Here is a 106,998-nt window from a genome sequence, read left to right as displayed (position 1 = left end):
AACTGGATAGTCGACCTTTCACAGAGGCTAAGATCCTGGGTGCTTGGCCATATTAATGAAGAAAGCTATGCATACATGCTCTTATGACTTTCTAAAATAAACGAATCTGAAAAGATACTTATAGACACCATCTGTATTTTGTGCGAGTGAACTGTCTCGACTTGCCTCCTTTTTTCTTTTAAACCCTCATACCCTCACCCCCATGCAGGGATAGCCAATTGGATGTACGTCTGGTTAACTTACCCGGCCTTCCTTGTTCCTTTCTTTCTCTCTCAGACGTAAACCCCATGCAGAAAAACCAAAAACCACACAATATCTAGTCAGCCATACCTGTTGAAACTAAGATGCGACATGCTTAAACAATTTCAGACATGTAAATGCACCTAAAATACAAGTACAAAAGAAAGGACAACACACATGTAGCACATGCACTACTGATTCTTGTGCTTTCTTTTAATTGTCCTTCTATCTTATATACATTTACAAGCCTGCAATGCTGAACCAACTCGCCCAACTACCTACTTTGCTTAAACCAATTCAATTAATATTTTGGTTAATGTATACCCAAGAATTCGTGCGATGACTGGCAGATTCTTCTCTTGCAGAACTTCATCCGACCAAACACCAGAGAAAAGAGTGATGCTGATACAGACACACAAGTTTTTTTGGCAGTGAAATATGTTAACTGGACAAACTGCTGCAAGCGTTGCATAGCAACATGCATTGAAGCTGGTGAGCAAGTTGAAGTGCATGATCTGCAAATTTTCTGCCAATAATTTGCTTTGTCAGACATCTGTGACGAAGGTGCAGAAAGGATTGCTGGCATCTGGACCAGGTTCTTGCTAAGTTCGTAGCAACTGCTATTACACTGGAGGACAAAATAAAGCAACCACTGGGCCACATGAAGCAGTATTCTCGCTTGTTGCTTAATCCAGCAAGGACAGAAAAAGAGTGGAGAATGCTGCCTTCCAAGCTTAATTACAAGCAATGCAAAAGCAACCTTGGAAATCGAATCAACTGCATCATTCTGGGCAGAAATGGGAGAAGTAAAAAGATAGGATGACATGCAAGAGTACAGAAATATCTGTACATTGGCCCAGCACATATTAATTTTATATTATTGCTGCAGCTGAAGGAAGCTATGCTTAAAAAAAAAGCAGCAGCTGGGCTTGGAGTTTAAAAACTTCATGCCATAATCACAATAATATCAGCTTTTGCTATGACTGGCAGGAGCTATGTCAACGTGTACAAGCATCAATGACCAGCAAATTAAAGTCCACCAAACAGGAAGTGGACTAAACGAGACATTTGCTTGAGCTTTGGCAAGTGTTATCACCTGGCATTTCTACTTTCATGGCCTCATCAATAAAGTAATACGCATAAGTAATACAATATTGCTTTTGCTGTAATGGACTTTTTATTGTGTATTTGCTTATGTTAGTATGCGTTTTTTTGATGTAGTTTTATAGGTGCAACAAAGCACAAAATTTTTTGTTATACTTTTATTGAAAGATTTCAATAATGGGGTTGTTACTCTTACATGTTTTTATGCCAACCCAGTAGCCCAAGTTGTATATTAGCTTGTGCCACTAGATGTGTGGATGTGTTATGTTTGTGATGCCATCGTGTTCGCTGCGTTGTCGTCATTCCAGCTTTGTCATGCGACTCTCACGCTACCTGCGTTGGAACCAGATGGCTCACATGAAAGGATTCAGGTGTCTCAGCAGCAGCACACCCACCCGTTGTTGGTCACCTCCATTTGAAATTCAAAAGGAAGTTTCACACGAGTGTTCATTTCGAATCACCGATAGCAATACCTCACCTTGGCATAGCCAACTACCTGTAAAATACTTCACATAACATCAATTTTCACATTGCGTGGGATTTACGCAAGTTTATCTCATAGTTTTCATGTAGAGCCTTTTGGACCTTTATGTGGGGGATAATAAAATGGCTTTTCAAGTCTAGCTCCTCTGAAATATATATAATTCGACACCTTGCATGCTAAGCTGCAGCTTCTTAAGTCCCAAACTGGCATCAAGAAAGCCAGGACTGTAAAATGATACTGGGCTGGACAAATCAGTTTCCAAAGATTTATGTTACGTTCTTGACCTCCTTTCCAGAGTTCCTGTGATAAGTTTGTGTGAAAAGACATTCTCAAAGCTAACATATGTAGAGACCAGGCTGAGAAGCTTTATGTCAAGAATGGCTTAGCTGGCTGATGGTGCCTTTGGTGGAGCAATGAATTGCAATTTTTTTTATGATGTTATGAAGATAAATAACACCATAGCATGCAGACTTATGCTGCAGAAAGAAAGCAAGAAGCGAATGAGTAATTGCAAAGTGATCTGCATATTGTATCCCAGCTGTATTGTGCATGCCACATTACCAGAGAATCCTGCTGACCTTTAATTAACCTTTCCAGCACAACATGTCTTTATCAAGCCATACCTTTACATTGGGTTGATATATGCAGGGATGCCCTTTCACCTTCATGTAAGCTTAGCTCTGTCAACAGCAGATGCACTAAAGCTGAACACTCTTGCTACCTACTTCACATACTGCAACTGAAATGAAGGAAACACAAGTCTTAACAGTAAACTTTTAAACAGTGCATTTAAATACTTGTGCAACCTTCTTTTTGGAAAGACCATGTGGTGCCTAGAGATGTAGCTTGACAAGTAAGAAACTGATGTGCTTTTATCTAAAAATAGAATTGATTGATGTTTTGTGGGACAGGGTGCCTGGTGTCTCAATGAGCACACTTTATGGCTGAGAATATTTTTGCCATTGTGTCAGCTTTGAAAACTTGTAAGAATCTTTAATCTTGGTGCATTAGAAAACACCTTGACACAAAATGAATGTAACCCTTGATGTCATTGAAAGAACAGTGCTGAAAACAATTCGATAAATACAGCAGAATGAAATGCAGAGAACTTAGGTGGGAAATAGGTAAGCAATTTACCAACCACATTATCAATGCAAGCAGCTGACACTTAATAAAATAAGAAAGCCCTGGAGCAAGTCTCTGGCTTGCAGTGCAAGACCTGTGCACACTTATGATGATATTGCAGTATTCATGGCAGGGACGGGACCATTCAACCTTACGCACTGTAACATTCTGTATATCTCTCTGAAATCTTCTTGTACCAACATGTACAAACTGCATGTTGCAAACAGCAAAATCATTGCTATTGTCCTACAGACAGTTTCCATGTTTATTGGATTCTCATTTTAACAGCTGACTTTAAGCTTCCATACTGAGAGCTGGACGAGTTAGTGCGTTTTTGAAAGAGTAGAAACAGTGCACAAAGTATGAAGGACAGTGAAAACGCAACAGGAGCACTGACTTGCAACTGAATTTTTTATTCAGGTATACATACAAGAATATGCACACACCATGCAATGTGAAAAAAAGCAAGCAAATGAAGTGCAAACTATTAATCATGATTGACATTGCTAGAAAACACAAGCATGAGTGACGTCGTGAGTTAACTGCGACATCATACTAAATCCATGCAAAAAACCATGTTAGAACTTACATGGGCATTATGCGATTCAATGAATTCAACAGTATGCTTATAAACTACGTATTCTAACATTTTACTTGAATAAGGTGCTAAGAAGATCAATCTATATATACCTACAAATGCCTTAGCCACCAGATTTGAAAAGCGGGAGGACTTTCGTTTGTTTCAGAGATGAAAGAATACCTGTTGTGGGAGAATGCTGAGAAATAACAGCGATACTGAGGAGTCCATTGGGAATAATATAATGTACCAACATGCATTAGGAATTACGTCAGGTTCTCCAAATTTATTAAATTTGCAGACATACTTCTATATTTTAACAATATTATTAAGGCATACAAATTTAAAAAAGAAATGCCACTACGTTAGTATTTGCCAAAGCAAATGATTTCCTAGTGGTGCATGTACTACAATGGCCCCAAATTGAATATTGTACAACTAAAGCTCTACCACATGTGTTTGACGCCTGTTGATTGCAAGTCGCACAAGCCTGTTCCCTTAGTGAGTGAAACTCAGTGAAAGAAACTTGGCCTTCTTTGTGGTGCAAAGACAGTTGGCAAAAATGAAGCACACAAAGGTAGAGAGGTTTTGGTATAGCCTGCACAGTGAAAGATCCACTCAAGATCCAGGTGCTGTACCGTATCTTCAGAAGATAAAGCATTCATCTAAACACAAGCACAGGGTGTAAATGATCGCACTCCGATGCATGCGATACATAATGACAATCACCACGAAAGCCTATCGCATTACTATTACTTCCACAGGTAATTTTCATGGCTGCTATGGAATGGCTGTCTCGCTGCACCACAATCTATAGCAACTAATACACTGGGCATTTCAAATGGTTCATGAAAGCGGGTTGGGCCCTGGCCAGACTGAAGCAGCGGCACTCGAGAGACACTTTTCAACGCCCAGCCTGAGTCACTTGACACTCGTCACGGACACTTGCTGACATTGCCTTCAGGCGGGAACAGGCCTTTCTGTTAGATTCACGTTTCACGTCCAGGCTTTCGTTACTAGGCTTCTGCGTGCGTAAGGCGACGCGAAATGTTTGAACGCACTTTGCTCATCGACAAAAGGCGCCCTTACTTTGCAAAGCGATTTGGAAATGTGTGTGCACCCTACATCGACGTCAATGCCGACGCGCACCACTTCTGCGTTTTCGAGCTCGAGAGCAGTGTGTCGACGTGGTGTCCAAGGCCAAATAGGCATCCGACTTTGCCAGAAAGCGTACACACAACTTAAAGAATCGCTACATACGACACACCCTGCAATATGCATGATCCGTGTCGGCACCATATGCAGTCGGCGCTGTGCTACCACGACTTTTCGAAACCGACAGTCCAAATGAGGCGACATGTCGTGCTGTTTCGTGGATGCAGCACAGTTCGTTCGAAGCTTCTGTAGCTTCGTAACGGCAACGTTATTCGTACTCGCCGATATTACACAGTGATTTGTACACACCACACAGCCACAAGGAATCGCAACGGTCCTCCCACTGCGTGCACGCGTGTAGGCGCCGACAGTCATTTTCGATTTTAAAACGCTGCACAAAATAAATGCTTTATTTATTTAGGCGTAGTGTATTTAACAACAAAACGATAACGCTAGCATTTCATGTATTTTTTTCTAAGTTTTCTTTTTGTGACGTCATCATGCGTGGCAGCAGCGGACTCCACTTGGGGTCGTCTGCTGCCACGTGCGTGCACCCAGCGCCGCCCAATTAGTAGGCCCTAGAAGACGCCATGAAAATACAAGACGTCACAGCCCCCAGGTGCGGGAACTTAAGTAGGCGTCGCCACCCGTATTTCGTTCTTGCGCTTTTTCTGGCTCGCCAAACGTCTTATCGTTGTAAGAGTGGTGTTTTTGGTGTTGTAGAACGGTAATTTACTGATGCAGAAGAAATCATTTTTCACTTTAGTGTCCCTTTAAGTTTCGCGTGATTATAGTTGAGTGTCCGAACATAGACATAAACATAGACATTCGTGCGAACTAGTCGAAACTAGTGAGACCCGATGGCTACGACACCGATAAGCAGGGTGGCCAAAGTGTAATCATAGTGTAATTCCTATGCGGACAGCCGCTGCCGAGCGTGAACAGACGATAGTTAGCTTCTTCAGGAAGTATGTAATGATTATGGAAATTCTAAATTCTAAAGCAGATTTTTCAACCTTGGAAGCCTGCAGTTGTTAATTTTAGCTCGGGAAGCTTGGAATAATAATTTTTCGGCCTTTTGGCCCCGTCAAAGCAAACGGTTGCAAAGGGTAGAGAGTGACAGTGGCACCTGGCTGGCAGTTCTGGTGGACGAGCGAAACGCCTGTCACGGTGACTCCGCGCTTTCAGGTGAGGTCAAGCAGGACGAAAGCGATTGCGGGTTGAAAAGAATATCCGTGCGTCGCCTCGCCTCGCGTGTGGCCATTCTGACAGCGAAAACTGGCGGATCCGTGACTGGCTGCTGGCTCCTGTTGTGTGCGGGCCAGGTGTCTGATCGATAGGGAACGCGTGAGTGCCATGCCTATTCACTGCGCGCACCAATCCCATTGTGACCGTTGTAGCAACCCGTTTCTGGGACCGTGGCCAATCGTTATATGGACCCATTTCAGAGCAAGTGTTCACTTGACAAGTGTACGTGAACCTAAAGTGTCGCATCGACAGCTTTCTTGAGGCAAAGCGCAAAAAAAAAGAAAAACACGAGGAAGAGAGAAGGAAACGAAGGCACAGCGCTACACTAAGTTGCGATGTTGCCCTATTGTACGATGGTAATGGTATATATGTGGTAGCCATGTGCACTAAAAATTCAGTTCTTAGTAGCGCTGCGTCTTCGTTTCCTTCTCTTGTCCTCGTGTTCTTTTTTGCGCTTTGCCTCAAGTTGTGCAGTACCAACTAGCCCACCGGTCTGTTCTCTTGGACAGCTTTCGTTGACGTTTGGCCTGCACTTAGTACGTTAATTACTACGCGCTATCGGTTTTTCTAAAGGGTGTACGCAGGTACATACGAGCAGTGGGCGGAGCGACACAACATATGTCAATCCTGTACCTGCTGCCTTAGTTTGCAGGTGCTAGCTGTTTATCAGTATTTTATGGTGCCCATTGTGTTGGGCTCTGTGGCTTTGCGCGGTGCACGATTGCCATGTGTTTGTGACCCTCTGCCTCGTTGGATTACTTGTATGTTAACGCGATAGCGTTAACATACAAGCGTCGTTGTCCGTTGGAAAAAAAAATGGCTGTGGCTTAGCTAAGGTTAAGCCCAGGATGCGAAGCATACTAGCCTTTATTTTAGTTGTTGAACCACTGTTTAGCTTGGTGAACTGCTGTTGCTTGGCTATATTTGGTTCGGCTAGACGAAGAAACAACTCATGCGTTACTCTGCTTCGCCTTCAAGATTGGAAAGCGACAGCGTTCCCGTCGACTCGCCAAGGGGTGTAAGACAATGGGCTACGGCGCAGCGACTACGCGCCCCGCATTGGACGCGGTGAGCGTCGAGCAACGCAGCGTTCGGCGCGGCAACGAAATGTGCGCCTGAGCAGGCGACGCATGCCTGAGCCTTATAACAGCTCGTTTCTAAGGCAACACCGCATTCACTAGAGGCGCTTTTGTACCGCTTTGAAGCATCGTACTCGTGGCTCAGTGGTAGCGTCTCCGTCTCACACTCCGGAGACCCTGGTTCGATTCCCACCCAGCTCATCTTGCAAGAGTTGAGCGAAAGCTACCTAGAAACAAGCGCAGCTGCTTATATACCGCCGCGACGCCGCGAGCGACAGCGCGAGTTGGAGCCCCGTTTCTCCTCTGTCGTGACGTCACGGTGTCACGTGGTCAGCCTTGAAGGCGACGCCGCGAGCGACGGCGCCAGTTGGCGCCCCGTTTCTCCTCTGTCGTGACGTCACGTTGTCACGTGGTATGGCATGGGGTCAAAGGTCATTGAAGGCGACACCGCCGCGCCTGAGGAGCTGGGTTGAGCTCTAGTAATATGCTTCGCATAAAAAATACAGCAGTTGGCAACCAGGCACACGGACCGCGCGGGGTTGTTACTCCGCCGGCCAATCACAGAAGCAAACAAAATCGTCGTCATGCGACCATTTCAAAATGGCGTCGTACTTGATACCCCGGGAGCGTCTGCTGTTGTTGAAGAGTCTTTTCACCGGCGGATGCGGTGAAGTGTGCAACAGACATGGACAGAGTGTATGGAGTCTGAGCATTTCACTCTTCAAAAGTCCGCGGTACAGTTATATATTAAGATATATATATATACAAGATATATTTTTGCGCGTTTCATTTCTACAAACTGCAATCCTTGCGGGGATTCTTGGTATTATTATTATTATTTTTCGCTATGAGAAATAAAGAATGTGGGGATTGAAGGCGGGACGTTAAAGCAACATTGGAGCTAGGGCCCCCGTCTGGGGACGTTTGTTCCTACATCGCGAATGGGGACATTTTTTCCGGGGACATATTTCCCGGAGACATTATTTCTGGGGACTTTCTTTCTGGAACCCGTCTGTTTCGATCCATCCGAAGCCTCCAGCGAACCTAACACCGCTATCCTTGGCGGCAGTATTCCTCACTTGCGTAAGCCGTCTCTGGCAGTGCGTCTCGGACGCCCAAGGGGAGAAGTAACACTCGTGCCCTCAGGAGGGAGGAAGAAGACCATGGATCCTTATTAGCCTGTTTATTAAACTGCGTCAGTAAATATACATACTAACAGTAGGAAGAAACGTCCTGATCTAAACACTCTTCTATATTGATGTCGGTTATTGGCCAATAGCAGCTGCGTATGGGAATCTATAATAAAGCGTCTATAGAAACGAGTGAGCAGCAGGCTTCTGTTGAAAAGGGAGCGTTTGAGAAAAATTATGCAGCTACCACGCATTGTGGAAATCGACGTAAGGGAATCTTTCTGTGCTGTTTGCTTTGACTGACGATAATTAGCGTAGATGTTGACGTCGAATGTTTCATTTCTTCGGCACGTTTAGTGCAGTGCGAGAGTGGTGAGTTGATGATAAATGTTACCTTGCGTGCACCACTGCTGTTTGTCTTCGTAGTGCACAGAACACACAGCGAGACACGGTTGCTTGAGGTGTTGTTAGCCATTGTTCATAAGCTCCGAGAAGGTTGCTATTGTCATTGCCTCACACGGCACATCGCATCGGGGCAGAAGTGTGGGCAGAAGTAAGAACTTGAATTATGGGACTGAACGTGTCAAAACCACAATCGGATTATGAGCGGCAGCACAAAAGGGATACATGTTGTTTTTATAGTGTTTATCCGAGACGATAAAAACGGCTTAAAGAAGACACGAGTAGGACAATTTCGTTGTTGAAGAAACGTCGTATATGTCTGCTAATGTCCGGCTTAATGACTTTTTCAGACGATCTAGAATAGCTGTTCAAAACGTACATGTATTCGAAAAACTTGTATTGAGATAGGATTGGGAAAGACAAATAATTCCTTTGCCAGGGCTCTTCATATGTGATTTCTAAACGCTTTTAAGACGCTATCAAAAAGCTGGTCTAGAAGTAGTCCCGAAAGGTTTACGATAATCTGAAGCTCTGAATAATCTGAATCTGAAGCCGGACAGGCCGCCATTGGAATCTGAACCTGGCAACGTTTAACGTTAGAACGTCATCTAGTGAGCCGAGTCTAGCAGTGTTATTGGAGGAATTAGAGGGTAGTAAATGGGATATAATACGGCTCAGTGAGGTTAGGAGGACAAAAGAAGCATATACAGTGCTAAAAAGCGGGCACGTACTGTGCTACCTGTGCTTAGCGGAGAGACGAGAACTAGGAGTCGGATTTCTGATTAATAAGGAAATAGCTGGTAACATACAGGAATTCTATAGCATTAACGAGAGGGTGGCAGGTCTTGTGAAACTTAATAAGATGTACAAATTGAAGATGGTACAAGTCTATGCCCCTACATGCAGTCATGATGACCAGGAAGTCGAAAGCTTTTATGAAGACGTGGAATCGGCGATGTTAGGTAAAGTCAAAACAAAATACACTATACTGATGGGCGACTTCAACGCCAGGGTAGACAAGAAGCAGTCTGGAGACAAGTAAGCGAGGGAATATGGCATAGGCTCTAGGAATAGCAGAGGAGAGTTATTAGTAGAGTTTGCAGAACAGAATAATATGCGGATAATGAATACCTTTTTCCGCAAGCGGCTTAGCCGAAAGTGGACGTGGAGGAGCCCGAATGGTGAGACTGGAAATGAAATCGACTTCATACTCTGCGCGAACCCTGGCATCATACAAGATGTAGACGTACGTGCTCGGCAAGGTACGCTGCAGTGACCATAGGGTGGTAAGAACTGGAATTAGCCTAGACTTGAGGAGGGAACGGAAGAAACTGGTACACAAGAAGCCAATCAATGAGTTAGCGGTAAGAGGGAAACTTGAGGAATTCCGGATCAAGCTACAGAAGAGGTATTCGGCTTTAACTCAGGAAGAGGACCTTAGTGTTGAAGCAATGAACGACAATCTCATGGGCATCATTAAGGAGTGCGCAATAGAAGTCGGTGGTAACGCCGTTAGACAGGAAACCAGTAAGCTATCGCAGGAGACGAAAGATCTGATCAAGAAACGCCAATGTATGAAAGCCTCTAACCCTAGAGCTAGAATAGAACTGGCAGAACTTTCGAAGTTAATCAACAAGCGTAAGACAGCGGACATCAGGAACTATAATATGGATAGAATTGAACAGGCTCTCAGGAACGGAGGAAGCCTAAAAACAGTGAAGAAGAAACTAGGAATAGGCAAGAATCAGATGTGTGCGTTAAGAGACAAAGCTGGCAATATCGTTACTAATATGGATGAGATAGTTCAAGTGGCTGAGGAGTTCTATGGAGATTTATACAGTACCAGTGGCACCCACGACGATTATGGAAGGGAAAATAGTCTAGAGGAATTCGAAATCACACAGGTAAAGCTAGAAGAAGTAAAGAAAGCCTTACGAGCTATGCCAAGGGGGAAGGCAGCTGGGGAGGATCAGGTAACAGCAGATTTGTTGAAGGATGGTGGTCAGATTGTTCTAGAGAAACTGGCCACCCTGTATACGCAATGCCTCATAACCTCGAGCGTACCGGAATCTTGGAAGAACGCTGACATAATCCTAATCCATAAGAAAGGGAACGCCAAAGACTTGAAAAATTATAGACCGATCAGCTTACTGTCCGTTGCCTACAAATTATTTACTAAGGTAATCGCAAATAGAATCAGAAACACCTTAGACTTCTGTGGACCAAAGGACCAGGCAGGATTCCGTAAAGGCTACTCAACAATAGACCATATTCACACTATCAATCAAGGGATAGAGAAATGTGCAGAATATAACCAACCCTTATATATAGCTTTCATTGATTACGAGAAAGCGTTTGATTCAGTCGAAACCTCAGCAGTCATGGAGGCATTACGGAATCAGGGTGTAGATGAGCCATATGTAAAAATACTGGAAGATATCTATAGCGGCTCCACAGCCACCATAGTCCTCCACAAAGAAAGCAACAAAATCCCAATAAAGAAAGGCGTCAGGCAAGGAGATACGATCTCTCCAATGCTATTCACAGCATGTTTACAGGAGGTATTCAGAGACCTGGAGTGGGAAGAATTGGGGATAAAAGTTGATGGAGAATACCTTAGCAACTTGCGATTCGCTGATGATATTGCCTTGCTTAGTAACTCAGGAGACCAATTGCAATGCATGCTCACTGACCTGGAGAGGCAAAGCAGAAGGGTGGGTCTGAAAATTAATCTGCAGAAAACTAAAGTAATGTTTAACAGTCTCGGAAGAGAACAGCAGTTTACGATAGGTAGCGAGGCACTGGAAGTGGTAAGGGAATACATCTACTTAGGGCAGGTACTGACCACGGATCCGGATCATGAGACTGAAATAACCAGAAGAATAAGAATGGGCTGGGGTGTGTTTGGCAGGCATTCTCAAATCATGAACAGCAGGTTGCCACTATCCATCAAAAGGAAAGCGTATAACAGCTGTGTGTTACCAGTACTCACATATGGGGCAGAAACCTGGAGGCTTACGAAAAGGGTTCTGCTGAAATTGAGGACGACGCAACGAGCTATGGAAAGAAGAATGATGGGTGTAACGTTAAGGGATAAGAAAAGAGCAGATTGGGTGAGGCAACAAACGCGGGTAAATGACATCTTGGTTGAAATCAAGAAAAAGAAATGGGCATGGGCCGGACATGTAATGAGGAGGGAAGATAACCGATGGTCATTAAAGGTTACGGACTGGATTCCAAGGGAAGGGGCGCGTAGCAGGGGGCGGCAGAAAGTTAGGAGGGCGGATGACATTAAGACGTTAGCAGGGACAACATGGCCACAATTAGTACATGACCGGGGTAGTTGGAGAAGTATGGGAGAGGCCTTTGCCCTGCAGTGGGCGTAACTAGGCTGATAATGATGATGATGATGATGATGATGATGATGATGATGAAGCTCGTTTTCGTGGATTCCAGATTAGTCGAAGCATCGGTGTCTAATGCAACTGAGCTCCGGGCGCAGTGCCAAGCATGTTACCTGTAGAGGCCGACGCATCCGCGACCAAGTCGCATGAAAGGAAACATGTTCACGAAAATGAATCCGGAATACCGCCTTTGGTGTGCAGCAACGATGTTTACAACAAAAATGGAAGTGACATACCACTAAGAAACGGGCGCGTCTTGACAGTCGGCCAGACCAGGGCTTGTGTGCCAAGAGCGCATGAAATGAGCATATCACAAAGCAACACTTTATTGAAAAAATAATATTTATGCAAGGTTGGAGCAACAGATGAGAAATATGAAGTAAGTCGAATTAAAGCGCATCAAGAATGACTTAACCTCCCAGAAATAATTCTTAGTGAACTAGAAATTCATCAACGATAACTAGAACATACATAAACGAAATTCGTAAGTACACGTAAAATGATGAACAGCAAGAACACGGAGTGTGCTAGTTTCTTATTTTGCATAGTAAAAGAGCACATGCTATCAGGTGAACAGACTAGAGTTATTTAGAATTTGATATCACAGCAACTGCAAGAAGCAGAATGAAAATGCGAGTTTTATTCGCATCTGGTAGCTTTCTCCAAGCAATGTTACCAGTAATCTAGAAGCTTGAAAAGAACACAAAAAGCAATAACGACACAAACCATCAAAAATCGATCCTGTGATAAAAACCACATAATAGAAACGTGTGAAAATTTGAAATATTGGTTTTAGGATACATCGAATATAATACTGGTGTGAGAATTAAAAGAACCATAAAACTAACAAAAACAATCAAGTGAAAAATAGCATATCGAATACCCAAACAAGGAAGTCTGTGTAACAAGTGAGCACCACTTTAATGCAAAGTACGACGAGACTGAGTAATGCTACATAATTAAGATAACCTTAGTACTCCAGTACACGAGAAATGAATGTGCAAGCCTCATAATTAGAAACTTGTATAAACCTGGAAATGAACTGAAATGCACAGGAAGCTGCGTTTTAGTAACCAAGGAAGCAATGGTCATAATAAATACGAGTCGGGTTATCTAAAAAGCATTGTAACAAGATGCACACATGTACCACTCTTGGAAAAACAGGCATAAGGACGCAATGAGTCATTTGCGAACCCATGAATACATTAATTAGTAAACTTTGCACACATCTCCAGTCTCCTAAACTAAAAAAAAAAAGAAATTGTCTCGCCATCCCGGCCCTGCGAAAGCGGACGTCCGGCGAAGCTGTTTAAAACCACCACTGCAACTGCTCAGCTGGGGTATGCAATGCTTTATTGCTTTAGAGTAGTGGTAGTAATGGCGATTTTGACAGCGCGTCGCCGCCAATAAAAACGCTAATAGACGTAAGTGCATACTGCAGATGATACAAAATCAATGGATAAGGATATAAAAAGGTACAGGCAAAAATAAAGGCACAGAAGGACTAAACGGTCGAAACGGCAATATGTTCGGGGCAGAGCTGATAAATTGTCTGGGATATATCCTGCGAAAATCTTCATCAACACCTGAAAAGCGAGGTAATGCCCACATTGAGATCTGCTTCTACGGCCACCTCCTCGGGCGCTATATAACGACCAAGACGTTTATTGGCGACCCCTCTTTTAAATGGGGCTTTATTAGATCTATCGCTGTCTAGCCTTTTGCATATCTGATCTCGATCTTTAACTTCCCCTTTAAAACCTCTTCCACTATGTTGTACCTACGTGTTTAATGACAATGACCCTCGTTCTATAAATCGCTTCCGTTCTTTTTTTATTTTTTTCACCAATACTCTAGTCGTCCCTTATTGATTTCGGCTGCTTGCCAGTTAATCCTTCCATCTTCTTTGAATAGATCCCAACGCTTCTGGAATGTGCACATTCCCTACGTGTCTCTCTGGGTGAATATCTTGGCATTCCATTACGATATGCCGAGTCCTTTCCGGAATTTATTTGCAGCACGCACATGCCTCATCCTGTGCTCCGGTATGTTTTTGTCCTCAGGCAACTAGCTCGGGCTTCAAATAGCAGGGAACTCCCCCTTGCCTTATCATACAGACTTTCCCTCCTGATTTCTTTCTTGTAGTTGTAAATATCGAGGGTCCTTCTACAGCGAAACTGGTTATGGCTAGCGTTCCGTCATTTTACCCCCCCCCCCCCCCCACCAACTCTGTAAGCAAAACTGTGGGCCGGTCCTGGTGATAGTGCAGGAATGGTCCAAGTGCAATGACACGTACCCCTGTGGAGTAGTTGGCTCCGGGACTTGTGTAACACGCCCATGAACTACCCTTGTCACAGCTGGGATCCAAACGGGACACAGGCACAAGGGCAAGAAGGGCAAGAACGTAGACACGGCCGACCCGCGTCGGCCGTGTGTACGTTCGCACCGCCCTCTTTGTCGGCGTTTCAAGCACTTGCGTATCTAGTTTCCTTTCCTTCCACTCTCCCGTTGTGGTGGTACCGTCGAAACGTCACGCGTGTCTAGTTTCCCTTTGTTTCTCAGGACAGGGGTTGCCTTCTCGTCTTTTCTCCTGGCGTCGCTCTTCGTAGGCGCGTTGCTCTTCGGGAGTCCGGACTATACGCGAATATGATGGAATTAATATAATAATAACATAGGTTATACAAAAATTTGTGTGCGTACATATCGTCATGACGACCACCGATCAGAACAGTAAGTGGGCTCATACTTTTGTTCAGAATTCTGTCACCTTTCTGTCGTGTGCTAAACAGCTTCGCTGCTGTCACCCAACCTCACAGAGTGGAATGACTCGTGATTTTTGTTTCCAACCTTTGCACCCAATTGGCGGTATCTGTTTCTCTCACGTTCTTTTTAACGATTCCTGCTTGTCTATTTACACATTCAATTACCCTGTACTTGGTTGCCAACTTTCTTGACCTCTTCCTCCATTCCGTGTCCACTGTTTTCAGGTACAGATATTCGTGCACTTTAACCAGCCATTTCTTTTTATCGATCTTGCTTGGCCTCTCTTCAAAACCAATATTTATCTGCGCTTATGCCCAACTTATGTCATCTTGCATTGTCTCTCTTGTGGTTTTAACGTGAGCTCCCAAAGGCAGTCGGCCCGCTACCCTCTCGTTAATGTTCGACCACGACAAGATTTCTGAATTATAGCACATAATTGCATTTGCGAACATGAGCGCTGGCGCCAATAATGGCTCCTTCGCGGATTCCTCACACCAGCTCATATTCACTGAAGTCCTAAAGAATTTCGCTTCCCTTTCATTTTTAGGTTGTCTTGGTGGGTGCTTGAGTAGATCTTTCCTTCGTTTATGTATACACCCAGGTATGTATATTGCATGACTCTGGGTATATGACTTCCTGTTGAATCAATACCACATAATTATTTGACTCTTCATTAAATATAATTTACGATTTCTCTGTGCTAAACTTATGGCCTAAATTCGTCGCCGCATTGTCACTTATATTCGCAAGTCTCTGTGAATCCCTTGCATTGACCGCTAGTAGCGCTATATGTCGTATGCATGTATCAGCCCAGCGGCTTTCTGTTGCACCTTTTGCCCATTATACGGATGTAAGATAGAGCACAACATAAATCACTGCTCTCCAGTCGTCTTTCAATGCCCTTAAAATAGAGCGCGAACAACAATGGCGAGAAAATACATCCCTAGTTAAATCCTCGGTGAATTTCCACAACTTCATTGCGTTTCAGGCCTTCCCATTCGATTGGTACTCGGTTGTCCCTATGAATCTCCCTCAACAGTTCAACGATATCGTCATCTATGCCCTCGTGCTCGAGGATATCACAGCATAATCCACAGACTACTCAGAGCTTTGGTTAACAGCGCGAGTATATCTGTAGGTATATCTTGCAGTGGTACGCGCCTATCGGGACGGGTGAAGCAAAACTTGTCAGGGCGCACTATCGGAGGCTATATAGTTTCGCCTCATACTGACCGCGAGCTACGCAAATTATGGAAAGGACACCCTCATTTTCATGTTTGAGCATTACAAGCTATATGCATATTTATGTCAATCTTTATGCCTGCACGACGTGAAACACCTGGCTATAGTATGACTGTTCGCCCTTGCGCGTTTGCCAGCGAAACGTAGTAGAGCTTTTTCACAATTGTACAATAAGCAACTCGTGCGTATTATTACGGCAAAGTTGCCCTGCTGCTAATCGGCTTTCTATACCCTGGGTAAGGGATGAACGCAGACGGTGCATAGCGGGCTTGTAGAAAAAAAAAAGAACAGTTATGCTTATCGTTTAGCAGTGTCAACGCATGCGGTTAGTCACTCGCGAAGCAAGTCAACGTTATATACACGCAGACATCTTACTGTGTGGGCAGACGGCATATTCTTGCTATATGAAGGTGAGTGAGAGTGGGATGAAAACCGCGCATTGAGGGTGACAGAGGACATGCATGTTTTACAAGGTGCGGACGAGGGTGAGGTGAGAACGGTGTTCGCATTGAAGTGTGAGAGACGGAAGAAAAAAAAAAAATGAGGGCACACATCTGCCCACCCCTCGACGCGCGCACACACGCGAACCCGTAAAAACGTTTACTGCGAAATTCGAATAATTTGGAAGGTGCTGGAATTCCCAAAGCAGGTCGTGAAGGAGGCATCTCGACTGCCAGCAGAACGAAGAGAGCACGCTTGCAGGAACGTGCAGGTAATCGTGTCTGCCTTGGTTCCCCCCTTCTCTACGTCATTATTCCGCCGCCCTCATTCGCCCTCGGAGCCCTCGAGCGAGCCTTCGTCGCGTGCTAGTTCCAGTTGCCGGCACCACGTGTGTGCCGTCCGGCCGCCGGTCACCACGAAGGCCGCGGCAGCCGTCAGGAACAGCAGGCCCGCGATGGCGGCCAGCGGGACGGCCAGTTGCCCGCGCGAATACAGCAGTGTGGCACCCGAGGCGAACAGGTGTGCGGCCGGCGCGAAGGCGACGAGCGCAGTGCTCTGAAAGCACAGCGCTTGGAAGGCGACCACGCTCCACAAGCTGTGAAGCACCGTCAGGGCGCCCGTGGTCAGCGCCGACGTAAGGAAGAACGAGTCGGGAGCGCTGGAAAGAGGAAAAGAGGAACAGTTGAAAGCAGGAGTTAAGGAAGAAAAAGTTTGGAAAGAAGGAAAGAGTCCTGCGCGCACTCTTTGCAAGCTGCCCGCCTTACACAATCAATATCCGCGTCTTCGAGAGTAGTCGTCTTTCTTGCATATCGCGCATTAGCTTTCTTCCGATGCCTTAATTTCTAAGAGCCACAATTAAATTAGCGGCGACGACAGCGCATTCGACATGACCGTCTAGAGTTGTGGTCCGAAGCGGAACTGGCCGGTGGCCGACCACTGGTTTACTGTTCTCCTTCTAATAAATGAAGTGTAGCAAATTATCAGAAGTAAAATAGCAAAAACTTTCACTGCAATGCAGAAACAAAATGGGCGATTCAAGCGTTGTTTTCGGTTTCGCCGTGGAAGCATGAGAATCTTGCTTGTTGCCTGAATTTTAGTGTGTTCTTGTAGTTTAGTATGGTAACAGTTTTGTCTTTCAGTCTATAGCCGGTGTTGCTTTTCTTGCAACGGGCCCTTTTTCATGCGTCTATGGCAGACAAGTCTTTCAGCACTTTTTTTTCTTCTTATACAACTTTGGTCTTTTTCGACAAATATTTATTTTGCGTTCTTGCGAAGTGAGTCGCACAGCTTCCATTCGTTCTTAAGAACCCTGTTTGCCATCAAGCTCCAGAGATTCAAAAGGGTTTGGGTGCGAGCTAGTTGGTACGGATCATTCATATTTAAAACAGCGCCAAAAAACACGGACAAGGGAGGACACAGCACGAGCGCTGTCCCGTGTCCTCCCTTGTCCGTGTTTTTTGGCGCAGTTTTAAATATGAATGCTCCAGAGATGTTAGGAAGCTATACGCGCAGTTAGTTCGTCGACAATTAATGATGTGTTTAACACTAAATGTCCGCGATAGTCGCTTTTTTTTCACTAGTCAATACAAGCGTGGTACATAACAAACCGAAATAAACATTCCTGCTGTAGATATATGCGTCCGTGTTTTACTATTCTATATTCGATTGGATATTCGATAAAGGTGATATTCGCCCCTCTCTATATTAATATAGTAATCTTTTAGACATAAAAAGGGAGGAAGATGTTTTGATGGAGTAAGAAAAACAGCTACACATACTAATAAAACTCATTTAAACTGTCCCACGAAACTTCGGACATCTTCTGCGGACCATGGAACGGGGAACTCTTTGATGGTGCGAATCTTCTCTGGGTCCGGTCGGATGCCAGTCGCATTGACGACATGTCTAAGAGCAGTGATCTCACGGTGGCCAAAGTTACATTCCTTGGAGTTGGGCTGTAAATCGGCCTTGCGAAAAACGGCAAGTACACCTGAAAGGCGCTCAATGTGTGTGCTGAATGAGGGCGAGAATACAATAACATAGGTACCACAGACAAGTCGACCACTTGAATCCTTGGAGTAGTGAGTCCATCATATATGCTCAAAGGTAGCCGGAGCATTGCATAGCCCAAAATGCATAACTTTGAGTTGGTAAAGACCATCAGGCGTTATAAAGGCGGTCTTTTCACGATCTAGATCATCGACAGCGATTTGCCAATATCCGGACCGCAGGTCGATGGAAGAAAAATACTGTGCCCCGTATTGGCAATCGAGGGCGTCATCGACACGAGGTAGTGGGTATAGACGTCCCTCTTCGTTATGCGATTGAGGTGGTGGTAATCGACGCAGAATCTCCGTGAACCGTCCTTCTTTTTGACCAGCACGACAGGGGACGCCCAGGGACTTGACGATGGCTCCGTGATGTCTTTCGCTAGCATCTTGTCTATTTCCGTTTTGATGACGTGACGCTCCGAAGCTGATACTCGGTAGGGTCGCCGATGGATGGGTGGATTATCGCCTGTATGTATACGACGTTTGACAAGTGGTGTCTGGCCTAAGGGTTGGTTGTTCAGGTCGAATATATCCTTGTAGGAAAGCAATAAACCGCAGAGCTGTTCAGCCTCTGCAGGATTGAGATTCGGTGCGATCATTTTCCTAATGTCGTTAATGTGCATTTAGCAGACCGGAAAGGCTCACAGGACGCGTCGACAGCAAAAGTCTCAACGCAACTTCGAAAGCAGTGATTGTAGCCAGGGTGATATCTTTGGGCAGAATTTGCTTAGCGAGCCCGAAATTCACCACAGGGAGATACGTGCGATTGTCTGTGACCCTCACTATTGTATGCGAAACAGTAACGTTGTGGGTGAGAATGATGGTAGTTATGGGAACGGAATTGTAATCACCATCGCTAACTGGCGTAGAAGGTGACATTTCGATGTATGTCAAGACCTGTGGTGGAACGTAAAAAAAAATTAGTCGGTCTTAGGTGAATTTCGTGTGGTGTCAGAGGAACGTCCAGTAGAGGCAGGTCAAGACGCACAGTACTTGAGGAACAATCGATGAGCGCTGAATGGGCGGAGCGGAAGTCTAGGCCTAGTATGAGGTCATGGGGGCATTGGTCAAGCACAGTGAAAAGGACGACAGTATGGCGGCCAAGAATACTCACACGTGCAGCACACATTCCGACCACGGTCACCGTGCTATATACCGTCGGCAATTCGTACGAACCGAGTAATGGCAGGCGTAACAATTTTCATTAAATGGCGGCGTAGGCGGCTGGTCATAATCGATATGTGTGCTCCGGTATCTATGAGTGCTGTAGCGGGTGTGCCATCAACATGGACGTCAAGAAGGTTATTTCTCGTAAACAGCGTCAAAGGAGGATATTGCGGCGAATGCGACATTGCAGCAACACCTCGAGGTGCTGCATTGCCTGGTTTTCCTGCTGGGACTGTCCTGGGTAGGTCGGCGACGGCGAGCCGTGAAGCCGGGGGCGGACGTGGCTGACGACGTTGAGGCGAGGGCGAGCGAGCATAGCGGCGAGTTGACGTAGTGGCGTCGGAGGCGTCGTAGAAGCAACGGGGTGAGGAACTTCGAGGCGAACCTGTATTCCGAAAGGTGTTTGGAGGAGAGGATGGCCAACGGCTCCGGCACAAATGGGAAACGTGACCGATGCGGCCGCAGCAGAAACAGATTGGTCTGTCGTCAGGCGTATGCCACTTCGATGGATTCCTGGTAGTGTAGGGATAACGGACACTGTGAGGTGGACTGCGATAGGACCGAGGCATAGGAGCAGGTCGGGTGTCAGGGAAACTCAAGGAGCAGGCGCTGGGAAGACCCATGTTAGCGATTTCCTGGCGAACAACGGACTGGATCAGCGATATCGTCTCGGCAGTGTTGTTCCAAGACGTCTGTTGAGGCGAGGCAGGAAACGCTGCTTCGAGTTCGCGGCGTACAATGCGGGTCATGTTTTCGCCTGGTGGTGGCGAGTTAAATTGCTCGGTGGGGTCGGTACACGAAGAGGTCGCTGCAGTATTTGGAAGCCGTGTAAACTGCTTGTATATACGGCGATTCTTCGCCTGCTCTAAACGGCGGCATTCCTTCACGATGGCGTCGGCTGTCGATAAGTTTCTAAAGACCAGAAGGTCGAATGCGTCGTCCACGATGCCTTTGATAATTTGTGCAACCTTGTCCGCCTCCGGCATGGGCGTGTCCATATTGTTACAGAGGGCTAGGACGTCCTGAATGTAGGAGACATACGACTCGGTAGCAGTTTGGGCACGCGTGGGGAGTTGTTGCGACCGTAAAGCAGTCGCCGTAATTAGGCTAAATAGGATATATAAATTAAGGGCAGCTGTGGGAATCGCTGAGGTGGTGTCGACATCTGACCGGAAGAGTTAATCTATAGTAGCCTCCACGTAGCCTCCCCGTGACGAGGCTACGTGGATGATGGTGCCTGACTTGTCACGTTCTCGAAGCAAGCGGGGCCATGACATTATCAGTCAACGCAAGGAAGGATCTAGATGGAGACTGGTTCTAGAGATTGCAGCAAGTGCGCCTGCGTGAGGCGTGCGCCCCGCCGGGGTCAAGGTAGATAGGCCAGCATTCGGCGACGAATGCAGGAAGGCTGGACAAGTTTGATTAAAGTGAAGTCATTCTTTGTGCACGCAGTCTATTGTAGCTGGTTAAGTTCCTTTATTAAATAGTGTTTTGCTTTCGTCAACCGCTGCTTCTTCCTGGTGAGGACTACGGTAATGATGATGACGATGAATATATAGAGCATATATATGAGGATGTTAAATTAGATATCAGAAAAGTGCAAACTAGCATGCTGTAGACGTACCTCGCCACGTAACCCTGAGCACCGCGAGGCATACGCGCTACGGCGACGTCTGCCAGCGCGTTGAGCAGGGAGCAGGCACCACTGGCGATACCGAAGCCCAGGCCGGAGGCGTAGGCGAGCGCAGCCCTGTTGCGAGCCAGCTGCACGCCTCCGGCGAGCGCGGCCAGCTTGAGCGCGCGGTCCACCTTGCGCAGCGCGTGGAGGGTCGCGAGTCGGGCGCCTTCCTGGAAGAGCACGGCGACAGCCATCGCCGCGACCAGGGGCAGGCCCAGTGGCGAGAGCACCGACCAGGCGATCGACGACAGCAGCAGCGACAGCAGCCAGCTGAAGCAGGACACGAGCAGCACCACGACTCGGCTCGGCTGCCGCGCGATGGTCAGCGCGAACATGGACAGCGCCGGGCCGAAGCCCATAAGGCCGTAGCCCAGGCTCTCGCGCACGGTCATGACCGAGGCAGCGGTTTCCTCTCGCCGGAGATGAGTTTACTTTGCCTGGCCGTTCTACAGTGTGCAATCCTGCTGCTGCTGCTGCTGATGATAATGAGGATGTGCGTTCTGAACGTGGCTCGTACCCACTATGGGCGATGGGCCGAGAAGCGTGTGGTTGTACGTGCAGTTAATGAATGAAAAAAAAAGTTTGAAAAGGTAAAAAAAAAGAGATCGGCAGGACCAATCTCATGATGACTGTCGACGGTAATGCTTTAGCATTCAATCAATATAGCGACACAACGTATTCCCACCGTCGAAACCAATTGTGCGTGAATGTGTGAGGTGAGCAGGCGGGGATTACTCTTTCGCGTTTATTTAAGGGTAATAGGATGGGAAGTGGGGCGAGTTGGTACGGTAACATAATATTCTTGCAGCCCGAAAGAACTAAGACTTAGACGAGAAACACTGGAAGAGCTCTGGACGAGAAACACAGCAGCGCTCGTGCTGTGTTTCTCGTCTTCGTCCTTTCGCACTGCACAAAATCATGTTCCTTAAAACACTAGGCGCCACCTAGCGCCGCCGCAGCAATACCTGGGGTGGCATACAAAATGTATGGTGCATGCATTTTGTGTGCATACGAAATGCAAATAACGCTGATAAACACGTTATAGGACAACAAAGCACTTCTTTCTGGACCGGCTGCGCTCCCTAGTGGCACTGCCGAGAAGTTCGCGCTCGGCCTCCGAGATGAGAAGCGGGGCGCGCTGGTGCCTGCGAGCGCTGAGAATTGCTCCCTCGCTTGCCGCGCACTCAGTGATACGTACTCAGTACAGTGACCCAAGTTGGTCAGATGTTCACTGAAGAGCGGCACATACCCAGTGCATTTGGGGCGCAGCCTGTTAATGCGTCGGGTTGCTGTCCTCGATGAACTCTTGTGACGTCGGTTTGATCGGCACAATCTTAGTGGCACATACAGTTAGCGCACCTGGCATCAAAGGCGTTCATAGAAGAGCGGCGCACACCTATGGGCACTACACAGTTACAAAAGTAGGCATCAAAGAGGCTCACTGAATGCCAGCACAGACCGCGTGCTCCAAGTTGGCGTCAGAGTTTCTTCGAACAGCGGGGCCTACCCAGTCCCGCATGTACGGTGGCTCATGTCGGCGTGAGTGAGTGAGTGAGTGAGTGAGTGAGTGAGTGAGTGAGTGAGTGAGTGAGTGAGTGAGTGAGTGAGTGAGTGAAAACTGAGCGCCAGTAATTGTGTTTTTCTGCGCTGGGGCGGATTCTTCAGGGGAGGCTTCCTCCTTGTGCCTTCCCCGGATGTCTTCACCCGCTGCTTCATTGGTCCTCTATCGCAATGGTCGGTTGTCCTCAGTCCAGTGCTGCGCTGGCCTCTGCTGTCCGTCGTGCACGCCGCGCTAGACCTAGCTGGTCTTCGCAGCGGTCGATGAACAGCAGTTCCTCCCATAGTTCCGCACTTGGGTGTGGTATGATTAGCACTACGTCAGTTTGTTGACATGCCCATGTTATGTGGTATAATGTGGGTTTCTCATTGCACCATGGACATTTGTGCTTGTATAATGTGGGGTGCATTTTACTTAGCACGTTCAGGTTAGGGTACGACCCTCTTTGTAGTTGTCTCAATGCCACAGCTTCTTCCCTGCTAAGAGACTTGTGCGGCGGGGAGTACCGTTTCCTGCTGCCTCTGTAATTGTCTAAAATGGCCGAGTACTCTCGAGGTACAGGCGTGGGTTCCTCAAGGCTGTCAGCGTTGGACGCTCGGTAATTAGTGTACTCTCGAGCCATCCTGTCCGCGTCTTGGTTCCCTGCCACCCCCGTGTGACCCGGTACCCATACGAGCTTGTGCGTGATCGCTTCATGTGATTATGTGCCTGTTTGTTGTTGTGTTTCACAGTCTACTGGGTAGAGTATGCGTAGTGCTCGGTGGCTCATTATGCCATGACAGTAGTTCCGGCAGGCTGTCGGCGTGAAAGAGGTTCGTTGAAGAGTGGCACGTATGTACACATTGGCATATACTCAGTGACCTAAGTTGGCCAAATCCCCGTTATCTCAGCACAGCAGATCGATGCACTATCGACTCAACCACATACTGTGCAGTCACCCAGGTAGACGGAAAAACGGGACAGTGCTGTCCTCGTCACACTACCTTTGTGTTTCCATCGACTTCATTTTTTATTCGTTATACCATCGTCATCATTGTCCAGTGGTCATCCCACTATGCTCATAAACGACCTTGGCAAGCGAGTACCATAGCAGAGTGGGATGATACCGATGTATGCGGCATATAGCCGAAGCGACGGCAGTCTCGTAAAGACCACCACAAATGGTAAATAATCCTGACTTCAGGAATATGCTATGACATTACATAGCTCGAATACTAATCGCATTAATGCTGATAGTCATCGGGAGATGAGCTCTGCCGTAAAAAAATATTTTACGTTGTTAACTGTCATGTGTTTTCCGAGTTGTTAAAAATATTTTGTACTCATACAAGAGTTACGTTCTTTCGTTCTGTGACCTATTTCAACGACTATATTACGGCAGAATCATCACGTTAAGTTTTTGCACGTTAGTGAAAGAGTGACGCTTAAAATACTCAGCGGAGGTTGGGATAATTTTTTTCCAGCTTTTGTGAATGTCATCGCAAAATAGATGCACGTTGTCACCCAATACATTGCGACGTGTAGCTGACGTCAATGGCAGCAGAATAGCAACAGTAACTTCAATTTATATAATTGCATATGGAAGCACACTGATCTTTAATTTACTGTTAATTTAACTGAAGCCTGCTACATCCTGAGAACATACTGAAATCACCCTGAAAATGTCCTGTAATGGTCATAGGCAGATTCTCAGATGCGAGCCAAATGGACGTGCGGATCAAGGTAGGACTAGCTGACATTTAAGAGTGACGTGGGAACGAAACGTCCCTAATTTCCGCACTCAACGTCCACATTCAGGGAACTAGCTCACAATGGGTTTGCGTTGATAGGAAAATGACGGCTGAAAGCCAGCCGCACCTCACACCCGAGCTGTCGTCAGTGACACAATTCGGATTGTAGCTTCAATGGATTCCTTTGTACTGCATAACTCGTAGTGTTCTGTCTAACTTTAGTGCCCACAAATTCTGTATCACGACACTCACAACTAAACAGCCCAGTTTTCTTGTCTAATTGCTCAAAATTTCCTCTTTATATAGCGAGAGAACTCGCGGCGGTCTGAGCGACACAAGCACGGCCGACTCGAGGGCTCGCTAGCGCCATCCTCGAACACCAACTGCTCTTGTTCTTGCATTTGGGACGACTGCAAAACAGTTACATGACAAGCTTCTGGTAGAGGCTTAGGATACAATAATCTGCGTGATGCCAGCCCGCACGTTGCATGCACATGAATTCAATGAGCTGCACGAACGACAAAGGACAACTAAATGACAAAAAAAGGAAGATTCGAAACAAAGAGCGTGACGAAAACGAAAGTAAATAAAACGACGCAACACGTTGATCGATGCTTTCCCCTTGCAGTTATGTCAAGCTGCCGAGCTCTTGTTTTCGGTAACGGTGTCTTCCTCCGCATCGTAACCTCCATGGTCTACCAAGGTGGCGACTACAGTCGGCACCTGGGCAACGCGACTGATTTTGTCAGCCATCGGATCCGGCAGCCCATCCGACGCGTTCGAAGCCGTCATCCTGGCGTGGGGACGGATCCTGGTGGCCGCCGGTCTTGTTGTCTCCTCCAACGCCTGGTGCCCCAGCGCGGAGCTCGTGATGAAGACAATCAGCGCCAGCGCTACGGCGGTCAGCGCGACTATGTAGAGGATCAGGCAGCGCTGCCACGAGTGGTTGTCCCACAGGTCCATCTCCGTGGCGACGCCGACGGCAGTGCTTGCGGCCGCTGGCGTCGCCGCTCGCTCCGATGAATTTGCCGGGTGCGTGGCTCTTGACGCACGCCAATGCCCGCGGATCTCCAGACTTTTCGATGCTGGAGGAGATGCTGTTCCGGCATTGCCCCGGGACGTTCTCCAGTGCTGAAGCGGCCTCGGCGTCGTGCGATGTTGCTCCACCATCGGGGAATACTCCAAGGCTGTCTGGTAAGCGCTGTTGGAACGATTTGCCGAGTGAACGGCATCGTGAGCTGGCATTTTCGACCCGATGTGAGCTGGCAAGAAACCAGTGTAGCGTGTATTCTTCTTCTTCATCGCCTACGAATCGCACCACGGGACATGTGCATTACGACCAGTAATCGCAGCATGCAGGGCGAATAAGAAGTGTGAACGGGATATTGCATGCGACAATACAGAAGCATGAGTATAGCGTTCGTCACGTTCTGTCTTTTCCAAGCGATGGGAGCCAGATTCTCGCCGTTTAATATATAAACTTGCCTAGCACTGACACCCGAACCCGGCTGTCATCTTTTCTAACGTAGGCTTCCCTACAGCTGCAGCCAACTATTATAGCTAATAACATGGTCGTAGATTGCACAAACCACAGCTTGATATGCGTATTATGAAACACACAGCGCATACATAACATATTACGCCATATATGGTCGCAAACCTTCACCGAAAGTTATGCCATGCAAATTGTGAGCTTTTACTCTGTGTCCGAGAGTGTCACGCTGGGAGGGCGTGAGGGGTTGTGCTGATAAGCAGAAATTATGGCACATTTTCCAGAATATAAGGTGCGGTGGTTATTATGCTAACTATTATCAAACACTGTCTGGTTCTGAACCATACAGGAGTAGGAACCAAGAGGCAGTAAGTTTTTCAACTTGCTTTGAATAGCTTGCCCACTTTCACGTTTGTCAGTGTCTGGCCGTTTACTGCCAACTTGGGACGCCAAGTGTCATAAGGTGCTCCTAGGCACCGAAAGAAATTACTAGCAAATGTGCCTATACAACCCTTGTATGCTGACCAAGTATACCCACTTTTGTTTTGCGTAAGAGAACATAGATTGCTACGTAAACCTAAACATATAATGTCTGCTCGCATGAATCTCTGAAGCACACAGACCTATTAATGGAATGATGAATTATATTAAACAGATAATTTAACTTGCTTTATTTTCTTTGATTTAACCTTTCAGTATGTGTCAGTGGGTGAGCGCCCGGTCTTGGGCAATCCTACAGAACAGGCATGTCGGCCTACGATTCCTGCATAAATCTAATCAACCCGAACCGAACCAAATTCGTCTTTGTACAACATCAGATAGACATTACCAATAAACAATTCTTCGCTTCCCATTGCTTCCAGCATGTGCGTTGGATCTGCATGCAATATCAACAGGGCAGACTAGAAGAGGTATAAGACGAAAGAAAGGAATACAATGTGGAATTGAATTGAATTGGGGGGGGGGGGGGGGGTTTACGTACCGAAACTGCGATTTCATTATGAGGAGCACCGGAGCAGGGTACTTCGGATTAATTTGGACTACCGGGATAACTTTATGGGCCACAAATGCACGGGACATGCGCGTTTTCGTATTTCAGCCTCATCAAAATGAGGTCGCCGTGACTGGGAATCGATACAGCGACCTCGTGGTTAGCAGCGCAACACCCTAAATCTGCTAAGCCGCCGCGGCGGGTGAAGACCACATGGGCACTTAATGAAAACTGTTTGGAAAAACAATAAACGTGCACATATGGAAAGATGTAACACACACATGCACACACACAACGCCAGCAGACAGAGCAGTCGAGGTAAGCATCGGGGAAATTAGCTGTGGTTGTAATTGAAGTGTAGAAAATGGTGGGTACCGAACCCGCAACCTCTGCATCATGCGTGCGCTGCACTACCAATTGTGCGACGGCGACAGCTATCAATCGGGCCACTATTTTCGATATTTATGGTTTACTAGATCTTGTCTTGGGAGCGCTACTCAGCGGTTTGGTGGGAGGATGTGGAACACCCGTTTTCTTGCGCGATGGCGTCACTAATAAAGCGGCTAATAAAGCCTCGCATGTTACCTAGTGGCATCAAGACCACTAGGTAGCACTCGAGACACTCGCTACGAATGAACGAAAAGAGAAGGGAAACCGAGGGGCTTGTTTTTTGTTTGAGCTTTGGCTTGCGACTTCGTGGGAACAAAGCAGAACACTCGTTTCTCTGTCCCATTTCTTTCGCTCTTTTTGCTGCCGTATGCATTGAGGGAATATATGCAGGGTGTTTCGCGCCCGTGTCTTTGATGCTACGTTTGCTTTGTAAAGCTTGTGGAACATGGCTTTGAGTCATTGAATTTATTTGTGATGAAGACGTCAAATGAATGTGCATTCGCCGACAGCGTGATACACAGCTCATAGGGCTCTCGACGTTGTCCATTGGCGCGCACGGTCCACAAGACTCGGATTAATAATCCTAATGCATAAGATTTGGCTTATAAAAGTGCCAAAAAAATAGATCTTTAACGATGTATCCGTGTACAGATCATGACAGGCTCATCACTACATACAGCCCCCCCCCCCCCCCTTTTGTTTTCATGCGCACAAGTGCACTTAGGTATTCATAATTTTTTCGGGGAGTGCATTTCACCCGCTAACAACTTCAAGTTATCGCTGTGCGCAAAACGAGCCAACTTGATTTGGAACTTACTCGAATGTTATCGTTTATTCTATCTGTTGTAGATGTTCTCGCAGAACTTTGTATAATCAGTTTGCATGCGTGACACGAATTGTGTAATAGTCTCTGGAAAGCACGCGGACGCCGGCGATTACTTTGGAACCTTCGGCAGGTGATGTATAAAAGCCGACGCGCTTGACCCGCCAATCAGATTTTCGGCGATTCCCGACTGTGCTCGCCGCTACCTTTGTGCTCCGAATGTCACTTTAGTAGGCACAGATTCGTCCAATAAAAACAGTTCATTTCGCCATTCACAGTTTTGCTGCTGTGTTCTTCATCTGTGCGTGACTGGTGTTGAAATTCATCCCCACTGTACTGGCGCCTACAGGAATAAAAATGTTTTGCAAAACATAGCCTGCAACTAAGATGCAACTAACTGTTGAGCTCGTTGGTACTGCTAACCGCTGAGGGGAATTAGCTCAACAAAAGGCGCACACACAACGGGAAGGTAGACGCTTGTCTTCGTCTCCCCTTCTGTTGTGGGTGTCTTTTGTTGCACTGATTTCCCTCATCAGCAAACTTGAAACTGCCAAAAAAAGGCACCATAAGATAGCAACAGTTGCGTTGACTCGTTTCACCATGATTTCAATCCACGAGGAGTAAGCCAGCCCAGCTGCCACTGTGTAATTTTCTAAAATCGACAGGAAGTAATATAGCTTAGAGGGACATTACAAACACTAGGTCAGTTAAGTGTTCTTTCAACACTGGTTAACCGAATTCGCAGTAATATGTTGATCATTAAGAGAAAACTAAGAGCAAAATTTCATTTTTTTTCAATTGCGCGCCGAAACCCCAGCGACGTTACGTGAGTGTGACGTCATTGATTTAAAAGTATTCGCTTGTGTTTGGGCCACTGTAACTCAGTCAAACATATCGAAACTTGCTCATTTGTGTACTCGGCGCTTTCATAATAACATGTAATGCACAGTTACCGATGAAACGTTAACTATAGGCGTGAGCAGACGTTGTCAAAACCCCGTGACGTCATGACGAGCAGGTGCGACAGCTCCAAGCCGGCGTGGCCCGTTGTCTCTTGTTTCTGCGTCCTTTCTGGCTTATCAAGCCTCTCCTAGAGGTGGATTTTTTTTGGCATTGATGAAAGATGATTTACCAGTGCAGCTCGGATATTTCTTTTCTCTTTAGTGTGTTTTCCAAGGAATTGTCAATCTGGCGTTCGTTGCTGTTCATTCGTATCTCTACAGAGATTATTCCTCAACCATGACTCTGGACGACTTTACCGTTTGGTTATACCCCTGTCACCATTAACATATTGACTAAATTTTTCTAGTATGATCCGATGTGCGATCCGCTTCGGACTGACCATGTAATGTTTGGGATCGAGAGGGAGGACAAATCGCGTTCGATAGCCTATAGCACTTTCTGATAGTCAAGCACGTGCAGCTGCGAGAGTAAGTATTTGCAGGCGACTTAATATATGAACAAAAGGCCGTACACGATTCATCAATGGCCGTCGGCTCTTTAAATTATAGCAACTGAAGGAAGAAGGCGACTAAGTTGGCTTCCTCGTAGCAAGCACAGATCGGTTTTCTTTGCTTTGCTTCTCTGCCAGAAAAAAGTGTCCATATGTCAAAGAAAGCTGTAAAGTGTATAAGCGAAGTACGGAAGTCGTCATCTGCTTGTGCATGCAGCCACTGATATGCGTACTTTGGGATAAAATATGTGGTGAAGCCACTCCTTTAGCGCAGACATGCTAGACGTGTTTCAAGACACGAGTGATTATGGTGCACATTAAGGGGACTGGACCTTTGACTTTTGAAAGGACTGAAGTGTTTTTACTTTTAATGGCATTCACATTACTCAATTCTCACAAGCACCTAAGAGGGCGTCCTCAAGATGGAATAAAGAAAGTGCACATAAACAGTTGACAACCTGAACAAAGGTTTAATCATGAGCTGATGAGCGCACTGTGCGCTGCCAACGCTATTACACTTGAGGAAAGAAGTCGAACTGCATCCATAAGAATGTTCTGGAGCCTGTGAATCAGTCTGAGCAAGATGAGATTGCGGGCACCGTCTCCCAAACGATCAATTCATTCCACGCTTCCTCAGAGGTAGAAGAGTTCGACTGTCACGCCCGGTTGGCGCGGCCCTTTCCGCACTTTGCGTGACTTCATCTTGACCAGCGCCGTGGGCGTACTCGGTCGTTGTGACGTCATGACGCCTTTTTTCCAGGTCGACAGTTTCGACCGCTACGCGCGTATCGCAACGACGACACATTGCGCGCCCCTCATGGAACCTCGGCTGGGTGTCAACCTTCGAATAGGTTCTTACTACGGGATAGGTGGATGCGTCGGTTTGGGCCTCGCTTGTCGACTCTTCCTCAACGGGGGGCGATGATTGGGGAATAACAGAAAAGTCCACTTCGTCAGTAAAAATCGCGGTGGGAAGTGGGAAGTCTTCGGCCCCGACTTCTGTGCTGCGAGGCGTCGCGGCGGGTAGGTCACCAATGATGGAGAATATCGAAATGGACAGGGCGACCATGGTCAGCACCACGAAAGCGAGGCAGACAGTTTTCGCCGTCGCGACACACGTCGTCAACGAAGTCCGCAGGCGGCTAGGAGACGGCGGTCGAGGCTTGCCCAAGTAAGGTTCGATCGGCTCGACTCGGGACCACAGGACTTCAGTCGTGTGTGAGGAACCCGTCTGTTCATGGGGCCAGATTGTATCGGCCCACGCGTCCATATCTTTAAACAAGGACTGACGATGCTGGGCGTGTTGTTGCTGCTGCTGGTGGTGTTCGCCGGATGATGTTGCAGCAGCCTCTGGAACAGCAGGAAGGAGGTGGTGCGGCAAGTCAGCGGAGCTTGTCGGCAGTGGCACCTGCAGCAGCACACTCGGTGCGTGGGCCGCTTGGTCCTGCGCGCACTGGATGTTGAGCTGCGTCGGCGTGCGGCCATCGTCCTGCTTGCCGAATTCCATGTCAGGCAGGCTGACACAGACTGTGTTCTCGCGGAATGGGTCGATTCGACGAAATCATTCAAGGATGGCTTCAATGGCTTCAAGAATGGGTCGTGACCTTCGACGCTTTGCCTCGTCGTGGCTGGTGGCCTTCTCTGCGCCCTGTTCTTACAAGATCGGGGAAAGATGCGTAAAACCGGCTTGAGGCCCAAGCGGAGTTGTCCGTCCTTTTTTTCTTCATAACCTGCTAATATCTTGGTGCATACCCACAGCGGACGATGATGATAATCATGATGATCCCAAACATTAGCGTGTAACTACAATGAGGGGTGGCTGAAAAGCGGGCAGCATAGAGCGAGAACAATGTTGGGGCAAATGGTGATAACAATGAAACTATTAAAGCTATATTTCAAAGGTTACATGATCACATGGCACGACGCCGCTACGGCAATGGGACGCTCACCGCTTCTGTTGTTACAGGTTAGTTACCTGGACATTGCCAGCGGCTTTAAGTGCGGAATCGTTCCAAATAAGTCTTAATAGCGTAGTCGTGCCAAATTGAGCTCTATGACTGCGTCATGCGCGCACTGTGCTGCTTTGTGCGACTTCATGCTTATTTCTGTGTCTCGTTACGATTGATGCTGTCGAGGGATGTCGAATTTGATCCTGAACCTGAAGATTCTGTGATAGACATTGTACGCAGGATAGAAGCAGCCCAAACTGCAATTTTGATTGAACTTAAGGGGACAAAAAAGAAGCAGGACGCCAGAGACGTTGAGGTGAAGTGCCTTAAGGACAGAGTCGCCACTCTCCAAGCCACCCTTAGCCTACGTAAAACCTGTGGAACAGACACACCTGGCAGCATCCAGTCATTTTCACGCCAGTTAAAAACCATAACTTGAAGGTGCGAGGACGCCGAAAACTGACTATGTAGATGAAATGACCTTTTTTACCATCAGCGATTAGTCTAGTGAGGATTGGACAACTTCAAAGCAAAAAGTCATCAAACTGTGAGCTGAAAGGTTGAAGCTTACTTCATCAAGCGACCAGTCTGAACGAGTGCACAGAATTCGTCGATTCGCTCATGACAAATGCTGGCCAATAATCGCAAAGCTTGTCACATTTAAAGACAACTGTAACAGCTTGACTTCTGCAAGGAAGCTAAAAGGCCCCCGCTTATGTGTTCTCGAGGATTTCGCGCCAAGCACTCGCTTAGCAAGAAAAAACTGCTAGAATATGCAAGGGCACAGGACAAATGGTGCAAACTTTCACTTGACAAAATGCACATTAAGAACAAGGAATACGTGTACGATGTTGATAGAGGCACCGTCGTATTATGTAGGAGATAGCTAAAAAAATATCTATGGGTGCACGGGTCCCTGAACTACCCCTTTATACTGCCTCGTGTCGCTTGCTCAGAATATTGTACACTAACATACGTAGCATACTAGATAAGCGCCATATATTCTGTTCCTTTATAAAAGATAGCAATCCCGATATTCTAGCCCTAACAGAAACATGGCTGCACAACGATGTTTTAGATGGTGAAATGTTTAGAGAAAATGACATATTCAGCATTTATCGGCATGACCGCAATGATAAAAGGGGCGGTGATGTGTTGCTTGCAATAAATAAACGCATTTCAGAAAACCACACCAAGGGCATCCAGCTAAGCAACAACACCCCAGCAGTCGACCCGCATCTCCTTCATCTCTTGGAGGCCAAAAGAAGCCTCCTGAAGAGGTGGAAGAGACAAAAGCTCAATAGAAAACTTAAGCAACGAATCGCCCTTCTCACCATACCGGCCCAAGATTACGCGGAGCAACTTAGCAGGCAAAATTGGCACGCCTTTTGTGACAGCATACGAGGGACACTCAGCACCAAGAAAACCTGGCATCTCCTACGCGATCTCTTACCTACCGATCGCACCAAAACGCAACAGGGGCAAGATGTGCACAGACTGATCCACAATCATGCTTGATCGGAGGATGATCTCCTTCGTGAGCTTCAGCAAAAACTTAGCACCGACAAGCCCACTTCATCAGCGACCGGAAAGGCGTACGGCGGTGCACCAAACCCAGATTTCGATCGACCATTCACCCAGGCAGAGCTCCACGCAGCATTAGCCAAACTCATTAAAAACACCAGTCCCGGCAAGGACAGATTAACTAATAAGCTCTTACGCAACCTCCCGCAATATACCACTACAGCACTGCTACAGTACTACAACGACTGCTGGGAAAAGGGGGACCTACCAGCAGCCTCGAAGCATTCGGAGGTCACCATGATCTCCAAACCCAACAAACCCCTTCGCATCGAAAGCCTACGTCCCATTTCCCTCACATCTTGCGTGGGGAAACTCCTCGAGCACATGGTGCACGACTGGTTAACAACATACCTCGAGGACAACGGACACTTGCCGCACACCGTGTTCGGATTCCGGCAGCATCTGTCCTCGCAGGACGTACTCCTGCTCCTCAAAGAAGACTTGCTTGATTACCTCGATCACAGACGCAAATCATCAATCCTGGCAATCGACGTAAAGGGCGCATTCGACAACGTGAGCCACGAAGCCATTCTGCGCAACCTCGAAGATACAGGCTGCGGAGCCCGGATCTATAACTATATCAGCAGCTTTTTGATGCACCAAACAACAACAGTAGGTGTCTGCAACCTCCGCAGCGATAAATTTCGGCTACCCAACAAAGGAACCCCACAAGGATCAGTTATTTCACCCCTCCTTTTCAATATCGCAATTATCAAGCTACCGAAACAACTGAACGCCATCCCAAACCTATGCCATGCCCTTTACGCCGACGACGTCACGCTCTGGGCCAAAGCACCTACTACTGGACAACAAGAACGCAATCTACAAGAAGCCGTAGATTCTACCGAAAGATACCTCGGAGACTGCGGTCCCCAATGCGCACGCGAAATGTCGGAGCTTCTCGTCCTGAGAGCACGGACACGAGGAAGACCACCTAACTATATCGAACCCGATCCTAGCATCTCGCTCAACGGAACCAAGATCCCTACAGTCGACTCTCTTCGCGTACTCGGACTTCACATTCACAAGGATGGATCAGGGGCGGCCACTCTCCCGCGTCTCCAACGCACACTGTCACAAGTTACGCACCTCGTCATGAGGATCATAAACCAAAGTAGCGGACTCAAGGAGCATGACACACTTAGCATAATTCAAGCTCTCCTGACTAGCCGTATCACCTACGGAACTCCCTACTTGAAGCTCAAGCCGGCAGAAATCAAGAAACTCCATCTCGTCATTCGAAAGGCAATCAAAGTAGCCTTGACGCTGCCACCCATGACATCAACGGAGAAACTCCTCAAGCTCGGCGTCCACAATACATGGGAAGAGCTCTTCGAAGCTCATAAGATCAGCCAACTAGAGCGGCTCAAGCTCACACCTACCGGACGTACAGTTCTGCGCCACCTCAAATACAGTGAAAGCTTCATTGCAGACACAGACCAGAAAGCAAGAATCCCACCTGCAGTCCGGGACTGCATCAGCGTTGCAAGTATACCGCGCAATATGCATCCAAATTATCATGAGGAGCGTCGCCAAAGCAGAATATGCGCACTCAGCAAGAAATATGGGAGAAACCCTGATACCAGGTACACCGATGCTGCCCGGTATATTAAACGAAACGCCTTTGCCCTAAGCGTCACGGATCACCAAGGCAAAGAACTTGCAGCTGTCTCCATCCGAGCAAGAGCCCCTGAGACTGCAGAGGAAACGGCAATTGCTCTAGCAATAACCACTCCCTGAAGTAGCAGTAATACTAACAGACTCCCAAGCAGCAGCTCGCAACTATCAAAAAGGCCGCGTATCAGAAACAGCGCTCAAAATACTAAGAAATCACATCGCACGTGCCCCGCTCCCCGACACCTACATCAACTGGTTTCCAGGCCATCAGGGCATGACAGGAAATGACGCGGCACACGCCGCTGCCCGCGAGCATACCAGCCGGGCTTTCCTACCTTCCCACACTAAGCCGGCCACAAACGTTGATGACATCGCCCTAAAGTACTCGGAGCTTCTGCAACACCACCGACTCAGCAGAAGAACGTACGCTTTACCACACAAGAATCTAAGCAAAGAGGAAGAATTCATCCTGCGCCGCCTACAGACCAACACCTACGTGCACGGAATGATCATGCACAGACTGTATCCTACGCAGTACTCGTACATATGCCCCCAATTGCGACGTTCCAGACACCCTGCAACACATGGTCCAGGATTGCCCACTGCGGGGCACACCCACAGACCCTACCTCACAAGCTCCACAAGACGTCTCCAAAGAAAGCCGCCCCCTAAGAGCAAAAAAAAAAGCGCCCCAACTCACCGCAAATCCATACAATAACCGAAACGTGGGAGGCCAAGCTTTCCTCCGATGACCTGGATGACCAACGCAGTCTCGTCGCCGGGGCCAAAGAGGCAGCCCAAGCCAGAGGGTTCTTGGAATAAGGAATCCTCCCACCTAGGGCGAACCGGGTTCTGACTCGGTTTACCGTTTCGGAAAATAAAAGTTTAGTTCTCTCTCTCTCTCTCCTTGTGAAGTTCACACCTCGTCATCGCTCAAGATTTTCTGAGCTGCCTGTTAAACCATTTGTGAAAACATATTAGTTGGTGTCTGTTGCCGCCCCCCTGAACTGTCCCTTCCATTTTTTGATAAATTACGCGAAATAATTGTTACTGCCATGTAAAAATGTTCAACTAGTTATGTTGATCTGCTTGGCGATATCAATTTTTCCCAAATCAATTGGCCATGCTTGTCATAACCGTGCAAGCACGCAACCGAGTTCAGTGAATTAACCTTGGACTTAAATCTTTTTCAGGTAATCAATCAACCCACCGTGACAATAACCTTTCAGATTTGGCACTAACTACTGCACCTGAAACCGTGTGCCCTGTGTTAATTTCTGACGGTTTTTGTGACCGTAAGTTGCTTCTGCTTACGTTCCCGATACCCATGTTGTTTACTGGATTTCAGCATAAAAAATTCGGGATGAAACAAAGCTAACTATGTTGCCATCAACACTGAACTTCAGTTATTTCTCGGTGACTCATTTTTGCCATCCTTTAAGAAATAAAAATTATTAAGAAATAAAAATTGGACGTGGAGGAGCCCGAACGGCCAGACTAGAAATGAAATAGACTTCATACTCTGCGCTAACCCTGGCATCATACTAGATGTGGACGTGCTCGGCAAAGTGCGCTGCAGTGACCACAGGATGGTAAGAACTCGAATTAGCCTAGACCCGAGGAAGGAACGGAAGAAACTAGTACATAAGAAGCCGATTAATGAGTTGGCGGTAAGAGGGAAAATAGAAGAATTCCAGATCAAGCTACAGAACAGGTATTCAGCTTTAACTCAGGAAGAGGACCTTAGTGTTGAAACAATGAACGACAATCTTGTGAGCATCATTAAGGAGTGTGCAATGGAAGTCGGTGGTAACTCCATTAGGCAGGATACCAGCAAACTATCGCAGGAGACGAAAGATCTGATCAAGAAACGCCAATGTATGAAAGCCTCTAACCCTACAGCTAGAATAGAACTGGCAGAACTTTCGAAGTTAATCAACAAGCGTAAGGCAGCTGACATAAGGAAGTATAATATGGATAGAATTGAACATGCACTCAGGAACGGAGGAAGCCTAAAAACAGTGAAGAAGAAACTAGGAATCGGCAAGAATCAGATGTATGCGTTAAGAGACAAAGCCGGCAATATCATTACTAATATGGATGAGATAGTTCTAGTGGCTGAGGAGTTCTATAGAGATTTATACAGTACCAGAGGCACCCACGACGATGATGGAAGGGAAAATAGTCTAGAGGAATTCGAAATCCCAAAGGTAACGCCGGAAGAAGTAAAGAAAGCCTTGGGAGATATGCAAAGGGGGAAGGCAGCTGGGGAGGATCAAGTAACAGCAAATTTGTTGAAGGATGGTGGACAGATTGTTCTAGAGAAACTGGCCACCCTGTATACGCAATGCCTCATGACCTCGAGCGTACCGGAATCTTGGAAGAACGCTAGCATAATCCTAATTCATAAGAAAGGAGACGCCAAAGACTTGAAAAATTATAGACCGATCAGCTTACTGACCGTTGCCTACAAACTATTTACTAAGGTAATCGCAAATAGAATCAGGAACACCTTAGACTTCTGCCAAGCAAAGGACCAGGCAGGATTCCGTAAAGGTTACTCAACAATAGATCATAATCACACTATCAATCAGGTGATAGAGAAATGTGCGGAATATAACCAACCCTTATATATAGCTTTCATTGATTACGAGAAAGCATTTGATTCTGTCGAAACCTCAGCAGTCATGGAGGCATTACGGAATCAGGGTGTAGACGAGCCGTATGTAAAAATACTGAAAGATATCTATAGCGGCTCCACAGCCACCGTAGTCCTCCATAAAGCAAGCAACAAAATCCCAATAAAGAAAGGCGTCAGGCAGGGAGATACGATCTCTCCAATGCTATTCACAGCATGTTTACAGGAGGTATTCAGAGGCCTGGATTGGGAAGAATTGGGGATAAAAGTTAATGGAGAGTACCTTAGTAACTTGCGATTCGCTGATGATATTGTTTTTCTTTGTAACTCAGGGGACCAATTGCAATGCATGCTCACTGACCTGGAGAGGCAAAGGAGAAGAGTGGGTCTAAAATTAATCTTCAGAAAACTAAAGTAATGTTTAACAGTCTCGGAAGAGAACAGCAATTCACAATAGGCAGCGAGGCACTGGAAGTCGTAAGGGAATACACTGTTGCAATCCCACTGATGGCACCGGCTGTTGGAACCTCAGCGCTGCCACCAGCTGTTGGAACCTCAGTGATGACACCCGTTATTGCAATGGGACCGCTGGCGCCCGTTGTTGCAAATGGGTCGCAAGCCCCAAGGGTAGCGTTGGCCTGGCGGCCTGGGGCACACTGGAAGCATCCGAAGGTCCCGGCAAAGCATGAGTCGACTGCTAACAGAACAACTTGTTTATTCTAGCATAGCAAAGAGCGGGCGGTCAGGTCGACCGAAGTGGAGAGACAGGAGAGCACGTTACTCAACAGAAGAAATCGGAGCCTCTGTCTTGGCATCCGAGGGCAGCTGCTTTTATACTCTTGGCGTCGCGGGCAAGAAGGAAGGTCACGGGATGACACCACGTGACAGCGAGGCACGGACGGACTGAGAGACATGTAGAGACAAGGAGGTGACGCATCAGCCGGGCCGGCGCCGGTCAGACCTCCTCGCTTCACACTGGGGGAGCTCCTCTCCCCGGCTGCCGCGCTTTGACAAGCGTGGGCACACACACACACACGCACACACGAAGACACGTGGCACTGAAACATGCCGGGACGCGCTCGGCGGGGATGCGTCGCGGCCGCTCCGAACGGGCCAAAATGTCCGCCGCTTTGAACGAAGCCCCGGCGTCCGTTGAATCCGCGCCGGCTACACCGCGCGTCATAGGCGAAACGTAACAGACCGCCCCGCCGGGGGAAGGAGATCCCGATGGTCAGGGGACTGCATCCGCTGTCCGGACGGATGTCGCTCAATGATGCTCATAACCGAAGTCGGTCGTCCCTCGGCGTTTCTTGAGCGCAGCGACCGAGAAGGCCTCGTTCTCACGTTCAGGTTCACACAGGACACTGCAAAGTGACTTCGGGAGAGTTCTCATTTTTCTCTCGTTCCCAGCAAGCGTTAGAACTACGCCGAAACTCAGCCGCTCAGTCAGCAAGCACAGCACAACCCTCACTAAGCCATGCCAGGCTCTTTCCCCTTTTATACTACTGCCTAGTTCCTTACAGTAGTCTAGCAGCACTCAGAACGCGTCCACAAATCGGAAAATTGCACTAGAAAGCACATCATCACTTTGAAACACTACACAAAAGCAATATGTTAAAAATCCTGCCTCAGGAAGAAAAACATCAATAACAAACAATTTTGAGGCTGATTCCCACGTTAGGGGCTTCGACTTAAGCCATCGGCGTTACCGTTGAGACTCCCCTTTTTGTAACGCACCTCAAAGGAATATTGTTGCAAAGCGAGGCTCCAGCGCAGGAGGCGGCCATTTTTGGGAGAGATGGTCTGCAGCCATTGGAGAGGGCAGTGATCCGTCTCAATGATAAACCTCGAGCCGGCTAGGTAGCATGACAATTTCTGAACGGCCCACACGAGACACGCACACTCTTTCTCGGTGGCGCTGTACGCCTGCTCACGACTGGTCAGCTTACGACTAGCATACAGGACGGGGTGTTCTGCTTCTCCATTTTCCCGTTGGCACAGTACAACGCCCATGCGTCGCTCACTAGCATCGCACTGAACAACGAACCATTTTGTGTAGTCGGGCGATCGTAGCACAGGCTGGCTTGTTAGGGCGCTCTTTAGAGCGCTAAAAGCTCTTTCCTTTGTCTCGTCCCAGACGACTGTTTGCGGCTCTGTCTTTCTTAGAGCATCCGTCAGGGGAGCCGCGATATCAGAGTACCTGGGGATGTACCTCTGATAGTAGCCGGCGACACCTAAGAACGACCGAATATCGGTCTTCGTGCGCGGTTGCGGAAAGTCTCGCACAGCGGCCACCTTTATTTCAGAGGGGCGGCGACGACCCCGACCAATCACGTGACCGAGGTAGACAACCTCGGCCTGTGCTAACTGGCACTTGGGAGCCTTGACTGTCAAGCCCGCTTCGCGCAGGCGGGTTAGCACTGCCCGCAAGTGTGCCATATGCTCAGACCAGGATGCGGAGAATATCGCTACGTCGTCTAAATACGGTAAAGCGAATTCTTGCTGTCCCCGCAACACTTTATCCATGAGGCTTGAAAAACAGTATGGCGCGTTCTTCAAACCAAAACTCAACACTTTAGGACGGAATGTTCCCATTGGTGAAATGAACGCCGCATACCTACTAGCCTCTTCTGTAAGTGGAACCTGCCAATAACCCCTGACAAGATCTAGGGTGGAAATAAACTGAGCGCTACTAACTTTCTCAAGGCGCTCCACGATGTTAGGGATCGGATAAATTTGATCCTTAGTTATGGAATTTAGCCTGCGGTAGTCGGCACAAGGACGAGGTTCCTTGCCCGGTACCTCAACTAAAATCAAAGGGGAGGTATAATCACTCTCACCCGCCTCAATAACACCGAGCTGTAGCATCTTCTTTACCTCAGCCTCCATAATATCGTGCTGGCGGGGTGACACCTGGTACGCCTTGGATCGTACTGGCTCTGGGGAGGTAAGTTCTATATCATGAGTAAGGACAGAAGTCCTACCAGGCCTCTCAGAGAACTGACCTTGAAACTCTTGTAAGAGCTGGTGCAGTTCGGTTTTCTGCTCAGGAGACAGCGGTGCTTTACTGATTAAGTCACTAATGACTTGATCGGTGTCTTCCCTGTTCGCCACTGAGCCTAGTCCCGGAAGCTCGACCGGAAGCTCTTCGGGACTGTTTACCATCATACACACTACTGCTTCCCGTTGCTTATAGGGTTTGAGCAGATTACAGTGGTAAACTTGCTGTGCTTTCCGTTTTCCTGGCAGACTGACCACGTAGTTGACGTCCGACAGTTTTTGAACAATCCGTGCTGGGCCCTCCCACTGCACGTCGAGTTTGTTTTTTAGCGATGTGCGCAATATCATGACTTCATCGCCCACCTCAAAACGACAGGCCCTGGCTGTCCGATCATAATAAACCTTGGCCCTCTGCTGGGCCTTTGCCATTGCTTCACCTGACAACTCCTGTGCCCTTCTTAAGCGTTCGAGGAGCTTAAGCACGTACTCCACCACGACTGGGTCGTCGCCCCTGCCTTCCCACGATTCTCGAAGCATGCGAAGCGGAGACCGCAGCGAGCGACCGTACACCAGCTCAGCTGGCGAAAACCCCGTAGCCGCATGCGGCGCGGTCCGTAATGCAAACATCGCCCCAGGCAGACACAGCTCCCAGTCAGTTTGATGTTCAAAACACAATGCTCTCAACACGCGCTTCATGGCGGAGTGGAGCTTCTCAACGGAACTCGACTGGGGGTGGTACACTGAGCTGTGTAACAGCTTTACTCCGCACCTTTCGAGAAAGGCCGTCGTCAAAGCGCTAGTAAACACTGTGCCCTCATCTGATTGGATTTCCGCAGGAAAACTAACTCGCGCAAATATGGACAGTAGTGCATTGGCTATCTCAACTGAGCTGAGTTCTTTAAGCGGCACTGCTTCAGGGAACTTTGTCGCTGGGCAGATCACAGTCAAAATGTGTCTGTACCCTGTGGCTGTTACCGGCAGAGGTCCCACTGTATCAATAACGAGCCGTCTAAAAGGCTCCGTAATGAGAGGTACCAACTTCAACGGCGCCCTCGATTTGTCCCCTGGTTTGCCCACCCGTTGACAGGTGTCACATGTCTTCACAAAGTGGTCTGCGTCCCGAAAACACCCTGGCCAATAGTACTCTTGCAGGAGACGGTCCTTAGTTTTCTTAACTCCTAGGTGTCCGGACCACGAAGCCCCATGCGACAAGCGCAACAGATCCTGGCGATAGCATTGAGGCACGATCAGCTGATCGAACTCCACTCCCCTGCGGTCTAGATACTTCCGGTACAGGACCCCACCTCTTTCCACAAAGCGAGCATTTTTCTTGGCGATACCTTCCTTGACAATGCAGCGTATGTTTTCTAGGCTGCCATCCTTCTTTTGCTCGGCTATCAAAGCCGACCGGCTGTCTTTTAGCAACCTATTAAGTCCGTCTGACGTAGGCGCGATGAGCAAATATGCAGATAGCTCTTCTAACTTTCCCGCATCGGGAATTTCCTCTCCAGTATCTGGTGCCTTTAACGCTACAGGCTCAATTTTATTCAGTTCGGGCGTGCTCTGAATATCAGCTTGCTGCGCCTCTGACCCTTTCTCATTGTTCGACAACGTCGGCCCCGCAACTACCGCCTTTGCAGCGAGCTCCCGAACCTTCGATCTGGTTAAGGCCTGAACGCTAGCCTCACCAAACAAAAGCCCCTTCTCGCGCAGGAGGTGATCGGACCTGTTCGAAAATAGGTATGGGTACTGGGGGGGGGGCAGCATAGATGACACTGCCGCCTCCGTCTCAAGTGCTCCGAAAGGTCCTTCAATAATCACTTTTGCTACGGGCAGACACACGCAGTGAGCTTCCACGGCTTGCTTGATCCATGCGCACTCGCCCGTGAACATATCGGGTTCTACGTAAGAGGGGTGAACTACATCCATTGTAGCTGCGGAATCGCGAAGCACTCGGCACTCTTTCCCGTTCACGACGAGGTCTCGCATGTAAGGCTCGAGAAGCTTCATGTTCTCGTCAGTGCTGCATAATGACAAAAACACGACTTTTGTTTTTGTTTCCGGACACTGCGCCGAAAAGTGACCCGGCTTCTGGCACGTATAACACACGCGCGCTTGCCTCGCCTCGAACCGCTTTCTGCGTTCGGCTTCGACTGCCGCCGTCTCCTTACGTTCGGTCGGACTGCTTTCACTCGCGTTCGCACTACGTGTGTCCCCCTTTGCTCTCATGGGCGTGAACTTCGGCCTCTCAAACTTGGAGCCAAATTCACCCTTTTGACCGTGCTTAGCTCCGCGAGTCCGACGCGTCACAAACTCTTCGGCTAGCTCAGCGGCTCTAGCCACCATACTAACGTCTGGCCTATCCAAGACCCAGTAGCGTACGTTCTCAGGTAACCGACTATAAAACTGTTCTAGCCCGAAACACTGCAGAACTTTCTCGTGGTCACCAAACGCCTTCTCTTCTTTGAGCCACTCCTGCATGTTTGACATAAGCCTGTAGGCAAACTCTGTATACGACTCACTTTTGCCTTTCTCATTTTCTCGAAACTTCCGACGGAACGCCTCCGCTGACAGCCTGTACTTTTTTAGCAGACTCGATTTCACTTTGTCGACATCCTCTGCCTCCTCTCTCTCCAAGCGAGCGACTACGTCGGCCGCCTCGCCGGGTAACAAAGTAAGCAAGCGCTGTGGCCACGTTTCCCGAGAGAACCCCTGCTTCTCGCACGTTCGCTCAAAGCTAACCAGGAACAAACCAATGTCCTCTCCAAGCTCAAACGGCCGCATCAGGTCAGTCATTTTGAACAATACTCGTTCTCCTGCACCGTGTGCCTGACTTCCATTACGAGCGCGTTCCATCTCTACCTCGAGACGCTTCATTTCCAAAGCGTGTTGACGGTCGCGCTCTTCCTTTTCTTTCTCTTTTTGTTCTTTTCGTTCACGCTCATCTCTCTGTTCTCTAATTTCGCGCTCCTGTCTTTTTGCCGTCTCCCTCTCCTCAATGGTCTCAAGGCATTCCAACAGCTCGTCATCCTCAGCTTCTAACTCAAGAATAGCCCTTAGCAGTTCTGGCTTTCTGAGTTTGTCTGAGACATCCAGACCCAACTCTCTTGCAAACTCCAGCAATTTCGGTTTGTGCAACGACTTCAAATCCATGGCTGCTCTGAATGCTGCTTTCTCTACTGCCTACTATTGTCTTGCCGCAAACTAACCCGGCAGCAACGACAACCACAATTACCAGCTCTGTTTCTCACACTAACAAAAGCCTGGCAAAACTCAGAAGAAGAAAGCTCCACACTCACCAAACCTCGCAGCCAAGAATTCAGCGCAGTCGTTCCGCTGCAGGCAACCATTCATCACACAGGGCTCGTTGCACTGCTCCCGGATGGTCGTTGTGCTGCTCAGCATACAGTCAACCGCATATCTTCGCTGCTGGCCTCCGTTGTCGCGATCTCACCGCTGGCAACCAGCTGTTGCAATCCCACTGAGGGCACCGGCTGTTGGAACCTCAGCGCTACCACCAGCTGTTGGAACCTCAGTGCTGACACCCGTTATTGCAATGGGACCGCTGGCGCCCGTTGTTGCAAATGGGTCGCAAGCCCCAAGGGTAGCGTTGGCCTGGCGGCCTGGGGCACACTGGAAGCATCCGAAGGTCCCGGCAAAGCATGAGTCGACTGCTAACAGAACAACTTGTTTATTCTAGCATAGCAAAGAGCGGGCGGTCAGGTCGACCGAAGTGGAGAGACAGGAGAGCACGTTACTCAACAGAAGAAATCGGAGCCTCTGTCTTGGCATCCGAGGGCAGCTGCTTTTATACTCTTGGCGTCGCGGGCAAGAAGGAAGGTCACGGGATGACACCACGTGACAGCGAGGCACGGACGGACTGAGACACATGTAGAGACAAGGAGGTGACGCATCAGCCGGGCCGGCGCCGGTCAGACCTCCTCGCTTCACACTGGGGGAGCTCCTCTCCCCGGCTGCCGCGCTTTGACAAGCGTGGGCAGACACACACACACGCACACACGAAGACACGTGGCACTGAAACATGCCGGGACGCGCTCGGCGGGGATGCGTCGCGGCCGCTCCGAACGGGCCAAAATGTCCGCCGCTTTGAACGAAGCCCCGGCGTCCGTTGAATCCGCGCCGGCTACACCGCGCGTCATAGGCGAAACGTAACTACACCTACTTGGGGCAGGTAGTGACGGCGGATCCGGATCATGAGACGGAAATAATTAGGAGAATAAGAATGGGCTGGGGTGCGTTTGGCAGGCATTCTCAGATCATGAACAGCAGGTTGCCATTATCCCTCAAGAGAAAAGTATATAATAGCTGTGTCTTACCAGTACTCATCTACGGGGCAGAAACCTGGAGGCTTACGAAAAGAGTTCTACTCAAATTGAGGACGACGCAACGAGCTATGGAAAGAAGAATGATAGGTGTAACGTTAAGGGATAAGAAAAGAGCAGATTGGGTCAGGGAACAAACGCGTGTTAATGACGTCTTAGTCGAAATCAAGAAAAAGAAATGGGCATGGGCAGGACATGTAATGAGGAGAAAAGATAACCGATGGTCATTAAGGGTTACGGACTGGATCCCAAGGGAAGGGAAGCGTAGCAGGGGCGGCAGAAAGTTAGGTGGGTGGATGAGATTAAGAAGTTTGCAGGGACGGCGTGGCCGCAATTAGTACATGACCGGGGTTGTTGGAGAAATATGGGAGAGGCCTTTGCCCTGCAGTGGGCGTAACCAGGCTGATGATGATGATGATTATGATGATGGCAGCGAAGCTGTATATGGCTAGGTTCTGGTGAAAAATGTGTCCGTGCGCAAGAGCCGTGTAGATCGAGATCTTCTCCCCATGTACGTTGGCCGATGCCGAAAATAGTGCAATACTGGGCCTACCCGCGCCGGAGGTGAAGCAGTCTTTAAGCACTCCACCAACTTGCAAAAGTAAGTTTAATATCTTAGACCCAAATACAACCCATATCAGATATTAAGCAGATGAGAACAGATCTATAGAACAGGTCTATGATTTTTCAAGTCTTTGGCGTCCCCTTTCTTATGGATTAGAATTACGTTAGCGTTCTTCCAAGATTCCGGTACGCTCGAGGTCATGAGGCATTGCGCATACAGGGTGGCCAGTTTCTCTAGAACAATCTGCGCACCATACTTCAACAAATCTGCTGTTACCTGATCCTCCCCAGCTGCCTTTCCCCTTTGCATATCTCCCAAGGCTTTCTTTACTTCTTCCGGCGTTACCTTTGGGATTTCGAATTCCTCGAGACTATTTTCTCTTCCATTATCGTCGTGGGTGCCACTGGTACTGTATAAATCTGTATAGAACTCCTCAGCCACTTGAACTATCTCATCCATATTAGTAATGGTATTGCCGGCTTTGTCTCTTAACGCATACATCTGATTCTTGCCAATTCCTAGTTTCTTCTTCACTGTTTTTAGGCTTCCTCCGTTCCTGAGATCATGTTTAATTCTATCCATAATATACTTCCTTATGTCAGCTGTCTTACGCTTGTGGATTAACTTCGAAAGTTCTGCCAGTTCTATTCTAGCTGTAGGGTTAGAGGCTTTCATAGATTGGCGTTTCTTGATCAGATCTTTCGTCTCCCGTGATAGCTTACTGGCATCTGTCTAACGGAGTTACCACCGACTTCCATTGCACACTCCTTAATGATGCCCACAAGATTGTCGTGGATTGCTTCAAAACTAAGGTCCTCTACCTGAGTTAAAGCTGAATACCTGTTCTGTAGCTTGATCTGGAATTCCTCTATTTTCCCTCTTACCGCTAACTCATTGATCGCCTTCTTATGTACCAGTTTCTTCCGTTCCCTCCTCAGGTCTAGACTAATTCGAGTTCTTACCATCCTGTGGTCACTGCAGCGCACCTTGCTGAGCACGTCCACATCTTGTATGATGCCAGGGTTAGCGCAGGGTATGAGGTCTATTTCATTTCTAGTCTCGCCATTCGAGCTCCTCCACGTCCTCTTTCGGCTATCCCGCTCTCGGAAGAAGGTATTCATTATCCGCATATTATTCTGTTCCGCAAACTCTACTAATAACTCTCCCCTCCTATTCCTAGTGCCTATGCCATATTCCCCCTCTGCCTTGTCTCCAGCCTGCTTCTTGCCTACCTTGGCATTAAAGTCGCCCATTAGTATAGTGTATTTAGTTTTCGCTCGACCCATCGCCGATTCCACGTTTTCATAGAAGCTTTCGACTTCCCGGTCATCATGACTGGATGTAGGGGCGTAGACCTGTACAATCTTCATTGTGTACCTCTTATTAAGTTTCACGACAAGAACTGCCACCCTCTCGTTAATGCTATAGAATTCCTGTATGTTGCCAGCTATATTCTTATTAATCAGGAATCCGATTCCTAGTTCTCGTCTCTCTGGTAAGCCCCGGGGGCACAGGACGTGCCCGCTTTTTAGCACTGTATGTAATCGCAGAAACTGGGGCCCCGTAAATTTCCCAACTATGCAGTGAGGGGGCCAGTCAAAATAGTCGGTAGACTATTATGACGAGCACCCTCACCAGAGTGAGGGCCTTAAAGAATTGCTGACTCTCCCGCAATTGAGAGTAGATGTAAGCATTAAATGACTACCGGAAAAGCAGATTGGTTGGAGATGATTCTAGCCACAATCTTGATACTAGCCACCACATCACACAGCACCAGGCCATACTGTGAACTTGTCCACATGGACGTAATAGTTTCCTGTCACAGACAGAACCTCATTGCAAGTATCGTCTCGGTCAAATGGCCATTCACGACGCTACCGGTGCTGTCGGCGCGCCGAACGCACCGCGGACTTCACGAACTGCTGGCGTTGAAAAGAGCACAGTCAACTCTGTCTCATCGCGAAAAGGTGACATCAAAGTGTATAGAGCCCTGTATCTACCTTGTGAACGTCGCTGTTAGAAATAACGAATAAAACTTCAGCGTACTAGGAGTTACAGAAGAAGTAACCGCTTGAGCGAGATTGTGAATGAACATTTGGAAAAACTCGGAAGCGATATTTTTTGTAACTTGTTTGGAAAGTAATCAGCATGTGTAATGCGGTCTTAACTGGTTGCCCGGATGATCTCGTTTTGTTCGCGTAACTTGCCCAGATGTACTCGATGGAGTGTCCGGATAACGGCTCTGGCATTTGGCTGAAGGTCACTTGAAGGTCGTCGCCAACAAGAGCTAAAAGCATTTCATGCTTAAAAGAAATTGCAGGGGCACTTGTTATCCCTACGTGGATGAAGGCAAAAGCATTGCGACCACCGCGCCACGCCTGTGCTCGTTCCGTCGTTTTAATTGCGCCCTAAACGCCACCAAAATCCGTCGGTTCAAATCGCAGCAAAGGTCGAAGGTACAACTTCCAACAAAAGTCGTGGTTTCGAATGCCTCAATTAATTGTGCCTTTATCAACGCCAAAGGTCATCGGTTCTACTCCCACAAAAAGTTGAGGGTTCGACTCGCACGGATGGTTGCGGGCTCGAGTGCCTTAATAAGTTCTACCTTAATAAACTGTGACCTAATTAAATTCGCCTTAATTAAAACCAAAGGTCATGGCTTCGACTCCTACCAAAGGTCGAGGGTTCGCAGCCCTTTTGTTCCATCGTGTGGTCACGCCAACGCCGGATTTTCCACCTCACGAGCCAACAATGGTTTCCCGCTCGTAAGTGGCTCCATCGTCATCGCCACGAAGTAGAAGAAGATGGCGGTGCCCGAGAATGGCAGGGCGGGACAGCAACCCGATAGACCCAAGGATCCTGGCGCCAGCACTGCGTTTGTCACCGCCCTCACGCACGAGCAGCCGCCCGGACGACGGAACGAGGCCGGTAGACGTGCCTCGGTTTCCACGTTGGCGGCCGCAAGCCACAACCGGCGCCACAGTAAGCGGCAGCATGACGTCGTATCTCGGCCGACGGGGACTCGGGAACAACGCCGAGCGGCGTTCACGACTCGAAGCGTTCATCGGAGCGGCGCACTTCCCCATACTCTGGAGAAAACAGGTGAGTTTGCATTGTCGCCTACGTGGAGACAGCGAGGCCTAGCAGCAGCGGTAACGAGTGGAAGAAAATGCCATTATTTATTTACTTATTTAGTTATTTATTTGTTTACATTCATACGCAGTTAATAAATAAATAACTGATTAAATAAATAAATAAATAAATAAATAAATAAATAAATAAATAAATAAATAAATAAATAAATAAATAAATAAATAAATAAATAATTTCCGGGCCCGAAGGCAGTACAGAAAGGAGTGGGGAAAAAATGGCAATACGTGCAGCTAACAACAAAATAATACACGGCATCTTGTAAAGCGATCTGGAACTGGCGGTCATGAGCTATGCTTTCGATTGTAGAGGGAAGATGATTCCATGCGACGCTTGTTCTAGGAAGAAAAGAGTCATAAGCCAATTTTGGGCGAGAAGAAGGTAGACCCACCTTGAAGCGATGATCGGTCCTTGAACATATATAATGAGGTGGATAAAAGAGGACGTCCTTCAAATCGTTCTTACAGTAACAGATTTTGTGAAATAGATTAAGGCGAGATGACTTTCGACGCAGCAAGAGGTCAGGCCCGTTTAGACAAGTTAGGGTTGAAGGTACGAGTGAATGAAGATACGAGTAATTATGTGGTGCCAATTGAACAAGTCATACATCATCATCGTCATCATCATATTTTATGTCCACTGCTGGACGAAGGCCTCACCCTGCGATCTCCGATTTCCCCTGTCTGCGCCAACCGATTCCAACTAGCGCCAGCGAATTTCCTAATTTCATCGCCCCACCTAGTCTTCTGCCGTCCTGGACTCCGCATTCCTTCTCTTGGCACCAATTTAGTATACGTTAAAGCGACACTAAAGCGAGAGACTAATAGTCTGATACAGTAATCGCTCATCAATCTATGATTATTTCGTGGTTACAGGTTGATTGCCAGGAGAAAAAAAATGAAGGTCAAACATTTACACTTTGAATTTTGAGCCGAAACAGCTCGGGTGCCTCAGTGTGACGTCGCGAATATTGAAGAGCATCATTTAGTGTTCGGGCTGTCGGGGCGCTGTAAAGGTTCTTGAGACTTGTTCAGTTCAATCTTCGGACCTTCTTGAGTACAGCGTAGCATAGCTTTCCGACATAAATGTACCTGTGTATGCCCGAGCAGAGGACGTCAAAGTCCATGACGTCACAGCTCGTTGCTGAGTTCGGGAACTTCAAGACGGCGTCGCCGCCCACCTTGGGTATTTTCTGCCTTATACCAAGCGTTGTGTCCCAGTAAGAGTGACTGTTTGTGGTACTATAGAAAAGACATTCGCTAATAGAGCTCAGATAAATTTTCTCTTCAGTGTCGCCTTATCGTCGCAAACAGTCGTTGGTAGGAAGTTGATAGAAAAATACTAAGCCTATCCCACGTGAGCCTGAATACGTATAAAACTTCTTCCACTGGACTTTTGTAATTATGAACCTCCTTGTGCTCTTGAACTGCACCTTTCGCGTTCGCCAGTTCAGATTCAGAAACCATATCCGCCTTAGTGACTCTTTGGCTATGGCGTCCTGCTGCTGTGCACGAGGTGGCGGGTGCGATCACCGGCCGCGGCTGCCGCATTCCTGTGGGGATGGAATGAGAGGAACGCTTGTGGGTTTCTATTTAAATGTGCGTTAAACGAACCCCGGTGACCAAAATTATTCCGGTTTCCTCCGCTGCGTTGTACCTCACCGTGCAGTTTCTTGGGTGCTCTATCTCCCAAGTCGGTTCTTTGAGAAGCGTTGTATGCGCAGATATTTATACGAGACAATTCTTCGTTGTCACGCGCAGTTTCACTTTCCCCTCTAACGATTCTCAGCTCCGCTTGCCGGAAAGCCGGTGGCTGCGACAACCGAGGGCCTACCCAACCCGGCTTCTGCTGCCCCAGTTCGCCACGAGGAGAGGCAGCCCTCCATGCGACTCGCAACCGGCGGCGTCCAGGCGATCGGGGGCCACGAGGAAGACGCCCCCGAGGGCGCCGTGGCATGCGTGTGCGTCTACATGTGCGTCGTCGTCTTCGGAATCGCCGGTCTGCTCGTCTACGTCTTCCGGAGCCTGTCGCCCGTGCCGCCGCAAATCGAGCCGTGGACGTACGAGAGAACGGCGTTGACGGCGACGAAGCCGTCCGTAGCCTCCGAGACGCGCAAACTCGAACGCGGCGCCACTGGAATACCACTACTACCACTTGGGAGCAGACGTGCCACCGCACTAGCTTCGCCAGGTCCCAAGGCACGTGGTCGCGGAGCGTCGGAGAGTGGCGCAACCACCAGCGGCATCATCGGAACCGACGACGCGGGGGAAAGAAACGACGATCGCGAAGAAGCAGGAGACATCGGGTCTATCGGGTTGCTGTCCCGCCCTGCCATTCTCGGGCACCGCCATCTTCTTCTACTTCGTGGCGATGACGATGGAGCCACTTACGAGCGGGAAACCATTGTTGGCTCGTGAGGTGGAAAATCCGGCGTTGGCGTGACCACACGATGGAACAAAAGGGCTGCGAACCCTCGACCTTTGGTAGGAGTCGAAGCCATGACCTTTGGTTTTAATTAAGGCGAAGTTAATTAGGTCACAGTTTATTAAGGTAGAACTTATTAAGGCACTCGAGCCCGCAACCATCCGTGCGAGTCGAACCCTCAACTTTTTGTGGGAGTAGAACCGATGACCTTTGGCGTTGATAAAGGCACAATTCAGTTCCGGCCCCGGCGACGACGACGACGCCTGGCGAAGATCGGCTGCCCTTTGAACTGGTCGTGTTTGGGGCGCCGCCGAACGACGGGCGTCTTTCGAATGGGAGCTATGGGGATCGGCGACGGGAGGGAAAGGGTCATTTAGAGCATCGAGGGTTAGGGCGGCGTGTCGGTTGAACAGCCTTCACGCGTGGACTCGCCTGAAATGGCAGAAACGCGCATTTGTGCTGTATATATATATGTACGCTGTAATAACAATTTTCGTGATGGTGGTTAGCCGCTACACTCTGACTCACTGAACAATTTATTGCGTGCTTCCCTATGTAATTTCTCGCGTTCTTTGTCTACTATGGCTGCCGCGATTAAATTTGTCGCACATTTGGTCCAATGTCATGTTTATTGCGCACGGTTGGCTGTTTGGGATATTCGGTCGAAAAATATTAGCATTTACGTATAGTGACTATACAATGGAAGATCGAATGGAATAAGACAATATTGGCTTCGTTATTCGAAAGATTCGGCTATTCGCACGCTCATACTTTTTTTAGTGATCTCACTCGATTTGGTCAGAGCCGAGAAAGTAAGACATACGCCAGCTATCTTCGTGGAAACGAGGCCGGTGTATATGTAACGCTTGATCGTGCTCGATCCCGTATCTTATCTGATAATGCAAGGGGAATGCCATTCTGACCACTGACCAAGCGTAAAAAAGAAACGCATCACTATATTTCTCTGTATACGTTGGTTGATTATTTATGTATATGGTTTAACATAGGTCAATATGTCTTTACATCTAACCTAGGAAAACTCACCGTAAGAACCTTACACGACCGCATAGATAATTGGCTGATAGAGAACAGGATATCGAGTCCATGCGAAATTGGCTTCAGACGTGGGTGCTCGATTTGGTGTGCCCATGTCGACTTACAAAGTCGTATTCAACCAGCTCGATTTCAGACAGAATATGGAGCGTCACATTGGATATCACTGAGGCATATGACAGTGCAGAACATGTAAGCCTAATAAATGCGCTTCAGAATGCAGGCCTGCGATATTATTTTGTCGCGTAGGATTATGAATTTTTATGCGGCTGGGAATTTTACTGCCCTCTACACGCATTGTCTTCATCTACGTATACGTATCAACAGTCAAGAGGTCTACCACAAGGATTGCTGTTTAATGTTTTACTGAGTACTGTACCTTTAAATGTGGATGTGTACGCATATACCGACGACATAGCATTTTTTGCTGCATGGGTAGATTTACGTGCTTTGCACCAAACTCTACATTCCTATATCGGCCGCATAGGATTGTGGCTTGATGGCATTAACCTCTCTCTGTCAGGGCAGTGTGGGGATTGCATGATTATAATATATTGCATGTATGTTCGCCCGATAATAGAGCTCGGCTGCGTTTTGTTTTCTGTTTGACCAGCATGCAAAATTCCGCCTGTGATTCTATTTGGACGGAAGGCATTACGTTTATGTCTTGTGTTCCCTAAATTTTCGCTAATGAAATCTTGCACCAATAAGCATGCCTGCCTTCTCTTCTCATGCGATTGCATATGCTAACAGTACAAACCTTTCTGAAGATATATGCATCACCACAGAAGAGACCACGAGATATTTTCATTAATGAATCAGCCTCATTTTTTTAAACTACCAATGGTATCACTGACGTTGTCCTGGAGTTGTTTTCGTACAAAAAGTTTTGACCCATTTAATGTTCACCTATGTGAGGTGGCCTTATTAAATTATTCTTACAGTCGCTACAATTCAAATATGAAAATTTTCGAAACAATGCTAAGCATTCCCCCTTTCAATATCTGAATAGTATCTTGGAAGATCACCTTGCACATCTGGATACTAAGACCGTTATAGCAACTGATGCTTCCGTATGTAAAGAAAAGGCAAGTGTGGACATTGTATCAACTCATCTACATTAGTCTTTTTTTTCATTCGGCTACCGTCAGTGACTTCACGCTTATCTTTCAGGCGGAATTATTGGCGGTTGTCTCAGCTTTACGCAAATTACCATCATGTGTGTCGCCAGCCGTGATCTTAAACGATTGTCTGTCTGTCTGTTCTTCACTAACCACTTCCAAATTGTCACATTTATTAGAAACTTTCTATTCGCTTCTCCCAAGACACGTACGTCTCGTTCGTTTAGTGTAGGTGCGAGACCACCAAGATCTAGGCTCAAGCGAATGTGCAGATGCACTCGTAGTGGCATCCCATTATGGTTATATAATCCCAATTTTAGCTACGTCAGATTTCATCACTGCTGCGCGATTCAGAATATACAATACTACAAATAACGACCTGCCGTGGTTGCTCTGTGGCTATGGTGTTGGGCTGCTGAGCACGAGGTCGCGGGATCGAATCCCGGCCACGGCGGCCGCATTTCGATGGGGGTGAAATGCGAAAACACCTGTGTGCTTAGATTTAGGTGCACGTTAAAGAACCCCAGGTGGTCAAAATTTCCGGAGTCCTCCACTATGGCGTGCCTCATAATCAGAAAGTGGTTTTGGCACGTAAAACGCCAAATATTATTATTATTACAAATAACTTAGCGCAATCGTCGTTGGCAACATCTGGTTTACCGCATCTGAATTTTCCTGGGAACACCAAATGGTGCTCCACTAGAAAAATGTAAGTAACAATTACGAGACTACGGTGCCGCGTCCCCGAACTGAACTTTTATCTCCACAGGTCTGGCTATGTCGCCTTTATGCCCTTTGCGCCTACATAAGTAAAGAAAGTTAATCTCTGCAAGACTTGTTTTTGACATGCCACCGTTTTACTATACAACGCAAAAGATTTTTAGAAGAACCCTTCCAAAAGCTTGGCTTGAATTTGACCCTTCCTGTAGTTCTTTCCTCTAGGGCTACGTTACTAGGTTACGGCCTTAGGAACGTTTGTGAAGCCCTCTGCATCTGTCTGCGTGAGACAAAAAAGAATTGCATGCTGGAGTTCTTCTTGATACCTATTATGTTTATAAAATGCTTTTTCATGTAATGCTTAGATATTGGATTATTCAAAGCTGTAGCAGTGGACACTTTAAATCTCATTTGCCAGATACTTATTTCATTGAAAAAAAAATCGATAAGAGCTTCTTCACCGCCAGATTCATGGCCGATCCCCTAGAGTAGGTTGCGCCATTTTACTAGGGAAACACTAACATCTAGAAGGCACCGAACTTCCCTCCTTCGCGAACCGCGGCCTGCGTTGCTACAGAGGAGGTGAAGAGGCCTGCGATCACCGCCGGCAGTCGGGACGTGGACGCTGGTCACCCGGGCCCTGCGCGATGCCGCTTGACGACCTGGAGCAATGGCGGAAGCGCAGCGAGCTCACCTTCGTCAGCCTCGCAATCGGCTCCATCAACGTGGTCGCGTTTCCCTAGCTCCTCTACGGCAACGGAGGAGGTCTGCCACTTGAGAGCGTCTATGAGGCTTGAGATTTAAGGTCCCTCTATAATTTTCAAGGTAGCGCCATCTGCCGCGCGCGCCACCTAGGAAGTTCCTGTAGCAGACGGCGCCCACGCTAAACCGCGGCGCCGAGGCATTCGTGAGGTGAAAAAATATCTGCATACGCGCGGAAATAAAACCTTCTGGTGCCTGACTGTGGCGAAAAACGAAAGAAGGACCCAAACTGCTAAATTTAGTCCTTTAATTTCAAATAAGTGCTCCAAGAAAATAGCTCAAGAGAGCGTAATGAGGGCTTGATCGCCTCGATTCTGCGTGTTTACATTTCGTTCGTTTGCGCTCAATCGCCGCGCGAGCCTTGGTGATTGCTTACGCTTAATCCCGTATGCTCTGTGAAATCTTTTGCATGTAAGTGTGCTGCGTACAGATAGCGGTTGCATTGAACGAAGGAGTCGTGTAAAAATGAGGGCTGACAGTCGCTTGGACCGGAAAACTTTCGACATAACGTCGCTCAAACGTGCGATTCCCAAAGCGCGCGACCCTCACGGCAACTAAACAACATCCTGTGTGTTTGTGGAAACGAGTGCGCCAACAGTCTTCTTGTCGCTGAGTGTGTCTGTCGTGTAGCGATTACACGACGACTGCTGTGTCTTGTGGTTCAATGCTACGAGCCAGTGCAACTGTCGTGACATGATGGAGAGGTGGTATGGATCGTGTCAGCGTGTCTCCTCGATCGTGTTCGGGCCGCCAGCGCGATCTGATCTCGCGGCACACCAACATCGAGCGTAGTGTGTGCGCGTGTGTGAATGTGGTTTACTGTTCTCGTGAACCGTGCGACGTCGCCGCGTAAACTCGAATCATGACGCGCATTGTTGTGTTTATCCCTTTTCGCCTCCGTGCACCGCTAAATCCCCGTAAGAATTAGAGGGCCCTTATACGAAACGCACGCGGATTGACCCAGCTATTACTGCACTGTCTTTTGCTGGATATCCGCGTATCGCTTGTGGCGTTTTTCTTATGTTCATTTGCAGTTGTGTGTTTTTCATCAGTAAAATGGCACTGCCGATTACTGAAACATCCTCGAGTGTAAGGGAATCTTGGAAGGAACGAGGTCGCAGCTGTATGTAATGTACTTTGATATACTGTATTACGCTTTATTATTTGACGGCCAGTAGCTGTGGCTATGCAGTATTCGTTCTTAAAAACAGAGTAATGCAGGCACTTAGCAATATATTTATTCTAGGGGTGTGCGAATATTGAAATTTTCGAATACGAATCGAATACGAATAAGGCGAAAAACTGTCTTCGAATATCGAATCGAATATCGAATATATGTGTACTATTAAAATATTGCAAAACGAGGTAACAATAGCTTTATTACCCTTTTAAAAATAATATTGCATTTTACGAGGCTGCTTCAGGTTAAAGAGGCACTCATTCTAGGTAATCCACTCAGGTAATGTAAGGTAATGCTCTGTCAGGTAAACGCTTGTTACAGATTATCGCGAAGGAAAATTGACTGCTCAACATGTTCAGAAAGTAAAGGCTCTCTATGCACTGTGACAACATTGGTCCAGGTAACATTTTCTAGGTGCATATTTTATTGCGCATACTTACAAAGCCCGAAAGTACATCATATATTGTTATGAAAGAACCCTGGAATAAAGCTTGGTAAAAAAAAAATTGAAACTGATCATGTCTCACGGGCCTGATGCAGATAGACTGGTACAGAGCGTACACATTCATAGTAAGGTTCGTTACAGCACTTAAGATCGCAGTGCTGTAACGCTGTGTCGTCGTTTTGTACCTTCTTTTGTCCTTGTTTTGTGTTGCGCTGTAACGAACCTTACTATGAATCCCAACCAACTGGCCCAACTTGCCATCTTGATGCAGAGCATACAGATAATGAGCGGATCATGTGAAGCTCTCAGTGAATAAACATGTTCTTAGGAGAATGTGGAGCAAGCGTATAATTCGTTAATTGCTAAATTATTCACAGTCTGTCCGAATATATTCGCCGTTTCGTCCATTATTCGGCCGTCCTCGAATATTCGGGAATTTACGAATATGCTTTTCTCGAATCGAATACGCTTCGAATAAGGAAAATATTCGATTCGTATTCGAAATTTCGAATATTCGCACACCCCTAATTTATTCACATATGCAATGCACAAAATACGATTAGGATATTGGAAAATACATTTGGAGATGCTGTAAAGCGCAGTTAACAACGCGCGCACAAACACAGGAAAGTGTAAAAGTAGAATTCGCTGCTGAATTTTATTTTTTATCGCACGTAACGCAATGCGGATATTTGTCAGCGAGTTAATGCGTTTCTGCCCCACTATTTACTTGCATGCTAGGTCATACTGCACTTGCTAACTCAATGGGCTCGTAATGCACTAAAAACAGTAATCTCCACAAACTTCGGCCGTCAACATTCATGCGCGCGAATGAAATAATACTGCAGCTCTGCGCACACAGGTGTATACTTTCTCTCGCACCTTCGTATCGCTCTACGTTACTTTCCTCGCATAGTCGTGCAGTTACCGACGGTTCAGTCTTTCCGTCCATTTCTATGCAACCAGAATTACCTTCTGGTTAGGTTTTGTTTGCTGCGCGGGATGCAAAATAACTTCTTGTCGCCCTCCGTCTGATCTCGGCACCCATCCGCACAGCAACAAGGCATTTCGGTCCTTCGCATCCTAGGTCATGCCGATCTATTCAGCGGGCTCACAGCGAACTAAAATAAAAATCTCCACAAACATCGGCCCTCAACATTCATGCACGCGAGTGAAATACTATCACCGCTCGACACACGCACGTGTATACTTTCTATGGCACCTTTGTATCGTTGTATGTTACTTGCCTCGCATAGTCGTGCTGTTACCGACGGTTCAAAGCCCGTCCGTGCAATTCTGTGTAACCATACTTTTCGTCTGGTTAGGTTCTGGTTGCCGCGCGCGATGCAAAATAACTTCTTGCCATCTTTCGTCCGGTTTCGACACCCAAACGCACAGCAACAAGGCATTTCGGACCTCCCGGAACGAAATTATCGCCGCGATGTGCAAGGCACAACAGGCGAAACGCGCGCTCTTCGCCCGGCGCGCAGGAACTTTCATGGCGGCAAAGGGGCGGAGCAAGGTACATGTCACCGATCAGCCTATCGCAGGCGTTGTCGGCTGGATCAAAGCCTGGCGGTGCTTTTAAAAGATTGATGGACTTCATTGAGATTCAGGCCCGAGAAGAGTCGCACTATCACGTTGATGACGTGTCACCAGACTTTGGCGTACTCCTCATAGCAGTAATCTTCACGCTGCCTTGTTCCTGGCCCGTGTTCCTTCACACGTCTTAGGTGGGAAAGACACCAAACCTTGCGAAGAAGCAGCGCACCTGAATAGTGTCACTGGCAACTAAATTTGTTTACAGAAAACAAGGCCGTCATCTGCATCGCACAAAGAAGCCACGGCTGACGGCCCTGTTTCTTCTTGTTGTTTGGATCCTTGACAGCAGGTATTTATTCTTGTGTCAAGAAATAAAGCGCTCAGTTGTTAGTGCGCCTACGCTGTTCTCTCGTGTCTCCTGACTTCGCCCGTTGTTTTATTTGGCGCCTTCATTGTAATCATGCATAACCAACTCGGCCAACAGCACGTGCTCTGTGAAAATTAGAGATTGAGTATTTACGAGTGAAGGATATTATATTGCGTTTAGATGAATTAAGAGTGTAATTGTAAACCCAAGTGTTACACCAATTCCAAGTAAGCTGAAGGTCGTTTGAAGAATGAGGTTGTCATCGGGGCTGGTTATAGGGCAGTAAATAACGCATTCGTCTGCGAATATTCGCACTCAGGATGGCAAGTTATTAGCAAGATCGTTAATGTATATTAAGAATAGTATCGGCCCAAGAACGCTACCTTGTGGCACGCCAGAAGAGAAAAGAGGCGCTGAAAGATTTTGACGATTGTAAATAGCCGGTGATTAAAAAATCAGTTCCGGAGCCAAGTTAGTGTCAGTGAAACCAATCTTAGTGCGTTTAACTTTGAAGTCAGGCGGCAATGGGCTACGCGATCAAACGCGTTGCGACGTATAGCTGACGTCCATTGCAGCAGAGGAGCGAATGTAACTTTCATTTATATAATTGCATATGGTAGCACACTGTTTAATTTACTGTTCATTTAACTGAAGCCTGTTACATCCCGAGAACATACTGAAATCGCCCTTAAGATGTCCTGGAATGGTCTTGGGCAGATTGTCAGATACGAGCCAAATGGACGTGTGGATCAAAGTAGGACTAGTCGACATTTTAGGGTGACCTAGGGGTGAAACGTCCTCGATCTGTTCACTAAACGTCCACATTAACTCAACTAGTTCACAATCACTTTGTGTTACTTGAAAATGGCGGCTGAAAGCCAGCCGTACCTTACACCCGGGCTTTCGTCAGTGACGCATTTCTGATTAGCTTCAATGGATGCCTTTGTACTACATAATTATTAGCGTTCTGTCTAACTTTAGCCACCACAAATTATGTATCGTGAAGCTCACAACTAAACAGCCCAGTGTTCTTGTCTAATTGCTCAAGATTTCAAGATTTCAGGGGACTCGCGGCAGTCTGAGCGGCATCAGCACGGCCGAATCGACGGCTCGCTAGCGCCACTCTCGAACACCGACTGCTCTTGTTCTTGCACGTGGGACGACTACAAAACAGATACATGACATGCTTCTGGCAGAGGCTTAGGATACAATGCTCTGCATGACGTCAGTCCGCACATTGCATGCACATGAATTGAATGTGTTGCACAAACGAGACAGGACAAGTAAATGATAAAAAGAAAGAGAAAAAGCAGGTTCGAAAGAAAGAATGTGAGGAAAACGAAAGTAAATAAAACGAAGCAACACGTTGAGCCAGGTTTCATGTCAAGCTGCCGAGCTCTTGTTTTCAGTAACGGTGTCTTCCTCCGCATCGTAACCTCCATGGTCTACCAAGGTTGTGTCTACAGTCGGTACCCAGGCAACGCGACTAGTTTTGTCAGCCATCGGATCCGGCAGCGGACCCGACGCGTTCGAGGCCGTCATCCTGGCCTGGGGACTGATCCTGGTGGCCGCCCGTCTTGCTGTCTCCTCCAACGTCTGGTGCCTCAGCGCGGAGCTCGTGAAGAAGACAATCAGAGCCAGCGTTACGGCGGTCAGCACGACTACGTAGACGATCAGGCAGCGCTGCCACGAGTGGTCGTCCCACAGGTCCATCTCCTTGGAGACGCCGACGGCTGTGCTTGCGGCCGCTGGCGTCGCCGCTCGCTCCGATGGATTTGTCGGATTTGTCGGATTTGGCGTGGCATTTGACGTACGCCATTCACCGCGGATCTCCAGACTTTTCGATCCTGGAGGACACGCCGTTCCAGCGTTGCCCTGGGACGTTCTCCAGTGCTGAAGCGGCCTCGGCGTCGTGCTATGTTGCTCCACCATCGGGATATACTCCAAGGCTGTCTGGTAAACGCTGTTTGAACAATTTGCCGAACAAGCGGCATCGTGAGCTGGCATTGCTGACCCGATGTGAGCTGGCAAGAAGCCAATATAGCGTGTGTTCTTCTTCTTCATCGCCTACGAGTGCATTACGACCAGCAATCGCACCATGCAGGACGAATAAGAAGCGTGAACGGGATATTGTATGCGACAATACAGAAGTCTTGTTATAGTGTTCATCATGTTTTGTCTTTTCCAAGTGACGGGAGCCAGATTGTCGCCGTTTAATATATAAACTTGCCTAGCAGTGACACCCGAACCCTGCCGTCATGTTTTCTAACGTAGGATTCCCTAAAGCTGCAGCCAACTATTATGGCTGATAACACGGTCATAGATTGCACAAACCACAGCTCGATCTGCATATTATATATCGCACAGCGCTTACATAACACATTACGCCATATATGGTCGCAAATCTTCACCGAAAGTTATGCCAGCAAATCGTGAGCTTTTACTCTGTGTCCGAGAGTCTCACGTTGGGAGGGCGCGAGGGGTTATGCTGATAAGCGGAAATTATGACACGCTTTCCGGAATATAAGCTGCGGTGGTTGTTATGCTAACCGTTATCAAACACTGTCTGGTTCTTAACCTTACATGAGTAGGAAGCAAGGGGCACTAGGAAGAAGAAGAAACTTTATTGAAGAATAGTCCGGCAGTTCTTTGTGTGGTGGCCTCAGGTGGCGGCTCGAAGTCCCTGGACTCGGGCGGCATCTTCGGCTTGCCGGACGGCCCAGAGCTGGTCTGCCAGCTCTGAACGTTTGAGTTTTTCAGCTTTCTTTGAATCTCTTGCCCACTTTCGCATTTGTCAGTTTCTGGCCGTTTACTGCCAACTTGGGACACTAAGTTTCACTGGGTGTTTCTAGCGCCGAAAGGAATTACTAGCAAATGCGCCTATACAACCCTTGTATGCTGACCAAGTATGCCCGCTTTTGTTCTGCGTAAGAGAACATACATTCCTACATAAACCTCAACATATAATGTTTGCTCGCATGAATCTCCGAAGCACACCGACCTGTTAAAGGAATGATGAATTGTATTAAAGAGATAAGTTAACTTGCTTTATTTTCTTTCATTTAACCTTTCAGTATGTGTCAGTGGGTGAGTGCCCGATCATGGGCAATCCCACTGAACAAGCAAGTCCGTCTGCGATTCCTGCATAAATCGAATCAAACCGAATCAAACCAAATCGGTCTTTGTACAACATCAGATAGGCATCACCAATAAACAATGCTTCGCTTCACATTGATTCCAGCATGTGCGTTGGATCTGCATGCAATATCAACAGGGCAGACTAGAAGAGGTATACGACGAAACAAAGGAATTCAACGTGGAATTGAATTGTGGGGTTTTACGTGCCGAAACTGCGATTTCATTATGGGGGGCGCACCGCAGCAGGGTACTTCGGAATAATTTTGACCACCGGGAGATCTTTATGGGCCCCCAATGCACGCGACATGCGCGTTTTCTTATATCGACCTCATCAAAATGAGGCCGCCGTAACTGGGAATCCATACCGCGACCTCGTGCTTAGCAGCGCAACACCCTAAATCGGCTAAGCCACCGCGGCGGGTGAAGACGACATGGGCATTTAAGGAGAACTGTTTGGAAAAACAATAAACGTGCTCCTATGGTAATATGTAACACACACACGCACACACACATCGCCAGCAGACAGAGCAGTGAAGGAAAGTTACGGGGAAATTAGCTGTGGTTGTACTTGAAATGTAGAAAATAATGAAAGGGGAAATGAAAGTGGGCGAAAAATAATTTGGCGCCGGTGGGTACCGAACCCGCAACCTCTGCATCATGCGTGCGCTGCACTACCAATTGTGCGACGGCGACAGTTATCAATCCGGCCAGAATTTTCGGTATTTATGGTTTATTTGATCTTGTCCTGGGAGCGCCACTCAGCGCCATAGTGGGGGGATGTGGAACACCCCTTTTCTTGCCCGATGGCGCCACTAATAAATCGGCTAATAAAGCCTCGCATGCTACCTAGTGGCATCAAGACCACTAGGTAGTACTCGAGACACTCGCTATGAATGAACGAAAAGAGGAGGGAAACCGCGGGGCTCGTTTTTTGTTGAGCTTTGGCTTACGACTTCGTGGGAACAAAGCAGAACACTCGCTTCTCTCTCCCATTTCTTTCGCTCTTTTCGCTTCCGTATGTATTGAGGGAAAATATGCAGAGTGTTTCGCGCCTATCTCTTGATGCTACGTTAGCCTTGTAAAGTTTGTCGAACATGACTTTGAGTCGTCGAATTTATTTGTGATGAAGACGTCAAAAGAATGTGCATTCGCCGACACCGTGATACACAGCTCATAGGGCTCTCGACGTTGTCCACTGGCGCGCACGGTCCACAAGACTCGGATTAATAATCCTAATGCATAAGATTTGGCTTATAAAAGTGCCAAAAAAATAGATCTTTAATGATGTATCCGTGTACAGATCATGACAGGCTCATCACTACATACAGCCACCCCCCCCCTTTTTGTTTTCATGCGCACAAGTGCACTTAGGTATTCAAGTGCTCGCATTTGCTGTCCGGATTACTTCTGTCAATTTCGGCCCACGCGAGCCTGTTACTGACAAACGTCGCTACGCCGCTGCAGGCTTTTGTTGGTGGAACGGCAATTGTTTCATATCCCGGAAGTGTTGGTGTGTCGGTGTTGGTCTCTTGAATGAGTATGAATGTTAATGACAAGCCGGACATCATACTCATTCAAGAGACCAACACCGACACACCAACACTTCCGGGATATGAAACAATTGCCGTTCCACCAACAAAAGCCAGCAGCGGCGTAGCGACGTTTGTCAGTAACAGGCTCGCGTGGGCCGAAATTGACAGAAGTAATCCGGACAGCAAATGCGAGCACTTGTTCATCGAAGTCTTTCCCAAAGGCAAGAAGGCTAAGAGCATACTAGCACTGAACATGTACAGCAGCCCTAACCACAGAACGCAAAGTTTCAGGAGACTGTTGAAGAAGGCCAGGGACAAAGCCGGGGACAACCCACTGATTATTGCCGGAGATTTCAACGCCCCAAACGTAGAATGGGGCTACGGCGTCACCAGCGCCAAAGGCAGAAATCTTGCCACCGATGCGGAAGAGATGGGCCTCAACCTTATCACGTCCGCGCTCTACCCTACCAGGATGGGCAACTCGGTCTCGAGGGAGACCACCCCAGACCTCACATTCATTCTCAACACCGAGGGGGCCACCTGGCATAATACCGGCGACGACCTCGGCAGCGACCATTACATTGTGGAAACGTCAATAGCAATCGCCTTGAAACCACTACGAAAGTGGAGATACACGGATTGGGATGCGTTTAGACAGATAAGAAAGGAACGTACCGACAAGCCCGCTACACTAGAACAGTGGACGCAAGAACTAAAGGAGGACGCCCGCAATGCGACCAAGGAAATAGAAACCGATGTCCAGACAATCGGGATGGACGCTAAGCTCGCTCACATGCTGGAAGCGAAAAGATCCATACTGCAGAGATGGCGTACCCAGAGACTCAATAGAAGACTTAGGAAAAAGATTGCATTACTGAACAAGGACATTGAGCACCACTGTGTAGTACTCTCCAACCAACAATGGTACGAAGTATGTGCAAGGGCCGATGGCAGCGTGACATATGGAAAAACTTGAAACCTACTCAAACACCTTCTTAACAAAGGTCAAACCAGGAGCTCCCAGACTAAGGCGGCTGACAAGATAGCGAAACGTGAACTCAAAAACTACACCGAGCAGGAATTTATGGCAAGACTTGCCGAAAGATACATGCCACTCTCGAGCAGCCACGAAAATGAGGCCGAGGCATCCGGTTCCCCGTACACGGGAGCTGACAACCCCGACCTCGATGAACCCTTCACCTTCACCCTGGAACCCTTCACCCTGGAAGAAATCAGGACCGTCCTTCAAAACTTGAATGGCACATCGGCCCCAGGTCCGGACGGTGTTAGTAACAAGGCCCTTCGTAACTTGGACGAAGACTCCGTCCGGTTCCTAGCGGATCAAATCAATCAGGTCTGGGCTTCCGGCAGGGTCCCACCGGAATGGAAGAACGCCACCACGGTTCTCATTCCAAAGCCCAACAAGCCCTCGGGCGTCGAGAACCTCAGACCCATATCACTCACGTCGTGCGTGGGTAAGGCGGCGGAACACGCCATTCAGAACAGAATCTCCAGATTCCTCGAAACCAAGGGACTATTACCACACACCCTCATCGGATTTAGACCCGGTCTATCAACTCAAGACACCATGATTTTAATCAAGCACCAAATCATTGATGACCCCATTAGAAACGCCAAGGCCATTCTTGGGTTGGATCTAGAGAAAGCGTTCGACAACCTCTCTCACCAATACATTGTGGACACCATTTCTAAACTCAACCTCGGAGCTAGGTTCCACTCGTACGTCAAGTCATTCTTGGATAACAGGACGGCTACGCTCCGATTTGCCGACCTCTCCACGGAGACTCTCTCGCTGGCGAGCAGGGGCACTCCCCAAGGCTCGGTCATCTCCCCTATGCTTTTCAACCTTGCCATGGCGGGACTTGCTGAAAAACTAGGGCAGATCCACGGGCTCGAGCATACCATATACGCAGATGACATCACCATGTGGGTGTCCAAAGGAACCCCGGGCATGGTGCAGGACATCTTGCAAGAAGCAGTGAACGCCATAGAATAATTTCTAATTCCCACAGGACTCAGATGCTCGCCTACCAAGTCGGAGCTGCTCGTACGCAGACCCACGCAGAAGGGCCGCAGGCCATACTCGTCAGACTTCGATTATAATCAAGAAATTACCGTACGAACCACTTCGGGACACGCCATACCGTTTGTCGATAAAATCAGAGTCCTGGGTATGATCATAGAGACTAAAGACGTCAATGCCTCTACGGTTCAAAAGCTCATCACCAAAACCAACAACGCTATTGGGCTCATCAGAAGAATTGGCAATAGACACAGGGGCCTTAGGGAACATAATCTCATCAAACTAATACACGCGTTCGTCACCTGTCACTTCGCATACGTTGCGGCAATGCTCAATTGGACGAGATCTGAAAGAGACAGACTGAATGCCCAAATCAGAAAGGTCACCAAGCAAGTCCTCGGCATTCCAACCAGCACCAGCAACGAGAAGCTGGGGCACCTGGGCATGCACAACACCCTGGATGAAATTGCCGAAGCCCAGCAGCGCGCCCAGCTTGCTAGGCTTTCGACGACGCCTCCGGGGCGCACGATCCTAGAGAAGCTAGGCTTTGCACAAGGAGACATAACAAAAGATTTTGCGGACATCCCACGGGACATCCGCGCCAAGATCATGGTCCGTCCTATACCCAGAAACGTACACCCCGAAAACAACAGGGGCAGACGACAAGCGAGAGGACAATTCCTTCTTAACCAAGCCTTGGCGAACCGTGAACGCTCAGCTTTTGTGGACGCGGCGGCATACACGGGAAACAAAGCTTTCGCAGTGGCGGTTGTGGATGGCCGTGGATCCACAAGATATGCAGCCACGGTAATTGCAAGGAAGCCTGAGCAGGCCGAACAGGTTGCGATCGCTGTTGCGCTCACCGATGACAATCTTTCCCATATCTACCGCGACTCAATAGCCGCTATCAGAGCATTCCAAAAGGGCACGGTCTGCGCACAGGCTCTCAGGATTGTTTCAAAGAAAGAGATTAAGAACCACTTCATATACTGGTTCCCGGCACACTTACCAAAGATCGGCGACGTCCCCAACCTTAACGAGGCGGCACACGAGGCTGCGCGCGCGCTTACAGACCGCGCGGCTTCACCCAACCACTCGGAGAATAAGGACGCGCCCACTACATACAATGAGATCACTAAACACTACTACCTACAACGCAGACAGTATAGCACGCCACACCGCACGCTCACTCGAGCTCAAGGGGTTACACTCAGAATGCTACAGACAGACACATACCCCACTCAAAACAGATTACACCATTACATGCCTGAGCTCTACGACAAGTCTCATTGCACCAATTGCAATACATCCCTTAACGTACATCATTTACTCTGGCCGTGCTCGCAAGCTCACGTAAACTACGACCAGGACAAGCGCAAGTTTGAAGAGGCAATCCGGAGTGAAGAACTCGCTCTCCAACTCTGGGCCGTCCAGCAGGTCCACGACGCCGCCAGGAAACTCAACCTCCCGGTTCCGTCGTGGGAGACGCCCACTCCATGAGAGCCCAAACCTCTCGTGGCCTGCAGGACCTGAATAAAGTTGATTTCCTTCCTTCCTATTCATAATTTTTTCGGGGAGTGCATTTCACCCGCTAACAACTACGAGTTATCGCTGAGCGCGAAACGTGCCAACATGATTTGAAACTTACTCGAATGTTATCGTTTATTCTATCTGCTGTTCTTGTCTTCGTCTCCTCTTCTGTAGTGGGTGTCTTTTGTTGCACTGATTTTCCTCATCAACAAACTTGAAGCTGCCGAAAAAAGGCGCCATAAGATAGCAACAGTTGCGTTGACTCGTTTCACCATGATTTCAATCGACGAGGAGTAAGCCAGCCCAACTGCCACTGTGTAATTTTCTAAAATCGACAGGAAGTAACATAGCTTAGAGGGACACTAGAAACACTAGGTCAGTTAAGTGTTCTTTCAACACTCGTTAACCGAATTCGCAGTAATATGTTGATCATTAAGAGAAAACTAAGAGCAAAATTTCATTTTTTTTTCAATTGCGCGCCGAAACCCCAGCGACGTTACGTGAGTGTGACATCATTGATTTAAAAGTATTCGCTTGTGTTTGGGCCACTGTAACTCGTTCAAACATATCGAAACTTGCTCATTTGTGTACTCGGCGCTTTCATAATAAAATGTAATGCACAGTTACCGATGAAACGTTAACTATAGGCGTGAGCAGACATCGTCAAAACCCCGTGACGTCATGACGAGCAGGTGCGACAGCTCCAAGCCGGCGTGGCCCGTTGTCTCTTGTTTCTGCGTCCTTTCTGGCTTATCAAGCCTATCCTAGATGTGGATTTTTTATGGCATTGATGAAAGATGATTTACCAGTGCAGCTCGGATATTTTTTTTCTCTTTAGTGTGTTTTCCAAGGAATTGTCAATCCGGCGTTCGTTGCTGTTCATTCGTATCTCTACAGAGATTATTCCTCAACCATGGCTCTGGACGACTTTATGCCGTTTGGTTATACGCCTGTCACCATTAACAAGTTGACTAAATTTTTCTAGTATGATCCGATGTGCGATCCGCTTCGGACTGACCATGTAATGTTTGGGATCGAGAGGGAGGACAAATCGCGTTCGATAGCCTATAGCACTTTCTGAAAGTCAAGCACGTGCAGCTGCGAGAGTAAGTATTTGCAGGCGACTTAATATATGAACAAAAGGCCGTACACGATTCATCAATGGCCGTCGGCTCTTTAAATTATAGCAGCTGAAGGAAGAAGGCGACTAAGTTGGCTTCCTCGTAGCAAGCACAGATCGGTTTTCTTTGCTTTGCTTCTCTGCCAGAAAGAGTGTCCATACGTCAAAGAAAGCTGTAAAGTGTATAAGCGAAGTACGGAAGTCGTCATCTGTTTGTGCATGCATCCACCACTTTAGCGCAGACATGCTAGGCGTGCTTCAAGACACGAATGAATTATGGTGCACATTAAGGGGACGGGACTTTGACTGAAAGGACTGAAGTGTTTTTACTTTTATGACATTCACATTACTCAATTTCCACAAGCACCTAAGAGGGCATCCTCAAGATGGAATAAAGAAAGTGCACATAAACAGTTGACAACCTGAACAAAGGTTTAAACATGAGCTGATGAGTGCACTGTGCGCTGCCAACGCTATTACACTTGAGGAAAGAAGTCGAACTGCATCCATAAGAATGCTGTGGAGCCTGTGAATCAGTCTGAGCAAAATAAGATTGTCGGCACGGTCTCACGAACGATCAATTCATTCCACGCTTCCTCAGAGGTAGAAGAGTTCCACTGTCACGCCCGGTTGGCGCGGCCCTTTCCGCACTACGCATGGCTTCATCCTGACCAGCGCCGTGGGCGTACTCGATCGTTGTGACGTCATGGCGCCTTTTTTCCAGGTCAACAGTTTCGACCACTACGCGCGCATCGCAACGACGACACACTGCGCGCCCCTCATGGAACCTCGGCTGGGCGTCAACCCTCGAATAGGTTCTTACTACAGGATAGGCGGATGCGTCGGTTTGGGCCTCGCTTTTCGACTCTTCCTCAACGGGGGGCGATGATTGGGGAATAACAGAAAAGTCCACCTCGTCATTAAAAATCGCGGTGGGAAGTGGGAAGTCTTCGGCCCCGACTTCTGTGCTGCGAGGCGTCGCGGCGGGTAGGTCACCAATCATGGAGAGTAGCGAAACGGACAGGGCGACCACGGCCAGCACCACGAAAGCGAGGCAGACCGTTTTCGCCGTCGCGACACACGTCGTCAACGAAGTCTGCAGGCGGCTAGGAGACGGCGGTCGAGGCTTGCCCAAGTAAGGTTCGATCGGCTCGACTCGGGACCACAGGACTTGAGTCGTGTGTGAGGAGCCCGTCTGTTCGTGGGGCCAGATTGTATCAGCCCACGCGTCCATATCTTTAAACAAGGTCTGACGATGCTGGACATGTTGTTGCTGCTGCTGGTGGTGTTCGCCGGATGAGTTTGCAGCAGCCTCTGGAACAGCAGGAAGGAGGTGGTGCGGCAAGTCAGCGGAGCTCGTCGGCAGTGGCACCTGCAGCGGCACACTCGGTGCGTGGTCCGCTTGGTCCTGCGCGCACTGGAAGTTGAGCTCCATCGGCGTACGGCCATCGTCCTGCGGGCCGAATTCCATGTCAGGCAGGCTGACACAGACTGTGTTCTCACGGAATGGGCCGATTCGACGAAATCATTCAAGAATGGCTTCAATGGCTTCAAGAATGGGTCGTGGTCTTCGACGCTTTGCCTCGTCGTGGCTGGTGGCCTTCTCTGCGCCCTGTCCTTACAAAATAGGGGAAAGATGCGTAAAACCGGCTTGAGGCCCAAGCGGAGTTGTCCGTCCTTTTTTTCTTCACAACCTGCTAATGGTTTGGTGCATACCCACAGCGGATGATGATGATGATGATGATTCCAAACATTAGCGCATAACTACAATGAGGGGTGGCTGAAAAGCGGGCAACATAGAGCGTGAACAATGTTGAGGCAAATGGCGATAACAATGAAACTATTAAAGCTATATTTCAAAGGTTACATGATCACATTTCACGACGTCGCTACGGCAATGGAACGCTCACCGCTTCTATTGTTACAGGTTGGTTACCTGGACATTACCAGCGGCTTTAAGTGCGGAGTCGTTCCAAATAAGTCTTAATAGCGTAGTTGTGCCAAATTGAGCTCCATGACTGCGTCATGCGCGCACTGTGCTGCTTTGTGCGACTTCATGCTTATTTCTGTGTCTCGTTACGCTTGATGCTGTCGGGAGATATCGAACTTGATCCTGAACCAGAAGATTCTGTGTTAGACATTGTACGCAGGATAGAACCAGGCCAAACTGCAATTTTGGTTGAACTTAAGGGGATAAAAGAGAAGCAGGACGCCAGAGACGCTGAGTTGAAGTGCCTTAAGGACAGAGTGGCCACTCTCGAGTCCACCCTTAGCCTACGTAAAACCTCTGGAACAGACACACCTGGCAGCATCCAGTCATTTTCACGCTAGTTAAAAACCATAACTTCAAGGTGCGAGGACGCCGAAAACAGACTGCGTTGATGAAATGCACTTTTTTGGCATCAGCGATGAGTCTGGTGAAGATTGGACAACTTCATAGCAAAAAGTCATCAAACTGTGCGCTGAAAGGTTGGAGCTACTTCATCAAGCGACCGGTCTGAACGAGTGCACAGAATTGGTCGATTCGCTAATGACAAATGCTGGCCAATAATCGCAAAGCCTGTCACATTTAAAGACAACTATAACAGTTTGGCTTCTGCAAGGAAGCTAAAAGGTCCCTGCTTATGTGTTCGCGAGGATTTCGCGGCAAGCACTCGCTTACGAAGAAAAAACTGCTGTAATATGCAAGCGCACAGGGCAAATCATGCAAACTTTCACTTGACAAAATGCACATTAAGAACAAGAAATACATGTACGATGTTGACAGAGGCACCGTCACATTATGTAGCAGATAGCTAAAAAAAAACATCTACGGATGCACAGGGTCCCTGAACTACCCCTTTATACTGCCTCGTGTCGCTTGCTCAGAATATCGTGCACTAACCTACGTAGCATACTAATTAATCGCGATAAGTTCTGCTCCTTTAAGGAAGATAGCAATTCCTACAATCTATCCCTAACAGAAACATCGCTGCACAACGATGTTTCAGACGGTGAAATATTTATAGAAAATGACATATTCAGTATTTATCGGCATGACTGCAATGATAAGAGGGGCGGTGATGTCTTGCTTGCAATAAATAAAAGGATTTTTTCTTATGAAGTTCACACTTCGTGATCACTTAAGATTATCTGGGCTGCCTGTCAAACCATTTGTGGAAACATATTAGTTGGTGTCTGTTACCGCCCTCCTGAAATGTCCCTTCCATCTGTTGATAAACTGCGCGTAATCATTGTTACTGCCATGTAGAATTGTTCAACTAGTTATGTTTATCTGCTTGGCGATTTCAATTTTCGCCAAACCAATTGGCCATGCTTGTCAGAATCGTGCATGAACCGATTTCAGTGAATTAACCTTGGACTTAAATCTTTTTCAGGTAATCAATCAACCCACCGTGACAATAACCTTTCAGATTTGGCACTAACTACTGCACCTGAAACCGTGTGTCCTGTGTTAATTTTTGACGGTTTTAGTGACCGTAAGTTGCTTCAGCTTACACTCCCGATACCCATGTTGTTTACTAGATTTCAGTATAAAAAATTTGGCAACACAACAAAGCTAACTATGTTGCCATCAACACTGAACTTAAGTGATTTCTCAGTGACTGAGTTTTGCCATCTTTCAAGAAATAAAAATTATTAAGAAACAAAAATTCAGTGCCATTCCACTCTGTGAAGGTGGACGACCAGCGAAGCTGTGTATGTGAGCCCTTTAATGAGATGGTGAGCTGTCCATTGCCGTGCGTCAAACGCCGTATGTACATAAAATGGAAGATGAGGCACGACTAGTCGCTCCTTCACGATGTTGAGCCTCAGAAGACCGCACACTTCTTGCTGTTAGCATTGAAAATAAAATTCACGCACCCCGAATTCCCCGAATTCCCCGGAATCTACACCCTGACTGTGATGAAGGCTGAAGACAGGCAAGGGCACAAGCCCTGGTTGGACTCCTTGGCGATGACACATCGGACACCGCTCTTATACACCGACCTGGCCCAGTACCTAAAGATACGTGCACTGTGTATAGCCGTACTAGATAGAGGCATCCTGAGGGCTTCGGCCACGTTCAACACTCTGAACAGTGGCTGGGCGGAAAAGGCTGCTATCGCGCTAGCGATATTGTACACGCTTCAACGATACCGGCATCGGATGGACCCATCACAATGGTCACTGATTCATAGACCACAAGCAGGAGTTTGGCAAGAGGGATGGCAATACCCTACACAAATTGCATCCTTACATCATCGCACCTGACAGCGTTACACAGGGTGCGTGTCGTCTAAACACACGGTAATGAACGCGCTAATACTGTAGTCCGAGAGCTCGCTGACCGGGCGCCATTGGAAGAGCTGTCCATCCTAGAGGACTCACCGACAGAACCACTGAACTACACTGAAACTCTACAACATTACATAGATAGCAGGAGACACTTCCCCCCACCAAATATTCCACATAACCAAGAAGATGTCGCGTGGCGACTGCTTCAAACTAAATCATTTCCTTGTATATTTTATGTTCACCTATTCCACCCCACACAATATGCCTCATACTGCCCGTACTATGGAGCAAAGCCCACAGTATATAATTCCACCTGGGAGTGCCCAAACCCTCCGGGTTACTCCCCTATTCTTTACCTTCACCTTGCTCCTGGGAGACTGCGCTGACAAGCTTAGACCCGCAAGAGCAGCGACGGCTGGTCCGACGGGCACGCGGAGTGGCGCGAGCCGATGGAGCCCCGAACGAAGGACTACACCCTACGAGGAAGTCGCCCCACGTCATTCGAAATATAATGTTTTCTCTCTCTCTCTCGGAAGATGATGAGGCCCCGCGGGATACACATACCCATGTATTGTTGCAAAACGCGGCACGACACCTTTTACTAACGAATCCCACCACATAGAACAGACACGCGCATCACTGCATTTCGAGGGCACACTGCTTCACCGTAGCCAAGGCGATCATGGGTTGGTCGACGTCCCGCAATGCAGTAATGGTTGTGAGGTCACTAGAAAACCACAAGCGGTCGCACAGAACACAGACCACAGAAAGTTAGTCCCACACAAACTTCCTCCGAAAGCTGGCGTTGCTCCAGTGAAACGTCCCAAGTTTGCGGGATCGGGGCCACATGGACGGTGCGCACTTCTTTCCGCCTCGCGGTCGTGGCGGGCAGCACGCTTACGGGACCACCACCACGGGATAACGGAAGGAAAGGAAAGAAGATACGCAAGCACCTAGAACGCCGACAAAGAGAGGGCGGTGCCAACGCAGACATGGCCGTCGCGTGTCAAGGTGTAGTATCTGTTCTTGTCAGCTTAATATCTGATATGGGTTGTATTTGGGTCTAAGATATTAAACTTACTTTTGCAAGTTGGTGGAGTGCTTAAAGACTGCTTCACCCCCGGCGCGGGTCGGCCCGGTATTGCACTATTTTCGGGATCGGCCAGCGTACATGGGGCACTACAGCATGCGTTTTGGGTTGGCAACTGTGTTGTGGTGGAAGCTCAAGGAAACTATTCAAGATTTCAATTGATCTCATATTATGTAATAAGCATACTTTTCACGTTCGTAATTTAGACTTCGAGCAGGTTAGTTATTTATAGATATGGTGTACTGGAAAGGGGCAGTGTGTCGTCCGCCTTGCGAAGCATCGTTAGAGCCGTGCTAACTTTTTCGTCGACGCCAGCAGAACCGGTGGGCTTAACATGTAAAAGTTAAGTACGTAATGCGAAAGTTTCTGCATTTGTAATCTAAAACATTGTCAAAATGTCAAAACACAATAAATTAAATATATACGTTACCTACAAACAACAAAAAAAGGAAATTGGCGGAACCCATCTGGTCATGACTGTCGTCGGTAATGAGTGGCATTGACGCAATGCAGCGTCAATGCGATCTATATATATATATATATATATATATATATATATATATATATATATATATATATATATATATATATACACACACACACATATATATATATATATATATATATATATATATATATATATATATATATATATATATATATATATATATATATATATATATATATAGTCATATTGTAATACAACAACACCAAGGACAGCACAGAGGACGTCACTTGTAGTGACGTAGCTAATGTGCGACTCATTGAGATGTCCCCCTCCCCCTCTCGATCCACTGCCTAGCAAAACTCTGTGCACATAACACGTAATCGAAAAAACTGGTGCCCCGTAAATTTACCAACTATGCGGTGAGGGGGCCAGTCGAAATGATGTGTAGACTATTATGACGAGCACCCTCACCAGAGTGAGTGCCTTAAGGAATTGCTGACTCTCCCGCAATCGAGAGTAGATGTAAGCAATAAATGACTACCGGAAAAGCAGGTTGGTTGGAGATGATACTAGCCACAATCGTGATACGAGCCACCACATCACATCGCACCACGCCATACTGTTCACAAGTCCAGATAGACGCAATATTTTCCTGCCACAGAAAAAACCTCATTGCAAGTATCGTCTCGGTGAAACGGCCATTCACGGCCCTACCGGCGCTGCCGGCGCGCCGAACGCACCGCGGACTTCAGGGGCTGCTGGCGTTGAAAAGAGCACAGTCAACTCTGTCTCAGCGCCAAACGATGACAACAAAGTGTATTGTGCCCTGTATCTACCTTGTCAACGTCGCTATTAGAAAGAACAAATAAAACTTCAGCGTACGAGAAGTTACAGAAGAAGTACAGCTTGAGTGATCTTGTGAATGAACAGTTGGAAGAACTCGGAAGCAATATTTTTTGTAACTTGTTTGGAAAGTAACTAGCTTATGTAATGCGGTCTTGACTGGTTGCCCGGATGATCTCGTTTTGTTGTTGCAACTTTTGCGGATGTACTCGTTGGTGTGTCCGGATAACGGCTCTGGCATTTGGCTCAGGGTCACTTGAAGGTCGCCGCCAACGGGAGCTAAAAGCATTTCACGGTTAAAAGAAATTGCAGGGGCACTTGTTATCCCTACGTGGATGAAGGCGAAAGCATTGCGACCACCGCGCGACGTCTGTGCTCGTTCAGTCGTTTTAACTTCACTCTAAATGACACCGAAATCCGTGGGTTCACATCCCACCAAAGGTCGAAGGTACGACTTCCAACAAAAGTCCTACCTACGTGGAGACGGCGAGGCCTAGCAGCAGCGGTAACGAGTGGGAGAAAATGCCTTAACTAATTGTGCCTTTATCAACGCGAAAGGTCATGGTTTCTACTCCCACAAAAAGTCGAGGGTTCTACTCGCACCGATGATTGCGGGCTCGAGTGCCTTAATAAACTCTACCTTAATAAACTGTGACCTAATTAACTTCGCCTTAATTAAAACCAAAGGTCGTCGCTTCGACTCCTACCAAAGGTCGAGGGTTCACAGCTCTTTTGTACCATCGCGTGGTCACGCCAACGCGGGATTTTCCACCTCACGAGCCAATAATGGTTTCCCGTTCGTAAGTGGCTCCATCGTCATCGCCACGAATTAGAAGAAGATGGCGGTGCCCGAGAATGGCAGGGCGGGACAGCAACCCGACAGACCCAAGGATCCTCACGCCAGCACTCCGTTTTTCACTGCCTTCACGCAGGAGCAGCCGACCGGACGAGGGAACGCGGCCGGTAGACGTGCCTCGGTTCCCACGTTGGCGGCAGCAAGCCACAACCGGCGCCACAGTAAGCGGCAGCATGACGACGTGCCTCGGACGACGGGGACGCCGGAACAACGCCGAGCGGCGTTCACGACTCGAAGCGTTCATCGGAGCGGCGCACTTCCCCATACTCGTGAGAAAACAGGTGAGTGTGTGTTATCGCCTACGCGGAGACAGCGAGGCCTAGCAGCAGCGGTAACGAGTGGGAAAAAATGTCATTATTATGCGAAGCATACTAGCCGCACAACCACGCTCTTCCTTGCTGCGCCGCGCGCGGCCGCGTAGCTACCATATGACGTCATAACAGCTGCAAAGCGGACGCTTAAGCTTCGCCTTCAAGAGTGGAACGCGAGAGCGTTCCCGTCGACCCGCCAAGGGGTGTAAGACAATGGGCTACGGCGCAGCGACTACGCGCCCCGCATCGGACGCGTTGAGCGTCGAGCAACGCAGCGTTCGGCGCGACAACGAAATGTGCGCCTGAGCAAGCGACGCACGCCTGAGCCGACGCCGACGACACCGGCTTTTCTGCGACACGAGCTCCTTAACGCTGTCGCGTTAAAATAAAGGCTAGTATGCTTCACATACTGGGGTTAACCTTAGGTAAGCCACGGCCATTTTTTATTTACTCATTTAGTTATTGAGTTATTTATTTTTTTACATTCATACGCAGTTACTAACTAAATAACTAACTAACTAAATAAATAAAATAAATAAATAAATAAATAAATAAATTAAAGCTCCTTTCCGGGTCGGAAGGCAGTACAGAAAGGAGTGGGAAAAAATGGCAAAACGTGCAGCTAACAACAAACTATTACACGGCATCTTGTAAAGCGATCTTGAACTGGTGGTCATCAGCTATGCTTTCGATTGTAGAGGGAAGATGATTCCATGCGACGCTTGTTTTAGGAACAAAAGAGTCATAAGACAATTTTGGGCGAGAAGAAGGTAGACCCACCTTGAAGCGATGATCGGTCCTTGAACATATATAGTGAGGTGGATAAAAGAGGACGTCCTTCAAATCGTACTTACAGTAACAGATTTTGTGAAAAAGATTAAGGCGAGATGACTTTCGACGCAGCAAGAGGTCAGGCCAGTTTAGACAAATTTAGGGTTGAATATAGGAGTGAATGAAGAGACGAGTAATTATGTGGTGTCCATTGATCAAGTCATACATCATCATCATCATCATGATCATGATCATCATCTTTTATGTACACTGCTGGACGAAGGCATCTCCCTGCGTTCTCCGATTACCCCTGTCTGCGCCAACCGATTTCAACTAGCGCCCGCGAATTTCCTAATTTCAGCCCCCCACCTTCTGTCTTCTGTCGTTCTTAACTGCGCATTCCTTCTGTTGGCATCCATTAAGTATACGTTAAAGCGACACTAAAGCGAGAGACTAATAGTCTGATACCGTATTCGCTCATTATTCTATGATTAATTTCGTGGTTACAGGTTGATTGCCAGGAGAACAAAAATGAAGGTCAAACATTTACACTTTGAATTTCGAGTCGAAAGCTCAGCCTGGTTGCCTCAGTGTGACGTCGCGAATATTGAAGAACATCACCTCGCGTTTGGGCTGTCGGGGCGCTGTAAAACTTCTTGAGACTTGTTCAGTTCAGTGTTCGGACCATCTTGAGTACAGCGTAGCCTAGCTTTCCGATATGAAGGTACCTCCGCATGCCTGAGCAGAGGACGTCAAAGTCCATGACGTCACGGCACGTTGCTGGGCGCGGGAACTTCTAGACGGCATCACCGCTCGCCTTGCGTACTTTCTGGCTTATGTCAAGCGTTGTGTCCCAGTAAGAGTGACTGGTTTTGGTACTGTAGAAAAGAAATTTGCTAGTAGAGCTCGGATAATTTTTCTCTTCAGTGTCCCCTTATTGTCGCAAACAGTCGTTGCTAGGAAGTTGATAGACAAATACTAAACCTTTCCCACCTCAGTCTGAATACGGATAAAACTTCTTCCACTAAACTTTTGTTTATTAACCTCCTTGTGCTTTTCAACTGCAGCTTTCGCGTTCAACAGTTCAGATTCAGAAACCGTATCCGCCGCGGAGACTGTAGGCATAGCGTCCTGCTGCTGTGCACGATGTGGCGGGTTCGGTCACCGGCCGTGGCTGCCGCATTCCTATGGAGATGGAATGAGAGGAACGCTTGTGCGTGTATATTTAAATGTGCGTTAAACGAGCCCCGTGGACCAAAATTTATCCGGTTCGCTCCACCGCGTTGTACTCCATTGTGCATTTTCTTGGGTGCTAGATCCCTCAAGTCGGTTCTATGAGAAGCGTTGTATGCGCAGAAATTTATAAAAGACAATTCTTGGTTAACACGCGCAGTTTCACTTTCCCCTCTAACGATTCTCAGATCTGCTTGCCGGAAAGCCGGTGGCTGCGACAACCGAGGGCGTCCCCAACCCGGCTTCTGCTGCGCCCGTTCCCCATGAGCAGAGGCCGCCCTCCATGCGACTCGCAACCGGCGGCGTCCAGGCGGTCGGGGACCACGAGGAAGACGCCCCCGAGGCCGCCGCGGCATGCGTGTTCGTCTACATGTGCGTCGTGGTCTTCGGAATCGCCTGGCTGCTCGTCTACGCCTGGCGCAGCCTGTTGACCGGGCCGCCGCAAATGGAGCCGTGTACGTACGAGGCAACGGCGTTGACGGCGACGAAGCCGTCCGTGGCCTCCGAGACGCGCGAACTCGAACGCGGCGCCACTGGAGTACCGCTGCTGCCGCTTGGGAGCAGACGGGCCACCTCACTAGCTTCGCCAGGTCCCAAGGCACGTGGTCGCGGCGCGTCGGAGAGCGGTGCAACCGCCAGCGGCATCATCGGAACCGACGACGCGGGGGAAAGAGGCGACGTTCGCGAAGAAGGCGGAGACACGGCTGCAGTTCGGGCCCCGGTGACGACGACGACGCCTGGTGAAGATCGGCGTCCCTTTGAACTGGTCGTGTTTGGGGCGCCGCCGAACGACGGACGTCTTTCGAATGGGAGCTACGGGGATCGGCGACGGGAGGGAAAGGGTCATTTAGAGCACCGAGGGTTAGGACGGCGTGTCGGTTGAACAGCCTTCACGCGTGGACTCGCGTGAAATGGCAGAAACGTGCATTTGTGCTGTATATATATGTGCGCTGTAGTGACAATTTTCGTGATGGTGGTTAGCCGGAACACTCTGACTCACTGAAAAATTCATAGCGTGCTTCCCTATTTAATTTCTCGCGTTCTTTGTCTACTATGGCCGCCGGGATTAAATTTGTCGCACATTTGGACGAATTTCATGTTTTATCACGCACGGTTGGCTGTTTGAGATATTCGGTAGAAAAATATTAGCATTTACGAATAGTGACTATAGAATTGAAGATCGAATTGAATAACCCAATATTGGCTTCGTTATTCGAAAGATTCGGCTATTGGCACACTGATACTTTCTTTAAAGACCTCGCTCGACTTGGTCAGAGCCGAGAAAGTGAGACATACGCCAGCTATCTTCGTGGAAACAAGGCCGGTGTATATGTAAGGCTTGATCTTGCTCGATCCCGTATCTTATCTGATAATGCAAGGGGAATGCCATTCTGATCACTGACCAAGCGTAAAAAAGAAACGCATCACTATATTTCTCTGTCTACGTCGATTAATGGTTTATCTATTTCGTATAACATAAGTCGATATCTCTTACATCTAATCTAGCAAAACTCATCGAAGGAATCTTACACGACCGCATAGGTAATCGGCTGATAAAGAACTTGATATTGAGCCCATGCCAATTTGGCTTCAGGCGTGGGTGCTCGATTTGGTGCGCCCACGTCGACCTAGAAAGTCGTATTCAACTAGCTCGATGTCAGAAAAAATATGCAACCTTAGTCACTTTGGATATCACTGAGGCGCATGACAGTGTAGAACATGTAAGCCTAATAAACGCGCTTCAGAATGCAGGCCTGGCAAATAATTTGTCGCCTGGGTTTATGAATTATTAAACGGCAGGGAATTTTACTGTTCTCTATATGAATTGCCTTCATCTACGTATCAACAATCAAGTGGTCTACCACAAGGATCAGTTCTATCGCCATTGCTGTTTAACGTTTTACTGAGTACTGTACATTTGCTACAGTATGTACATGTGTACGTTTACGCCGACGAGATGGCACTTTTTCAGTATCGGTAGATTTACGTGCTTTGTACCAAACTCCACAGTCCTATATTAGCCGCCTAGGATTGTGGCTTGATGGCATTAACCTCTCTCTATCAGGGTAGCGTCGGCATTGCTTCATTATAATATATTGCATGTATGTTCGCCCGATAATAGAGCTCGGCAGCGTTTTGTTTTGTGTTTGACCTGCATGCAAAATTCCGCCATTGAACATTTATGTCTTGTGCTCCCTAAATTTGTCGCTAATGAAATCTTGCACCAAGAAGCACGCGTGCCTTCTCTTCTCATGCGATTTCATATGCTAAAAGTACAAACTTTTCTGAAGATATATGCATCACCTCAGAGGAGACCACAATATGTTTTCATTAATGAATCGAGCTCATTTGTTTAACTATACCAATGGTATCGATCACGTTGCCCTGGAGTTGTTTTCGTACAAAAACTATTGTACCCTATAAATGTTCACCTATGTGAGGTGGTCTTATTTAATTATTCTTACAGTCGCTACAAGTGAATTTGAAATGTTTCCAAACAGTGCAAAGCATTTCCCCTATCAATATGTGAATAGTATTTTGGAAGATCACCTTGCACACCTGGATACTAAGACCGTTATAGCAACTGATGCTTCCGTATGTGAAGAAAAGGCAAGTGTGGACATTGTATCAACTTATCTAAATTAGTCTTTTTTTCATTCGGCTACCGTCAGTGACTTCACGCTTGTCTTTCAGGCGGAATTATTGGCGGTTGTCTTAGCTTTACGCAAATTACCATCATGTCTATCACCAGCTGTGATCTTAACCGATTGTCTGTCTGTCTGTTCTTCACTAACCACTTCCTAATTGTCACATTCATTAGAAACTTTCTATTCGCTTCTCCTAAGACACTTCCGGCTGGTTCGTTTAGTGTCGGTGCCGGGCCACCAAGGTCTAGCCGTAAGCGAATGTGCAGATGCACTCGTAGTCGCATCCGATTATGGTACTATAATCCCATCTTTAGCTACGTCAGATTTCATCACTGCTGCGCGATTCAGAAAATACAATACTACAAATAACTTAACACAATCATCGTTTTCAACGTCTAATTTACCGCATCTCAATTTTCCTGGGAACACCAAATGATGCTCCACTAGGAAAATGTAAGTAACAATTGCGCGACTACGGTGCCGCGTCCCCGAACTGGACTTTTCCACAGAGCTGGTCTGGCCATGTCGCCTTTATGCTCTTTATGCAACGAAAGTGAATCTCTGCAAGACTTGTTTTTGACATGCCGCCGTTTTACTATTAAAATCAAAAAATTTTTAGAAGAACCCTTCCAAAAGCTTGGCTTGAATTTGACCCTTCCTGTAGTTCTTTCCTCTAGGGCTACCTTACTACTTTACCGCCTTAGGAACGTTTGTAAAGCCCTCTGCATCTTTCTCCATGAGACAAAAGAGAATTGCATGCTGGAATTCTTCTTGATACTTATGCTCACAAAATTCTTTTTTATGTATTGCTTAGATAATGGATTATTCAGGGCTGTAATAGTAGATACTTTAAATCCCATTTGCAAGATCCCTATTTTATTGAACTCTAATTCACTGAAAAAAAAAGTTGATAACAGCTCCTTCACCGCCTGAATCATGGCCGATCCCCTAGAGTGGGTTGCGCCATTTAACTAGGGAAACAATAACATCTAGAAAGCACCGACCATCCCTCCTTCGTGAACCGCGGCCCGCCGTGATACAGAGGAGGTGAAGAGGCCTGCGATCACCGCCGGCAGTCGGGACGTGGACGCTGATCACCCGGGCCCTGCGCGATGCCGTGGCCCGACGACCGGGAGCAGTGGCGGAAGCGCAGCGAGCTCACCTTCGTCAGCCTCGCACTCGGCCCCAGCAACGTGGTCGCGTTTCCCTGCCTCATCTACGACAACGGAGGAGGTCGGCCACTTGAGAGCGTCTATGAGGCTTGAGATTCTGCTCATAGAGAGCGTCTATGAGGCTTGAGATTCTGCTTGAGATTCTGCTTACTGCTCATAGCTCTGATCATCACGCTGCCTTGTTCCTGGCCCGAGTTTCTTCACACGTCTTACGGTGGGAAAGACACCAAACCATACGAAGAAGCAGCGCACCTGAAGAGTGTCACTTGCAACTAAATTTGTTTACAGAAAACACGCACACTTTTTGTAAGGCCCCTCACCAGGCCCCATAGCAAATTTTGTTTATACGCTGGAATTTGTTACGTGTCCTCTAGGGAGTATTCTGCCACAAGGGTTTTTCAAATCGGCTCAATAATAGCCAAGATTGAAATATTTTAATGCCTCGAACGCATGTATTCAGCAGGCGGTCTCCACAGCCAAGCAAGGCGGTCTCTCAATTCGCGCCGTCTAGCCTACGCAATCGAAACTCTTTCCCTGCGTTGTTCCATACCCGACCTTGAGTATCGCGTGACGCATACGTCACGGGCCCCGCCTTAATTTTTTTCTCCTCCTTTTTTTTTTGGTGCTACGCACTTCCGCTGATGGCGTCGCGCGCGTGCTGTTGTCTCGTTCGCGCAACGTACGATTTTGCGCGCTTTGCGTAAGGGAATATTACTCGCGGTATAATCCAATGCTACACAAATACTGAGGCAGAACATGCGGATCGCACAGCGTGATCATGGCGTTGGAACACGGTAGAAAATGGCATAGTTTCGGCATCAGCGCACATGACCGCATGACCGTGAACAAGCAGGCGAAGCGGAAGTACGTCTGTATTGCTTCGGTGCGAAGTAAAACAAAAACATGCGGACATTCCGTTTGCGTGTTTTATTATTGCATTAAACTTCAATTCGTCAGTTCAAGCAACAGATTGCACAGATAACAGATGTTGTCTTGAATAATTCTTGAAGTAACGTGTAACCACGAGCGGCGTCACACTGTGTACACCAGAAATAAAACGCTCAGTTGATAGTGCACCTACGCGGTTCTTGTGTCTCCTCTCATCGTTGTTTTATTTGGCGTCTTCGTTGTAATCATGCATAACCAACTCGCCCACCAACACGTGCTCTGTGAAAAGTAGAGATTGAGAATTTACGAGTGAAGGACATTACTTTATATTTAGAAGAATTAAGAGTCATTACCCAAGTGTTACACCAATTCGATGTAAGCTGAAGCTCGGTTTGAAGAATGAGGTTGTCATCGGTGCTGCTTATAGGGCGGTAAATAATGCAGTCTTCTGCGAATATTCGCGCTCAGGATGCCAAGTTATTAGCAAGATCGTTAATGTATATTAGGAATAGTAGCTGCCCAAAAACGCTACCTCGTGGCATGCCAGAAGAGGAAAGAGGCGCAGAAAGATTGTTAACGATTGTAAATTGCCGGTGATTAGAAAGTAAGTTCCGGAGCCAAGTTAGTGTCAGTGAAGCCAATCTTAGTGCGTTTAACTTTGAAATCAGGCGTCAATGGGCTACGCGATCAAACGCGTTGCGACGTATAGCTAACGTCCATTGCAGTAGAGGAGCGAATGTAACATTCATTCATATAATTGCATGTGGTAGCACACTGTTTAACTTACTGTTCATTTAACTGAAGCCTGTTACATCCCGAGAACATAATGAAATCGCCCTTAAGATGTCCTGGAATGGTCTTCGGCAGATTGTCAGACGCGAGCCAAATGGACGTGTGGATCAAAGTATGACTAGACATTTTAGGGTAACCTAGGGATTAAACGTCCTCGATTTTCCCACTAAACGTCCACATTAGGTGAACTAGTTCACAATCACTTTGCGTTACCTGGAAAATGGCGGCTGAAAGCCAGCCGTACCTTACACCCGAGGTGTCGTCAGTGACACATTTCTGATTAGCTTCAATGGATGCCTTTGTACTGCGTAATTATTAGCGTTCTGTCTAACTTTAGCCCCCACAAATTATGTATCGTGACGCTCACAACTAAACAGCCCAGTTTTCTTGTCTAAAATTTGCTGAAAATTGCTGAAATTGCTGAAAATTTCCTCTTTATATAGCGAGGGGTCTCGCGGCAGTCTGAGCGGCACCAGCACGGCCGAATCGAGGGCTCGCTAGCCACACTCTCGAACAACAAATGCTCTTGTTCTTGCACGTGGGACGACTACAAAACAGATACATGACATGCTTCTGGCAGAGGCTTAGGATACAATGCTCTGCATGACGTCAGTCCACACATTGCATACACATGAATTGAATGTGTTGCACAAACGAGAAAGGACAAGTAAATGATAAAAAGAAAAAGAAAAAAGGAGATTGGAAAGAATGAGCGTGAGGAAAACTAAAGTAAATAAAACGAAGCAACACGTTGAGCCAGGTTTTATGTCAAGCTGCCGAGCTCTTGTTTTCAGTAACGGTGTCTTCCTCCGCATCGGAACTTTGGTCTACCAAAGTTGCGACTACAGTCGGCACCTGGGCAACGCGACTAGTTTTGTCAGCCATCGGATCCGGCAGCCGATCCGACGCGTTCGAGGCCGTCACCCTGGCCTGGGGACTGATCCTGGTGGCCGCCCGTCTTGCTGTCTCCTCCAACGTCTGGTGCCTCGGCGCGGAGCTCAGGAAGAGGACAATCAGCGCCAGCGTTACGGCGGTCAGCAGGACTACGTAGACGATCAGGCAGCGCTGCCACGAGTGGTCGTCCCACAGGTCCATCTCCTTGGAGACGCCGACGGCTGTGCTTGCGGCCGCTGGCGTCGCCGCTCGCTCCGATGGATTTGTCGGATTTGTCGGATTTGGCGTGGCTTTTGACGTACGCCAATGACCGCGGATCTCCAGACTTTTCGATCCTGGAGGAGACGCTGTTCCGGCGTTGGCCTGGGACGTTCTCCAGTGCTGAAGCGGCCTCGGCGTCGTGCGATGTTGCTCCACCATCGGGATATACTCCAAGGCTGTCTGGTAAACGCTGTTTGAACAATTTGCCGAATAAGCGGCATCGTGAGCTGGCATTGCTGACCCGATGTGAGGTGGCAAGAAGCCAATATAGCGTGCGTTCTTCTTCTTCATCGCCTACTTATCTCACCAAGGGGACCAGTGCATTACGGCATTACGGCCAGCAATCGCACCATGCAGGACGAATAAGAAGTGTGAACGGGATATTGTATGCGACAATACAGAAGTCTTGTTATAGTGTTCATCATGTTTTGTCTTTTCCAAGCGACGGGAGACAGATTGTCGCCGTTTAATATATAAACTTGCCTAGCAGTGACATCCGAACCCTGCCGTCATGTTTTCTAACGTAGGCTTCCCTAAAGCTGCAGCCAACTATTATGGCTTATAACACGGTCATAGATTGCACAAACCACAGCTCGATCTGCATATTATATATCGCACAGCGCTTACATAACACATTACGCCATATATGGTCGCAAATCTTCACCGAAAGTTATGCCAGCAAATCGTGAGCTTTTACTCTGTGTCCGAGAGTCTCACGTTGGGAGGGCGCGAGGGGTTGTGCTGATAAGCGGAAATTATGACACGCTTTCCGGAATATAAGCTGCGGTGGTTGTTATGCTAACCATTATCAAACACTGTCTGGTTCTTAACCTTACAGGAGTAGGAAGCAAGGGGCACTAGGAAGAAGAAGAAACTTTATTGAAGAATAGTCCGGCAGTTCTTTGTGTGGTGGCCTCAGGTGGCGGCTCGAAGTCCCTGGACTCGGGCGGCAGCTTCGGCTTGCCGGACGGCCTAGAGCTGGTCTGGCAGCTCTGAACTTTTGAGTTTTTCAGCTTTCTTTGAATCTCTTGCCCACTTTCACGTTTGTCAGTTTCTGGCCGTTTACTGCCAACTTGGGACACTAAGTTTCACTGGGTGTTTCTAGCGCCGAAAGGAATTACTAGGAAATGCGCCTATACAACCCTTGTATGCTGACCAAGTATGCCCGCTTTTGTTCTGCGTAAGAGAACATACATTCCTACACAAACCTCAACATATTATGTCTGCTCGCATGAATCTCCGAAGCACACAGACCTGTTAAAGGAGTGATGAATTATATTGAAGAGATAAGTTACCTTCCTTTATTTTCTTTCATTTAACCTTTCAGTATGTGTCAGTGGGTGAGTGCCTGATTATGGGCAATCCTACTGAACAAGCATGTCGGCCTGCGATTCCTGCATAAATCTAATCAAACCGAACCAAACCAAATCGGTCTTTGTACAGCATCAGATAGGCATCACCAATAAACAATGCTTCGCTTGACATTGATTCCAGCATGTGCGTTGGATCTGCATGCAATATCAACAGGGCAGGCTAGAAGAGGTATAAGACGAAACAAAGGAATACACCGTGGAATTCAATTGAATTGTTGGGTTTTACGTGCCGAAACTGCGATTTACTTATGGGGGGCGCACCGTAGCAGGGTACTTCGGATTAATTTTGATCACCGGGAGATCTTTATGTGCCACCAATGCACGGGACATGCGCGTTTTCGTGTTTCGACCTTATCAAAATGAGGCCGCCGTGACTGGGAATCGATACCGCGACCTCGTGCTTAGCAGCGCAACACCCTAAATGGGCTAAGCCACACACACACGCACACACACACACACACACACACACACACACACACACACACACACACACACACACACACACACACACACGCACACGCACACGCACACGCACACACACACACACACACACACACACACACACACAGAGCAGCCAAGAAAAGCATCGGAGAAATTAGCTGTGATTGTAATTGAAATGTAGAAAAGAATGAAAGGGGAAATAAAAGTGAGCGATAAGATGACTTGGCGCCTGTGGGTACCGAACCCGCGACCTCCGCATCACGTGTGCGTTGCACTACCAATTTGTGCGACGGCGACAGCTATCAATCCGGCCAGAATTTTCGGTCTTCATGGTCTATTAGATCTTGTCCTGGGAGTGCCACTCAGCGCCATAGTGGGAGGATGTAAAACACCCCTTTTCTTGCCCGATGGCGTCACTAATAAATCGGCTAATAAAGCCTCGCATGCTACCTAGTGGCATCAAGAGCACTAGGTAGTACTCGAGACCTTCGGTATGAATGAACGAAGAGAGAAGGGAAACCGAGGCGCTTATTTTTTGCTGATCGTTGGCCTACGACTTCGTGGGAACAAAGCAGAACACTCGTTTCTCTCTCCCATTTCTTTCGCTCTTTTCGTTTCCGTATGCATCGAGGGAAAATATGCAGAGTGTTCCGCGCCTATCTCTTTGATGCTACGTTATCCCTGTAAAACTTGTCGAGCATCGCTTTGAGTCATTGAATTTATTTGTGATCAAGACGTCAAAACAATGTGCATTCGCTGACAGCGTGATACACAGCTCATAGGGCTCTCGACGTTGTCCATTGGCGCGCACGGTCCACAAGACTCGGATTAATAATCCTAATGCACAAGATTTGGCTTATATAGGTGGCGAAAAAATAGATCTTCAACCATGTATGCGTGTACAGATCGTGACAGGCTCATCACTACATTCACCCCCCCCCTTTTTTTTTCATACGGACACGTGCACTTACCAATTCATAAATTTTTCGGGGTGCGCATTTCACCCGCGAACAACTTCAAGTTATCGCTGAGCGCAAAACGAGCCAACGTGATTTGAAACTTACTCGGATGTTATCGTTTATTCTATCTGTTGTAAATGTTCTCGCAGAACTTTGTATAATCAGTTTGCATGCGTGACGCGAATTGTGTAGTACTCTCTGGAAAGCACGCGGACGCCGGCGATTACGTTGGAACCTTCGACAGGTGATGTATAAAAGCCGACGCGCTTCACCCGCGAATCAGATTTTCGACGATTCCCGACTGTGCTCGCCGCTACCTTCGTGCTCCGAATGTCACTTTTGTAGGCACAGATGCGTCCAATCAAGACAGTTCATTCCGCCATTCACAGTTTTGCTGCTGTGTTCTTCATCTGTGCGTGACTGGGGTAGAAATTCATCCCCACTGTACTGGCGCCTACAGGAATAAACATTTTTTGCAAAACATAGCCTGCAACTAAGATGCAACTAACTGTTGAGCTAGTTGGTACTGCTAACCGCTGAGGGGAATTAGCTCAACAAAAGGCGCACGCACAACATGAAGGTAGACGCTTGTCTTCGTCTCCCCTTCTGTAGTGGGCGTCTTTTGTTGCACGGATTTCCCTCATCAACAAACTTGAAGCTGCCAAAAAAAAGGCGCCATAAGATAGCAACAGTTGCGTTGACTCGTTTCACCATAATTTCAATCGACGAGGAGTAAGCCAGCCCAGCTGCCACTGTGTAATTTTCTAAAATCGACAGGAAGTAACATAGCTTAGAGGGACACTAGAAACACTAGGTCAGTTAAGTGTTCTTTCAAGACTCGTTAACCGAATACGCAGTAATATGTTGATTAGTAAGAGAAAACTGAAAGCAAAATTTCATTTTTTTACAATTGCGCGCCGAAACCCCATCGACGTTACGTGAGTGTGACGTCATTGATTTAAAAGTATTCGCTTGTGTTCGGGCCACTGTAACTCAGTCAAACAGCTCGAAACTTGCTCATTTGTGTACTCGGCGCTTTCATAATACAATGTAATGCACAGTTACCGATGAAACGTTAACTATAGGCGTGGGCAGACGTCGTCAAAACCCTGTGACGTCATGACGAGCAGGTGCGACAGCTTGAAGCCGGCGTGGCCCTTTGTCTTTCGTTTCTGCGTCCTTCCTGGCTTATCAAGCCTGTCCTTGCGGTGGATTTTTTTGGCATTGATGAAAGATGATTTACCAATGCAGCTCGAATAATTTTTTTCTCTTTAGTGTATATTAAAAGCAATTGTCAATCTGGAGTTTGCTGCTGTTCATTCTTATCTCTACAGAGATTATTCCTCGACCTAGGCTCTGGACGACTTTATGCCGTTTAGTTATACGCCTGTACAATTAACAAATTGACTAAACTTCTCTGGTATGATCCGATATGCGATCCGCTTCAGACTGACCATGTAATGTTTGGGATCGAGAGGGAGGACAAATCGCTCTCGATAGCCTATAGCACTTTCTGAAAGTCAAGCACGTGCAGCTGCTTGAGTAAGTATTTGCAGGCGAGTTAATGTACGAACAAAAGGCCGTACACGATTCATCAATAGCCGTCGGCTCTTTAAATTACAGCAACTGAAGGAAGAAGGCGACAAAGTTGGCTTACTCGTAGCAAGCACAGATCGGTTTTCTTTGCTTTGCTTCTCTGCCAGAAAAAGTGTCCATACGTCAAAGAAAGCTGTAAAGTGTATAAACGAAGTAAGGAAGTCATCTGTTTGTGCATGCAGCCACTGATATGCGTACTTTGGGATAAATATATGGTGAAGCCACTCCTTTAGCGCAGACATACTAGACGTGCTTCAAGACACGAATGAATTATGATGCACATTAAGGGGACTGGACCTTTGACTTTTAAAAGGACTGAAGTGTTTTTACTTTTAATGACATTCACATTACTCAATATTCACAAGCACCTAAGAGGGCGTCCTCAAGATGGAATAAAGAAAGTCCACATAAACAGATGACAACCTGAACGAAGGTTTAATAACGAGCTGATGCACAGACTTTGCGCTGCCAAAACTATTGCACTTGAGGACAGAAGTCGAACTGCATCTATAAGACTGCTCTGGAGCCTGTGAATCAGTCTGAGCAAGGTAAGATTGCCGGCACGGTCTCACGAACGATCAATTCATTCCATACTTCCACAGAGTTAGAAGAGTTCGACTGTCACGCCCGTTTGGCGCGGCCCTTTCCGCACTTTGCGTGGCTTCATCCAGACCAGCGCCGTGGGCGTACTCGGTCGTTGTGACGTCATGGCGCCTTTTTCCCAGGTCGACAGTTTCGACCGCTACGCGCGCATCGCAACGACGACACACTGCGCGCCCCTCATGGAACCTCGGCTGGGCGTCAACCCTCGAATAGGTTCTTACTACGGGATAGGTGAATGCGTTGGTTTGGGCCTCGCTTGTCGACTCTTCCTCAATGGGGGGCGATGATTGGATAATAACAGAAAAGTCCACCTCGTCGGTAAAAATCGCAGTGGGAAGTGGGAAGTCTTCGGCCCCGACTTCTGTGCTGCGAGGCGTCGCGGCGGGTAGGTCACCAATCATGTAGAATATGGAAACGGATAGGATGACCATGGCCAGCACCACGAAAGCGAGGCAGACCGTTTTCGCCGTCGCGACACACGTCGTCAACGAAGTCCCCAGGCGGCTAGGAGACGGCGGTCGAGGCTTGCCCAAGTAAGGTTCGATCGGCTCGACTCGGGACCACAGGACTTGAGTCGTGTGTGAGGAGCCCATGTGTTCATGGGGCCAGATTGTATCGGCCCACGCGTCCATACCTTCAAACAAGGACTGACGATGCTGGGCGTGTTGTTGCTGCTGCTGGTGGTGTTCGCCGGATGATGTTGCAGCAGCCTCTGGAACAGCAGGAAGCAGGTGGTGCGGCAAGTCAGCGGAGCTTGTCGGCAGTGGCACCTGCAGCAGCACACTCGGTGCGTGGGCCGCTTGGTCCTGCGCGCACTGGAAGTTGAGCTGCGTCGGCGTGCGGCCATCGTCCTGCGTGCCGAATTCCATGTCAGGCAGGCTGACACAGACTGTGTTCTCGCGGAATGGGCCGATTCGACGAAATCATTCAAGGATGGCTTCAATGGCTTCAAGAATGGGTCGTGGCCTTCGACGCTTTGCCTCGTCGTGGCTGGTGGCCTTCTCTGCGCCCTGTTCTTACAAGATCGGGGAAAGATGCGTAAAACCGGCTTGAGGCCCAAGCGGAGTTGTCCGTCCTTTTTTTCTTCATATCCTGCTAACGGTTTGGTGCATACCCACAGCGGATGATGATGATAATGATGATGATTCCAAACATTAGCGCATAACTACAATGAGGGGTGGCTGAAAAGCAGGCAACATAGAGCTAGAACAATGTTGGGGCAAATGGGGATAACAATTAAACTATTAAAGCTATATTTCAAAGGTTACATGATCACATGGCACGACGCCGCTACGGCAATGGGGCACTCAGCGCTTCTATTGTTACAGGTTAGTTACCTGGACATTACCAGCGGCTTTAAGTGCGGAGTCGTTTCAAATAAGTTTTAATAGCGTAGTCGTGCCAAATTGAGCTCTATGACTGCGTCATGCGCGCACTGTGCTGCTTTTTACGACTTCATGCTTATTTCTGTGTCTCGTTACGATTGATGCTGTCGGGGGATGTCGAGCTTGATCCTGAACCTGAAGATTCTGTGTTAGACATTGTACGAAGGATAGAAGCAGGCCAAACTGCAATTTTGGTTGAACTTAAGGGTATAAAAGAGAAGCAGGATGCCACAGACGTTGAGGTGAAGTGCCTTAAGGACAGAGTCGCCAATCTCGAGTCCACCCTTAGCCTACGTAAAACCTCTGGAACAGACACACCTGGCAGCATCCAGTCATTTTCACGCTAGTTAGAAACCATAACTTCAAGGTGCGAGGACGCCGAAAACAGACTACGTAGATGAAATGCACTTTTTTTTTGGGCATCAGCGATGAGTCTGGTGAAGATTGGACAACTTCATAGCAAAACGTCATCAAACTCTGCGCTGAAAGGTTGGAGCTTACTTCATCAGGCGACCAGTCTGAGCGAGTGCACAGAATTAGTCGATTCGCTCATGACAAATGCTGGCCAATAATAGCAAAGCATGTCACATTTAAAGACAACTATAACACTTCTGCAAGGAAGCTAAAAGGCCCCCGCTTATGTGTTCGCGAGGATTTCCCGCCAAGCACTCGCTTAGCAAGAAAAAACTGCTAGAATATGCAAGGGCACAGGACAAATCATGCAAACTTTCACTTGACAAAATGCACATTAAGAACAAGGAATACATGTACGATGTTGGTAGAGGCACCGTCGTATTATGTAGCAGATAGCTCAAAAATAAAAAAAAATGTATGGGTGCACGGATCCCTGAACTACCCCTTTATACTGCCTCGTGTCGCTTGCTCAAAATATCGTACACTAACCTACGTGGCATACTAATTTATCGCGATATATTCTGTTCCTTTACAGAAGATAGCAATCCCTACATTCTAGCCCTATCAGAAACATGGCTGCCCAACGATGTTTGAGACGGTGAAATTTTTATAGAAAAGGACATATTCAGTATTTATCGGCATGACCACAATGATAAAAGGGGCGGTGATGTCTTGCTTGCAATAAATAAAGGGATTTTTTCTTATGAAGTTCACACCTCGTGATCACTTAAGATTATCTGGGCTGCCCGTCAAACCATTTGTGGAAACATATTGGGCGCGTTAAGTTAAGGCGCTCGAGCGCGCTCTAGCCAGCAGAGCGCGCTCTTTTGAGCTTAACGGCTAAAAAGCGACTTCCGGTGCGTGATTGCGGAGCGCGCTCTACGCGCACCATCCGGGAAACGGTGCGCGAGAGCGCGCGCCTGCTACGGCTTCCGGAATAATGACGCGTTTCCTACTCTTTCCACCAATGCAAGTCCGTTCTCCTTGCCCACTCGTTCCTCTCGCCGCCGCGCTGCCGGGCGTCTGAAGCTGCTGTCAGGCGAGATCGGCAACGTGTAGGCGCGCTTTGAGCTTGCATCGCATCGTAAGTCGCTGCTGCTGCCTCCGTCGCCGCGCGTCAAGTTCTTCTACCTCTTCATCGTCTAACAAGGACTGCAGAAGTACGGTCGGCGGGGCCATATTCGAAAAGCGCGCGAAGTGCAATAGCGGATGCGGAAGCAACATAACATTCGCCAGAAAACAGTCGGCGAAAATGGCCGTTAAGTTAAGCTCCGAAGGCGTCGCACTCGAGCGCACTCGAGCGTGCTTCTTTGGAGTTCGGAGCGCGCTAACTTAACGCGCCCATTAGTTGTTGTCCGCCACCGCCCTCTTGAAATGTCCCTTCCATTTGTTGATAAACTACACGAAATCATTGTTACTGCCATGTAGAATTGTTCAACTAGTTATGTTTATCTGCTTCGCGATTTCAATTTTCCCCAAACCAATTAGCCATGCTTGTCATAATCGTGCAAGCGCGGAACCGATTTCAGTGAATTAACCTGGTACTTAAATCTTTCTCAGGTAATCATTCAACCCACCGTGGCAATAACCTTTCAGATTTGGCACTAACTACTGCACCTGAAACCGTGTGTCCTGTGTTAATTTCTGACGGTTTTAGTGACCGTAAGTTGCTTCAGCTTACACTCCCGATACCCATGTAGTTTACTGGATTTCAGTATAAAAACTTTGGCGACACAACAAAGCCAACTATGTTGCCATCAACACTGAACTTAAGTGATTTCTCAGTGACTCAGTTTTGCCATCTTTCAAGAAATAAAAATAATTAAGAAAGAAAAATTCAGTGCCATTCCACTCTGTGAAGGTGGATGACTAGCGAAGCTGTGTACGTGAGCCCTTTTATGGCGAGCTGTCCATTGCCGTGCGTCAAATGCCGTATGTGCATAAAATTGAAGATGAGGCACGGCTATTCGCTCCTTCACGATGTTGAGCCTCGGAAGACCGCACACATCTTGCACGTAGTATTGAAAACAAAATTCACGTAGCCCGAATTTCCCGGAATATTCACGCTGATTGTCATGAAGGCTGAAGACAGGCATGGGCACAAGCCCTGGTTCCACTCTTTGGCGATGACACATCGGACACCGCTCTTATACACCGACCTGGCCCAGTACCTAAAGATACGTGCCCTGTGTCTAGCCGTACTAGATAGAGGCATCCTGAGCAGTGGCGTAGCCAGAAATTTTGTTCGGGGGGGGGCTCCGCCACTGGCCCCATAGATATATATATATATATATATATATATATATATATATATATATATATATATATATATATATATATATATATATATATATATATATATATATATATATATACACACACACACACACATATGGGGCAAGTGGCGTAGCCAGAGAAGCTTTAGCTCGGGTGCTCCTATTTAAATACATGTAGCAGGGGAATTCGTTTTTCCCTGCAACCACTACACCAAATTTGAGGAGGTTTGTTGCATTTAAAAGAAAAAGTTTAATTCTAGTGACTACTGGTGTCGAATTTTTCATTTAGGTGGCGAATTATTTATTAAAAATTTTCAGAAAACGAAACTATCTAAAACTCCGTGATTCAACAATGAAAAATGATATCACAATTCTGTGAATTGCACATAATAGTACATCTACAGCGGACAAAATGGATATGTTACACATCAATCTAAAAAAAAATTAGTATTGTAATACGGCTTTTGCAGAACCCTTGTACGCAACGTAACCAATTCACGTAAGATACAAATTGACATACCAAACTTGTCCGCTTTGACTGCTATAATAGATGCCATTTACAGAACCACAATGTCTGTTCTTCATGCATAGCTATTAGTTTGTAAACGTCGTGCTTCTATTTTTTCAAGCTTTCGAATTTTTCAAAATGTTTTAAACAAAATTCAGGCCCTAAATCGAAGTTGTGTTTCCAACAGAACTAGGATTTAACTTTCTCTCTCAAATGCAACCAATTTAAATAAAAGCGATTAGCAGGATTATCTAAGAAAAGCGTTTCTGCGTTTTACAAGTATTTGAATAGGCCGCGTCGGATTGGGCCCGAGCTAAAGCTTCTTCTTAAACAATTTGTCAATGGATCAAATCCATGAATAATAACTGCATTGTCATTGCCAAGGATGCTGCAAACGAATTCTTGAACCCTACGCACAGTCAAAACAATAAAATATGTATTTTTTCATAAAAGAATATACTCGTATGTGCCAAAAATTTTGCCCAAGATAACTGATATCAATGCTTCCATATTTCTGTCTATTTATTAAGTAAAGAAATTATCACACGAACTTTAGAACTATATCAGTTCGAAACCAGGAAAGCAGTGCATGCCACTGATATGAAAAATTAAAAGGCAATGAACTGAACAAGTTGAGGACCAATATGTTAATGAAACTTTGTCATTCAAGAACCGTGCTTACATTCTTGTATATATGCAATGGCCAGTGAAAAATCTCAATGACGCTGTCGTTTGTTCCAATGTATTACGCAGGAGTAGCTGTCCCTTGTCGTGTATCGTGAGTAATTGCACCGAAATTATAGTAGCAACAGAGGGCACGTATAAATAGCAGGAATTCTGCAAGATATGCGAGGGCAAGTCAAATGAATGTGAGCCAACAACGGGGTACTTTATTTAAAAGTAGTCTTCATGAGAATTTAGACATTTGTCCCATTGACTAACGAGTCGCGTGATTCCCGTCTTGTAAAACTCCTTGGGTTGCTGCTTCAAAAAGTTTGTATTTGGTTCCCTTGAGCTGTTCTTTCGGTTGCCCCAAAATGTAGAAGTCGCAAGGTGACAGGTCTGAGCTGTACGGCGGATGCTGCAGCGTTTCCCACTTGAACTTTGCCAGTTTTGTATTAACCACATAAGCGACGTGGGGACAGGCATTGTCGTGGAACAAGATGACCCCATTCGTCAATTTTCCACGTTGTTCGTTCTTGATTGCGACACGCTGCCGTTCTGGCGTTTCACAATATCGGAAACAATTGATAGCCTCTCAAGATTTAGCAAATTCTATCAGTAATGGACCCTGACCACCGAAAGAAAAGTCAACAACACCTTTCCAGTGGAAATGATGGCCTTTGCGTTCTTTGGGCGTGGTAAATTTGAATGTTTCCACTGTAAGCTTTGCCGTCGTGTTTCAGGCTCGTAGTAGTGGCACCAAGGTTCGTCCCCGATCACAATTGCAAACAAGAAGTCGTCATCCTCATTGCGATACCCGATCAGATGAGTCAAGGCAGCGCGAAACTTCTCCGTCTTCTCGCGATGGATCAAAATCTTGGGGATCCATTGCGCAGCAAAGAGCCGATAATCGAGAAGCTCATGAATTATGGCATGAACCGAACCGTGACTGTCTGCCAGTTCATCGATGCTTATCCTCCGTTCTTTTCATCAGCTCATGAACCTTTGAAATTGTGTGGGCGGTGATTGTACGATGAATTTGGCCCGGTCTTGGAATGTCTTTACAACGTCCTTTAAACCGTTTGCTCCAACGCTTCACAGTGGCCAATGAAATGCCGTGTTCAACGTAAACGGCAGCCATACGGCGATTAATTTCTGTTTTAGAAACACCTTCAGCTGTCAAAAACTTCGCGACACCGAGCTGTTCAACTTTTGAAGTGTCCATTATGTGACGCAACCATATTCAACCCAGTGTATGCGAGCATTAAAGAACATTTATCTTCACACCTGAGTGTCACTTCTGTAAATGAGACATGGCGTTCTCCTACGCGCATGCCTCGCAGATAATGAACCGAACCATTATTGCGCGGTTAGGGTAGGCTCACTTTCATTTTACTCGCCCTCGTACATTAGAAATGCAAAGATACAATGGGATATACAAAAGCGAAAATACGGCTTGATAAAGGACAAAAAGTTTCACTGGAAACAAATTTCATTGCATGTGTACACAAAACCTCGCAACAAGATATTTAAGTATACGTATAAGTCTCCAATGAGTCTATGTATGTAAGAAAAAGTAACTGTATATAATGCGTCAAACGAGGCAAATAAACATGTTGCACAATCATAGATTCACAGAATCCTAGATTCCGCCCCCATTCCATCCACTCCCCTCGATGTATTGCGCGCGACGGAAGGCGGCGCGCTTGCTCCCCGCTTTTATCCTTTGCGCACACAAGACTGAGCCACCATCGTAGGCTCACCCATTCCACCTCCCCTCCTACGCTTTCACTCGCACATACAGCATGCAGCGCGTGGTCACGATGTTATCACCCTTGGACTTTATACGAAACATCAGGGCGACGGCAGGAATGCGCCTGGAGTGTCCATATAGTTGCTTTCGCAATAATATAATAAACGTATCCGGCAATTGAAGCGTCCCGTCGTCCATTACTTTTCGCAAAAGAAGTATCAAAATCGAACTTTCACCATGCGACAATTCGCTGCGCCGCAACAATGTATTTTTTTTTCTGTGGGGCGGAGGCACCGAAATGAAAAAAAAAAAACTCATAGGAAAGTATGTTGGCCAGAATCGAATGCCTACATCGGGCACCTAATGGGGCTACGGAATTAATACCGAAGAAAACATGAGACGCTTGGCCCACTGAGAACCATACGCATATTGCTCAGTATCCTACACCGGCGAAACAAGACTTTCCGGAAAGGTTCCGCTCAAGGAACGCGGTGCAATCCTTCGAATCCCCACAGTGATGGCGGCGAGCGACCATTCTTTTTTTTTTCTCGTCTGCTGGCCAGAAAGCTTCCAAAACTCTGTCAAGTGAAAATCCACTCGGCCAGAGCAAACCGAACGCCCACCGAAGTGCACCGCGCGGTGGTCGGGGCCATACGAGGAAAAATATATGCGCTCTGGCTCGCTCTGGCAGCCCGCGGGTAGGGTATAGCGAGAACAAAAAAAAAAATTGAAGAGGCTCAATGTGTCCTCGGCGAATAAAAGTAAAAGTAGAAAAAATAAATAAGAACGTAGTTACTTTGGCTGGCTTTAGTGTCTTGACATTGATGTTCTGGCGTAGGTTAAAAAAAATGTTGATATTTTTTTATGTGACATGACGGCACAAATGAACCACCCCAACGCATCGTCTCATTGGACCTCGCTGCGTGCTTTCTCAACTCGTCTGCTAGTGTGTTGATTTGGCTTGTCTCGTTGTATGTTCCGATGTAAGACTTTAGAAAAGTCAATGGAGCTTTGGCGTCAAATGTTTATAACAACATTAAACCCACAAAGTTCCGCAATTGAAAATTTAAAGCATAACTTTGGAAATGTCAATGCACGTTTCACATCAAGAGCTTATGAGATTTATACCCATAAAGTTTCGCAATTGATATCCATGCGCTCCATAGATTCCGTGGCCTCAGTGAAATGCCGCGGCGAGCCCGCTCACCATCAAAGCGCCCTTGAAACTTTGTGCTCGGATGGCACTGCTTGGCGTTAGGTGACTGCCGGTGTATGGGCGTTGCCACGAAATCCAGCCCAAGTTCGCAATCTTCGCGGTTAAATGTCTTTTCGAGCGTCAAAAAGACATTCTAGACAAAATCCAGAGTGATTTCCGGCGCCGGGGGTCGCTTTGGTCGGCGGTGCATGGACAGCACGAAAAAATTTCGGGGGGGGGGCTCAAGCCCCATAAGCCCCCCCCCCCCCCTGGCTACGCCCCTGATCCTGAGGGCTTCGGCCACGTTCAACACTCTGAACAGTGGGAGGGCGGAAAAGGCTACTATTGCCCTAGCCTTTGTACACGCTTCAATGGTACCGGCACCGGATGGACCCATCACAATAGTCACTGATACATAGACCACAAGCAGGAGTTTGGCAAGAGGGATGGTAATACCCTACACAAATTGCATCCTTACATCACTGCACCCGACAGCGTTACACAGGGTGCGTGTCGTCTGAACACCTGGTAATGAACGCGCTAATACTGTAGTCCGAGAGCTCGCTGACCAGGCACCATTGGGAGAGCTGTCCATCCCAGACGACTCACCGACAGAACCACTGAACTACACTGAAACTCTACAACGTTAGAGAGATGGCAGGAGACACTTCCCCCCACCAAATAATCCACATAACCAGAAGATGGCGCGTGGCGACAACTTCAAACTAAATCATTTCCTTGTCTATTTTATCTTAACCTATTCCACCCCACACAATATCCCTCATACTGCCCGTACTGTGGAGCAAAGCCCACAGTATATCATTCCACCTGGGAATGCCCAAACACTCCGGGTTACTCCCCTATTCCTTCAACTTCACCTTGCTCCTGGGAGACTGCACTGACTAGCTTAGACCCGCAAGAGCTGCGACGGCCGGTCCGATGGGCACGCGGAGTGGCGCGAGCCGATGGAGCCCTGAACGAAGGGCTACACCCTACGAGGAAGTCGCCCCACGTCATTCGAAATATAATGTTTTCTCTCTCTCTCTCGGAAGATGATGAGGCCCCGCGGGATACACATACCCATGTATTGTTGCAAAACGCGGCACGACACCTTTTACTAACGAATCCCAGCACATAGAACAGACACGCGCCTCACGGCACTCCGAGGGCACACTGCTTCACCGTAGCCAAGGCGATCATGGGCTGGTCGACGTCCCGCAGTGCAGTAATGGTTGTGAGGTCACTAGAAAACCACAAGCGGTCGCACAGAACACGGGCCACAGAAAGTTAGTCCCACACAAACTTCCTCCGAAAGCTGGCGTTGCTCCGGTGAAACGTCCCAAGTTTGTGGGATCGGGACCACATGGGCGGTTCGCATTTCTTTCCGCCTCGCGGTCGTGGCGGGCAGCACGCTTACGGGACCACCACCACGGGATAACGGAAGGAAAGGAAAGAAGATACGCAAGCACTTGGAACGCCGACAAAGAGAGGGCGGTGCGAACGCAGACATGGCCGTCGCGTGTCAAATTGTAGTATCTGTTCTTATCAGCTTAATATCTGATATGGGTTGTATTTGGGTCTAAGATATTAAACTTACTTTTGCAAGTTGGCGGAGTGCTTAAAGACTGCTTCACCGCCGGCGCGGGTCGGCCCGGTATTGCACTATTTTCGGGATCGGCCAGCGTACATGGGGCACTACAGCATGCGTCTTGGGTTGGCAACTGTGTTGTGGTGGAAGCTTAAGGAAACTATTCAAGATTTCAATTGATCTCATAATATATGTATTAAGCATATTTTTCACGTTCGTAATTTAGATTTCGAGCAGGTTAGTTATCTATAGATGTGGTGTACTGGAAAGGGGCAGTGTGTCGTCCGCCCTGCGAAGCATCGTTAGAGCCATGCTAACTTTTTCGTCGACGCCAGTAGAACCGGTGGGCTTAACATGTAAAAGTTAAGTACGTAATGCGAAAGTTTCTGCATTTGTAATCTAAAACATTGTGAAAATGTCAAAACACAATTAAATTAAATATATACGTAACCTACAAACAACAAAAAAAGGAAATTGGCGGAACCCATCTGGTCGTGACTGTCGACGGTAATGAGTGGCATTGACGCAATGCAGCGAGACCTCTTATATATATATATATAGTCATATTGTAATACACCAACAAACAACGACACCAAGGACAGCACAGAGGACATCACTTGTAGTTACGTAGCTAATGTGCGACTCATTGAGATGTCCCCCTCCCCCCTCTCGATCCACTGACTAGCAAAACTCTGTGCACATAACACGTGATCGAAAAAACTGGGGCCCCGTAAATGTACCAACTATGCAGTGAGGGGTTCAGTGAAAGTAGTGTGTAGACTATTATGACGAGCACCTTCACCAGAGTGAGTGCCTTGAAGAATTGCTGACTCTCCCGTAATCGAGAGTAGATGTAAGCAATAAATGACTACCGGAAAAGCAGGTTGGTTGGAGATGATACTAGCCACAATCGTGATACGAGCCACCACATCACATCGCACCAGGCCATACTGTGCACAAGTCCAGATAGACGCAATATTTTCCTGCCACAGAAAAAACCTCATTGCAAGTATCGTCTCGGTGAAATGGCCATTCACGGCCCTACCGGCGCTGCCGGCGCGCCGAACGCACCGCGGACTTCACGGGCTGCTGGCGTTGAAAAGAGCACAGTCAACTCTGTCTCAGCGCCATACGATGACAACAAAGTGCATAGTGCCCTCTATCTACTTTGTGAACGTCGCTATTAGAAAGAACAAATAAAACTTCAGCGTACTAGAAGTTACAGAAGAAGATACAGCTTGAGTGATATTGTGAATGAACATTTGGAAGAACTCGGAAGCAATATTTTATGTAACTTTTTTGGAAAGTAACTAGCGTATGTAATGCAGTCTTGATTGGTTGCCCGGATGATCTCGTTTTGTTCGCGTAACTTGCCCAGATGTACTCGTTGGATTGCCCGGATAACGGCTCTGGCATTTGTCTCAAGGTCGCTTGAAGGTCGCCGCCAACGGGAGCTAAAAGCATTTCATGCTTAAAATAAATTGAAGGGGCACTCGTTTTCCGTACGTGGATGAATGCGAAAGCATTGCGACTACCGCGCGACGTCTGTGCTCGTTCAGTCCTTTTATCTTCGCCCTAGTTAACACCAAAATCTTGGGTTCGAATCCCACCAAAGGTCGAAGGTACGACTTCCAACAAAGGTCGTGGTTTCGAATGCCTTAATTATTTGTGCCTTTATCAACGCCAAAGGTCATGGTTTATATTCCCACAAAAAGTTGAGGCTTCGACTCGCACCGATGGTTGCGGGCTCGAGTGCCTTAATAAACTCTACCTTAATAAACTGTGACCTAATTAACTTCGTCCTAATTAAAACCAAAGGTCGTCGCTTCGACTCCTACCAAAGGTCGAGGGTTCGCAGCCCTTTTGTACCATCGTGTGGTCACGCCAACGCCGGATTTCCCACCTCACGAGCCAACAATGGTTTCTTGTTCGAAAGTGGCTCCATCGTCATCGCCACGAAGTAGAAGAAGATGGCGGTTCCTGAGAATGCCAGGGCGGGACAGCGACCCGATAGACCCAGGGATCCTGGCGCCAGCACTGTGTTTGTCACCGCCCTCGCGCACGAGCAGCCGCCCGGACGAGGGAACGCGGCCGGTAGACGTGCCCCGGTTCCCACGTTGGCGGCCGAAAGCCAGAACCGGCGCCACAGTAAGCGGCAGCATGACGAAGTGCCTCGAACGACGGGGACGCCGGAGCGACGCAGAGCGGCGTTCACGACTCGAAGCGTTCAGCGGAGCGGCGCACTTCCCCATACTCGTGAGAAAACAGGTGCGTGTGCGTTGTCGCCTACAGGGAGACAGCGAGGCCTAGCAGCAGCGGTAACGAGTGGGAGAAAATGTCTTTATTTATTTACTCTTTTATTTAGCTATTTATTATTACGATATTTAGTTATTACGACATTCATACGCAGCATGCTGCTGCGTATGAACGTCGTTTCGAGTAGTTGCGCGTCGTTGCGAGCTCGCAGAGGCCGGTCACGGTAACGTCGGCGATACATAGATTGGCAGTGCAAGCCGTAAAATGAGAACTGCCGAAGTAGGTGAAAAAAAAAGAAGATAGACTGGGGAACTGGGGAATGGGTTCGCAATATATGCAGACGCCTAGAGGATAATATGTTTGTGCTAAGCCACTGCGTAGAGATTTCAGTAGCTCAGAATAGGCCTTTACGGATAGCATTTCTAGATATTAAGGGAGCCTACGACAGCGTAGACAGGGAAATGCTATGGGATATACTCAAGCATAAAGCCATAAATGACAATTTCGTGGTGCTGCTGAGGGCTATACATGTATAGAGACGACCAAGTTCAATTTGCATGGGAAGGCTGAAAATGTAATGAAATGGTGGAAATTCACCAAGGACTGGAGCAAGGATGTCATCTGTCTCCATTGTTGTTTTCGAAGAGCGTAGGGAGAACACTGGAAAGCAGTGATTTGGGATTTTATTTATCCTCCATGCGTAATGTACAAGTGGTGCAAGAGAAGATCCCCGGATTGATGTATGCGGGCGACCTAGTGTTACTAGCGGACAGTGCAAGATATTTACAGAAAATTGGGAATATCTGTGGCAATGTAGCGACAGATCTAGGCGTAAAGGGTAGCTCAGAGAAAACGAAAAATATGAAATTAATTACTTAATTAACTAGTTAATAAATAAATACCCACATAACTAACTAACTAACTAACTAACTAACTAACTAACTAACTAACTAACTAACTAACTAACTAACTAACTAACTAACTAACTAACTAACTAACTAACTAACTAACTAACTAACTAACTAACTAACGAAATAAATAAATAAATAAAAAATGCTTTGCGGGCCTGAAGGCAGTACAGAAAGGAGTGGGAAAAAATGGCAATACGTGCAGCTAACAACAAAATATTACAACGCGTCTTTTAAAGCGACCTTGAACTGGTGGTCATCAGCTATGCTTTCGGTTGTAGAGTGAAGGTGACTCCATGCGACGCTTGTTCTAGGAACAAAAGAGTCGTAAGACAATCTTGTGCGACAAGAAGGTAGACCCACCGTGAAGCGGTGATGGGAACTTAAACATATATAATCAGGTGGATAAAAGAGGACGTCCTTCAAATCGTTATTATAGTAACAGACTTTGTGAAAAAGATAAAGGCGAGATGACTTTCGATGCAGCAAGAGGTCATCAGCCCAGTTTAGACAAGGTTAGGGTTGAAGTTACGAGTGAATGAAGATACGAGTAATTATGTGGTTCGAATTGAACAACAAGTCATACATCATCATCTTCATCATCATCTTTTATGTCCACTGCTGGACGAAGGCCTCTCCCTGCGTTCTCCGATTACCCCTGTCTGCGCCAACCGATTCCAACTAGCGCCCGCGAATTTCCTAATTTCATCGCCGCACCTAGTCTTCTGCCGTCCTGGACACCGCATTCCTTCTCTTGGCACCCATTAAGTAAACGTTAAAGCGACACTAAAGCGAGAGACTAATAGTCTGATACAGTATTCGCTCATAAATTTATGATTAATTTCGTGGTTACAGGTTGATTGCCAGGAGAAAAAAAATGAAGGTCAAACACTTACACTTTGAATTTCGAGCCGAAAGCACAGCGCGGATGCCTCAGTGTGACGTCGCGAATATTGAAGAGTATCATCTCGCGTTCGGGTTGTCGGGGCGCTGTAAAAGTTCTTGAGACTTGTTCAGTTCAGTGTTCAGACCTCATTGAGTACAGCGTAGCCTAGCTTTCCGACATAAGGGTACCTGCGCGTGCCCGAGCAGAGGAGGTCAAAACCCATGACGTCACGGCTCGTTGCTGGGTGTGGGAACTTCAAGACGGCATCACCGCTCGCCTTGCGTACTTTCTGGCTTATATCAAGCGTTGTGTCCCAGTAAGAGTGACTGTTTTTGTTACTATAGAAAAGAAATTCGCTAGTAGAGCTCGGATAATTTTTCTCTACTGTGTCCCTGTCGCATGCAGTCGTTGGTATTAAGTTGATAGTGTAATGCAGTGTTTGATCACTTTAGTTGGTAGCGTCTGTTCGTAATCGAGAAGGAAGGTCACGCAGAGCAGGAACAGCTGGTTGCCCGAACGGCTGACGCTCGTGCTAAGCACTGGCGATCCGGCTGGCCCACTGGTTCCACTGCAGGCACGGAACTGACGATCTGGCTGGCCTTGTCCTTGTGCTCTTCTTCTTCATTACAATAGAGAAATACTAAGCCTATCCCACGTGAGTCTGAATACGGATAAAACGTCTTCCACTGAACTTTTGTTTATTAACCTCCTTGTGCTTTTCAAGTGCAGCTATCGCGTTCACCAGTTCAGATTCAGAAACCATATCCGCCGCGGTGAATCTGTGGCTATGGCGTCCTGCTGCTGTGCATGAGGTGGCGGGTGTGATCACCGGCCGTGGCTGCCGCATTCCTATGGGGATGGAATGAGAGGAACGCTTGTGCGTGTATATTTAAATGTGCGTTAAACGATCCCCGGTGACCAAAAGTATTCCGGTTCCCTCCGTTGCATTGTACCTCACAGTGCAGTTTCTGGAGTGCTAGATCCCCCAAGTCGGTTCTTTGAGAAGCGTTGTATGCGCAGAAATTTATAAAAGACAATTCTTGGTTAACACGCTCAGTTTCACTTTCCCCTCTAACGATTCTCAGCTCTGCTTGCCGGAAAGCCGGTGGCTGCGACAACCGAGGGCGTCCCCAACCCGGCTTCTGCTGCGCCCGTTCCCCATGAGCAGAGGCCGCCCTCCATGCGACTCGCAACCGGCGGCGTCCAGGCGGTCGGGGACCACGAGGAAGACGCCCCCGAGGGCGCCGCGGCATGCGTGTTCGTCTGCATGTGCGTCGTGGTCTTCGGAATCGCTGGGCTGCTCGTGTACGTCTTCCGGAGCCTGTCGACCGGGCCACCGCAAATCGAGCCGTGTACGTACGAGGCAACGGCGTTGACGGCGACGAAGGCATCCGTAGCCTCAGAGACGCGCAAACTCGAACGCGGCGCCACTGGAATGCCGCTGCTGCCGCTTGGGAGCAGACGTGCCACCGCACTACCATCGCGAGGTCCCAAGGCACGTGGTCGCGGAGCCTCGGAGAGCGGCACAACCACCAGCGGCATCGTCGGAACCGACGACGCGGAGGAAAGACACGACGATCGCGAACAAGCAGGAGACACGGCAGTTCCGGTCCCGGTGACGACGCCTGGCGAAGATCGGCGTCCCTTTGAACTGGTCGTGTTTGGGCCGCCGCCGAACGACGGGCGTCTTTCGAATTCCAGCTATGGGGATCGGCGACGGGAGGGAAAGCGTCATTTAGAGCACCGAGGGTTAGGAAGGCGTGTCGGTTGAAAAGCCTTCACGCGTGGACTCGCCTGAAATGGCAGACACGCGCATTTGTGCTGTATATATATATGTACGCTGTAATGACAATTTTCGTGATGGTGGTTAGCCGGAACACTCTGACTCACTGAACAACTTATAGCGTGCTTCCCTATGTTATTTCTCGCGTTCTTTGTCTACTATGGCTGCCGGGATTAAATTTGTCTCACATTTGGTCCACTTTCATGTTTTATCGCGCACGGTTGGCTGTTTGAGATATTCGGTCGAAAAATATTAGCATTTACGAATAGTGAATATACAATTGAAGATCGAATTGAATCAGACAATAATGGCTTCGTTATTCGAAAGATTCGCCTATTCGCACGCTCATATTTCATTTAAAGACCTCGCTCGATTTGGTCAGAGCCGAGAAAGTAAGACATACGCCAGCTATCTTCGTGGAAACAAGGCCGGTGTATATGTAACGCTTGGTCATGCTCGATCCCGTGTCTTATCTGATAATGCAAGGGGAATGCCCTACTGATCACTGACCAAGCGTTAAAAAAGAAACGCATCACTATATTTCTCTGTCTACGTCGATTGATGGTTTATGTATTTGGTATAACATAAGTCGATATCTCTTACATCTACTCTAGCAAAACTCATCGAAAGAATCTTACACGACCGCATAGGTAATCGGCTGCTACAGAACTTGATATTGAGCCCATGCCAATTTGGCTTCAGGCGTGGTTGCTCGATTTGGTGCGCCCATGTCAACCTAGAAAGTCGTATTCAACTAGCTCGATGTCAGAAAAAATATGCAACTTTAGTCACATTGGATATCACTGAGGCGCATGACAGTGTAGAACATATAAGCCTTATAAACGCACTTCAGAATGCAGGCCTGCCAAATAATTTGTCAGGTGGGTTTATGAATTATTGAGCGGCAGGGAATTTTACTGTTCTCTATATGAATTGCCTTCATCTACGTATCAGCAGTCAAGTGGTCTACCACAAGGATCAGTTCTATCGCCATTGCTGTTTAATGTTTTACTTAGTAATGTACATTTGCTACAGCATGTACATGTGTAGGTTTACTCTGACGAGATAGCATTTTTTTTGCAGTATCGGTAGATTTACGTGCTTTGTAGCAAACTCCACAATCCTATATTAGCCGCCTAGGATTGTGGCCTAATGGCATTTACCTCCCTCTATCAGGGTGACGTTAGTATTGCATCATTATAATATATTGTATGTATGTTTGCCCGATAATAGAGCTCGGCAGCGTTTTGTTTTGTGTTTGACCAGCATGCGAAATGCCGCCTTTGAACATTTATGTCTTGTGCTCCCTAAATTTGTCGCTAATGAAATCTTGCACCAAAAACACGCCTGCCATCTCTTCTCATGGTATTTCGTTCGCTAGCAGCACAATCTTTTCTGAAGATATGTGCATCACCACAGAGGAGACCACAATGTGTTTTAATTAATGAATCGGCCTCATTTTTTAAACTATAACCATGGTATCGCTCACGTTGCCCTGGAGTTGTTTTCGTACAAAAACTATTGTACCCATTAAATGTTCACCTATGTGAGGTTGCCTTATTAAATTATTCTTACAGTCGCTACAACTGAATTTGAATTTTTTCCAAACAGTGCAAAGCATTTCCCCTATAAATATCTGAATAATATTTTGGAAGATCACCTTGCACACCTGGATACTAAGACCGTTATAGCAACTGATTCTTCCGTATGTGAAGAAAAGGCAAGTGTGGACATTGTATCAACTTATCTAAATTAGTCTTTTTTTCATTCGGCTACCGTCAGTGACTTCACGCTTATCTTTCAGGCGGAATTATTGGCGGTTGTCTTAGCTTTACGCAAACTACCATCATGTGTGTCACCAGTCGTGATCTTAAACGATTATCTGCCTTTCTGTTCTTCACTAACCACTTCCAAATTGGCACATTCATTAGAAACTTTACATTCGCTTCTCCTAAGACACTTCCGGGTGGTTCATTTAGTGTGGGTGGCAGGCCACCAAGGTCTAGCCTTAAGCGAATGTGCAGATGCACTCGTAGTGGCATCCCATTATGGTACTATAATCCCAACTTTAGCTACGTCAGATTTCATCACTGCTGCGCGATTCAGAAAATACAATACTACAAATAACTTAGCGCAGTCATCGTTGTCAACATCTGATTTACCTTATCCCAATTTTCCTGGGAACGCCAAATGGTGCTCCACTAGAAAAATGTAAGTAACAATTACGAGACTACGGTGCCGCTTCCCCGAACTGAACTTTTCCACAGAGCTGGTCTGGCTATGTCGCCTTTATGCCCTTTATGCAACGGAAGTGAACCTCTGCAAGACATGTTTTTGACATGCCGCCGTTTTACTATTGAAGGCAAAAGATTTTTAGA

The 106,998-nt window shown here is 47.6% G+C and overlaps 4 protein-coding genes and 3 pseudogenes across 4 annotated transcripts; 5 read left to right on the top strand and 2 right to left on the bottom strand.

Annotated features, from left to right (window-relative positions):
- Window positions 1-5,241: 5,241 nt before the first annotated feature.
- Window positions 5,242-78,464, top strand: LOC135897779 (uncharacterized). The gene is made up of 3 exons (XM_065426490.2): window positions 5,242-5,304; window positions 75,140-75,344; window positions 77,567-78,464. Exon 3 carries the CDS (start codon window positions 77,662-77,664, stop codon window positions 78,259-78,261), a length of 600 nt encoding a protein of 199 aa, XP_065282562.2. The 5' UTR covers window positions 5,242-5,304; window positions 75,140-75,344; window positions 77,567-77,661; the 3' UTR covers window positions 78,262-78,464.
- On the bottom strand, window positions 16,539-21,772 carry LOC135896727 (gamma-secretase subunit Aph-1-like). Its single transcript, XM_065425224.1, has 2 exons — window positions 21,237-21,772; window positions 16,539-17,052 (listed from the first exon to the last, which is right to left on the bottom strand). The coding sequence occupies exons 1-2, from the start codon at window positions 21,680-21,682 to the stop codon at window positions 16,719-16,721; spliced, it is 780 nt and encodes a 259-aa protein (XP_065281296.1). The 5' UTR covers window positions 21,683-21,772; the 3' UTR covers window positions 16,539-16,718.
- Window positions 45,369-45,535, bottom strand: LOC135897812 (U2 spliceosomal RNA; annotated as a pseudogene).
- Window positions 47,989-51,612, top strand: LOC135896720 (uncharacterized). The gene is made up of 2 exons (XM_065425211.1): window positions 47,989-48,525; window positions 50,362-51,612. Exons 1-2 carry the CDS (start codon window positions 48,228-48,230, stop codon window positions 50,988-50,990), a joined length of 927 nt encoding a protein of 308 aa, XP_065281283.1. The 5' UTR covers window positions 47,989-48,227; the 3' UTR covers window positions 50,991-51,612.
- LOC135897828 (U2 spliceosomal RNA) lies at window positions 72,819-72,998 on the top strand (annotated as a pseudogene).
- A 5,151-nt stretch (window positions 78,465-83,615) lies between the features above and the next one.
- Window positions 83,616-104,814, top strand: LOC135897564 (uncharacterized). Its single transcript, XM_065426232.1, has 2 exons — window positions 83,616-84,216; window positions 103,923-104,814. Exons 1-2 carry the CDS (start codon window positions 84,030-84,032, stop codon window positions 104,606-104,608), a joined length of 873 nt encoding a protein of 290 aa, XP_065282304.1. The 5' UTR covers window positions 83,616-84,029; the 3' UTR covers window positions 104,609-104,814.
- LOC135897787 (U2 spliceosomal RNA) lies at window positions 98,708-98,887 on the top strand (annotated as a pseudogene).
- Window positions 104,815-106,998: the final 2,184 nt, after the last annotated feature.

Source organism: Dermacentor albipictus, chromosome 1 (assembly GCF_038994185.2).
Source record: "Dermacentor albipictus isolate Rhodes 1998 colony chromosome 1, USDA_Dalb.pri_finalv2, whole genome shotgun sequence".
Classification (NCBI taxonomy): domain Eukaryota; kingdom Metazoa; phylum Arthropoda; class Arachnida; order Ixodida; family Ixodidae; genus Dermacentor; species Dermacentor albipictus.
Note: the sequence above shows the minus strand (reverse complement) of the source record. Positions and strands in the feature narration are given on the sequence as shown.

Excerpts from the sequence above, each read along its gene's own strand:
- LOC135896727 (XM_065425224.1), bottom strand. The coding sequence starts at position 21,682 with ATGACCGTGCGCGAGAGCCTGGGCTACGGCCTTATGGGCTTCGGCCCG. Across the intron at positions 17,053-21,236 it reads GCTCAGGGTTACGTGGCGAG|CGCTCCCGACTCGTTCTTCC; the intron begins GTACGTCTACAG and ends TCCTCTTTCCAG.
- LOC135896720 (XM_065425211.1), top strand. The coding sequence starts at position 48,228 with ATGGCGGTGCCCGAGAATGGCAGGGCGGGACAGCAACCCGATAGACCC. Across the intron at positions 48,526-50,361 it reads CCATACTCTGGAGAAAACAG|CTCCGCTTGCCGGAAAGCCG; the intron begins GTGAGTTTGCAT and ends AACGATTCTCAG.
- LOC135897779 (XM_065426490.2), top strand. The coding sequence starts at position 77,662 with ATGCGACTCGCAACCGGCGGCGTCCAGGCGGTCGGGGACCACGAGGAA.
- LOC135897564 (XM_065426232.1), top strand. The coding sequence starts at position 84,030 with ATGGATTTGTCGGATTTGTCGGATTTGGCGTGGCTTTTGACGTACGCC. Across the intron at positions 84,217-103,922 it reads ATATACTCCAAGGCTGTCTG|CTCTGCTTGCCGGAAAGCCG; the intron begins GTAAACGCTGTT and ends AACGATTCTCAG.